The 144,179-nt window shown below is 42.1% G+C and overlaps 3 protein-coding genes, 2 long non-coding RNA genes and 7 gene segments (V, D, J or C); 5 read left to right on the plus strand and 7 right to left on the minus strand.

Moving 5' to 3' along the window:
• Window positions 1-627: 627 nt before the first annotated feature.
• On the plus strand, window positions 628-9,216 carry LOC109201838 (uncharacterized). Of its 4 annotated transcripts, XR_003214837.1 has the most exons (4): window positions 628-669; window positions 2,407-4,472; window positions 4,585-4,653; window positions 4,731-9,216. It is a non-coding gene; the product is annotated as an uncharacterized LOC109201838 (long non-coding RNA). The 4 variants fall into 4 exon arrangements; XR_003214835.1 differs by having other exon boundaries at window positions 2,407-4,653; XR_003214836.1 differs by having other exon boundaries at window positions 2,407-2,551; window positions 4,191-9,216.
• A 5,506-nt stretch (window positions 9,217-14,722) lies between these two features.
• Window positions 14,723-17,804, minus strand: LOC102081828 (T cell receptor alpha variable 8-2-like). The segment is given in 2 exon segments: window positions 14,723-15,641; window positions 15,725-17,804. Coding segments are annotated over 2 exon segments (405 nt in total).
• Window positions 17,805-26,426: 8,622 nt separating this feature from the next.
• LOC109201839 (uncharacterized) lies at window positions 26,427-28,054 on the minus strand. The gene is made up of 3 exons (XM_019357493.2): window positions 27,861-28,054; window positions 27,472-27,754; window positions 26,427-27,292 (listed from the first exon to the last, which is right to left on the minus strand). Exons 1-3 carry the CDS (start codon window positions 28,052-28,054, stop codon window positions 26,630-26,632), a joined length of 1,140 nt encoding a protein of 379 aa, XP_019213038.2. The 3' UTR covers window positions 26,427-26,629.
• Window positions 28,055-32,574: 4,520 nt separating this feature from the next.
• Window positions 32,575-35,335, plus strand: LOC102081913 (T cell receptor alpha variable 8-6-like). The segment is given in 3 exon segments: window positions 32,575-32,936; window positions 33,067-33,305; window positions 34,918-35,335. Coding segments are annotated over 3 exon segments (366 nt in total).
• Window positions 35,336-37,042: 1,707 nt separating this feature from the next.
• LOC109201840 (uncharacterized) lies at window positions 37,043-42,459 on the plus strand. 2 transcript variants are annotated; one of them, XM_025900212.1, is made up of 4 exons: window positions 37,043-37,238; window positions 37,345-37,627; window positions 37,807-38,505; window positions 42,170-42,459. In XM_025900212.1, the coding sequence occupies exons 1-3, from the start codon at window positions 37,045-37,047 to the stop codon at window positions 38,467-38,469; spliced, it is 1,140 nt and encodes a 379-aa protein (XP_025755997.1). In that variant the 5' UTR covers window positions 37,043-37,044; the 3' UTR covers window positions 38,470-38,505; window positions 42,170-42,459. The 2 variants fall into 2 exon arrangements, with proteins under 2 accessions (XP_025755997.1, XP_019213039.2); XM_019357494.2 differs by lacking the exon at window positions 42,170-42,459 and having other exon boundaries at window positions 37,807-38,672.
• Window positions 42,452-44,397, plus strand: LOC109201841 (uncharacterized). Its single transcript, XM_025900228.1, has 3 exons — window positions 42,452-42,864; window positions 43,064-43,346; window positions 43,433-44,397. The coding sequence occupies exons 1-3, from the start codon at window positions 42,497-42,499 to the stop codon at window positions 43,676-43,678; spliced, it is 897 nt and encodes a 298-aa protein (XP_025756013.1). The 5' UTR covers window positions 42,452-42,496; the 3' UTR covers window positions 43,679-44,397.
• Window positions 44,398-51,863: 7,466 nt separating this feature from the next.
• Window positions 51,864-52,560, minus strand: LOC112842819 (T cell receptor alpha variable 3-like; the record flags this gene model as incomplete). The annotated part of the segment is given in 2 exon segments: window positions 51,864-52,180; window positions 52,265-52,560. Coding segments are annotated over 2 exon segments (372 nt in total), but the record flags the coding sequence as incomplete, so codon positions are not given.
• A 45,701-nt stretch (window positions 52,561-98,261) lies between these two features.
• Window positions 98,262-102,441, plus strand: LOC109201842 (uncharacterized). 4 transcript variants are annotated; one of them, XR_003214827.1, is made up of 6 exons: window positions 98,262-98,617; window positions 98,867-98,973; window positions 99,142-99,201; window positions 99,298-99,388; window positions 99,555-99,712; window positions 101,920-102,441. It is a non-coding gene; the product is annotated as an uncharacterized LOC109201842 (long non-coding RNA). The 4 variants fall into 4 exon arrangements; XR_002061757.2 differs by lacking the exon at window positions 98,867-98,973; XR_003214828.1 differs by lacking the exon at window positions 98,867-98,973 and having other exon boundaries at window positions 98,262-98,612.
• Window positions 102,442-114,864: 12,423 nt separating this feature from the next.
• LOC112842813 (T cell receptor alpha variable 38-1-like) lies at window positions 114,865-115,592 on the minus strand. The segment is given in 2 exon segments: window positions 114,865-115,250; window positions 115,404-115,592. Coding segments are annotated over 2 exon segments (423 nt in total).
• A 7,862-nt stretch (window positions 115,593-123,454) lies between these two features.
• LOC109201843 (T cell receptor alpha variable 38-2/delta variable 8-like) lies at window positions 123,455-124,165 on the minus strand (the record flags this gene model as incomplete). The annotated part of the segment is given in 2 exon segments: window positions 123,455-123,801; window positions 124,009-124,165. Coding segments are annotated over 2 exon segments (387 nt in total), but the record flags the coding sequence as incomplete, so codon positions are not given.
• A 2,852-nt stretch (window positions 124,166-127,017) lies between these two features.
• Window positions 127,018-127,697, minus strand: LOC112842812 (T cell receptor alpha variable 18-like). The segment is given in 2 exon segments: window positions 127,018-127,403; window positions 127,557-127,697. Coding segments are annotated over 2 exon segments (423 nt in total).
• Window positions 127,698-143,485: 15,788 nt separating this feature from the next.
• LOC109201757 (T cell receptor alpha variable 27-like) overlaps window positions 143,486-144,179 on the minus strand; it is a gene marked incomplete at its 3' end in the record, with an annotated part of 5,710 nt that continues 5,016 nt past the window's right edge. The window contains 1 exon segment of the V gene segment in view: window positions 143,486-143,557. Coding sequence covers window positions 143,486-143,557 — 72 coding nt within the window.

Consider the following 144,179-nt stretch of genomic DNA (forward strand, 5'->3'; position numbering starts at 1 on the left):
TCATGCAAACTTTTTATGTAATGTGTTTTTTTCTGGAGCTGCACTGCAGCAGTTTACAGCCGAGTGTGAAGCAGTGGGAATGAGGATCAGGGTCAAATCAAAAGGGTGGAGTGCCCACTCTGGGTCAGGTTCTTGCCCCAAGCGGAAGAGTTTAAGTATCTCACGAGTGTTCACGAGTGACGGGAGAAGGGAGCAGGAGCTCAACAGATGGACTGGTGCAGCATCTGCATCACTGCAGCCGCTGCACCAGTCTGAGAGCTGAGTGTAAAAACTAAGCTCTCGATTTCCCAGTTGATCTACATCCCCACCCTCACCCATGGTCACGAGTGTGGGTAGTGACCAAAAGAACGAGATCATGGATACATGCGGCAGAAATGAGCTTCTTCTAAAGGGTGGCTGGCCTCTCCTGTAGATTTAGATTTTACTTTACCTTTACCAAATGTGATGAAATGATCTCAATGATTTTCAAAACAAATAAAACCCTTAAAAATTAATTAATTAATAATAAGAGTTATTTTGGCAAATCTAATAAATAATTTTGAAAATAAATGAAAGATTAACAACTTTTTCAATAAATGACTTGTTCACTGTTTCTGCTGTTGCAGGATGGAGACAAAGAGTTTTCCCACAGAAAAGTATGAGGAGTATCCAGAGTTCTCCTGGGTCCTGGTATCAAGTCTGAAAGTCTAGTATCATGAGAACCCTGATTTATAGTTATCAGTGTCATTAGTTTGATTATTTGTGCTTTGAAGTTTCTAACAGGTTAGATGAACCTTACATATGCATACACATAAAGTTTCATAATGACACAGAGGGTGTGTTTACCGTCACGGTCCAATCACACATTTCTCGTCATTGGGATGTTTTGCTGTGAGATATAAAGTTCATTTGTTTGTGCAGTTTACTGATCTGAGTGCAGATCATCAGATCTGTGAGGATGAATCATGTCGGTCTGATCACTGAGTGCTGACACTTCCAGGTTACACAACCACACTCAGTGGAAACAGTGTGTGTGTGTGTGTGTGTGTGTGTGTGTGTGTGTGTGTGTGAGACAGAGAGAGACATCCACTCCACCTGTTTTCCACAGGCAGAGAGGATCTGTCTGTGTTTGTTCTTTAGATTCTTTTCTGTCTTTAATGTAACAACGTGCAGATTAAACGTTCAGACTGCAGCTGACAAACTTTGTTTTTAAATGAAGTAAACTTATGCTAGGTTAGTTTTTCCAGTTCATCACTCTGAATGCATGACCTCTGACCTCTGTATTGTACACATACTGTACGCAATCTTGTGTGCTGAAAGATATAAATACATATATACACATAAACACACTCATTATTGATATATACTGTGTGTTTTAATATGATATCTACATTTTAGCTGCAAACTTCAACCTTCTGTCTTTGTAAGTTTTATATCTTTGAAAAAATGAGAAATGCTTCAAATTTTAAAAGAAATATGTAACCTGTCAAACTTCCTGTTTGTCTGAGTGCACTGACTCTGTGCTCAAAGTATACGAGCAGTCACGGCCACATATTCTAATAATGCTTAATCTTAATCCTGCAGCACGCAGCGATCGTTAAGAACAGTTTCCACTCACACTGTGTCAATAAGTAAGTGTTTGTTAGATGATGCTAATATTTAAAGAAACAATCAAACACTGACTGTGATCAAGGCTTCATGAGGTAACATCAGTCACAGTAACTGGGAGATGAATCCCATAATACACCATACCACGTATCTGGGTAGAACGACCTGCTGTCCAAATACTTCTGGTTATCAGGATTGAAGAACAGAAACATTTGCTCACAGAATGACTGCACACGTGTCTCAGTTTTGTTAAACTGCAGCCGTCTGCAGGCTCATAACTCTCCGTCCATTTTCTTCTGTGCGGGTTTGAGTCACAGGAGCAGCAGGCGATGCAAAGTTATACGACTTTTATCCTTAAAGTCAAATTTGTGTGACATTTTCATCTAAGATGTGCGTAACAACCCCGTGCATGTCTGATCAGATGCTGCCCTCAGCTCGGTCGCATTCCTGTCCTAAAGCCAACTTTCTACTCTAATGTGTCAAGACAAAACAGTTTGAGGCTCATTTAAAGGACGAATAATAAAGAACAGTTTTAGAATTTTGGACTGTTTTCTGCAGAAAACTGCAGTTTTTCTTTTTCAGAAATGTTGTGACAGAAGTTTTACATTTGCAGACACATTTACATCCAACAACTGAATGAATATGATTATCAGAAGCACCGTATTCTAATCTGCCTGCTTTATCTCAGTGTGAAAGTTGACACATTTTTCTGTAGTGTGAGAGATTCGCTGTCATTCTGCGGAGGTGTTTGTATCTGCGATCTGATTGGCTGCTGCTGCTGCTGCTGCTGGAAAATCTTCTGCCTCACTGTTTCCACAGGATGTGGTCGCCCGATGTGATCGAGCTGCAGCGTGATGGCTGCGTCACAGACGAAGGCGGCTGCGGTTTCTGCCTCAAAGCCTGCTGGGACAGGAAGCGTGTCAGTGGGGGTGGGCGGGGAAATCGAGGTCAGGCGGTGCTGGAGGTAAGGATGTACGATCAGGTGTGGCCTCACAATCGGTGTGAGAAAACAGATCAGACGCCTAAATATGAAACGTGTGCAGCCGGTGGCACCGCCGCAGTTTTCACGTCACAGAGATGAGGCCAAAAATCCGACCTCAGGTGCGTCTGCAGGTGGACACGCCAACAGCTGCACCAGGAGACCCAAATCATCTGTGCACTTTCACTTGTTACAGCAAATATTAACGATCAAAGAAATCTGTTTCACATTTCACGGCTCTGTTTTTCACCAACAGCCAAACTCAGCTTTTCATGAGACGTGAACAGAAAGAATGAAGGACTCCGTGATCGTGGGCTGTTCTTGTTAGTGTGGAGCAGCTCAAACTTGTATTTGTGTGATTTACTAATTTATTATATCTGCTGTTGACTGTTAAACATCTCCATTTATTTTTATTTCTGTCTGATAATATCTTTACTGTCACGGGTGAATTTCAGATTCTGAAGCATGAATGAAAGTCCAGCTCGAAATGAAAACAGACTTTAGTTCTTCTGCTGTTGTGATGTCAGAACCTCCTCAGTCGGTGTCACAGGATCAGAAATATTTATTGTTTCTTTTTTTAAATTCATTTTCAAACATATGACGAAGCTGCTCCGATGGAGTCCGACCTTCTCTCAGTTCAGTATTCAGTGAAATGCACATGAGTACAGATAATTACTGTGAACACACGTGTACATTTATGATGATGTTACAACATGTTAGAAAATGAAAATAAAGAATGCAGTCTTGTGAATTTTCAGTGCTCAGGGTTTACTGTACCAGGTTAGGTCAGCACTCATACTGTGTCAGAAACAGGAAACACTTTTCAGGCCAAAGTAAAAGTTTTGCTCCTAAATCTTCACTAAAATCCAAACGTTTCAGTAAAATTTTGCATAAATGAAGCTCTTTGTCTTATTTGGATATTTTTCTGTGTTTTGGCCACAGATGTTTGAGCAGCTTTAATAATCACAGCTTATCTTTGATGTTAGAAGCTCCACTTTATATTATATTTGACATTTTATTAGAAGGTAAATAAACATAATTCATGTTTAAAAAACACCTAAATTATGGTCATAAATAGAAAATCTATATAGTTTCAGTTTCTAATCCTTTTACTGAGTAATATTGGACTTTTATAACTGGCTGGGCCTTTAAAATGCATCATCTAGCGACGTTACAAAGTTTTATTTTTAATAAAGCGTCTGCTTGTTTTATTTCTTTAATGTACAAATATGTCAGTTAGTCTGATGAGAAGTTTCATTAACTAGGACACATGTTCAGTTTATTTGTATTTGTTTCTGTAATTATCTGAAATTATTTCATCGCTTCCTTGACTTTGTGTTCAGATGGTGAATTTTCCTGATTCTGCACATGTAGCTTTGAAATTAAAATGAATTTAGATAATGCTTCAAAAAAACCTGATAAATTAGAGTCCATATGCATTTGAAGAAGGCTGACAAGTTGTGAGCGACACTTTAGGAGGATGTTTGAGTTCATGTGAGATTTCTGTTTTATGCACAGCAGCAGTCAGATCAGTGAGAAGTGCTGAACTGTTTGATGTCTCGACCAACAGACACAGAAAAATGCTTCAGGGATTATTTTTGTGTTACTTTGTGTATTTTATTAGGACTTCCTGTTTCATCGTGTGTTACACACTGCAGCGGAGCCTCCATGTTCCCTCATTGATATTATGAACCCGATCAGAGCCGTCTGCTGGAATCTGACCTGCTTCATGTTTTCTGTGTTTGAGTTTGAAGAAACACAACTTGATTTAGTAAAAAGCTCCACACAGAAAATGAACCAACAAATGTTTCAGACTGGAAGAACTGGTCCCAGAAGAACTGGTCCCAGACGTCACCCTGGGTGCTGCTGGAGGCCCTGCATGTTTGGAGACCTGGTTCACTCTGGTGTTTCTCTGTTGTCCACTGTCATCACACATCTTTCAGTTTCACTCATCATTTCATCATTGCATTTGTCCAGTGTGACATCACTGTCCTTGTGTGTCCTTTGCTTTGTTCTAGAGTCCCTGCAGATGTTTACAGATGTCACCATCATCGTCCTCATTATGAAGAGTGTGACCTTGTTTTTGTGTGTCAGAGACGTGGCTGTAACCACACGAACATCACCGTGTCTGTTTGTTGGTGGGTTTTATTTGTTGTTTTTGCAGCTTCACCGCTGACAGGAAGCCAGCAGCAGCAGGGCAGAGCGAGGAAGCGGCGCTGCAGCGGTGGGAGGCTCTGAGGTCGCCTCACAACCTGACAAACATCCGGCAGCAGACGCGGAAGAAGAAAAACCCGACCTCAGAATGTTTCCAACACACGTGGTGGAAAAAAGCTGCAGCTGAAGCAGCCTGCACACTTTCAGGAACTTTGTGCCTCTCAAGAAATAAAAATATGTCCATTTAGAGTCATTATAATACAGGCAAATATGCATTATGTATAATACATTAGAATACAGCAACATCGCTTTCTTCAGTGTGGCAGCAGAGCTCAAGTCTTTTACAGTCACATGTGTTCTGATCTGTGCATCACATGTTTATCTGCTGATTGTTGAGTTAAAGCTTCCACATATAAACACTGAAGGAGACAAACAGTAACAACATGTTAATAACTGGATTCAAAAACTCTGAAGAAGCATCTTCAGGTTTGTGCTGAGAGCAGCAGACGAGACTGAAAGGAACAGATAATGTTTGCAGACTGACAGCTGAGCATGCGTGTAAAACGTGATCATTACTGCTCAAACACTGAATCTGCTGCACAGTTTTTCTCAGACAGAAGAGCCTCACTGAGCTCCAACGGTGTTATTTCACCTGATCTGGACCTCAGCTGGTGTTGGGCTGAGTCTGTGTGCAGACCAGAGAGAACGGCATCAACCAAACCAGGAAACACAGGAAAGAGCCAGAGGTCAGTGCTGAGTGCTGTCAACATGCTGTGATCTTTATTATTATATTGTTTTCATATTTGGACTTTACATGCAGAATGTAGCGACCAATCAGGTGCGACTCTCATCGCTGATGGAAGCAGAGCAGGAAGCTCGGACGCAACATGTGATTGCACACGCTCAGAGTTCTTCCACATCAAACTGGAAAAGTGTTTCTTTGTTCACGTCTTTATTAGTGCTGAGTGTGAACAGTGTGACAAACACATAGTGACTCATGCAGTCGTTTGGAGCTTTGGTACAAACTCTGTTTGAGCGCGTTGTGATGTGCGCAGGAACAAACACAGACCGATGTGTGTGTCTGTCAGCGACCGCTGAATGTTGCTGCGCATGTTCACCTAAAACTGTCACTTTGGCTGGAACAGCAAAACTATTACAGATAAAGTTATTGTGAAGCAATCGAGTCTGGAAATGTTCCCATTTATTAAACCGTCCACAGACAGATTTACCAAAACATGCAGTGGGCCGACTCTGGGCCTCTGGCCTTATGTTTGACACCACACATTAAAAACTTTAGAAGCATTTATGAAGCCTGAACCGTGAAATAAATGAAACATTTAATTAATCTTCTGACATAAAGAAAATATATAAATATATGACAGACGAGACGTGATGGTTAAACATGGAAATAAATCGACTTCAGTGTTTATAGCTGATATTTATGCAGCACTTATTATTTTTTTCAGATTCAAAAACAAAAAGATGATACATTAATAATACATTCATGTATCTATTCATTACGAATAACTGGAGGAGTGTGTGTCTGTATGGACTGGTTTGCTGTGACGGAGCTGTGGGGATTTTTGGGTGGAGGCTTTAAGGTCATGTTTTTGTTGCTTAATGTGAGAAACAGTCAAACACCAACGTGTGAGACCAACAGCTCAGTAAAGACTCACAGTTTAAAGATTAGTCATGGTTGGATTATGGCGGCACAGACGAGCAAACATGGTTTCAGTCTGAGCTTCTTTTTCATTCTGACTGAAAGAGTCAGAAGTGAAACTGTCTCTGTGGAACAAACTCTGTGGAACAAACTCCACAACGACAAGTGTGTAAAAATCTAGAGTTAGACGTGATTCAAAGCAACAGCTTGTTCTGCTGGTCTGAATGTTGGACATCAGAGAACTGATGATTAGTTTATGATTATAACAACATTAATGCATCATTAGTCTGTAAACCTTACACAGTATCTATGTTACGGCTGTTTATTGCAGCATAGATCTAATATCATATTTCTTCACATGATTTTGCACTGAGAGCCTGACTGTCTACACTGCAGCTGCAGCAGTGCTGTGAGGGTCCTGTAGGTGGCGCAGTGCTTTGCCTGTTGGGTGGAGCACCAGCACCATCGTGTGGCCCTTATATAAACTGCAACACAAAGTCAGCTCTGAACAAACGTTTCTTTGCGGTGACGTAATAAAGTCATTCAGCAGTAACTAGACGAGGACATGTTGAGAGACACATTTATCAGCTTCGTCTCACAGCTTGGATCAAAACGCCTTTAAAATCATTTCAGTATTAAAGCTGCTCCTTTCAACGTCCCAGTTTCATTTCCAGGTGGTGTTTTTATTTATTTTTAAAAAAATGAAATTATGAGACGCAGTTTCAAAGTGCATCAAAGCGTTCTGAGTTTGGACATGAAGACAGGACACAGACGTGGTTAATGACAACACCTCACACACTTGCTACAGTTCCTGCAGCCACACAGATCTCACTGATGCTCTGCTGGAGTCTTCTCTAACACTGGATGCATTTATAAGGACAACAACATCCTGCCTAAAATAAACTAATGCAGGTGAACAACAATTTTGAGGAGCGTATCAGGTCACATTTCACTGCCTGTTGTACTCGTATAACTATGCACGTGACAAATAAACAATCTTGAAACTTGAATTTTTGTTGTCATGTTTTGGAATTAGTTCTGCTGTTTCCATCATTTCCTTTCTGTTTTTTGTTAGTCTTCTTCACTTGTTCTCAGCCGGTCCCTCGCTCTGGACACTCGCCAGTTTCCTCCTGTCTCTGTTCTTTGTTCTCACACAGGTCCTGATGTCCACTGTGGAGCCTTCTCAGTGATTTTGTGGTGTAAGTTTGTGTTTGCTGTCTTGATGCATGTTCAATCCTCCAGGTATGGAAATCCCAGAAAGTTGATTCTGTTCATGTGGACGTAGAGAAACATTTCATCACTTATCCAAGTGACTCCTTCAGTCTGCAGGTTGGATGTTACATATTTATGATCATGAAACTGACCTGACTGTTAGTCAGAGGTGCTTGTGTCAGTCCTGATGTAAATGTGCTGTTAATAAGGTTGGAGAGCTGCAGGCAGCTGAGGCTGAAGTTGGATGAAGGATGAAACGTTGGTCCATCCAGACCAACAGAATCACATTTCTGGAGTTTGTGTTTGATGGTTTCTGTTTTTCTGTTGTTTCTATTGTTGCTAGTTTATTCTCTTTGTTGCTGAACTTTGCCTGATTTTATTTTATGTCTTTATTTGCAATAAACATTTGTGGACTTTCAGATTTGATCTTGAGTTACTTTGAGTTAATACCTAACAGGAGTAAATGTATTTTCTTGAGCGTCTATTTTAAAACTGTGGTACGTTTTACACTAAATTTGAAGCTTTATTGTCATTCAGCTGTTTGACCTGATGTGACTGTAAGACAGTTTTTAGGTGATGATATTTGCAGCCTGCCATGAATCAACAGGTCAAACAGCTGAATGAAGTAGAATAAATATAAAAATTAATATTAAAAACAAAATACAGAAATATATTGATATAAATAACAGATGTGTGCTGTGTGTCAGTCTGGGTGGTGTTGCATTAATGTAGTGCAGCCTCCTCCTGGAGGCCAGGCGAGTAAACAGTACATGTGCAGGGTGGGGGAGGAGGTAGGATACAGGTGGCTCTTTCTCTGCACCTGACGGTGTAGATGTCCCTGATGGACGTTAAGCTGCACCTGATAGTCCTCTGCAGACTTTACGAACCCCCAACCCCCTCAGTGCAGCTGTAGAAGGACCCGAGGACACCAACATCCAGTCCAGCGCTGTTCAGCCTCCTCAGGAAACAGAGGTGGTGGTCGACTTCTTTATAAGACTCGTGATGTTGATGCAGGTGATGGTGTTAGTCAGGTGAACCCGAGGTACCTGACAGAGGAGCTGCTCCATCTATGTCGAGAGGAGGATTATACATTAAAACATTTTAGCCATCTTTAAATTAAGACTTTTACAAACATGGTGTGTTAGAGTGAATTGTTAATGTTTGTCATTTTTATGCTTACCATCCATTCCTACATTGTTTAACTGTGGGATGAAAGCAGTTCCACAGTCCCCCTCCCCAGATTCTTGAGTTTTTGGGTGAGGGGCTGTAGTCTTTTATTGTAGATACATCCTATCTGAAAGGTCTGTTTGATGTAAGCTTCCTGCCCAGCAGGAGGTCTCTCTCTCTCTCTCTCTCTCTCACACACACACACACACACACACACACACACACACACACACACACACACACATATATACATACAGTGCCTCGTCTTTGTAACCAAGGGGGGTTAAGAGGGGAGGTACGTGTTGTAAACTATTGTGTGAACTGTAACAGTTTGTCAATAAATAGCTGCGAGGGAAGCTGCTCTTTGAAGGACTTTGGGCTGGAGACAGGTTAGGAGCGTGAGCTCCAAGAGCTGGTTCTTGACCAAAGGCCTCCCTTGCGCAAGTAATCGATCGAACACTGTTGCCTTGTTTTTCTTTCATGGGAATAAGTCCTGGATACAGCGGGGTCTGAGTTTAGACCCAACATGGTGCATCTAATAAAAACACTCTGAGCCTCAAAGAATCTGTGACTCTTACAAGCACCTGAGCCCTGAGTGCATGGACTGAACTGTGAGATAACCTCTGACCTTTACTCGTGCAGACTGAGTCTGTCACATCAGAGCAGGAACGCTGTGATCTGTGTGAGCGTGAGTGCAGATGAGATGAGCTCCTTTGAGTCTTAAATCAGACGACACAGTCATAATGGAGAATAACACTTCCAGGGAGCAGTTTGCTCTGTGAATGAGGGGAGAGGTCAGAGGTCAGGCTGATTATGGCTGAAGTGCTGTTAGTACTGTTCACAGCAGCCAGACTTCACTCTGTTAGTGAAGAACAGAAGTCTGAGGCAGCAGTGGTAAATGGACTGGTTCTTATACAGCTCTTTTCTTCTCTGTCTGAGCACTCAAAGCACTTTATACAACTATTTCATTCACCAGTCACACTCATTCACTTCTTCTAAGCTCTTAACTGCTCTATCTAACATTCATACACAGTCAGACTCTGATGGATGCATCAGAGAGCAAATGGGGTTAGTAACTTGCTCAAGGATATTTGGCATGCAACCTGGAGCAGCCTGGGATCGAACCACCGACCTGGTAAGTGGCTGACCTGCCCTGGCAGGTCTGAGCTACACCCCGGCCACACATGTTTCTGCTGAGGCTGGAGATGATCGATCAGAACACAAAGTCCAAAGTCAACATACATTTATAGATGCAACCTGCCTCCAGCCCGCTCTGATCAATTCAAATATGAAGTTAGAAAGAGAAAAGTCAAACTGGACTCATGAATCGAGGATCCCAGTCACCAGAACTGGATCCAGTAGAAACTCTGGCATGTGATGATGGGCTGAATTTCACTGGTTTTATAGGAACGTTTCTATCATTGAATCCAGACATGAAGTGTTTGCTGACTTTAAAATAACACACGATTGAGTCAGTGCACTGTCTTCACATGTTGGATTCATGTCTTTGTCACCTTATTTCATGCAGGTTACACACAGCCATCATCTCATATCTGCTGTCTGTAGTTCTGCTGCCAGTAGGTGGAGAACTGCGAGCGCCTCATGAGATTTTTCATGTGGCACTAGCACCACCTTGTGGTATTTATTTGCAACTGCACATATGTGACGTAAGAGGGCTGCTGGATACAACCATATGAATGTGAGTGTCATTGAGTATTATAGAGACAAAGAAAAGAGTTTTTAATACATGAATTCAGTATAAACAGTGTAAAAATCAGAGGTTTCCTCAGAAACAAGTTTCTGTTTTGGAATATTTCAAAACTGTAAAAGATTCAACCAGCGTGGATAAATGTGACCGAGACGATAAAAGTTTGACTTTAACATGAAAAACAAGTCAAATCAAAAGATCTTTAGTTCATCATTTCACACATTTTTGTCATCGCTGTAGTTTTTATGTCTCTCCTGAAGCTCATGTGTACAAATGTATCCTGAATATGACAAAAAACACATGCACCATCACAACTTTTTATTAATAATTTGTATTAATTGTTCTTTAAATAGCTTCAAGCTTCATTTAATTAAAAGAAACTAAAATTCATTTAGTTTATTTTTGTTGTATGTGTACATTGATAATAATTTATCTATTCTTAATGATATTACAGTAATTCTATTCACTGGACACAAAGAATTAACAGGTTTATTAATAACTGCAGGTAAGAATAATGAAAATGTTTTCATAATGGAGGAAAAGCTGACTGGGATGGACACAGGCTGGTCTGCAGGTTTGTCTTTTGATTTACTTTTTTATCAAGTTAAACTTCTTACAGCTACAGTCACACATATCTATGCTGGGAAAAACCAATCTGTGTGTTTCAGTTTCAACATTTTACAGTTCAACTTATTTCTTGTATTAAACTCTCATCAAAGAAGAGACAAAAAAAAAAACACACTGGACTGGCATTAAGAATGACCACAGAATGTGCTCCAACTATACTCATCAACTCTGCAACGCTGCAACATGGGAGTTCCCTGAGAGTTCGCCCAACCAGTCTGCAGGTTTTGTGGACTTGGAGAAAGCGTTCGACCGTGTGCCTCTGAGTATTCTGTGGGAGGAGCTTTGGGAGTCTGAGGTGTTCTTCGTTTGATCCTTGTACAACCATTCAAGAGCTCGATCCACATAAGAAATGCCAGCGCTGCCCTTTCATAATTTTCATGGACACAGTAGCTGAACACTTCCAGCTGGGTGGTCTCAGAATCTCATCTCTGCTTTTTGTGGATGATGTGGTTCTGTTGGCTTCATCAGGTGATGGCCTCCAGCTCGCGATGTACCTTCAAATCTGAGCCCATGGTCCTCAGCCAGAAAAGGGTGGAGTGGTGGAGTTTAAGTATCTCAGGGCCTTGTTGACGAGTGATGGTAGAAGGGAGATCGACAGACAGATTAGTGCTGCAGTGATGCGGATGCTGCACCGGTCCATCGTGGTGAAGAGAGAGCTGAGCATCACTTTTCATCTCTGTCCACGCCGTGGTTGAAAAAATGAGATCATGGATACAAGCGGTGGAAATGAGCTTTTCCAGCAGGGTGGCTGGCCGCTCCCTCAGAGATAGGGTGAGGAGCTCAGTTGACCTGTCACACTGCTCCCACTGCCAGACTGCAACTGCACCTTATGTACATTTTGTAGTATTCATTCCACCTCATTTCATTTCTGTATTTTATGTACATAAGTTTAGTTATTTATAGTTGGTTTACACAGCTTTGTGTATGTATGTGTATGCATGTGTAATGTATATATAGACGTGTGTGTGTGTGTGTTTTACATTGCTGTGCTTGATAGCCACCATCTACCGGAACCAAATTCCTTGTATTTGTCTGCACATATACTTGGCCAATAAACACGATTCTGATTCTGATTCTGATTCTGATTCAGGAGGGGCTCAGAGCAGAGAGCTGCTGCTCCTTCACATCTAAAGGAGCCATGGAGGTGTTTCAAGCATTTTACAAGGGCGCCTCCTGAATGAGGTGTTTTGGACACGTCCCACCTGGAGAAGGCCCCGGGGCAGACCCACAACATGCTTGAGATATAATATCTCTCGGCTGTCCTGGGAACGCCTCGGTGTTCCTCTGGATAAGCTGGAGGAGGCGGCCAGGGATGGCGAGGTCTGGGCTTCTCTGCTTAGGCTGCTGCCCCCACCAGCTGGCCCCAAAATAAGAAGGGTGGATGTTCTGTTACTGTGTTTATTTAATGTCTGAGTGCACCTCAGTTATACCAAAGGAAGGTTATCCCATAATAAACCTTACTAAACACAAAAACTGTACGTGTTTTACAGGTTTTCTCAGTCACTTTGGTGCTTTTCTCACATCACTATTAACATTTGCACAGCAGTTAGTGTATTTCTCAAAACAATTGGTGCAAACTGCAAAACCTAGTGGATAGCCTGCAAAAGCAGGTCACTCGCTCATAATCGATAACACATTCCTCAAAAACAAGTATTCATGTCAATGAAACTGCCAGTGTGACAAAACGAGAAGTCTTGACACCATCTTGGTGAAGAAGACAGTCAAATGGCTTTGTCATGTTGTCACTATGACGGTGTTCAGTGTTCTCTCAGCTCTCGGTGACACAACTGCTCAACACAGCACTATAGACTTTTTGTCCTGCCATGTAGAGTAAAATCTACAGTAAAGTTAGACAATCCTGTAGTTAGGGAAGTAAGTGAGTACAAGACACTGAATACATGTTTCACATTTTTACTGTGTCGGCTGTTTGTAATTCTACAACATTGTGCAACAGAAAAATACTCTGCAGTCACTTATTTAGAATAAACATAAGAAACACTCTTTTGGTTGAGCTGTGCACAAATGAGATCAATACAACAGTAACTGAACAGACGTAAATTATTCTGCCACATCCAGACGTTCTTGTCTGTCTGGCCACATATTTTCATCTACATCACAGCAGATATCATGTCTTGCAATGCAGCGAGGAACGTGGCGAATCCACCCTCTGCAGGACTCCCACGACTGAAATGAAAACAAAACGTATAAAATTTGCTTGACAGAATTTGATAACTAATTCAACAATTTTGTATTTAATGACTCAATGAATGAAGTGAAGACTATTAGTTTTCTTGGGAACGACTATTCAACATCCAAAAGTATAATTAATTTTGACTGACATAAAGAAATGATGTTATAAAACAGCAGAGATCTGTATGAAAGCAACTGATACATGTCCGAGAGCATTTGTAACTTCTTCAGAGGAAGGAGACGTTGCTACTATGATGCGCACAAATGACTGAATGTTGTGGAGGTCGCACTAATGGCTTTGATCTGAGAAAAGCACCAAAGCGACTGAAAAAAACTGTAATATTGTACTGAGACATAGAGGGAGGTGGAGCGCTCCTACACCCTCGCAGCCTTTCTTGTGGCAGATGGATGGGCTAAATCTGGCAGGGTAACGAAGTCTCTGATTGGCTGAGACTACAACAGAGACAGACCCTGAGAGTCCGGAGCTGCCGTCTGTGATATATTCATTTCATGATACTGCTTTTTGTTTTTTGTGCCTTTTGTTTGTGATTTTGTGTTTACTGAAAATATAACTTCATAAACATTTTGTATGCAATTTGAAGCTGCATCTCCAATGTTTGTTTTACACTTTTAGAGGAGACTGGAAGTCTTTTACTTTTTACTAAGATAAAAATGAGAAAGATTAAAACAAAGACAAAAGCAAAGTGTTTCAATCCAGATGTATTTAAGGGGACTGTGCTAAAATGAATGTGAAAATGTGCTACTGAAGTCTAACCCCAACCCTGCGTATGGATCCATATCAGTGTACATGGCTCTGACAGATGACTCCAGCCTACCAGCTATCCCTGCTGCCATTAACAGGAGTGGCTGGTAGGACCGGACCTGCAAGGCTCCTCAGGAGTCTGTTTTTCTTCTCACAGGAAGCAGGAAGACACCTGTATGACACACAGCCACAGTAGACTAGGACTTTAAACAGAGAGCCAGTTCAGACTTCCTGTTTTGGGGTCTTTGGCTGCAGGTCGACAGCACAAACCATTTTGTTGGAGAAGGTGACTTTGATATTTAAAATAGTTTTTACTAGAAATCATAACACTGATCATTTGTAAATACCAGGTAGAAGAAAGTGGCGACTATGATCCTGCCATCCTGCTGACTCCCACTGAACATCTGAACACCTCCAGCTCCACTGTCTCAAAACATCACAGCACATCTAAACCTTCGATTGCTCTGTTGCTGCTCTCCTTCTCTCAGAAACCAGCCCGACACTCGTCTCCAACCGCTCCACCCTGCCTGCACTCTCTTCTTCACCTCTCTCGTGCTCTGTCCATTTCTTTACATGGTTGATCCCAGGTAGATAAACTCATGCAGATTCAAAAGACAACACAAAACCGATGATCTCATTTCTGACGTGGACTGGTCAAACATAAGTCTACTGCATCACTTATTCATGTTTGCATTTTTCAATAAATCTCTGCATCTATTTCCTATCAAATGACCAACAACAACTCAGACTCTGATTGGTTATTGATTTTCAAACAAAACAAGAATAAATATGATTCAGCACTTTTCTAATTCAATTCAATTTTATTTATTTTGCACCAAATCACAAGAAAACTTTCGTCACGGTGCTTTTCCACATGTATATTCACAGCTTACCTTCTCCTCATGATGGAAACAGGACATAAATAAACAGGCTGTGGTTTCCTTTTCACTGCTTTCCTCTTATGAGCAGATGAGCACAAAACATCTCTGCTGTTCTGTCTGAGCCATCAAGCAACAATCAGATATTTTCCCCTGTTGGCGACGCTGATGATTCCAAAAACGGATGGAAATGTACTAAACTTTGTGATTTTCATTTCATTCTCTGATACCAACGTCTTTACAAACTCTGTGAATCATCAGTTCTCTGTAAATTAATCAAATAAACTTCTAGCATCATGCAAAGCTTGAAAAATCCACTTGATGGCGGTGTTGTCTAAGAGAACAGAGGAGCTAAAGCATGAGCGCTCTTTGGTGAGATGTCGGGTTTTTGTACAGGGACTCGGGGTTTCCTGTCACTGTGGGCTTCACGGCGCAGAAGTAAACAGCAGAATCTGCCACTGTGACAGAGGAGATGTTCATCTGGATCCGTTTTTCCTCCACTTTGACCTTCAGTCCCGGGACTGGATTATTTAGCACAGATCCTGATGCTGAGTGTGAGATGAGAAACTGAGGTGGTTTTCCTGGATGTTGCCGATACCAGAAGAAATAATCTGTAGTTACGAGTTTGGGGTAGTTGTAGGACAGAGACACGGTGTTGTCCACGGTGAGCACAATCAGCTCACTGTGGACTGGACTGAGCTCCTCACAGCTCACATCTACAGGGGAAAAAGGTATTTAAGTTATTGTGGTCCGAGTCTGAAACAGCAGATATAACAGATTCTTTGTAAATGTGAGTTACCAGTGAAGACACGGAGGAGCAGCACTGGAACCAAAATCATCCTGTTGGACAGAAACGAAGCTTCTACAGAGAAGAAGTCTGCATGAGGCTCAGAGCGACACTCAAGCTTTCCTCATCTGCACAGGAAGCCCCTCCCCCTCGTGATGTCACTGTGACGGTCGTATCACAGATATGAACGGGTCGTCATCTTTCTTATGCTTGTGTAATGTTGTGTAATAAGCTCATATTTTAACATCACAGCTTGTGTGTTCAGCAGCTTGCATTGATGGTGTTTTGTACAGTCAGGCTGTGTTTGTGTTCTGGTGTTTCTGTCACGCTGAGCTGTAGTCAGTCAGCTGTTCACTTTGTAGGACCAAATATTTCTAATCATCTTTTGTCAGTAATCCAGTGCATTTATTTCCTCCCTGCTATTAACTTGTTTGTGCATTAAAGTGGGAAATTAACATTTAGTTTCAAATGCACAGCGAGGTGTTCAGCCTCTGTTAGCTGCAGGAGTCACATGAGTTTCTTCTGTGCACTGAGAGGGACGCCCTCCTGCTGCCATGGTAACACTTCCTGTATCGTGAGGTGACTGCTGTGATTTGATGCCATATACATAAATCTGAATTCAACTGAAGTTTAAAACCCAAATTAACTGAGCTCATGCTGAGGAGAGAGAGAGAGAGAGAGGGCTGAGAGGGAATCCAAATCTTCTCGATTCTTTCTCAAAGTCCAAAACTATGAAACTATGTGCAGGTTCACAGGTTGTGCAGCGGTCACCTCATCATCTCTCTTTATTGAGTTAACTTTCTCCACATACAGAGAAGAAAACATTGAAAGAATTGAATTGAAAGCCTTTATTGTCATTATACATAGTATAACGACAGCATAAAATTGGGAACAGCTCTATAAAAGTGCACATGTGCTTACAGCACATTATAAAACTGAACAATAATTAAAGTATACACTACTCTAAATATAAATACACAGTACAGTACTGACAGAGACAGACAGGCAGAGAACTGATGATATTTCAGTGCTGATTACTTTTGTACAGGTCTGAGTTGAGTATGGTGATGGCTTTGGGGAAGAAGCTGTCCCTGAGTCTGTTTGTTCTGGCCCTTATGGATCTGTAGCGCCTGCCAGAGGGCAGTAGGTTGAAAAGATGGTAGCCGGGGTGGGGAGTGTCCTTTAAAATGTTTCTGGCCCTGCTAAGACAGCAGGAGTTGTGGACGGCAGACAAGGTGGGCAGGGGGCGGCCGTTGAGTTTTTGTGCTGCGTTCACCACCCTCTGCAGTCTCTTCCCGTGTGCCTCCGTGCAGCTGGCGTGCTGCACTGTCACTGCACAGGTCAGCAGGCTCTCGATGGTGGATCTGTAGAAGGTCACCAGCAGCGGGGGGTTTAGTTGCTCCTTCCTGAGCACCCTGCTGGGTTTTCAAACAGGATTTAAACTTTCCTTCATTACATGTTCTTCTTCTTTCATTACAGAATGACATTTTCTCAAGAACTCTCATTTTAGTATACAGCTGTTAACCCAATCATACACAAATACTTTTTACTTTTACTCTTTAAACCTATTTGTCAGTCATAGTTTACTCGACCCACTGACACCGAGATCAGTGGCTCCTGTGTGTCTCCATCCTGCACCCCCTCCCTTCATACTCATTATTAAACATTAACCATAATTAAACATCTGTAAAACCCTATTGTTGGGTCTAAACATGCGATCCTGCTGGAATCGGACCACGAGAGACTGCAAACAGAACGCAAGAGCCACTCGTACGTTTTACGTGCAAGGGGAGGCTGCGCTCACAGCACTGCCACAATCACGCCTGCAGCCAACTCCAAAGCTCCAGTCTCCCCTCACAGCTTTTATTCCTGGTCATAAAAGGATCATCTCCCCTCAGCCCTGTATATGTTCAACTCCTTTAATGGGCCACAATATACAAGCACAGGTGAGCCTACAGGGCTTTGGAGCGTGATGTCACTGGAGGGGTGACCGCCGAGATAGCAAACAAAGGGCTAAAAGAGTCTTTGAGAGTGCAGTACCTGAAACACAGACAAAGTTAATTTAAAGACAAGAACAAGGCCGACACAAATGTTTTATCTACTTTCAAATCCATTTATCATAAATGTAACAAATAAAGTGTTTAGAAAGTTAGCACATACATGTAATGTTTTTTTCTGTATCCATCTATAGAACGCTGCATGTTTCTGCCTGTTCTCTTTTTAATCTGCCAGCAAAAAAATGAACCCGCAGTATGTAATGCAAGGATGTAATCACTTCAAGATGGAGAAAGCATGAAGCTCAACTTTTATGAATCACTTAAAATGATATAGAGACTCTGCAGGTCATTAATCAATGTATAAAACTAAAGCAGAATGTATTTTTAGTGACACAGCACACAAACAATGAAGCAATATGTATAATTAGGATTATTTATAATAAATATGAATTAATTAGTGCAATTTCCTTAACGGTAGAGAATAACTAAATCCCTCAGGACAAATCAGTGCACTATGTTATCCATCTAACAGAGCCTCAACATGTTCTCACTGTAATTTCCCCCTCATGAATGAATTTATGCTGCACTAATCTGAATGCTCGGAGGAAATTCAAATGCATTTTACTCGCAGTACTCGAGCTGACTTACCTTTGTTTGAATGACGGCGAATTCACGATGTACAGGCTTAAAAATAGCCAAATCTTGTACGCAGTCCTTGGTAGGGATGGGTACCGGTATCCTGTCCCATGATGGCACCGGTTCTGACATTAACGGTAGTAACCAGACCGAAAAGCAGCGCACATTTCGTTGCTTTATTTCGTTGCTTTTTTTCCTGAGATGTCACACACTTTGGATTCTAGCCAATCATTTTACCTTTCCAAGGATAGTAGGCGGGCCCAGGTACGTACGTTCTTTTAGAGCAGAGCTACTATTAAAAACGCCCAAGGCGAAGCGGTCAAAAGTCTGGCTGTACTTCACAGCAAAAGATGCAAACTCAGCAGCCTGCAACAAGTGCTTTAAGGTGATACTGTGATACTGTGCAAAGGAGGTAACACCTCAAATCCGATGAAACACCTGGCGATGCATAGTGTTTTTTTAAAAGCCGAGAAATGCGCCGTGTTTGATAGCTTGCTGCGAGACCTCACACCGAGCACATCTACTGTGGGTGTGGTTCCTGTTAAAGGACGCGGAGTTAGCAACATCCCCCAAGACCCCGAAGAGTCCTGGCCCCTAGCCCTGTCAGTGTAGCAGAAATGATGAGGATGATGATGGCAGCAGCAGCCGTTCTTCTCTGGGTCAGTAGCTTAATGTTGTTCGTGTGTAATTTACGTTGAGTAGGCTAACCACGTTATTACATTAATACATGTAAGGTGAACTAGTTACACGCAGCTGTCTTCTTGTGTGATGGCAGATACTCCCGTCACTCTGGCCAAAAAGGCTAAAATGACCAAAGAAAAAGTGGGAAACAGTTAAACATGAGAGGTTTTTCGACAAAGTTTGTGTTTTTTCCATTGTTTAAGCACCGGCACAATTTCAAAAGTACTGGTTTGGCACCTGTATTGGATAAAACCTAAACGATACCCCTCCCTAGTCCTTGGTGAATTGGATGTGCGCCTCCAGAGATTTATAATTGTGAAATTGGTTCGCCGTGTATGCGCTGACTCCACAGACAAGGTAGGAAAATATATCGGGCTAAGTCAGTAGCGGTTGGTCTTCAGAGTTTCCACTGCCGTTATTTCATACGGGTCCATGTTTCCAATGAACAGTTATGAAAATAAAGAAAAACCATTAAATGAGAAGGTGTGTCCAAACACCGACTCTGGATCCAGCAAACAGCCCCAGACCATCACACATCCTCCTGTTTGACAGTTGATGCCACACACTGTGGAGCCGTCCTTTCACCTACTTGACGGCACACAAAGATCCTGCGTGATGAACTGAAGATTTCAAATGTTGACTCATCAGTGCATAACACCTTCTTCCAGTCTTCAGTAATCCAATGGTGGTGTTTCATGTCCCAGGCAAGCCTCTTTGTCCTATTCTGATGTCTGGCTTTCTTGCCTGGTCCTGTCGAACCTGCAGCTCAAAGTCTTCTCTTCACAGTTGAAACTGAGACCACTATTGGGGTCTGAGGCGACCGTGGTTCAGGGGATTGGGAAGCTCATCTGTAAGCAGAAGCTTGCTGGTTCTGTCAGTCTGCCCCAGGGCAGCTGTGGCTACAACTGTAACTGCCTCCACCAGTGTGTGAATGTGAGAGTGACTGAATAGTGGAATTGTAAAGTGCTTTGGGTGCAGAGAAAAGCGCTATATAAATGCAATCCATTATTATTATTAGGCTGTGCTTGAAGCTGGCAGCAGGGACCAACAGCCATTACTGCGATCCACAGACACTGAGACAGGAACAAAAACCTCAGCGTGGTATTTAGTGGTAGATCAGGCTCTTTCAACACTGCATGTGTGTTACTGAGTATTTATAATATTAAAATTATGACTAAATGGGACACCTGTGTTAATTTAGCTGCCTAAGAATAGAAAATTAAACTTCATATCTTGCTTTGAACACTTCCTGAAAATATGTTTTTATTGAGATATAAACTGGTGGGTGGGACCTTGAGTGAAGACATTTTGTGCGACTGTGGTTTTGATGAGCTTTTACTACATTTACATTAAACACTGATTATGCTCAAATGAGTATTTTCAGATGCCCTCAAAATTTTGGACATTTATTGTTCAGAGGATTTGAAGAGTGTGAGAGTGCTGTGTCCTGACTGCAGCTGATTCCTGGAGCTGTTACATGATGACTGGAACAAAGAAATCTAACCATCAGTTTAATCAGGCTTTTGTTAATTCTGATTATTTTTGTTGAGGATGGTGTACTCAGAGAGGAGATGTAGGTCAAGAGTAAGACACTCTTTCTCTTACCTGCAAGTTATTTTCAGGTTATTTCCAGGAGTCCATCCTAAAATAGTAGACTAGATCAGATCCTGAGGCCTCTCAAAGAGCATTAATCACTCATGTGGGACGTGCTTAAGGAGGGAATTTAACTCTTAGTTTGAAACATGAATGTCAGGCCTGTAGTCTGCTGCTGTTGTCGGACTCGTTCTGCTCTGAATCCTCCCAAAGTTTCTCCTAAGCAGGTGTAACCACAGTGAATCTGATAAAAACAGGAAATGGCAAATTGATCAGATCAGAAGTCGTGGTTTCAAAACCACTTCCCTCCTCTTTGAAGAGTAGTCAGATATCTGTGTTCAGGTTTTTGTACAGCCTCTTCTACACTTTGTATCACTGTGTTTGTAGAGCACAGTAGTAGAGAGCTGTGTCTGCCAGGGTTAGGGCTGTTATGGTCAGACTAGTTGATGTAGAAGATGTTTGGGATCCATATCGATTATCAGGAATATATTCAGCTGCAGTTCCTTTTCCTCTTTTCCAGAGTATAAACTGAGGAGCCTGAAGTTCAGAATGATGTCTGTACCAATAAAGGTTAGCACTGCTTGCACGTGTCTCATAGCTACATGTGAGTTTGACAGATTCTCCTTCTGTTTTAGTGACTTCAGTTTGTTGAGGAGTGATTGAGTCTCCAGCTGTTAGTCCTGGAAAAAGAAAGAAGAAAAGTAGTGAAATGCAGTCTGTATATCTGCTTAATGCAGCAGCTTCAACTAAACTTTAATCCCTGTTCTTAAACTCACCTATAATGTGAGATAGAAGCAAAAAGAGGTGCAGCAACATGTCTTTGGAGTTATTAAAGCCAGACAGACAGCACATGAACAATGTTCTTCCACTGCAGCACAATGACCAACAAATAATGTCATTGGATGAGCTCAACTTCAGTGGGCGGGGCCAGTTTAATAGCTGAGCCAATCAAATAGTTTTGTGCTTCCACAGCAGCTCTGTCTCTGTCTCTGATCTTTACTGCTTCATTTCTCTGTTGTCTTTGTCATCAGTCCAATGACACAAGAATCAGAGGTTTAACAGTGTGTGGCTCCCTCTAGTGGATGTTGTGGAGTATTCTGTTGTCTTTGCTCCAAAGGTTTTTGTACAGAGTTTTGGTGTTTCCTGTCACTGTGGGCTGCAGAGCACAGTAGTACACAGCAGAGTCAGACAGCTGAAGCTTCTGGATCTTCAGAGGAACTGATCTGATGCTGGAATCCAGTGTGGATGAAAATCTGTCTCCAGCCTCTGTTTTCCCTTCACCAACTTTAAAACGACTCAGGATGAATTTGGGGCTGTTGTTTCCATCCTGTTTGTACCAGAAGAGATAATAATTTGATAAACTGCTGGTGTTATAGAGACAGCCAAGTGTTACTGTGCCTCCTGCAGCAGCAGTCTCTTCTCCTTTTGCTTGCAGCACGTTGTCTTTTTGTGCTCTGCATTCTGTAAAACACCAACAAACAGTATCAGTGTGCTGTTAAAGAATCATGTCAATGTTGGATTGATATCAAAGAAACAGAGTTGTGTTCATACCGAGGCACATAGCAGCCAGCAGCACTGAGATGAACAGAGGCGTCATATCTGCAGTGTAGAGTAACTGTGAGCTACAGCAAGTATAAAGAAGCTGTGATCTCTCTGTTTAGTCTTCATCAACACTAAGTTGGTGGATTAGAAGGAGGAGCCTGATCACAGTGACAGGACTCATTCACAGCCCTGTGTTATTCCCCCTGCTGACAGCTTCACACTCAGCACGTCTTTCTGCTGCTCTGCTTTCATTGGAGATCTTGTCTTTGATGAAATCACCTTCAGAAGATCTGGTAGATCAGTTTTCTTCTTTTAGAAGTTGTGAAGATTTTCCCCTCACGAGACCCCAAATAGTAAAACTTCTCTACTTCTGTCAGCCACTTGTCTGCGACCTGCAGAGGTGACATCAACATTTTATCTGAGAACGTCAGCTCAGACGTGGAGGTAATTCACAGGTTTGTGGAAGGTTGGTGGTTCAGTTCCTCGCTGCTCCAGTTTGAATGCCAAATATTCCTGGGTATGATACTTACCCCAGGTTGCTCCCTGATGCCTCCATTGTAGTACGAATGCTTGATAGAAAACACTAAGTTCAGTATAATTTATATGGCACCATGTGGTAGGACTTGTGCAGGAGACAGATGCTGTCCAGTGTAGCGAGTGATTTATTCACCATTTTGTGACCCAAACAATATTTACAAAAACAAATAAACTCAACTCCATAATTAACTCAGTTCAAATAAACATAACTGAACTTAACTCAACAGAATATTAAGGTCAAACTGCACACAGCTACACTGACTGGTCCTTTCTCCTCAAACACCCGAGTTCTTCTGCTTAAATAACCCACTTAACCAAACAATTTCTTATCTGGACAATTCCACTCAGTAGGTAAGATGAACATCATATTTAAACCTCTACTGCTACTCTTTACTAGCAACATAAACTCTGTGGTGTAACCAATACATATTACAACAATAAATCTATTTCTCCATAAACCCTCTAAAATCAACTTTATTAAATTACAAGAATTCTTCCCCTTCTGCACTTGGTCTCATCCTGTGACCTCAGATGAACCCAGAAGCTATAAAGCAGGAAGTAAAACTGCATTTCCTCCTTTTGTTTCTGGAAGACAGATAGGAAGATAAGTTTAAACAATACAAATTAACAGTTGAAATAAATAACATGTTAACTTAAACTTGTAGGAATTGATTTAAACCAAGATGTTATATTATATAATCTGTAAATCTACAAAACATAACAGGGAAAAGTTAGCTAAACACTCGGGAAACACGCAGAGAATCCCACACGACCATGAGGGAGGACCCAACACGGAACTGAGGGAGACGCTGACATAAATGCACAGAAGGATAACGAGTGATGTGGGAGCAGACGGGGAACACAGCTGACACTGATAATCATAACGAGACAGGCAGGAGCAAACACAACATGACGTATACTGACGGGAGACTATCAAAGTAAAACAGGAAGTACACAGAGATGCAGACTGGAGGGGAAGAGAACACGAGGGAGAGCACAGACATGACGGGGAAACATGGAATAAAATACAAGGAGGGGAAACCGGGCACAAGAACTCCACACAGAGGGAGACACAGGGGGAAATCTAATAAACCGTACTGTACAGAATAGGAACCATAGGATACAAGCAGAGATGGGCAGTAACGCGTTGCTGTAATCCGATTACTTTTTTCAAGTAACGAGTAAAGTAAGGGATTACTATTGCAAAAACGGTAATTAGATTACCGTTACTTTACCGTAAGCACGCTGCGGTACTGCGTTACTAAAACCGTGATTTTTTTTTTTTTTTTTTTTTGCAAGAGTGTCTCATGACAGTGACGTAAGCGAGTGCGACATTCATGTCAACAGCTGTGTGCAGATCAACGATGGATAATATATCGGCCGTTTATCAATTCTCAAGTACGCGAGTACCTGCTCGCGTTCTCGGCGAGTACGTACTGGCCGAGAACGCACGGGAGTACGGACTCGCGATTTGTACAATTGGAACACCAGCGTACGTGATGATGTCACAGGTCCGGAGTTTCTACTGCCGTCCCCTCTTAATTTAACTGTGAGTAACATGTTATGAAGCTTAACTGTAATCACAGCCAAACCGGTTTACTCAGGAACAAATAAAACACTGAAATAAACCAAACATTAACATTTAGAAGTGATCTAAGTGACTTATATATCATTTTTAACCTCAGTAGTGAAACCTCTATTAATAAAAATAGTGTACATGTACATACGTGTACATACCTTAATAAAAAAAAGCAGGTGAGATGTTAGAACGCTTTTATTTTTATTTTAGTGGACACTCAATACTATAGACAGCTGCTGGGGTTTCTTTAACCTGAGTAGTGAGAAGACCGCGAGCGGGGGGGGGTGGAGACGATGTGCCGGGAGTCCGCTGTTGAGTTTTGGACGAAATGCATTCTGGGATATTTAGCTGTACCAAGTCCACACCGATGCATGCTCGATAAAACGGGCGGAGCGAGAACACATCCGGGACTTTTTCGCGTTCTCGGCGTGATGCGTACTTCGAATTGGAACAGTACTTGGTCTCCGACTGATGACGTATCACGAGTACACGAGAATGCAAGTACGCACAAGTACGCATATTGATAAACGGCCATCGAGTGCGGAGAGAGTATGAGCGTGCAGCGTTTAAAGCGTGGAAGTACTGACCTTACTTTGAGTTTGATTCCATAAAAAGTGACAAAAACATTAGTGTCCGTTGTGCGTGGGAAGAAAACTTCTTTTTACAGCAAAAAACCCCTAAACTTCCAAGCAAGGACCGAGTGCGCTACGACTGTAATGTGAAACTCACAGAGAAACTCGCGGATTCTTCCACTGACCGCCGCGGCACACCTGCACCAGGGTAAACCTCCGCCTACCCCACTCCTGCTTTACAGGTGAAAATAGAGCAACAGGACCGCTGAGTCTTTGACTTTATTTATTTTCTGCTGTGTTTTACTTTCATCTATTTGAAAGAGTGAGTGTAAACACAAAAACATATTTTATTTTATGTGCTGGAATGTGCAGAAAATAGGTTTAAATGTTAAACAAATTTCTTCCAGTCAGTGAATGTTGCATATAATTAAATGTTTGCTTGATGCATAAAGTTAAAAGATTAAAACTAATAAAACAAGTTTTAAAAAGAGACTTTTTCATTTGATTACATTTTGTATAATGGATTATGCAGAAAAAGTAGAATTGGGCTGAAAGATCTATCGCTTTATCACCTATTCAGGTTGTAAATTGTGTTTTTAAAAAGTAACTAAGTAACTAAGTAATTAATTACTTTTGAAAATAAGTAATCAGTAAAGTAACAAGATTACTTTTGGGGGGAATTAATCAGTAATTAGTTACTGATTACTTTTTTCAAGTAACTTGACCAACACTGGACACAAGAGAACTCAAAAATAACACAGAATTAACAAAAATGTACAAAACCGCAAAACAAAAACTTAATGTAGTGGCATTACAGTTGCTGTAGTTGTGACAAATGACCTCCTCTGTGCATTCGGCAGAGAACAGTATGGTGCTGATCCAAAAAATCCAAACTGGATCTGTAACGCTGTAAACATGTCTTTGAATTTCAGGTGTTCCTGTCAGAAACATCCAAATCACAGCCAGTTTTTCCGTTTCCAGAGGAGAAATGTTGGAAGTGATGTTCTGTCAGGTCGCACATTTTGAAGCCAATATGATAACCCTATCCCACCAACGCTGTGGAGGTCAAGCTTTTCGGATCCAATTAAAATCAAATCACTCATAACGATTCTCTGGAAAAGAGTAGAATTGTTAGAACAGTTTATTAAACAGTGTCATATGAACAGCAGAACAGTATGTTTACAGTTTTTCTCAGTCGCTTTGGTGCGTTTCTCAGAACACCATCAACATTTGCACAGCAGTTAGTGCATTTCCCAAAACAATTAGTGCAAACTGCAAAACCTAGTGGATAGCCTGCAAAAGCACGTCACATGCACAGAATTGATTATCCATACCGCAAAAGCAAGTATCCATGTCAATGAAACTGCCAGTGCCATCAAAATGAAAAGTCTTGACACCATCTGTATGAACAAGATAGTCAAATGGCATTGTCATGTTTCCACTATGACAGTTTATAATTTCAGTGTTTCCCATTGCAAAAACAATTGGTGACACCTGAAAATGCTGACGACAGCACTATGGCCTACCTGTACAGCCATCTGAAATGTGCAGTGAAGTCACTGTAGATGTTATGGGAGTCTTGGGAGTAACTGAGACACTGAATACGTACGTTTCACATTTCCATTGTGTAGAAGTGTTTGTAATCCTACAGAATTGTGCAAAAGAAAAATATGCTACAGTCACTTGTTCACTGTAGAATACATGTAAACATAAAATCACCCATTTGGTAGAGCTGTGCACTAATGTGAACAATAAACAGCACATGTAACAGTACAGTAAATCATTCTGGCACATCCAGACGTTCCTGTCTGTCTGGCCACATATTTTCATCTACATCACAACAGATGTTATCCCTCGCAATGCAGCGAGGAAAGTATCTCCTGGAGTGGCGAATCCATCCTCTGCAGGACCCTGCTGTGATGTCGTCACATGCTGCATCCATGGCTGCTAGCAGGGCCATTTGCTCATGTGGATGCCGGTCATAAACTTTCCACCTCCAGGCAGAGAAAAACTCCTCTATTGGATTAAGGAATGGGGAATATGGAGGGAGATATTCAACCAGAATTCTGTCATGTGCTGCAAACCACTCTCTGACCTGATGGGAGTGGTGAAAACGGACATTATCCCAGACAACAACATACTTGCTGAGTTGGCCTCCACCTCTCTCATTCTCAGGGACTAGGTCCCTGTAAAGAGTGTCTAAAAATGTCAGGAGATGTTGGGTATTGTATGGACCAAGAAGGGGGATATGGGTGAGGACGCCGTTGTCTGAGATGGCTGCACACATGGTAATATTCCCTCCGCGCTGACCAGGGACTTCAGTGGTTGCCCTCTGTCCAATGCGATTTCTTCCACGCCTTCTGCCTTTGGCCAGATTGAAACCTGCCTCATCAACATATATGAATGTGTGCAGTGTTTCCCTGGCTTCCAGCTCCAGTACACGCTTTAGAGAGAGACAGAAATGCAATGTCACAATATGCCTGTGTACAGTAACAAACAGTAATGCATGCATTTGGTAAAACACATTGTAGAGTATGTGCTGTGGAATTGCAAGTGTACTGCATGAAACTACGAAGTACTGTAAAACAGTTTGCAGTGCAGAACATAGAAGACCAGCTTTACCTGCACATACTGGTGACGGATCTCCTTCACCCTGTCACTGTTTCGTTCAAATGGCACTTTATACAATTGCTTCATGTGGATTTCATTCTTCTTGAGTACTTTGTCAATTGTTGAAATTGAAACAGATTCAATATTGCCAAATACCGTGTAGTTCTCTATGACAGCGCTTTGTATTTCCCTCAGCTTTATTGCATTGTTTGCAATGACCATTGCACAAATGGCTTCTTCTTGCTGTGGGGTAAAAAGGGGCCCTCTTCCGCCTCCGCGAGGTTGTCTGACAATCCTATGTGGTGCAGAGTGGACTTTTTGTGAATTTGCAAATACAGTACAATAACATGTGATGTGTCTGAGATGGCACAGTACAGTACAGTGAATTACTGTTTGCATACCTGTTTTCCCTACGGAATGTTTGAATGATTGAACTGACAGTAGTTCTTCCAATATTGGGTTGCACCCTTCGACCAGCCTCCTCCATGGTGAGGCCGTGATTGACAACATGGTCCACAATTGTAGCCCTTATTTCATTAGGAATCCGCCTATATCTGCCTCTTCTCCCTCTTCCCCTTCCCCTTCCTCCCCGCATCCTCACCCCTCTTCCATGGTGCTGACCTTCCATTTTGTGTCACAGAAGTGTAGAAATGGTACACACTAGCTCCTGCGCAGTTTATATATGCTTGCCAATTGGGGATTCACAGGATTCATCCATAATTGACAGTGAACAAGTTGTTTGTCATTGGTTACAACTGAACTTTCACACGCCTCCTCATGAGTGACAGCTGTAATTCACATGAGATCAATTGTTCAATTTCGGAGCCATTTCCAGGAAAAATGATACAGAAAGGTATAGGATTTGCTTGACAGATGGCCAATATTTGGCATGTGATAACTAGTTCAACAATTTTGTGTGTGATGACTCAAGCAATAGATGTATGACTATTAGTTTTATTGGGAACGACTATTCAGCATCCATAGGTATGATTACTTTTGACTGACATGACATAAGCAAATGGAAATGTCAGGAAGCAGCAGGGAAATGTATGGAAGCAACTGATTCATGTCCAAGATCATTTGCAGTTTGTTCAGAGAGGGGAGAAATTGCTACTATGATGTGCACAAATGACTGAGTGTTGTGGAGGTTGAACTAATAGTTATGAGAATTTCAATTCTGATCTGAGAAACGCACCAAAGCGACTGAGAAAAACTATAAGAGTGCATATGAAGTGTCTTGAGTTTCCTTTACAATTTATGGTTTTCAGACTTGACATGTCATTGGGAAGCACCTACAAAGAAATCCGTCACAATGAGAACATGTTCAAACCATTTGATTTTGTGACCAAAGGTGCTGGTGTACTGACTTGTACTTGTGACAGCCCAGACAATTTGATTGATATAAGTACTTGCTTTTGATGAATATATTATCTGTTTTGATTAAGGGACTTGCTTTTGAAGCATTGACTACTTATTTTGAGCAACTGACTTGCTTTTGAACAACTGACTTTTCTTTTTGATGAAGTGACTCACTTTTGCAAGTTATCCACCATGTTTTGCAGTTTGCACTAATTGTTTTGAGAAGAGCCTTAGTAGTGGTGCAGAGATCAATTCTGTTGTGAGAAATGCATCAAAGCAACTGAGAAAAACTGTAACTTTGCAGATGACACCGCGGTGATTGACCTCATCAATGACAGCGATGGATCTCATCTGGACGACCAACTGTTCCACGCAGCGCCTCTTCTTCCTGAGGACTCTGATGAAGAACCACCTGTCCTCAGTCATCCTGGTGAACTTCTATCGCTGCACCATCAAGAGCATCCTGACCAACTGTATAACAGTCTGGTATGGACACTGCTCTGCCTCGGACTGGAAGGCGTTGCAGAGGGTCGTGAAAACTGCCCAGCGCATCGCCGGAGCACCACTTCCTGCCATACAAAACATCTACCCTTCTTCTTCTGGGAGGCGCTACAGGAGCCTCCGGACTAAGACCACAAGGTAGCGGAACAGCTTCTTCTCTACAGCTGTCAGACTCCTGAACTCCTGACATCTGACCAACATTAAACTCATGGACTGAACATACACATACACACACCCACAACCACAACCACCTACACACACACACAACAGACAAAACAAACAAATGGACGACTGTACCCTCATACACACAACAATTAATCCTTATGAATAATAATAATAATAATGATAATAATCATTATGAAGTGCTTGTAACGGTTAGTCATGCATCAAATTATCTCTTTCCCCCAACCTGGATCCATTTGAGTTCGCATACCGGTCAAAACACTCAACCGATGATGCAACTTCAACTGCCCTTCACTCAGCCCTCACACATCTGGACACTACAGACTCATACGTTAGAATGCTGTTCATAGACTTCAGTTCAGCTTTCAACACCATCATTCACAAACTGGATCTGCAGAATCAGCCTTTTGGGATTTACTTATCTGGATGATTAAGCAGGCATCAAGACATTAATTTATTAATATTTTTAAAATGCAAGCAGCACAAACAAAAATGTTTGCAGCATGAACGCAGCACAAACGTTTGACATCAATTTTGTTTGATTTGGGTTATGTGGGTGGTTGACCTTTTGACCTTTACATTTTCATTGATATCTTTAAGACAGAAGCAGCACAAACGACAATTTTTTGCAGTACAAACGTAGCACAAATGTTTGATACCACTTTTGTTAGATTTGAAGAAGGGGGGGAGGGGGGGCAACTTCACTCACATAGGAAACACACAGTCGCAGAGAAAGTGCGTTGCCCTGTAACTATGGCAACCGTAACGCTGCCGCCTGGAACAACAGCTGTCAAACAAACCCAAACAGTCCCGACCCGCCACAATATGAAACAGGAAATACCGCCGTGTAATCCATTTATTTCAACAAAGTAACTGTATTCTAAATACCACCTTTTTAAACGGTAACTGTAACGGAATACAGTTACTCATATTTTGTATTTTAAATACGTAACGGCGGTACATGTACTCTGTTGCTCCCCAACACTGCCCCCGCCCCTCCCCGAGTTGCGAGTTTGACAGGTGCAAACAAACTCAGATGGGGTGGAGTCATTGAGAGAAACAAAATCATTGGGCTGTTGCCACGTTTCAGTCGTGCAAAGAAAATCCAACTTACAGCCCGAGAGCAGATCCTGGACAAGATGCCACTCACCGGTGAGAGAGCGGATGTTTAAGCTGATGCTGGAGTTACCATGTCTGACAGCAGGCTTAAGATAAGATAAGATAAGATAAGATAAGATAAGATAACCTTTATTAGTCCCACACGTGGGAAATTTGTTTTGTCACAGCAGGAAGTGGACAGTGCAAAAGTTATGAAGGACAATTAGAATAAAATAAAATAAAATAAGAATAAATACAGTACACAACTGTACAGAATAGAATAAAAATAGAATACTATATACAGTAGAATAAAATAGAATAAAATATACAATAGGATAAAAATAGAATACAAATGTTATATACAACAGAGTGAAAAATACAACGGTTGCTAGAAAGATTATTGCACATTTGTGTTATTGCACATTTGTGGGTTTGTGTGTTTGATCAGTTAAATGCTTTGTTGTGGAGTCTGACAGCAGTGGGGAGGAAAGACCTGCGAAATCTCTCCGTCCCACACTGTGGGTGCCGCAGTCTCCCACTGAAGGAGCTGCTCAGTGCTGTCACAGTCTCATGCATGGGGTGGGAGATGTTGTCCAACAGGGATGACAGCTTAGCCACCATTCTCCTGTCACTCACCACCTCCACTGGGTCCAGAGGGCATCCCAGAACAGAGCTGGCCCTTCGGATCAGCCTGTTCAGTCTCTTCCTGTCCCCAGCAGAAATGCTGCCGCCCCAGCAGACCACACCATAAAAGATGGCTGAGGCCACCACAGAGTCATAGAAGTTCTTCAGGAGTGGGCCCTTCACTCCAAACGACCTGAGTCCTTAGCTGATCTAGCAAGGTGGGCCAGCACGTTGTGGTCAACAGCCTGGTCAGTGTTGTGGGGAGGACTGACACAGCCATAAACCATGATGAAATCGTATAATAATAACAACAACAATAATAATAATAGTAATAAATGTTAAATTGTCTGTATTTGTATAGCGCTTTACGCGTTCAGCCATCCACCCATTCACACACACATTCACACACTGGTGATGGAAAGCTACATTTTAGCCACAGCAATAATAATAATAATAATAATTAATAATAATAATAATAATAATAATAATAATAATAATTAATAATAATTATTATTAATAATAATAATAATAATCATAATAATAATAATAATTATTATTATTATTATTATTAATAATAATAATAATCATCATCATCATAATAATCATAATAATAATAATTATTAATAATAATAGTAATCATCATCATCATCATCATCATCATAATAATAATAATAATAACACAGAAAACACTGGGTCAGTGACCAGGACAATGAGAAAGGTCAGAACATGTAAGAAACAAGAACTTTAATTTAGATTTTATTGATCACGACACAGAGCTCGTTTGTAGGATGCAGCATTTTCATTTTTCACAGTTTACAGATTTGTTCAGGTGAGTTTTCATTCCCTTAGAATTAGGAGAGCTTTAATAAACCCGGGGTGATTCAAGTAATGTTTGTCACTGCGAGGCTTCCTGAGGAAACTTTGGTAGTTCGGAGCAAACTGATTATTCAGGAATGTTTAAATCCTGGCAGACTTGCTGCTGACAGCTCTGCAGCAGTGAGAGAGTCAGAAGCGTTAGCAGAAGTGGATGTGAAGGATTTCATATTCAGCTTTGTAAGGGAAATGTCCAAATGTGAGCTTATTGAAGTGAAATGAATGCCTCGTGTTGGGACCTGAGCAGAGCCAGTGAAAGCTCAGCGAACACTCTCAGATGAAAACATTTTAATTGTTTCTCATTATTTTTTTTAGCTGTATTAACCTGACTTTTATTAATATGGGGTAATAGTGATACCCTCAGAGTATCACAGAACACTCACTCTTTACTGGATTTCACATATTGTATGTTTTTCTTTTTTTGTCGCTTTTCTTTATGTTTTTGCAATATTGCCCTTTTTACACTTGAGCCTCAAAATCTTACTGATCTTATTTTAATTTAAAGAATATTTTGAAAGAAACCACCAGGATTTCCAAAGCCCAACTATTCCCAGACATCAGAGACCATAGTCCGAATACCTACTGAACACAGAAAGTTGGTTCGCTGTTCATAAAGACTCTAAACAGGTTTCTCTCTGGCTCCACCCACTGATGCTGAACTCAGCCAATGAGATGGTCTCTTTCTGCAGAACTCCAGCCAGCCTGATGTTGAGGAGAAGGCTGTGCAGCAGAGAGGCTGCTTAGTCTTTTCATTCTGCTGAACTTTGTTCATCTGCTGTGTGACTTCAACACCTGAAACATGTTCCTTTACCTGTTTGTACTTTTCTCTCACTGCATAGGTGAGTGTTAGAACACAGAAAAGTCTCATTGTGACAAGATTTGATCAGAGTTATTATTAGCAGATTTCTTCATCTCATTATGCTCACAAAGAAAGAAAAAGACTGACTGACATGAATCCTTCATTTGCAGCTTTGGGCTCCATGAACAGCATAAAGCAGGAACGTGCTGAAGAAGCTGTTGCAGAGGAAGGAAACATCAACCTGACCTGTACATATGATGGTCTTATCAACAATATCCAGTGGTACCGACAATACCAGAGATCCAGACCAGAGTTCCTGCTCTCCATCACAGAGGGAGGATCAGTTCATGAAGCTGTGTCGGGATTCTCAGCTCACATTGACAAAACAGAGAAACGTGTAGATCTGGAGATCTACACGTTTATATAGTTACTTCTTCAAAAAAGTAACTGAGTTATGCAAACAAAGTTTTTTGCAGCTTTTTTTTTAATGCAGCCAAGGCGTTTTTTTTAAATAAACATTTCAAACTATTTACAGAACAATCAGCTGTTCTGCATCAAATTTGATGCCACACAAATTATCTGTGCCACTCCCAAAAATAATTTCTGTCCACTATGAGATAAAGGAGAACAACAGCCTGATACCTGCAGGCCTGACAACAGGAGATGTATCACTGCTGTAACACCTGTAACACTCAGCAGTTGCCTCATTGTTCTGACACACACAACAAAACTATTGACTACACTACACACTAACTACACACTAACTACACAAGATTTGTGCTAAACGTCTCAAATCTCTCACATCTCAAACACGCCGTCACTCCTAAAACTTCCCCCTTCCTAAACAACTAGATGCGGCGTTGCCATATCATTTTTTGATTGGTCCACATGGTACATTTTTCCACCAATAGGATAGGCTGGGGGTTTTTTGGTGCTGTTTTTGCTCACAGGTGGAGTATTTTTGAGCGTTTTCCTTATAAAACGCCGTTTTTACCGTTTCTTCCCGCAGTAAATATAAACAACGATAGTATTCAGGAAGAAAACCAAACATTGCAGATATTTTTATCATGACTCTGGTTTTACGTGGCCTATCAACACAATTTAAAAACTGGTATAAAGTCCACACTTTTCCCGTCAGTTGTTCCGTCTGTCCTGCTCACATCTCCAATGGTTGTACACGTTGTCATTAACGTGGCTTCACTGCACATCAGCCACGCCGCTTTGCTAGCTAAAACACCGGTGTCGGCACATAAGGACGCTGTCATAGCCTGTCAGCGACGTTGATTAGCTGCGTAGATACGAATGTGAATCGCATCATTGGCTGGACTCTGGGATAAGGTGGCATCGTTCTGATCCCATACGGGAGCAGCCAGTCACTTACTGACTAACACTGCAAAACAGAATTGTTAACATATTTATTTTAATTTCAATTCAGCTTAGATTTTTTTTGGTGCGCAACGCAGATTTTCTGTGCGCAGAGACCGTGCCAGCAGTGCGCAATTGCGCACGTGCGCAGCTTAGAGGGAACAATGGGGAGGAGCCGAGCTGTTACTGAACTACAGAAGAGACAAGACTGAAATATTCATCAGAGATCAGAAACATCTCCTCCAACATGCTGTCACTGGACTCTTCTACAGTTTCTCTGCTCATCATCACTCTCCTCACAGGTGTGTTATAACCTGCACATGAAAACAACAAACACATTTTATTCTGCTGTTTTATGAATATGACTCATGTTTTGTGACATAGTACAAAGTATATTTTTTCTTTTAGCAGTCAGATGTGAAGAACTCAATCCAGTCAAGGATGAAGAGTCCAGTTTAGAAGGCACCACAGTGACTCTGTCCTACAGATTCTCCAGAGAAGCTAAAGGCACTGATTATTTCTTCTGGTATCGACAATATCCTGGAAAACCACCGGAGTTCCTGATCTATCATTTATCATCAGGAAAAGTAATGAAACAAGAAATCTCTGGACTGTCTGTTAATGTGAGTGAAAGTAAAACACTGATGACTCTTCAGATCTCCTCTGCTGCAGTGACAGACTCTGCTGTGTACTACTGTGCTCTGCAGCCCACAGTGACAGGAAACACCAAAACTCTGTACTAAAACCTTTGGAGCAAAGACAACAGAATACTCCACAACATCCACTAGAGGGAGACACACACCTTTGTTAGGATACAGAATCATAACACAGCTGTGATGAGCTTCAGGTGAAGTGAATGTGATGTGAGCCTCCTCCTCCTCCTGACTGCAGAAACCTGTCTGACTCCAGCTGTGAACATCAGTCCACTCACAGCTAACTCCCAGTAAATTGATGTGGATTTCATCCTGACATATATACCTGTATACACTAGATACGTAATCGCAGTTACTTGAATAAATTGTGTGTAATGATACATACTCATATATCAGGGATAGCTCAGTAGGTAGAGTGGTGGCCCCATGATCGGAAGGTCGGGGGATCGATTCCCCTGAACAGCTACCCTGAGGTACCCCTGAGCAAGGTACCGTCCCTACACACTGCTCCCTGGGCACCTAAAGACTGCTTCACTGAGTGAATGGGTTAAATGCAGAGAGGAATTTCCCCACGGGGATCAATAAAGTACACTTTCTTTCTTTCATATACATGCATGCTCACAATGAAGTGTTTATATAGGGGAGTCACTGTGTTAAGCATTTGATGTTCAAATCACATGACCCATATATTAGTGAAGAATTTGTGCCACTTGTTATATGAATACATGTTTATTAATACTGTTTGAAAATGTAACCATGAGGATCAGAAAGAAACCTTTGATAGTGTTCTGGCCAAATATGACTAGTCCAACAAAGTACTAATTCAGCTTGGCATTGCTAAAGTATGTGCATAGGACCCCTCCCCAGCATTTAACTGTGCAGCAGAAGCATGCAGCTGTGTTTGACTGGACTGCTTCACGCCGTGTGCAGCTCTTTAACTGGCTGTACAACAGATGGCTTTGGATGGCATTAAAGCAAAGGCCCGGGGCCCTTTCTGGGGCTCTAAGACAAAAGCATACAGCTATTTAAATGACTGTAAAGCAAGAAACCTGGCCTTTGCAGGGCATGTAACTGGGATTCTGGTTCTCGCCTCAAACACCCGAAGCATGGATCACAGTTTATGTCTGGCATGTGCGCCGCCCAACAAAATTGTTGAATAGATTAACTGATTAATCGCTTTTCTGTAGACATTCAGACTCACTTTGGCCATGAAACTGTCAAAGGGACCCAATGCAGTGATGGATGAGAGACTGGTATGCAAGACGTTATGGTGTAGGGTCGTGCAGATCATAAGTAGGAGATGAAAAGACAAAAACAAAGGATGAAAGTATATCCAACGACAGGAGGGGGGACCACTGTCCCTGTAAGATGACTCCGATATCCATTGGGACTCTTTTGTCTGCTGCTTCTTTCCTGTCTGTCTTTTGTGTGTGTTTCTGCTTTAAAGCTCTACACTTGCTTTGCTTTTCATTCACTTTTCTTGCTTTCTATGTGTTATTTCTGCTTTTACAGTTTTTCTCAGTCGCTTTGGTGCGTTTCTCAGATCAGAATTGAAATTCTCATAACTATTAGTTCAACCTCCACAACACTCAGTCATTTGTGCACATCATAGTAGCAATTTCTCCCCTCTCTGAACAAACTGCAAATGATCTTGGACATGAATCAGTTGCTTCCATACATTTCCCTGCTGCTTCCTGACATTTCCATTTGCTTATGTCATGTCAGTCAAAAGTAATCATACCTATGGATGCTGAATAGTCGTTCCCAATAAAACTAATAGTCATACATCTATTGCTTGAGTCATCACACACAAAATTGTTGAACTAGTTATCACATGCCAAATATTGGCCATCTGTCAAGCAAATCCTATACCTTTCTGTATCATTTTTCCTGGAAATGGCTCCGAAATTGAACAATTGATCTCATGTGAATTACAGCTGTCACTCATGAGGAGGCGTGTGAAAGTTCAGTTGTAACCAATGACAAACAACTTGTTCACTGTCAATTATGGATGAATCCTGTGAATCCCCAATTGGCAAGCATATATAAACTGCGCAGGAGCTAGTGTGTACCATTTCTACACTTCTGTGACACAAAATGGAAGGTCAGCACCATGGAAGAGGGGTGAGGATGCGGGGAGGAAGGGGAAGGGGAAGAGGGAGAAGAGGCAGATATAGGCGGATTCCTAATGAAATAAGGGCTACAATTGTGGACCATGTTGTCAATCACGGCCTCACCATGGAGGAGGCTGGTCGAAGGGTGCAACCCAATATTGGAAGAACTACTGTCAGTTCAATCATTCAAACATTCCGTAGGGAAAACAGGTATGCAAACAGTAATTCACTGTACTGTACTGTGCCATCTCAGACACATCACATGTTATTGTACTGTATTTGCAAATTCACAAAAAGTCCACTCTGCACCACATAGGATTGTCAGACAACCTCGCGGAGGCGGAAGAGGGCCCCTTTTTACCCCACAGCAAGAAGAAGCCATTTGTGCAATGGTCATTGCAAACAATGCAATAAAGCTGAGGGAAATACAAAGCGCTGTCATAGAGAACTACACGGTATTTGGCAATATTGAATCTGTTTCAATTTCAACAATTGACAAAGTACTCAAGAAGAATGAAATCCACATGAAGCAATTGTATAAAGTGCCATTTGAACGAAACAGTGACAGGGTGAAGGAGATCCGTCACCAGTATGTGCAGGTAAAGCTGGTCTTCTATGTTCTGCACTGCAAACTGTTTTACAGTACTTCGTAGTTTCATGCAGTACACTTGCAATTCCACAGCACATACTCTACAATGTGTTTTACCAAATGCATGCATTACTGTTTGTTACTGTACACAGGCATATTGTGACATTGCATTTCTGTCTCTCTCTAAAGCGTGTACTGGAGCTGGAAGCCAGGGAAACACTGCACACATTCATATATGTTGATGAGGCAGGTTTCAATCTGGCCAAAGGCAGAAGGCGTGGAAGAAATCGCATTGGACAGAGGGCAACCACTGAAGTCCCTGGTCAGCGCGGAGGGAATATTACCATGTGTGCAGCCATCTCAGACAACGGCGTCCTCACCCATATCCCCCTTCTTGGTCCATACAATACCCAACATCTCCTGACATTTTTAGACACTCTTTACAGGGACCTAGTCCCTGAGAATGAGAGAGGTGGAGGCCAACTCAGCAAGTATGTTGTTGTCTGGGATAATGTCCGTTTTCACCACTCCCATCAGGTCAGAGAGTGGTTTGCAGCACATGACAGAATTCTGGTTGAATATCTCCCTCCATATTCCCCATTCCTTAATCCAATAGAGGAGTTTTTCTCTGCCTGGAGGTGGAAAGTTTATGACCGGCATCCACATGAGCAAATGGCCCTGCTAGCAGCCATGGATGCAGCATGTGACGACATCACAGCAGGGTCCTGCAGAGGATGGATTCGCCACTCCAGGAGATACTTTCCTCGCTGCATTGCGAGGGATAACATCTGTTGTGATGTTGATGAAAATATGTGGCCAGACAGACGGGAACGTCTGGATGTGCCAGAATGATTTACTGTACTGTTACATGTGCTGTTTATTGTTCACATTAGTGCACAGCTCTACCAAATGGGTGATTTTATGTTTACATGTATTCTACAGTGAACAAGTGACTGTAGCATATTTTTCTTTTGCACAATTCTGTAGGATTACAAACACTTCTACACAATGGAAATGTGAAACGTACGTATTCAGTGTCTCAGTTACTCCCAAGACTCCCATAACATCTACAGTGACTTCACTGCACATTTCAGATGGCTGTACAGGTAGGCCATAGTGCTGTCGTCAGCATTTTCAGGTGTCACCAATTGTTTTTGCAATGGGAAACACTGAAATTATAAACTGTCATAGTGGAAACATGACAATGCCATTTGACTATCTTGTTCATACAGATGGTGTCAAGACTTTTCATTTTGATGGCACTGGCAGTTTCATTGACATGGATACTTGCTTTTGCGGTATGGATAATCAATTCTGTGCATGTGACGTGCTTTTGCAGGCTATCCACTAGGTTTTGCAGTTTGCACTAATTGTTTTGGGAAATGCACTAACTGCTGTGCAAATGTTGATGGTGTTCTGAGAAACGCACCAAAGCGACTGAGAAAAACTGTAATATTCAATTGAAACTGTGCACAGCATTGTGCAACTGAGGAAATACAGTAAATCAAACATTTTACAGCAAACATAAACTCACTTAGACAGTAAACCTTACTGCAGTAGTTTTGAAACAAAAAAAAAAACAACTGAAAAACAGACACTGCTGCATATCAATCATTGATATCTAGACGCTCCCGTCTGTCTGCCCACATATTTGCATCAACATTACAGCGAATGTCAGCTCTATCGATGCATCGGGGAAAGTATCGTCTGGAGTGTCGAATCCACCCTCTGCAGGACTCTGCTGTGATGTCATCACAAGCTTTTGTAGATTCAGTATGCACCTCATGCCAATCCTGTCTGTTGGTTTACATTATATATATACTCGTAGAGTAGGGGATACTGTAACGCGATTCACCTATGACTGGGTAGAGGAGGCTTTTCATTGGTTGCAAGTAAGAGTAACACACACCAATTTTCATTAGTGTGAGATAAGGTTCACCTGAGAAAAGTAATTTATGGAGATTTTCATGTGAACTCCTTAAAAATAGGGTTTTCAAAATGGGTGTACAAATTGTTTGACAAGATGTTCAACAATTTTGAGTGCACTGACACAAGCAATGAAATGAAGACTATTAGTTGTATGGACAGTGACTATTCAGCCGGTACAAGTATAAATAATTGTGACATTCATGATAGAAGCAAGGAGATAGTGATGAATAGCAAGTCAAAAATGACCATTCTTTAGATATTTGTACTTACTCAACTGCTTCATGTCCAAAGGCATTTGCCTTTGGACGGAATGAACATGAAACTGCCACAAGGTTGTGCCAAAACGACTACATGTTGTGGAGGTTGAACTAACTGTTGTGCAAAGTTTAATTCTGTTGTGAGAAATGCACCAAAGCAACTGAGAAAAACTGTAATGATGGTGTTGGAACTAGGGATGCAACGATACCAATTTTTTCAAACCGATCCGATACCGATACTTGGATCTGAGTACTTGCCGATACCGAGTACAAAAACCGATACTTCTGCCACACACAAGTTAAACTTAACCGGTAGTAAAGAAACGACCCCACACAACTCTTTAACACAAACGAAACGTTTACTGAACGTAAGGGCAGAGACAAATACTGTACAACACATCCCTTTTTTAAACTCAAATGATATTCCAATTCCTTAACCAAATGAAATACACTGTATAAATGAAATAATTCCCTTTCAAATTATATTAAACAACCCAACTTATGTTATCACCTTTTGGTAAGTGACTCACTAATATACACTCCAAAACACGTTATATAAATCCACTAAACATACAATATTCACACATGGGCCCCACACACACTCACATTCACACTTGTTGCAGGCCTGTTTGCTGCTCACGCCGGACGATGGAGAAAAATCCTCTTCTCCCCAGTAAGAGCACAAAAGTCTGACTTACAGTTCCGTTGCTCGGTAGGTCGCCGTTCACCAGTCCCACACTAAATCCACTCCCTGCGGACCCGATGCTGTCTCTGCTACAGCGCGTTAGCCAGTCACTGTCCAGCTCTCCGACAGTCCATAGCAGCTGCCTCCGTGGCGCAGCCAAGCAGTCCGGGCTAGCCTTTAGCCTCGGCGGTCATGGCTGGAAACACAGTTTTCCACGGACGGTGGTGCGACCGTTGAAACAAAAAGTCACTTCACCCACACTCTGTTGCGAAGCACCCACACGGTTAGCTTTCTAGTCACACACTCTTTTGTGCAAGTTAACCTCAGTAAAACTAGCCGAGTCTCTCACTTTGGTTCAGCTAACCTCGTGCATCTCTCCATGCCGTTCTCTTCTGTGAACTGTGAACACCTTATGTGGCGTTCAAGTCCATGGGAATTATGAGTATCTACTACCAAATTCCCATCCGGGCTACATTAGTATCGGTTCATGGTATCGGTTGACTTTTACGAGTACGAGTACGCACACATTTTACAGTATCGGCACCGATACCCGATACCAGTATCGGGATCGGTGCATCCCTAGTTGGAACCATCAGCAGGTCTGCAGTCGTGGGTGAAGAGGGAGTAGAGGAAAGGGCTCATCACACAGCCTTGTGCAGCGTGATGGAGACTGCATCCTCTGTGCTCCTTTTCTGACGGTATGCGAATTGGTGGGGTCCAGGGTGGGGAGTGGGAGACAGGATTTGTAGTGTGCTAGGACTAAGCACTTTGTAATGATGGTGGTGAGGGCTACTGGGCGGTAGTTGTTCAGGCTTGATGGGTTGGAGAATTTTGATGGCTTGGTAAATTTTGGTATGTCCTGAGATTTGATTTTCACCCAGGTGTCATCCACATACCAGAACCATGACTTGGTGGTGTTCCTGTGTAGAAGAACTACCCAGGAACCATGACGGTACTGGGTCTGAGACCCAGTTTTTTGTGTATTTTTGTTTTATTTTATTGATTATTGTATTTTTCTCTGTTTCATGTTTTATTCTAAAGGGGTCTGGTGCGTTTTTGTCATTGTGTTTAGCTTCACTTTCCTGTGACATCATTATGTTTCATTTCAGTCAGCTGTATCCCCATATGTTTACCTCCCGATTACCTCCTGTGTACTTAAGTCCTCTGTTTTCTGTGTTTCATTGTCAGGTCATCTGTTGTGCTACGCCATAGTCTCATCATAGCTTTTATAGTTTGGTCACAGTTTCATAGTTGTCATAGCCTGTTCTCAGTTTAGTAGTAGAGCCATAATAAAGGCCTAGTACTGACCCTTATGCAAAATAGGTGGAATGAAGACACAGTTCCAAAAGCAAACACAATTGATCTGTGCTGAGAGCGGTCCTGTTGCTGAGGTTAGGGTGATCCTGTAATCTCTTACAAACTACCTCCAACGCTTCCATGACTGGGATGCAAGTGAAGACAGATGTAACATCTCTCTTCACTCTACATGTACTGGTTAGAATAGAATAGAATAATCCTTTAATTGTCCCACAAGGGGAAATTTGGTTGTAACAGCAGCCAGAAAGACACATATACAAACAAACAGTACACAGGACACAGAACAGAAACATACACAATTTTTTCTTACATATTTACATTAAGGACAATGGTTACTATAAACAGAGTACTGTACAGTTATTAAATTACAGTTTTTTTTAATTGGTTTGGCGCAGTTTCCACAAGCAATTGGTACATTTTCAAAACTCTTCGTACTTATATCGCAACAGATCATCAAAAGTGCACCTTTTTCAAACATTTCAGCATATTTCCAATTGTGTTAGTACAATACACATAATGGCAAAATATCCTTTTCACTACACAAAATAAGTGTTTCATCTAAATAAATGTTTCGTTCACAGTTACTGCCTTTCATAATGTTATCACTATAAAATTTTTGATTTGCATCTCTTATCATTCAGTTTAATACATTTGTCTGTCACTTCATTCAACTGATCTTAATGTTTAATCAATGAATCATTCATTATGTCCATGGATTTCCAACTTGACTGATTGTTGTCTGGTCATTTGTAAGTTACACATTGCTGCAAGAGCTTTCAATCTAGAAATACTAATTGCTAATTGTGTCCCCCTGATGATCACAATTAGTTACCATATAAGTAGAACTGTGTTTGAGACTTTGCACTGTTCAAATATGGAGCAGGATAGACTCGTAGGGAGAGGAAACCTTCATCGGAGAGGTGGTGGTGCTCCTCGACAGAGAGGTGGTCTTCAGAGAAATGTAGGCAGAAGACAACGCACCATCATCTCTAATGAAGTCCGGGCCATCATTGTTGACCATGTGGTTAACAGAGGCTTTACCATGGCTGAGGCTGCCAGGTTGGTACAGCCTAATTTACAAAGGTCAGCTGTCAGCTCTATCATCCAAACTTTTCGCCAAGAAAACCGGTATGTCTGCTATAGCAACTTCACTTCTAAAATATAGTACTCTATTGTATAGATGAACAACATGTAATTGTCAGTTTACAGTAATGTGATTGGTAATACTTCAATATTGACAGTATATGATTGTCCTCAGAATTAACAGGAGACAACCTGGTGGTGGTCGCCCACGTGTTTTGACTGACCAGCAGGAGTTGGCTGTGGTGGACATGGTCAGGGCAAGGAATGACATACGGCTGTCTGAAATCAAACAGGCTATTGAGAACAGCAATGACACCTTTGCCAATGTGCCATCAATTAGCCTTCCAACGATTGCCCGGCTTTTGAAGAAGCACCAGGTTTCCATGAAACAACTTTACTTGGTTCCTTTTGAGAGGAACAATGTCCGGGTGAAACAACTGCGTTCAGAATATATTCAGGTACAACACTAAACTGGCATGCAATTACTGTAACAGTACTGACAACTATTAGTTGTAAAAAAAAACTAACTAAATTATCATTTTAGAGGGTGATGGAGCTGGACGCTGCTGTGAATCATCACAAGTATATTTTCGTTGATGAGGCCGGTTTCAATCTGGCAAAAACTAGACGCAGAGGACGTAACCTTATTGGACAAAGGGCTACCATCCAAGTCCCTGGACAACGTGGGGGAAACATCTCAATGTGTGCAGCTATATCTGAAGATGGTGTGGTAGGCTGTAGACCAGTTCTAGGGTCATACAACACTGAACACCTGATAGTTTTTTTTTAAAATGAACTGGAGCAGGCCTGTCAGGGAGAAGACATCGTCTATGTTGTTGTGTGGGACAATGTCAGCTTCCACCATGCACAGCTGGTTCAGGAATGGTTTCAAACACATCCTCGCTTCATGACCCTCTATCTTCCACCATATTCCCCTTTCCTCAACCCAATTGAGGAATTCTTCTCTACATGGAGGTGGAAGGTGTATGATCGCCATCCCCATGAGCATGTCTCCCTTCTTCAAGCCATGTGTGAAGCTTGTGGTGATATAACTGCTGAGCAATGTCAAGCCTGGATTCGTCATGCCAGGAGATTCTTCCCACGGTGCCTGAACAACGAAGACATCCACTGTGATGTTGATGAAAATTTATGGCCCAATGTTAATGACCGGCTTGATTAATTGTGTAAAAGTGATGAGAATAAAATAAAATGAAAATATATTTTGCTTATGTAAATGACTTGTTTTTTTTCTCCCTTTTTCATGTGTGTGTGTGTGTCTGTGTGTATGTATATGTATATGTATAGTTATATAATTTTTTTTATGTCTGAACATAAGTGTAATATTTGCTGTGTACAGTTTTACAGTTCAGTTACACTCATTCATCACCAAGGACAATTTGAATCGCTTACCTTGTATTATTTTCTCCTGAATGAAATGATTGGTAAAAGTACTAAGTTGAAAAAAGAGCTTACTGTTTTGTTTGGGTGATTAAAGCAAATGTTCTCAAACTATATCACAGTGATCATGTGTTCTGATACAATGATTACGTGGAATGTAAATATGTGCAAATGCAATGAAATCATGACATCTGATTTGAAAGAATGACTAGTGGTGTTACAAATGTGATCAAATGTGAGTTTTGTACTGAGAGATTTGAAAATGCACACTTTAGTTATGAAAATAGTGCCAAACCAATTAAAAAAAACTGTAAACATAAATAACTACAGATAAGAGGCAAACCAGGTTGTAGTGCAAATCTGTTGATTAACTTATTGCAGTTACAGCGCAGATGTAAACATCTATGATTGTTGGGAGCAGTTCTGATTGTACAGTCTGACAGCTGCAGGGAGGAAGGACCTGTGAAACGCTCCTTCATGCATCGAGGATGCAGCAGTCTGTCACTGAAGCAGCTCTGCAGCAACATTTCCATGCATGGGGTGGGAGACTCTGTCCATCAGAGATGTTATTTTGGCCAGAGTCCTTCTGTCTCCCACCACCTGCACTGGGTCCAGGGTGCATCCCAGAACAGAGCTGGCCTTCCTGATGAGTTTATCCAACCTCTTCCTCTCAGCTGCTGATAAACTGCTGCTCCAACATACAACACTATAAAAAATGACAGATGCCACCACAGAGTCATAGAAGGTCTTTAAAAGCGCTCCCTGTACTCCAAATGACCTCAGCCGCCTCAGCAGGTAGAGTCTGCTCTGACCCTTCCTGTAAAGAGCATCAGTGTTGTGGCTCCAGTCCAGTTTATTATTCAGGTGAACACCCAGGTACCTATAAGAATCCACTATCTCAATGTCCACTCCCTGGATGTTCACCGGTGTCAGTGTGGTGGGTCTGCGTCTCCGGAAGTCCACCACCAACTCCTTGGTTTTCCAGGCGTTGATCAGCAGGTGGTTCTGCTGACACCAGTCTACAAAGTCCAGAGTCCACTGTCTGTACTCTGAGTCGTCCTCACCTGTGATGAGGCCGACTATGGCAGAGTTGTCAGAGAACTTCTGTAGGTGGCATCGTGGGGAGTTGATGGAGAAGTCTGCAGTGTAGAGGGTGAAGAGGAACGGTGCCAGCACAGTTCCATGTGGGGCCCCCGTACTGCAGACCAGCGTGTCAGAGACACAGCCCTGTGACCTCACATACTGTGGACGTTCTGTGAGGTAGTCCAGTATCCACTGGGACATGTGGTGGTCCACTCCCGATAGCTCCAGCTTGTCTCTCAGAAGTCGTGGCTGGATGGTGTTGAAAGCACTGGAGAAATCAAAGAACATGATCCTCACAGTGCTTCCAGGCTTCTCCAGGTGAGTCAGAGCTCAGTGCAGGAGGTAGATGATGGCGTCCTCCACCCCAATGCCAGGCTGGTAAGCAAACTGCAGTGGATCCAATGAAGACCTCACCAGGGGGCGCAGATGGTTTAGAACCAACCTCTCCAGGGTCTTCATCAGATGCGATGTGAGGGCTACCGGCCTGTAGCTGCTGAGGTCCTTGGGATGGGAGGTCTTTGGTACCGGTACCACACAGGAGGTCTTCCACAGCTGTGGTACTTTCTCCAGTGACAGGCTCAGGTTGAACAGATGTCCTAGGATGCCACACAGTTCATCTGCACAGCATCTCAGGAGCCTGGAGCTGACGCCATCTGGACCTGCAGCCTTCTGCACCTTGATCTTGCGAAGCTCGTTCCTCACTTGAAGTGCTGAGATAGAAAGAGTGGATTTTGGGAGAGGGTGGTGTATGTTGGAGTCCACAGAAGCCGGGGGTGGGTGTAATGACTGGGAGCTGGGAGGTGTGAAGCTGAGAGGTGTGAAGTCCTGAGATGAAGGACAGGCAGTCCCTGAAGATGAGGGAGATTGCAGCAGGGGGGACGATGCCGGGGGAGGGGTGGGTGGTTGATCAAACCTATTAAAATATTTATTTAGGTCATTCACCCACCCCAAGTCTCCTGCAGCCTGGGGGGTTGGTTTTTGTCCTGAGATGGTCTTCAGGCTGTTCCAAACCCCTCTGATGTTGTCCTGTTGCAGCTGCTCTTCCATCTTCCTCCTGTAGTTTTCCTTTCCTTGCCTTATCTTCCATTTCAGCTTCTTCTGAACAACTCTCAGCTCCTGTTTGTCTCCAGATCTAAAGACTCTCTTCTTCTCCTTGAGGAGAGCCTTAATTTCAGGATTTATCCATGGCTTGTTGTTAGAAAAACACCGTACCTTTTTGATGGGTACGGTGTTGTCCACACAGAAGTTCATGTAATCCGTAATGCAGTCTGTGATGCTGTTGAGGTCACCCTCCAGGGGGCTGCAGAGGTTGTCCCACACAGTAGAACGGAAACAGTCCCTCAGGGCCTCTTCAGTCTCTGCCAACCATTTCCTTACTGTGCGTTTCACTACTGGTTCTCTGTGTACTAGAAGTTTATACACAGGCTGGAGATGAACCAGATTGTGATCTGAGCCCCCCAGGGGAGGGAGAGGTGATGAGCTGTATGCCTCCTTGGTGTTGGCATACAATAAGTCCAATGTTTTATTGTCTCTGGTGTAGCAGGTGACATAGTGGGTGAAGGTGGGGTTAGGTTGGGGAAACCTGCTGTCAGCTGAGACTGAAGAAGTCACCAAATTTTCTCCCACTGACAATGTCCAGATGAACAGAATCAACCTTTTGGCTTTCGCTTGCCTGGATGATTAAGCACGCATCAGGACATTATTTTATTAATATGTTTATAATGACAGCAGCACAAGCACAAACTTTTGCAGCATGAACGTGGCACAAACATTTCACATCAATTTTGTTCGATTCCATTAATGTGTGTGTGTGTGTGTGTGTGTATGTGTGTGTGTGTGTGTGTGTGTGGGGGGGGGGGGGACGGGACCTTTTGACCTTTATTTTTTCATGAATATCTTTAAAACAGAAGCAGCACAAACGACAATTTTAGTAGCACAAACCAGCACAAAAGTAGCACAAATGTTTGACATCAGTTTTGTTTTTTGATTCCATTAATGTGGGGGGGCTGGTTGACCTCTGATGACCTCTAGAAATGTTTATTAATATCTTTAAAATGAAAGCAGCACAAACCAGCACAAATGTTTGATACCACTTTTGTTAGATTTGAAGAAGGTGGGGGGCAACTTCACTCACATGTGTTTCCTGTGTGAGAGAGCGCCTTTTTGTTGTTGTTGTTGTTGTTGTTGTTGTTGTTGTGCAGAATGCTACAGGCATAGCTCTAAAGAATGTAGCATCATGGGCAGTGTAGTCCGTGCTGCAGGGAGAATCAACATCCCCGACATACCCTCACACAGACACTGCTATCAGGAAAGCTCGCCAGCGACTTTACTTCCTGAGGAGGCTGAGGAAGTGTGGCATGAACACGAACATCACCTCACATTTCTATCTATCTATCATTTTTATTTATTTATCTAGTTGATTTTTTTTCTTTTTACTATATTTTATAAACATTTTGCTCTTACTATTTTTTTCTTACTATACTGCTGAGTTACTGTCTGCTGCTTGTCAAAAACATTTCATTGCAATGTTGACCCTGTGCTAACTTGCATATCACAATAAAACTGAAAACTAAAGGTCATATCTTGGATTTAGCCCTATCCTTTGTAAAGCCACATTGTTTCCCCAGTCTGATCATATGTTTATTTCTTTTATTGCAAACATAAACGCTTCCAAAACCTGTACTTCTCATAATATCCCTTTCAGGAAAATAATAACCTTCTTAACATGTTTGCTCCCCTTAACCATTGAACTGTCTCATTTTCCCGTTCAGCACCATGGTTTACCCCCGACCTGCGTCATCTTAAAGCTCATTGTTTCAGCCAAATCCAATTACTACTCTGGTTTAATCAGTTCTAATGAAGGTAACTCTCTTTTCATTCTTCAGTAAAATTACAAAACCCCCTCCCACGTGTATTCTGCTGACTTTTCTAATTCTCTTATCTCTTTTTTCACCCGTAAAATCTCAGATATCCACCGTCAACTTAACTCTGCAGGAGCTTCCGACTCTGAAGTAGACTTCCTGTTTCCCCACCATCTTCCTGTCAGTTATATTAAGTTTTACTCTTCCCTCCATAACTGACGTATCTAATCTTATTAAAAAATCCAAATCATCCACCTGTCAGCTTGACCCTCTTCCCACTGTGTTAGTTAAAGCCTGTCTTCCCTCGTTAGCTCCTCTCATAACCAGTATTATTCACTCCTCCCTGGAATCGTTCCTTCATCTCTGAAAAAGGCTTCTGTTATTCCACCTCTCAAAACGTCTGGTGCAGATCCCAATAACTTTGGGAGTTAGAGAGGTAGCTGTGTATGTTTTTGTGTGAATCCTGGAATTAAGGTGTTTTTATTTCTTTACTTTTTTATTTAATATTTGACAAAACTCATGATTATGAATGAAAAGTTGATTCTATAAGTTGTGACAATAAATCTTAATTCCTGGATGTAAAAAAAAAGTTTTGTAATTAATTTTCATTTCTTTAAATCAGAGATTTTCATTCCTACTGTCACCAAAGCACCTTGAAGGAACTGCTGTTGTGATTTGGTGCTGTGTGAATAAAACTGAATTTAACTGAATTGTTATTGTGGTTTTTATTATTTCTTTGTGTCTGAACGTTCCTGCAGTTGGTTTGTGGTTGATGTGGATTTGCTGCTCATGTGAATCCTCCCACAGTGTTTCATTAGCAGCTGTAACCACAGTGACTCTGATAAAACAGGAATTAGCAGAATCCATCTGATATGAAGCTGTGCTTTGAATACCACTTCCCTCCTCTTTGAAGAGTAGTCAGATATCTGTGTTCAGGTTTTTGTACAGCCTCTTCTACACTTTGTATCACTGTGTTTCTAGAGCACAGTAGTAGAGAGCTGTGTCTGCCAGGGTTAGGGCTGTTATGGTCAGAGTAGTTGATGTAGAAGATGTTTCTGATTTATATCGATTATCAGGAATATATTCATCACCACTGCTGTCTTTTGCTCCTTTGAAGAGTATAAACTGAGGAGCCTGAAGGTCAGAAAGTCTGTACCAATAAAGCCAAGGATCACTATCACTTGTCTGATAGTTACATGTGAGTTTGACAGATTCTCCTTCTGTTTTAGTGACTTCAGTTTGTTGAGGAGTGATTGAGTCTCCAGCTGTTAGTCCTGGAAAAAGAAAGAAGAAAAGTAAATGGCCTGTATTTATCTAGTCCCTAAGGACCCCCAAAGCGCTTTACATATCCAGTTATTCACCCATTCACACACACATTCACACCCTTGGTGATGGCAGCTACATTGTAGCCACCCTGGGGCGCACTGACAGAGGCGAGGCTGCCGGACACTGGCGCCACCAGGCCCTCTGACTAGCACCAGTAGGCAACGGGTGAAGTGTCTTGCCCAAGGACACAACGACCGTCCAAGCCGGGGCTCGAACCGGTAACCTTCCGATTACAAGGCAAACTCCCAACTCTTGAGCCACGATCGCCCACATAAGTAGTGAAATGCAGTCTGTATATCTGCTTAATGCAGCAGCTTCAACTAAACTTTAATCCCTGTTCTTAAACTCACCTATAATGTGAGATAGAAGCAAAAAGAGGTGCAGCAACATGTCTTTGGAGTTATTAAAGCCAGACAGACAGCACATGAACAATGTTCTTCCACTGCAGTAGATTCATGAGGTTGAGATTTTATTTCCTCAAACTTTTTGCTCTGCAGACAGAAATCATCTCATTGGTTGAGCTGGACTTTGGTGGGCGGGGCCTATGGTTGAATAGTGAAACAGTAAAATTTACAGTGATGATAAATAATCAAAATGTTGCAGTGAGTCTTTCTGAGCCTGTCATTCAGATTTTCTTTGTTATTTGAAGATTCATATCTCAGCTGAGATGAAGAGTGTGGACACACCGGACTCCAACATGGCAGCGTGTGTGTGTGTGTGTGTGTTTGATTTTAGTCACTGAAGCCTCTTCAACCACTGTCTCACAATCTGGATCTTCCTTCTGAAGGATCCCTCCTGTTTTTAAACCATCTACTGAATCTTCTACATGAGAGTTGGACTCACAGCAGGCTTGATGGGCCCAAACCTCCCATGACAAAGGAAAGAGCTTTTTTCCTGCTTCTTACTCCACCTCTGACATGTTTTACCTTAGTGTGTAAAATAGAAAACCAGTGAATTACATTTTTATTGTACAGCTGTTTTCTCCTGGTGATTTCCTGTTTACTTGTGATGTCATCATACAAAAGAGGAGGGTGAAAACCCAGGATGGATTTTCAACATCACTGAATTTAATTCAACTCATTTACCTGCATGATTTCCAAGGAAAGAACACACAAATAATGTTGCTCCTTCCTGTGCTCAGTCCAAAAAGCTCTATGGTTTGTTGCACGTCTGTCTTTGTGACTAAAACCCTGACTAAAATCCAAAAAGTTGATTCTGTTCATCTGGACGTAGCGTTTTGTGGGAGAAACGTGTCATCATCATCCAAGTGACTTCTTCAGTCTCAGCTGACTGCAGGTTTCAATCTTATAAACAGTACATTTGCATAATGACTGAAACCAGCCCACTGAAGGAACAATGGGCTGGGAGGTCAGTTCCTTAATCATAATTATGCAAATTCCCATGACCATTGATCAACAACCACTGACCAAAACCCACTGATCAAAGAACACTGATCAATGGCCATGAGTCCCATTCACAGAGAGTTGGGGAATGGCTGCAATCACAGCATTGTAAGATGGTGACAGATGTACCCTTAGGCCCCCTCCTCGATTCAGAGATGGTCTTTCCCTTTTCACGTAAATGGCCTCCTCGACTCCGCCCTCAAACCAGCGTTCCTCCCTGTCCAGGATGTGTACATCCTCATCCTTGAAAGAGTGTCCACTGGCCTGTAGGTGTAAATAGCCTGCAGAGTCCTGGCCTGATGAGGTAGCTCTTCTGTGTTGTGCCATCCGCTTCGCCAGAGGTTGTTTGGTTTCCCCGATGTATAAATCCTGGCACTTAACAGCGTACACTATGTTACTCTGTTTGTGTCGGGGGACCCGATCCTTGGGGTGGACCAATTTTTGGTGCAGTGTGTTTTGGGGTTTAAAAGCCACAGAGACCCGGTGTTTAGAAAAAATGTGTCTCAACTGCTCCGATACTCCTGACACATACGGGATCACTACAGGTTTTCGCTTTGTCACTGATTGTCCTTCTCTCCTGGATCGGCTGGAGCTTTCTTTAGGTGCCTTTCCAGCTTTGACAAAAGTCCAGCTGGGATAACCACATTTACTCAGGGCCTTCTTGATGTACTTCTGCTTCCCTGGCCGCTGTGTCAGTGGGGATGGTGTTCGCTCTGTGTTGTAGCGTCCTGATGACACCCAGCTAGTCTCTGTCTCTGATCTTTACTGCTTCATTTCTCTGTTGTCTTTGTCATCAGTCCAATGACACAAGAATCAGAGGTTTAACAGTGTGTGGATCCCTCTAGTGGATGTTGTGGAGTATTCTGTTGTCTTTGCTCCAAAGGTTTTTGTACAGAGTTTTGGTGTTTCCTGTCACTGTGGGCTGCAGAGCACAGTAGTACACAGCAGAGTCTGTCACTGCAGCAGAGGAGATGTTGAGATCGATTTGTTTTTGATCATCCACAACTTGAACAGACAGTCCAGAGATTTCTTCTTTCATTACACTTCCTGATCCCAAATGATAGATCAGGAACTCTGGTGGTTTTCCAGGATATTGTCGATACCAGTAAAACTCGTCACTTCCAGTTGCCTTTTTGGAGTATCTATAGGACAGAGTAGCAGTGCTGCCTTCTACACTGAACACTTCTTTGTTGGTTGGAGTGAGATCTTCACAGCTGACACCTAAAGGAACAGAAACATATTTGATACTTTTATAAATCCTCACAATTCAAATGTATTTCTTTAAACACACAGATTGTAACGTACCTGTTAGAATGGTGAGAATCAGTAAAGAAAGTGCATAATAGTCCAAAGACAACATGTTGAATGAAGGTAAAGTTTATGGTTTGTGTGCTGAACTCTGTTGAATGTGGAGGTTTCTCTCTCTTCTAGTTCAGTAACAGCTCAGCTCCTCCCTGAATCTCTCCTCCTCCTCTCTGATCTGGGTTTGAACTTCTCTCACTTCCTCCTCTTTACACACTAGTAGCAGCATTTTCACTTTCAGGTGGGAGCTCATATTTCAGCTCTGTGCTGCTTCAGTCCACAGATGATTCATGCTGTAAATATAAATCAGTGAGGGGAGGCTCAAGACTTTCACACAGTACTGTACAAAGTACTGACAGCCTCACATTAACCTGATCTCACATCTACACAGACACTAACCCCATGCCTGTAAGTCAGGCTGAAATGTCTGTATTAGGCAGTTAGTCTACTAACTGGAAGGTTGATGGTGCAATTCCCTGCTCCTTCAGTCTGAATATTTAGTTTAACTCAGTTTTATTTATAAAGCACTAAATCAAAAAGCACCCCGAGGTGTTTTATGTCATAAAGACTCGACAGCATTACAGGGAAAATTCCAACAGCTGATTCCCTGAGAGCAAACACTTGGCAACATTGGGAAGGAAGAACTCCCTCAACTCCTAGAAAATACTACTAATACAGTTACAAATACTGGTACTACAATAATACTACAATTACTTCTGCAAAGAATAATGATTATTATTGACATGATGTGGAGTTGGAAACATTGAAGATTATGTCTATATGTTCATCGTCTATGACTGAATTTGAAAGTGGAATAATGTAATTGGTTGGTTGAATTTCAATGGGCGGGGCCAGTTACATCTTAGTACCATTAGTTTTTGTAATTTCATCTCAGCCAATCAAATAGTTTTGTGCTTCCACAGCAGCTTAGTATGATTAACAGAGAATGGTACTCATGACCATTGATCAGTGGTTGTTGATCAGTGGTTGTGACAATTTGCATATTAATGATCATAAACTGACCTCACAGCCCATTGTTCATTCAGTGGTGCTGGTTTCAGTCATTGTGCAAAGGTCAGCTGAGACTGAAGACGTCACCTGATGATGATGATGAAACGTTTCTCCCACTGAAAACATCCAGATGAACAGAATCAGCTTTTTAGGATTTGCTTACCTGGATGACTGAGCGTGCATGTTGGTGTTCCAGGATATTGTTAATATCAGAAGATCATTTATACTCATTGAAGCTTTTTTTCTGAGGTATTCATGAAATTGTTCACTTTGCCCCTTCATGTGGCAGCCCTGATATCACACCATCATCTTCACACAGGAAATATTCATATTAATTTCTCTCCACTACGATTAATACATGATTTAAATCACTGGAACAACCTCTCAGTGTCATGATTACAGGAATGCATCGACTCTAAAGCAGCCCACATGAGGCTAAAGCTTTACATGCTTTTATTTTGACAAGGTTCAAAGACAGAGGGGGGGGGGGGGGGGGGGGGGGGGTAAGTAGGTTTCCTGCAGAGGGACAGAGCAGGGAGACACCAGAGAACTGCCCGAGAGAACGACTGCTGAGTGTCAGTGCAGTCAGAACTGCTTATATAGTATTTATTAGAGTCCTTTCTTGTGTTTCACTTTTAGAGTTTCTGTGTCAGGGAGGTAAGTGAAGGTTTCAGAAGGCTGAGTGGGTGGAGAGTGGATGGGCAGGTGAGTTTTCCAGGTGAGTTTTTCAGCTCTGTTACAAGTAAGTCCTTTCCAAACAGCAGACAATGAGAGAATCCTTCAGGTTTCAGGTAACTCAAGTCCACAGAGCTATGAGCAGACACAAGAGAACATGGTGAGGTAACAGAAGCTACAAGCACAAACTCATAAGTCATAAATTAAGAGTTGAATTTCCACCAGAATGAAGACAACAATCTGACAAAGAGTGGATGTTTCAGCTGGACCTTTCATTCCCCAAAACATGAGGAGTTAATGAGATCTGGTTAGGAGGTCACCAACACTACAAGCACCAACCAGCTTGCAGCCAAAGCTCTGCACAGCCCCATCAGCAATGAGTCCCCAGCCTCACTCAGACTGCTGCCAAAGCTCTGCTGGAGGTGGGAGTTGAAGATCACCTGAACCACTTTGATACGCCAGGCCTGTCCAGCATTCTCCCCCACCACCTGACTCAACTCACCCCCAGATGGTGATCAGATGACAGCTCAGCTCCTCTCTTCACCAGAGTGTCCAGAACATACTGCTGCAGACCTGATGATGCAATTACAGAGTCAAACATCCACCTATACTGTGGTTAGCACACAAGTCCAGTAAAACAGAAACCACCATTCTGTCACTCTGACACATAAAGTCCTCAGAAGCACAATAGAGTTACCAGATGATGCAGCGTCCAGGATCCTGCTCAGAGACCTCAAGAAGGCCAGGCACAAAGTACCAGAGCAGGACAATGATGAAGGAGAGCATCATCATCTGATGTGATGAGTTCAAAGAGAATAAATGGAATAAGCATGAGATGGTCTTCCTGGTTGGACTTTTAGCTTCATGTGAGAGATTTTACCTTAAAGAGATAAACCTCTGTTACTCTGTTTATTTTGCTTCTGCTGCATTTTTGCATGTCCTCATCCACTAAATATAAAATAGTGTAAATGAGCAGCTTTGGATGTTTGACAGTTTTTATTGTGTCTGAACGTTCCTACAGTTGGTTTGTGGTTGATGTGGATTTGCTGCTCATGTGAATCCTCCCACAGTGTTTCATTAGCAGCTGTAACCACAGTGACTCTGATAAAACAGGAATTAGCAGAATCCATCTGATATGAAGCTGTGCTTTGAATACCACTTCCCTCCTCTTTGAAGAGTAGTCAGATATCTGTGTTCAGGTTTTTGTACAGCCTCTTCTACACTTTGTATCACTGTGTTTGTAGAGCACAGTAGTAGAGAGCTGTGTCTGCCAGGGTTAGGGCTGTTATGGTCAGAGTAGTTGATGTATCTGTTGTTTCTGATCCATATTTTCTATTAGGAATATATTGAACTGCAGATCCTTTTGCTATTTTCCAGAGTATAAACTGAGGAGCTTGAAGGTCAGAATGATGTCTGTACCAGTAAACGTCAGTGGTGCCACTTATCTCATAGTTACATGTGAGTTTGACAGATTTTCCTTCTGTTTCAGTGACTTCAGTTCGTTCAGGAGTGATTGAGTCTCCAGCTGTTAGTCCTGGAAAAAGAAAGAAGAAAAGTAGTGAAATGCAGTCTGTATATCTGCTTAATGCAGCAGCTTCAACTAAACTTTAATCCCTGTTCTTAAACTCACCTATAATGTGAGATAGAAGCAAAAAGAGGTGCAGCAACATGTCTTTGGAGTTATTAAAGCCAGACAGACAGCACATGAACAATGTTCTTCCACTGCAGCACAATGACCAACAAATAATGTCATTGGATGAGCTCAACTTCAGTGGGCGGGGCCAGTTTAATAGCTGAGCCAATCAAATAGTTTTGTGCTTCCACAGCAGCTCTGTCTCTGTCTCTGATCTTTACTGCTTCATTTCTCTGTTGTCTTTGTCATCAGTCCAATGACACAAGAATCAGAGGTTTAACAGTGTGTGGCTCCCTCTAGTGGATGTTGTGGAGTATTCTGTTGTCTTTGCTCCAAAGGTTTTTGTACAGAGTTTTGGTGTTTCCTGTCACTGTGGGCCTCACAGCACAGTAGTACACAGCAGAGTCAGACAGCTGAAGCTTCTGGATCTTCAGAGGAACTGATGTCTCGTTGATTTTAGAATCAAATCTGTCCACATTGAACTCGTCTGCTTTAACTGTTGATGTTGAGAAACAATGCAGCATATACTTTGGGTAACTATTTGCTTCCTGTTTGTACCAGAACAAAGTAGGGCCTGTTGTTGTTGTTTCAAATCTACATCCAAGTGTAACTGTGTCTCCTTCAGCAGCAATGACATCTCCTTGTTCCTGGATCACTTTGTCTTCTCCTTTACACTCTGAGGAAGAACAGAACATGCAGAGGAAGAGATGGATCAATAAACATGATTGAAGTTATTGAAAAGTTCCACAGTGTAAAATGATGAAATCTCCTCTTTCTGTCCTTGTTGTGAATCGTGTGCAGAGGAAACATGTTGATGTTTGTATCTTACCAAAGAAAAGAGCAGCAAGAATAATCCACAGCCAATGTTCCATCTGTACAACAAGGTTTCAATCAACAGGAGAAACTAGCTGATGTTCAACATTCAGTCTGAGAATTGTTCTCTTCACAGCAGCACTTATTATTGACACAATGGTTGAACACAGTGCAGAAGGAGAGCACCGCCTACTGCAGAGCTTCCCAAAGTGTGGGACCCGGCCCCTAGGGGGACGCAGAGCCATTGCAGGGGGGGCGCAGTATGAAAAGGAAAAAAACAAAACGCTTGGACACTGCTAGCACGGGGCTCCCACACAAACGCAAAGCAGGAGATGAAGCATCGCTGAATATGTTTCCAAACCAACTTCATTCTAAGCCAAAGACTAGAAAATATGGTGAAGCATATCTTCCCTTTGGTTTCACCTGCACAGGTGCTGAGGTAGGTCTCCCTGCATAATTAGTTTTCCCTGCACGGGAGCAGCGCTGGGCTGTTCAAATCACGGAGAAACAGTATCCTACAGTTGTTTATGTTTTTTAACCCATTTTGCAGAGGGATTTTTTGAAAAATGTATTTATAGCAATGTTGAACATTATTACACAGGAAAAAAAACAACTACATGTAAAATAATTACACCGTGATGCCTCTGCCTTTCTAAATGCAGGGACAGTAACTGCCTGTATATATAAGCGTGTAAAACCTGCAGAGTCAGATTAACAGTATTTCGTCTCTATCTGCCATTCTGCAATTTATCCCATGTAAACAATAACGTGGCGCACAGCGTGACATGAAAAAAGGCACATACCTTTGACATTGCGTGACAAACTCTGTATTCCTTGCAAACGCAAAAAAAAAGGAGTTTTAAAAAATCTCAGTTCTCGTTGGTTCGATACGCCGTTTACATGTGGCCGAAACAGCTGCGCGTTCAAAAATACCCGTGTAGGTGCGGACGGAGCGTAAAAGAGTTAGTAGTTTATTTTCTTACTACCTGTAATTTATTGCAGATTATTTGTATTTGCTTAATTGTTTAATAAATGTTTGAGGTGTGAAATAAACCGCAATGGAGCAAAATATGGGTGTGTGTGGTTGAAGGATGTGTTTGTGTGTGCGCGCGCGCGTGCACGCGCGGGGGTGGGGGGGCGCGGGAACCACTGGCCTACTGGATGATGTCGCCCTCTAGTGTAGCCTCTTTGTTTTGTGCTGTTGCTGTGAGCAGAGTTGGGAAGTAACCAATTAAAAATACTTCGTTACTGTCTTTGAGTAGAATTTTCAGCTGTCTGAACTTTATTTGAGTAGTTTTTTTCTGACTATTTTTTCCATTTACTCCCTACATTTTAAACAAATACCTGTACTTTCTATTCCTTACATCAGAACATGTTTGTTACTTTTGTTTTTATTTATTTATTTCTCTGCAGGTCAGCGCAGGATAAACAGGTTAGTTTGCTGCACTGTGATTGGTTTAAAGTAAAGAACAGTGTGTGACTGCTGCACAGTGGCTGTGGGTTCATGGTCACAGTTAGCTTACATCAAGTTTAGCACAGATTCATATGAAGTTTAGCTGATGATGCTCAGATTCATTCACTGAATTCCACCTTCATACCAACTTCATAGTGTCTAATATAAAGACAGCATAAACAGTTTACTCTGAACTGAAACATCTGCTCACATCTGGTTGAATTCAGTTGTGTACGTCCACAGAGAACAGCAGGTCAGCTGATCACAGCCTGTAAACTAAAAAAATCTACTGGAGCTCTCAATTGAAATGATTGTGAGTGTGATTCTTTTCCCCACACTGAGCCATTAAAACCACTTTTAGGTTCCCCCACCTGCTGAATCCACTTTAACCTCTGACTGTATTCATTTCCCTGTTTAGAGCCAAAGTCGCCCTCTACAGTGGAGGCAACAGGAAATAGAGCTATGTTTTTTTTATTTTCCTTTTGCTTCAGATTCAAGCTGAATATAACTAGAATCAAAAACTTAGATTAAAGTTTGTATCCCCATCTGTCGTGTTTACAAGCCTATGTAGACTTAATCTGAATGTTATGTGCTTCTATGGTTGCTATTACTCCTTCAGGCCAGAGGTGCTGCTGTGAAACAGGAAAAAGAGAAGGAGAGAGAAGAAGTGGAAGAGTGTGATGTGAGCAGTTTTCGCTAACATTAAAGTGTGCCTAAAAACGAGCCACTGTCTCCAGTGTTATACACAAATACAACACATTGGCGATGAGGATGTGTGCATCAGGACAGAGCTCTCCGCCTTTCCTGCACCATGCTGGTGAACCACCTATACCTTTGTAACGTGGCGGAAATTCTTCGACAACTATATGCTTGTGAGAAATGCTACCGGAGACGCATGCTTTGAACCAGGGGGATAATGGCTGTTCTACACGCTGCCAAATCAAGGTACCACATTCACTGAAGCCATGGCTGCACTTGAAAAACACTTTGTTCCTTAAGTGGCATGCAGACACACATTCAGACAGTGAATTCAGCGCGCTGAGGAAACCCTGACCCGATATGTCGCCGCTCTCAGAGCTTTAGCTGCTCCGTGTAGTTTTGGAGCAATGGAGACTGAAATGATTCTGGATCAGCTTGTTGCTAATGCTAATCTCATTGCTGTTTAAGATAAATTACTGCTGGATGAGGACCTTGCACTGGACAAAGCTGTTACCAATGCATGTCAAGTGGAGGCTGCTGTTCACAATGCTACGCTGCTCTCTACTGCACACACAGTCTAGACCGCTCAGTACAAGCCATCGAGGTAATGAGTTCATGTTTTTGGGGAAAGAGAGGAGCGCGATTAGCTCAGCCTCGTGGACCTACACCTCAAGGTTGGCATAAAAAAGCAAGCGATAAAGAGCAACAGCATCATGGTTTCAGATGTGGATCTGATAAGCACCAGTCTAATGATAAAAACTGTCCTGCAGCAAAAGTGAAATGTGATAAATGCAATAAAAAAGGACATTTTGCCAGAGTATGTAAATCAGCTGTTGCTGTAGTGAGAGAAGTTGTCGTCCCTGAGTTAGCAGTATTATGTGTTAATGATCATAAACTGGTGGCTGCAGTCTGTGATAAAATCACCTGCCAAATGGACACTGAAACACCACAGGGAGACGCTCAGGTCCTGGAGTTCATTGTAGACACTGGGGCTTCAGTATCTAAACTTCCAGAAACCACCTACAAAGAACATTTTGCACCTTGTGCTCTGACTGGACTCAAAGTTAAACTAGTCACCTATGCAAAAGGTGCCCTGCATGTCATTGGCTGCCTACTGGCTACAGTGAGAGTTGCACACGATGACAAAAAGGTGCCAGGATTATTTGACATAGCTAAAGATGGATCACCTTTGTTGGGGCTTGACCTGAAAGCACTCAAGATTAACATAATAGATGGAAAAGCGTTAAATGTGTTAAAGGGTTCATGGACAAAGTTCAGGTTAGCAATGCAGTAAAACCTGTACGCCAAAAACTGAGGCATCTACCACTCAGCCTACGTGAAGAGGTGTCAGCCGAACTGAAACGTCTACTCCAAGCAGGCATCATTGAACCACTGGACGCATCCGAATGGGTGAGTCCTTTAGTGGTGGCAAGCAAACATAAAGGCGACTTGAGACTTTGCGTGGATCTACGTCACATGTGTCAAAGTCAAGGCCCGCGGGCCACATCCGGCCCGGCGTACATTTATATCCGGCCCGCGAGATCATTTTATATAGATGTATTATTATTGTTATGCATGGCCCGGCGATATGAGGCGCTAACACTATACAAACTACAGATCCCATAATGCAGCGCTGCAGCCTCCTTGCTGAACGCTAGGTTACCTGGGAACATTCCCTCGTCAATCAAGTCAAACTTCTGTTATTGCGAAGCTAGCCGCTCACAATGGTGGAGAGAAAAGATGATTCTGAAAGCAGAGCCTTTCAGCGCCAGTGGGAGACTGAATATATGTTTGCAGACATTGCTGGTAAACCCGTGTGTCTTATTAGTGGAGCTAATGTGGCTGTAATTAAGGAATTTAATTTAAGACGGCACTACGAGACAAAACGTCAGGATAAGCTGAAAAACCTAAATGCAGAGACTACAGAAAATAGAAAGAGCTAAAGAAGAATCTGACATTTCAGCAGATGTTTTTCACCAGAGCAAAATCACAAAGTGAAGCTGTTGTGAAAGCAAGTTTTATTGTAGCAGAGGAGTCAAATCAGCCCGGTACCACTCTGAAGAGCTGCAGGATGAAGCTGTGCGACGTCTTGTGTCCAGACAAAACGCAGATTTTGGCAAATGTGAGCCTGAGCAGAAATACGATAATCGGGTTTGTGAGATGGCCACTGATTTAAGAACACAGTTGTGTGAAAGAAGCAAAAACTTTATTGCATACTCTCTTGCTGTGGATGAAAGTACAGACATGATGGACATTGCACAGCTGGCCATCTTCATCCGTGGAGAGGAAATATTGAACATTAAATCGATGCACGGGACAACGACAGGAAAAGACATTTTTTAAAACGTATGTCAAAGTGTAACCGACATGAAACTGCCCTGGGACAAACTTGGACTTACAACAGATGGAGCGCCGGTGTTGTGCGGTGAAAAAAGCGGACTAGTCAGCAGGATGCGAGTAAAGATGCAGGAGGAGAACTGTACCGGTGAGTTAACAGCATATCACTGCATCATACACCAGGAAACGCTGTGTGGTCAAGTCCTAAAAATGGAGCATGTAATGATCACCGTAACGCAAACCGTAAATTTTATCTGAGCTAAAAGTTTAAATCACCGTCAATTTCAGTCTTTTATGTGGGAAATAGATTCAGAGTTTCCCGACATTCCTCATCATACAGAGGTCCGCTGGCTGAGTTGGGGAAAAATTCTCAATAGAGTTTTTGAGCTCAGCAAGGAAATCTGTCAGTTCATGGACATGGCATGTGTGATGCGGTGAAGGCATTTCAAGTGAAGCTGTCACAAATGCACCAGTGCAACTTGCCTCACTTTCCCTGTTGCCAAGTAATGTTGAACCAAGTCAGCGGACTTTGCTGAACTGCACCTGTGCAGATTCAGATGGAGCTGCAGTGTAATGATACACTCAAGGGAAAGTACGACACTGAATGGCCCGAAGAGTTTATTAGTTCCATTCCTGAAGCAATGCCCCAGCTCCGTCTATATGCGGCTCCAACCTTGTGTTTGCTTTCATTTATTTTTTCTGGGGTTTTTGGCAGCATGTTCATATTTCTAACTTGCATAATTTTGACAGGATATATTTTTATGAAGAGCAAAATATTGAAAGTTAAAATTTATTTTTTTAAATTTATTTAATCTGGAATAATATTCCTGTCTGTTTTTATTCATATTTAAGTTTAAAAAACTTTGTTTTAGTGTGTTCAATGAATGTTTAACTTGTTTGGCCCGCGACCTGAAGTGTGCCTTGAGTTCTGGCCCCCTGTGCAATTGAGTTTGACACCCCTGATGTACGTGAACCTAATAAAAGTGTAATAATTGACCGTCGTCCACTTCCTCATAAAACTGGCTGGTGCTACACACAACAGCCAGATTGATTTAGGCTCAGCTTATCATCAACTGTCTCTTCACCCTGACAGTCCCAGTCTTACAGCTTTTATAACACTTGAGGGACTCGTTCAGTTCACCAGAGTTAGGTTCGGACTTGCTTCAGCACCTTCTGCCTCGCAGAAGATGATGCACACAGTTCTGAAAGATCTACCAGGAGTACAGGACTACTTGGACATTATTTTGTATGGACATTCCAAAAAAGAACACGATGAATGCCTACAGGCTGTTCTCCAGCATCTGAAGCATGTTGGTCTGCAGATCAATTCTGGTAAAAGTTCATTCAGGCAGATGAATATTCCGTTCCTGGCACGTGTCATTTCCAAGGAGGGCTTGCGCCCTAACCCAGACCACCTGACTGCCATCTCTGAAGCTCCTGCACCAAAGGACATGGCTGCGCTTCGTTCCTTCTGAGGCTTAACTTCATGGTTCTGCTTTTGGTTCCGGCACCCTGTCTCCAGCTGAGAGGAAATATTTGACCATAGCGAAAGAGGTCCTTGCCTGCGTATGGGTGGCTGATAAATGGAGGACGTATGTATGGGGATACCGATTTACCCTCAGAACGGATCATCAAGCTCTCACCACTCTGCTAAGTACTAAAGGGATGAACACAGCTGGCAGGGGGATTGCACATTGGTCAGCTAGACTGATGTGTTTCGTTTCAATTCAATTCAATTTTATTTCTGCAGCGCCAAATCACAACAACAGTCGCCTCAAGGTGCTTTATATTGTAAGGTAGATCCTACAATAATACATACAGAGAAAAACCCAAAAGTCATATGACCCCCTATGAGCAAGCACTTTGGCGACAGTGGGAAGGAAAAACTCCCTTTTAACAGGAAGAAACCTCCGCAGTGGTTGGAAAAAGGAACCAAACACAGGACTCTGAGACGAAGTATTAAACTTAAAGGCGGCAGCTTTTACTGACTGGCAAACAAACTCAGAAACACAATACACATAAGTTCTTCTACAATATCATCAACATTGCTGCTACTTCACTGATGAACAGTTTAGTCACACCATCAACACAGAAAACTAATTATCAATAATCCATTTTAATAGCAGAAGTCTGTAGGCCACCAAGCAGCTGTTTAACTGCCTCAGTGACCTCACCCCTAGTGATAGGTGAGTCGTCCCCCTCATCCAAAGACTCCGCTTCTTCTACAGAAGACGTGTCAGTGGGATTAAGAAAGTCCTCAACGTAATATTTCTCAGGTGTCCTGGTGCCACGTGCATTTGTGGCCTTCCTTATGTTTGAACACGGTGTTCGCTGTGGACAAAGTGCAATAACAAAACCCCAAATCAGATCAGACAGGCTGTTTCTCCCAATCACAGCCCTCCAAGTCTGCTGTTGTTGGACACATGAGCATTAAAGTCTCCCAGTACAACAACAGGGTCACCAGATAGAGCAGCCTCAAGCACCCCACCCAGTAACTCCAAGAAGGCTGCGTACTCTGAACTGTTGTTCTGCTTTGACTATTCACACAAGAACTCACACTGGAGAGAAGCCATATCACTGTAAAACCTGTGGGAAAATTTTCTGACATCATAGACTTTTATTTATTTTACACGTGAAAATCCACACGAGAAGTCAAAATCAGCAAAGTAATGCTGGAAAAACATCAAAAACATTTGTTTGTTTGTTTTTTACAATGATTAGATGTTGGATTATAAATGTTGAGTTTAGTTATGTTGGTTTTTTTGTTTGGATACGTTATAGATCAAAGTTTTATTCCTGTTAGTTGTTGCTTCATTTTGCTCAGTTTATTTTTTTTTTTTCATTTATTTTGGCTTTAACGAGAGTCTACCTCTGCTGTGGTAGGACCAGCATGCACTGGGGACAGCTCAATGTTTTGGGTTTTGTTTTTTGTTACCAGCGAATGAGAGGCAGAAGGAGCTGTGATGTCCTTTTTTTGCTTAACATGGATGAACTCCACATATTTTGATTTTTGATAAATAGCCAGTACACAAAGTAAAAATCTCGGCCCTTAGATTGAGGGAAAGAACCACTCATGGATGGATTTGCTTGTTGGAATCTTTCGGTCTGATCTGTGCAGACTGGTTTATCCATCCTTCACCTGCAAAGACTACACCAGTGGGTCCTCAGTGTCGGCCTGCATCGACAGCACGTTCAGTGTTCTTCTGAATCTGCTTTGTGGTCATACTTTAAGAACTCTGTTGGAAAACCACCAACGACTGAAGCTTGAAATGTCAAAAAGTTTGAAGTCTGGACTGCTGTGATTACACAACAGTTTTCAGAGTTGCACGCATCATTCATGAACAATCTAGAATGTTCAAAATTTGTGCAGTTTTGTGTTGTTCACTTTGCTTTCTTTATTTTAGCCGCCTGACTGTGAGGACATGAAGCTGCTCACTGGAAACTCTCCCTGCTGCTGCAGAAATATGTGAGGAGTCCTCAGTGTTTAGATCAGAGGGAGTCTGGACTGTTGTGTTGGTGGAGCAGGGCTGAAGAACCATGCTGAACATCTGGATGGATGTGATGTGCAGCTGGACTGCTGATGACCTCAGTGGAAGGACCCACAGACTCTGGTCCTGATGAAAGGTGGAGGAGGGCTGCATCCAAATGATTGAGCAGCTTTGGATGTTTGACAGTTTTTATTGTGTCTGAACGTTCCTACAGTTGGTTTGTGGTTGATGTGGATTTGCTGCTCATGTGAATCCTCCCACAGTGTTTCATTAGCAGCTGTAACCACAGTGACTCTGATAAAACAGGAATTAGCAGAATCCATCTGATATGAAGCTGTGCTTTGAATACCACTTCCCTCCTCTTTGAAGAGTAGTCAGATATCTGTGTTCAGGTTTTTGTACAGCCTCTTCTACACTTTGTATCACTGTGTTTGTAGAGCACAGTAGTAGAGAGCTGTGTCTGCCAGGGTTAGGGCTGTTATGGTCAGATTAGTTGATGTAGGTGATATTTCTGATCCATATGGATTATCAGGAATATATTCAGCTGTCCCTCCTTTTCCTTGTTTCCAGAGTATAAACTGAGGACCCTGAAGGCCAGAATGATGTCTGTACCAGTGAAGCACAGCAACACTGGAACTTGTCTGATAGCTACATGTGACTGTGACAGATTCTCCTTCTGTTTCAGTGACTTCAGTTTGTTGAGGAGTGATTGAGTCTCCAGCTGTTAGTCCTGGAAAAAGAAAGAAGCAAAGTAGTGAAATGCAGTCTGTATATCTGCTTAATGCAGCAGCTTCAACTAAACTTTAATCCCTGTTCTTAAACTCACCTATAATGTGAGATAGAAGCAAAAAGAGGTGCAGCAACATGTCTTTGGAGTTATTAAAGCCAGACAGACAGCACATGAACAATGTTCTTCCACTGCAGCACAATGACCAACAAATAATGTCATTGGATGAGCTCATCTTCAGTGGGCGGGGCCAGTGTAATAGCTCAGCCAATCAAATAGTTTTGTGCTTCCACAGCAGCTCTGTCTCTGTCTCTGATCTTTACTGCTTCATTTCTCTGTTGTCTTTGTCATCAGTCCAATGACACAAGAATCAGAGGTTTAACAGTGTGTGGCTCCCTCTAGTGGATGTTGTGGAGTATTCTGTTGTCTTTGCTCCAAAGGTTTTTGTACAGAGTTTTGGTGTTTCCTGTCACTGTGGGCCTCACAGCACAGTAGTACACAGCAGAGTCTGTCACTGCAGCAGAGGAGATCTTCAGATCGACTCGATTTCTCTCCTTGTTCAGTGCAGCAGTCAGTCGAGGGTTTGGGGGGGTTGCTCTCACCACAGTCGGCTCACTCGTATCAGTGATGAGGAGAAGGAACTGAGGAGCTGATCCAGGATCCTGTCGATACCACTGGAGATTCTGGGCTTTAACTGAATAGTTACAGGACACAGTAACTGTACGGCCCTCTGATGAAAACACTTCAGCACTGCTGGCAGTAATATCATCTTCCAAGCTGTTACCTGCTGATGAAACAACATGTTATATTTACAGCTCTGTTCCACAGTCACATGTCCATCATTGGAAAAACACAGTGAGCTCAAAGAAAATCCAAACTGGATCTGTAACGCTGTAAACATGTCTTTGAATTTCAGGTGTTCCTGTCAGAAACATACGTACCTACGAGAGCTGCAAAGATCCAAATCACAGCCAGTTTTTCCATGTTTCCAGAGGAGAAATGTTGGAAGTGATGTTCACTGGGAGTTAGCAGTGAGTGGTCTGATGTTCACAGCTGGAGTCAGACAGGTTTCTGCAGTCAGGAGGAGGAGGAGCTGCTTTCCTGCTCAGCGCAGTTTTAAAGAGTTTCTGTCTGAGTGATCCTGGTCTTTCTGTCTGCTACAACCAGTCTGATTGTTCTCTCAGAGTTCTTTCATCATTAAAGAGAGCTCACTGGTTTTGTTTTCACATTACTGAATGATAGTCATGGTGAAAGTTCAGGAGATCAGCAGCTTCAGAAGCACTCAAATGCATTTCACTCTGTGTGTGTGAAGCAGTCCTGCAGCTGAGACACACTCAGGATGAGTTTTACTAGTCCTTCTAGCTGGCTTGGTTTAGGCTGGGATGAAGAACAGTGAGAGATGCTCTGACTGTGTATGCCTGCTTTAAACTCAAACAGATGTGGCCCAGTGTGAGGAGGAGCAGAGGATGCTGCTGAGCCTCAGCTGGAACCAGAGCACATGAGAATTCACACGGGGGAAACTCTACATATGTAACACGCCCCAAACGATTGTATTATGGCTCTTCAGGACAGTTTTACTTTGCTATTAAGCAGACCTAACAACTGGCTTCCACCACTTGGAGCACCACTGAAGCATCATTTCTGATGGGGAACACTAGAAAAAGATGTGTGGGAACATATCCTTTTCTAGTGTTCCCCACCAGAAATTGTTCTTCAATAGTAAGACTGTCCTACCTAAACCAGGATGGCAAGAAAACTTGGCACCATTGACCCATCTTATCACTGTGGACCAAAACAACTGAAAACATCAACCCTACTCATACAATAGCACAGTTAAAATAATTGTTTTATTCCGAAATATAGAGAGTATCAGTTTCACAGGTGTGTTACAGTATCACACCTGTGAGAAGAGTGATGATGTGCAGTGTTGGGAAGGTTACTTTTAAAATATGTTCCACTACAGATTACAGATTACATGCCCCAAAATGTATTTTGTAACGTATTCTGTTACGTTACTCAATGAGAGTAACGTATTCTGATTACTTTGGATTATTTAATATATTATCATGCTTTTTTACAACTACATGAATGTCCTATTGCTGTGTGATTTATTACTATTACTGAATGTTACTCGCCATACCAATACCTACTAGATGCTTAAATCTTAATATAATATGAGTAACAGTAGGGTGGACATCAGGTAAGGCAGAGGTGACATGGACCACGAGATTGAGACACAGACATTAGAGCCTCTTAATGCGTGTTTTGTTTGGATTTCCACCGGCGTGGAATTACCAAAAATAGAGAGGCGACAGCCTGACATATGAAACAGGAAAAGACCGCTGTGTAATCCCTTTATTTCAACAAAGTAACTGTATTCTGAATACCACATATTTAAACGGTAAATGTAACAGAATACAGTTACTCATATTTTGTATTTTAAATACGTAACGCTGGTACATGTATTCTGTTCCTCCCCAACACTGATGATGAGCAGAGAAAGTGTAGAACAGTCCAGTGACAGCATGTTGGAGGAGATGTTTCTGATCTTGTTGAATATTTCAGTTTTTCTCTCGTCTGTAGTTCAGTAACAGCTCGGCTCCTCTCTGAATCTCTGAGTCTCTTTTATGAGCTTCATGTTCACGTCTCTGTTTCACTTCCTGTTGGTAGATTTAAGATGACATTCTTTTTTTCTGTAGACAGATACAGAGATGTAATTTTTACCTTTTCAATTCTACTTCTGTGAGTTGATCATAAAACACAAACTTGTGGCCTGAACATCATCAGAAACTTTTGATTGGACTTGAAATAAAGCAGCTGTCTCATGTTTTACATTATAAAGTAATATGTTGTCAACTAAAACGTAAAAATATTTTATATATAATTTCATCAAAACAGAAGAGAAGTCCCAGGATTGAAGCCTCTGATACGCCACACGAAATGAAAACCCATCTGCTTAGAGACTGTGTCTGCTCCCAAACCAACAGAGAACAAAACAAAAATCAGCAAAAAATTATTTACTCATTAAAAAATCACAAAGAAAGAACAATACAGTATCCACATCTGAACCAAAGAGTAAAACAGTGAAATGTGGATTATTAAATATTAGGTCTCTCTCCTCCAAGTCTCTGTTAGTACATGACTTAATAATTGATCAACAAATCGATTTACTCTGCCTTACAGAAACCTGGTTGCAGCCGGATGATTATGTTAGTTTAAAGGAATCAACACCCCCGAGTCATTCTAACTACCAGAAACCTCGAAGCACAGGCCGAGGGGGCGGTGTGGCAGCAATTTTTCACACCAGCCTATTAATCAACCAAAGACCAAGACAGACGTTTAATTCATTTGAAAGCCTGATGCTTAGCCTCGTCCACCCCAGCTGTAAAACTCAGAAACCAGTCTTACTTGTTATCATCTATCATCCACCTGGGCCTTACACAGAGTTTCTCTCTGATTTCTCAGACTTTTTATCTGATTTAGTGCTCAGCTCAGATAAAATAATTATTGTGGGTGATTTTAACATCCATGTAGATGCTAAAAATGACAGCCTCAACATCACATTTAATCTGTTATTAGACTCAATTGGCTTCTGTCAAAATGTAAAAGAACCCACCCACCACTTTAATCACACTCTAGATCTTGTTTTAACATATGGCATAGAAACTGAACATTTAACAGTGTTTCCTGAAAACCCTCTGCTGTCTGATCATTTCCTGATAACATTTACATTTACAATAATTGATTACACAGCAGTGGAGAGTAGACTTTATCACAGTAGATGTCTTTCTGAAGGTGCTGTAACTAAGTTTAAGAATATAATCCACCCACTGTTATCATCTTCAATGCCCTGTACCAACATAGAGCAGAGCAGCTACCTGAACGCTACTCCAACAGAGGTCGATTATCTTGTTAATAATTTTACCTCCTCACTACGTACGACTCTGGATACTGTAGCTCCTGTGAAAACTAAGGCCTCAAATCAGAAGTACCTGACTCTGTGGTATAATTCTCAAACACGTAGCCTAAAGCAGATAACTCATAAGCTGGAGAGGAAATGGCCTCTGGGCCTGCGGCTCGGTTCACTCTGGCACAGCTGGCTGCCGGCAGAGCCGGCGGGCACGCCAGTGCAGCCCCCTCTGGCTTCTGCTCTGTGGCTACTGGGTGACCCCTCGTCTGGGGATCTTCTCAGCTCTTCACAGGAAGGTGGCACGGATGCCCCTCCGGTGGTTCTCCTTGGGCTCTCGCACTCTGGGGCCTCTGGATGTCTGGAGCCTTGATCTCCTCCATGCCTGCTTAATGCCCTGGGGGATGGGGCTATGGCCCTCTACACCCTCTAACCTTTTGAATACAAGCGCGCTGATCCACACAGGTGTGCACACAGGTGTACACTGTTCATAGACATAAACTACACCTTTCTTGGCCGCTACTTCAAAGCACATTGTGCGCTGTCGGTCCTGCGTGCTGCACAACAACATTCAATATTTAGTATTTACTGCTGTTTACACTTAGCTAGATTAATGCGATGGTGTTGTGTTTAGTATGTTGCTTTTTTTTTTTTGCTTGTTTTCTCTTCTTTTTCTCTCAACAGGTGATCCAGGAGATTTTTTTATTTCTCTTTTTAAGTGCCCTTTCTCACTGTCCCTCTTCCCTTCTGTTTTTCTTTTCCTTCATCTTTCTTTCTCCCTTTCCTATCCCCCAGTCATGTCTGTCCCGTCTGTAACAACTGAAATTAAATTAAAATAAATAATAACAACAAAGGTCGATCAAATAGACCAATACGGCAAGGCCATGATGATCCATTTGGCAAAGTAAATCCATTGGGTATCCTTGTTGGTCTTCAGACAACAATTCTGAAGGCTAAAGAACCAAATGGGACAGGCAAAAAAATAAATAAATAAAAAAATAATTGATCAACAATCGATGTACTCTGCCTTACAGAAACCTGGTTGCAGCAGGATGAGTATGTTAGTTTAAATGAATCAACACCCCCGAGTCATTCTAACTACCAGAAACCTCGAAGCACAGGCCGAGGGGGCGGTGTGGCAGCAATTTTTCACACCAGCCTATTAATCAACCAAAGACCCAGACAGACTTTTAATTCATTTGAAAGCCTGATGCTTAGCCTCGTCCACCCCAGCTGTAAAACTCAGAAAACAGTCTTACTTGTTATCATCTATCGTCCACCTGGGCCTTACATCCATCTTACCATCTCTCAGACGTAACATTATGTACAGCTAATTTCAACGTAATTAATAATAATAATGATGGATTGCATTCATATAGCTCTTTTCGAGACCCTCAAAGCGCTTTACAATTCTACTATTCTATGGCCTCAAAATTAGGTCATAAATATTTTGTACTTGTAAATCAGGATTTGTATGTGTAAAAAGAATTTGTATGTGCGTAAAAAAGATTTGTATGTGGACTTAGCCAAAAAAAAAGTGTCAAACTCTGCACTCAAGTTTCAAGTTACATGTACCAGTTTTGACACTATTTTTCTTCCTTTCATCTGATTGGTCAATGTCATGTCAATCACAAATTTAACTATCCAATCAGAGAACAGATGGATTTGGCTGTCGGAGGGGCGCTTTTTTCATTGCACATGTGTGGATGTGTGTTTGATCAGTTAAAGTCTTTGTTGTGGAGTCTGACAGCAGTAGGAAGGAAAGACCTGCGAAATCTCTCCGTCCCACACCGTGGGTGCCGCAGCCACTGAAGGAGCTGCTCAGTGCTGTCAGAGTCTCCTGCATGGGGTGGGAGATGTTGTCTAACAGGGATGAAAGCTTAGCCACCATTCTCCTGTCACTCACCACCTCCACTGGGTCCAGAGGGCATCCTAGAACAGAGCTGGCCCTTCTGATCAGCCTGTTCAGTCTCTTCCTGTCCCCAGCAGAGATGCTGCCGCCCCAGCAGACCACACCGTAAAATATGGCTGAGGCCACCACAGAGTCATAGAACGTCTTCAGTAGTGGGCCCTTCACTCCAAAAGACCTGAGTCTCTGCAGCAGGTACAGCCTGCTCTGCCCTGTCCTGTAGAGGGCGTCTGAATTATGAGTCCAGTCCAGTTTATTGTTCAGATGAACACCAAGGTACCTGTAGCTGTCCACAGCCTCAAAGTCCGTACATGCATGAAATGCACAGTGTAACATCGACAAACTGGCATACATGACAGTTTCCCACACGTTGAATGTCTATTTGGACAAATGTTGCATAACGAAAATAAAATTAGGACAATTGCAGGATAAAATTCTCCTTTTCTTTTCTTTTTTGTTTACAAAAACTGTAACAGTCAGCATGAACAAATTACCAAAACATGAAAACATTACCAACATGAACAGAACAGAACAGAAAACTTGAAAAATAGTCATGTTACAACAGTAAACTACATGAAACACATAAAATGCACATTCAGAAACTATGGCGAAGCTGCATTGATCCCACACTCAGGAAACGCAGGTCCACGCTTATCCAATGGTGCCACAGCAAAGAGGTCAAGCAGAGGACGACACCACATTCCCAAAACACACTGGATTGGTTCCACTCGTTGCCATGGAAACGCACTGCTGCGACCCTTTGATCCTCTCACAGTGCACATCCCGATCACCCTGGTCCGTTACCGCGAAACATGGCGGACATCCACTTTGCCACAACGTACGGCTGCTGCTTATCATACATGAAGCACAGTGTTCCTACAACCTGTACCACTGCCATTAGTTAAAGAGGTAAAGACATAAGGTCCGTCCAAGTCCATACACTCACATGCAAGCACGGTGCTCTCATACTCCACAGAGAGCAGTGGCGCATACTTATGACATCATTAACCCTAAGTTGTCTTACAGAGAAACCACATAACTGTGACAGTGAGTGAAGTGGCTCACACATTTGGTCTCTAGTAATATTAGACACTGAACATTAAACTGAAAAATAAATGATGATGTTGTTCTTTGTTGCTGTGGTGAAATGGTAAATGGCCTGCATTTGTATAGCGCTTTACTCAGTCCCTAAGGACCCCAAAGCGCTTCACACTACATTCAGTCATTCACCCATTCACACACACTGGTGATGGCAAGCTACATTGTAGCCACAGCTGCCCTGGGGCACACTGACAGAGGCGAGGCTGCCGGACACTGGCGCCACCGGGCCCTCTGACCACCACCAGTAGGCGGCAAACATGGGGTTAGTATCTTGCCCAAAGACATTTGGCATGCAACCTGGAGCAGCCTGGGATCGAACCACCGACCTTCTGGTTAGTGGCTGACCTGCTCTGCCACCTGAGCTACAGTATCCATGAGGTGGGTCACTCCAAACATAACATGTGCTCTCTGATCTGGAAGTTTAGACCCATGACCTCTGCACCGTAAGGTCTGCTGTTCAGCCTTCTGGCACTCTAAGTAACTATTATGAAAAATACTTTTTGGGACTAGATTCTCGTCACCAGTACACATCTGAAAGAAATAAAATGATATGTTTGTTTTTTCACTCATCCAAGAGACGATCTGAAAGAGAAAAAAGCAGAACATCAGTCTCAGGTTGGATGGAGAAAAATGAGAAGCTTGTTATGTTTGGAGGCCCCACAGAGAGACTTTGATGCTCTGAGCAGAGATGCTGACAGTCCCTCCATGATGCCATAAAACAATATAAAAAACAATACCAATGCTGATTTTTATAAGTGTACGGCTGGAATAGCTTGTTATGTTAATAATAACGTGACTCAGCTGTATATAATCTGTTAATAACTGATGTGTGTATATTCCATCTGTCCATGTTCTTTAGATTATCATTTCAGGCTGGAGACTGTGGCAGCTGTCAGAGGCCGAGAGGCCCAGAGTTCCCCCTCACCCTGCACTGGTTACCAGTCTGTCACCGAGCTAACGCTGTGCATTAGTGACTCTGTTACATCTGTGAACTGCATCAGGTTTGAGTTACATTCAGATAATCACTGTGAATAAATGAGAATACAATGACAGGAACATTTAGCAGGTTGATTGTCAGCTGGTCATGATTCAGTTCAGTTTTACTGATATAGCACCAAAGCTGCCCCACGATACTGGTGGCATGCTGAGAGCCACCGCCTGGGCCTCACCCAACAGCAGCGGCAGCAGCCACGATGCACACTTGCCATCAGCGGACCGGGGGGCCATGATACAGTGGCCCGACCAGCTGCTCCAGGACCTGTGTCTGCCGGTCCGCGTGGATCATGATGTTCATCTTTAAATACTGAAGAAGAGAAAACAGTAGAAGAATCTTCTTGTATCGACCAAAATGTTTCATGACTGAATTTTAACACTGGGAATTTGGAGAGTGTGGAGTCCTGATATCCGGTGTAGTGGTGCAGTGTGAGGAGAAGAATCACTAAGAAGTGAAACATTGTTGGTCTTTGCAGGTTAAAGTGAAGCTTTGAGACTTAAAGTGACTTCAGACTGAACTTCAACAACGTGTGAAATGGATCTGATGCCATCAATGATGGAACTGGTTTAAATGTCCAATCAGAACACAGAGGAGAAACTGTACCTATGACATCATCGAGAAATCACACAAACAGGTGATTCAAATACAATGAAGGAAAAGTTTAAACCATGCAGGAGAAAATGTGAGAATACCAAAATAAAAGTTTCAGCTGTAAAACATCATTAATGCACCAACAATGTTGGGAGTTTATTACTAGTTACTTTATTTGACTTCTGATGCTTTTTACACACATCATCACTAAATAAGGAAGAAAATGTCTTTATTGTGTCTGAACGTTCCTACAGTTGGTTTGTGGTTGATGTGGATTTGCTGCTCATGTGAATCCTCCCACAGTGTTTCATTAGCAGCTGTAACCACAGTGACTCTGATAAAACAGGAATTAGCAGAATCCATCTGATATGAAGCTGTGCTTTGAATACCACTTCCCTCCTCTTTGAAGAGTAGTCAGATATCTGTGTTCAGGTTTTTGTACAGCCTCTTCTACACTTTGTATCACTGTGTTTGTAGAGCACAGTAGTAGAGAGCTGTGTCTGCCAGGGTTAGGGCTGTTATGGTCAGATTAGTTGATCGATCTGATGTTTCTGATCCATATCGTTTATCAGGAATATATTCATAACGACTGTTGTCCTTTGCTCCTTTCCACAGTATAAACTGAGGAGCCTGAAGGTCAGAATGATGTCTGTACCAGTGAAGCTCGATATTTCTGTAACCCGTCTGATAGCTACATGTGAGTGTGACAGATTCTCCTTCTGTTTCAGTGACTTCAGTTTGTTCAGGAGTGATTGAGTCTCCAGCTGTTAGTCCTGGAAAAAGAAAGAAGAAAAGTAGTGAAATGCAGTCTGTATATCTGCTTAATGCAGCAGCTTCAACTAAACTTTAATCCCTGTTCTTAAACTCACCTATAATGTGAGATAGAAGCAAAAAGAGGTGCAGCAACATGTCTTTGGAGTTATTAAAGCCAGACAGACAGCACATGAACAATGTTCTTCCACTGCAGCACAATGACCAACAAATAATGTCATTGGATGAGCTCAACTTCAGTGGGTGGAGCCAGTTTAATAGCTGAGCCAATCAAATACATTTGTGTAACAGCGACCCCTGTGGTTCACTATAAGAAATCTCTACCTAATAGAAAATCACAGAAGCTTCTTCCATAAAAATTACAATCAAATCCAACAAAATCCTTATTTACATTTATTATTTAATAACAGTAATGTAACTGCTGGCACGGTCTCTGCGCACAGAAAATCTGTGTTGCACACAGAAAAAATCTAACCTGAATTGAAATTAAAATTAAAACTTTAACAATTCTGTTTTGCAGTGTTAGTCAGTAAGTGACTGGCTGCTCCAGTATGGGATTAGAACGATGCCACCTTAACCCAGAGTCCAGCCAATAATGCGATTCACATTCGTATATACGCAGCTAATCAACGTGGTTGACAGGCTATGACAGCGTCCTTATGTGCCGACACCGGTGTTTTAGCGAGCAAAGCGGCGTGGCTGACGTGGAGTGAAGCCACGCTAATGACAACGTGTACAACCATTGGAGATGTGAGCAGGACAGACGGAACAACTGACGGGAAAAGTGTGGACTTTATACCAGTTTATAAATTGTGTTGATAGGCCACGTAAAACCAGAGTTATGATAAAATATCTGCAATGTTTGGTTTTCTTCCTGAATACTATCGTTGTTTATATTTACTGCGGGAAGAAACGGTAAAAACGGCGTTTTATAAGGAAAACGCTCGAAAGCCTGTGAGCAAAAACAAACCCCACCCCCTTCTTCCTTTCCTATTTGTCCAAAAAAGTACCATGTCGACCAATCAAAACATGATATGGCAACGTGGCATTTAGATGTTAAGAAACGGGGGAGATTTAGGAGTGACGGCGGTGTTTTGAGATGTGAGAGATTTGTGACGTTTAGCACAAATCTTGTGTAGTTAGTGTGTAGTTAGTGTGTAGTTAGTGTGTAGTGTAGTCAATAGTGTTGTTGTGTGTGTCAGAACAATGAGGCGACTGCTGAATGTTACAGGTGTTACAGGAGTGATACATCTGCTGTTGTCAGGCCTGCAGGTATCAGGCTGTTGTATATAATACTTCCGGCGCCCCCCGTGTGCAGCAGCCTGTTACAGCAGCTCTGCTCATTTTGAGTTTATTTCTTTCTTATCTTTTCTTCTCGTAATTTTTTATAACTAACGTATTAGTAATTAGACTCTGCAACCATGTTCTACCGTTTTGTGCTAGTTCTGGTCGTTTTTCTTAGTATTAACAAATTTCCCACGTGTGGGACTAATAAAGGTTATCTTATCTTATCTTATCTTTATCTCATAGTGGACAGAAATTATTTTTTGGAGTGGCACAAATAATTTGTGTGGCATCAGATTTGATGCAGAACAGCTGATTGTTCTGTAAATAGTTTGAAATGTTTATTTAAAAACGCCTTGGCTGCATTTTTAGGTAAACAGCTGCAAAAAACTTTGTTTGCATAACTCAGTTACTTTTTTTGAAGAAGTAACTATATAATTGATTGCCCAACATTGATCATTATATACTGTATGTTGCAGATAGAGAGTTACAGGACTCTCTCCCAGACCACAGACTCATAATACAAGTCAGAGCTTTATTATAAACAAACAAACAAACAAATAAATAAATGAATAAATAAATAAAAAGTTGTGTTTTCAAAATTGGAGTTCAAGTTATTTTTCCTTCCAATAGTGTTAACATACTACACAGGTCAATGACTAGATTTGTTTAAATTTCCATTGTAAGTGGGCTAAAGCAGTTAATTAAAAGTAGTCTAACATAAATGTAAATGCTGTAATTTGATTATTTTAATAAACCATGTAACTTGGATGGATTGGATGTTGGCGTGACCACAGTGCACACGTCTGCTGTTGCTCACAGTGGTCCAAGGGACGCTCAGGGAGTTTGTGTGTTCACTCAGACACATGAAAAATTAGAGGAAACATTGCTCGTTGGTGTAGCTGAGAATGATCTGATGCTCAAAGAAACAATACATTTAACAAACTGTGTGCAGAACATCAGCTTCTGTCACATCCAGGCTAGTTTCAAATGACCCAAAAACAAAAGAAATTTCTTGTGAAACTCAGCAGAGTTCTTGTTCTGAACAAAGGCTGATGAAGGTTTAATACACTGATGAGAACTACCTTCTCCACAAACTTACTGGCTCTGTGGGAATCTCCACTGATACACACTTAGCAAGAGGACACGTACACGAGAGTCTGTAGTTTGAGAAACAGACGCCTCACAGGTCCTCTGCTGGAAGCTTCACTAAAGGTGCCAGTAAGAGAAAGATTGTACTGGTTTAATGGGAGATTCACACACTTTTCATTTCTTTCAATATCCTATAAAAATGCCTCCAGTTTCTTCAAACAGGAAAACTCTGATGCCTCTTTACTGTTTCCTCTAAAACTCTTTCTTCATGACTGTCTGATGACTGAAAGCTCTCTTAACTCCATCCTAACAAACTACAGAAGTTTACAACCACTGATTCACACAAGAATCAGAGGTTTAACAGTGTGTGGCTCCCTCTAGTGGATGTTGTGGAGTATTCTGTTGTCTTTGCTCCAAAGGTTTTTGTACAGAGTTTTGGTGTTTCCTGTCACTGTGGGCTGCAGAGCACAGTAGTACACAGCAGAGTCTGTCACTGCAGCAGAGGAGATGCTCATCTTCATTTCTTTTCCCACCACTTGAATCTTCAGTCCAGGAACTTTTTCTTCTCCTACTGCTCCTGAAGGTGAGTGTGAGATCAGGAGCTCTGGTGCTTTTCCTGGATGTTGTCGATACCAGAAGAAATAATTAGCACCTGTGGTGTATTTGTAGGTCAGAGTAACTGTGCTGCCTTCTACACTGGACTCTTCATCTTTGACTGGAGTGAGTTGATCACAGCTGACACCTGAAGGACGAAATGTTGAATAGTTTCAGTGGATAATCGACATTCATATAAAGATTTCATTGAACATAGTTTCCTGTGTAGGTGAGCATACCTGTGAGAGTGAGAAGAATCAGAGGAAACACACAGTGATGTAATGACAGCATGTTGAGGAACATAAAGTTTGTTTTGTGTTGAACTCTGTTGAATGTGGAGGTTTTTCTCTCTTCTATAGTTCAGTAACAGCTCAGCTCCTCTCTGAATCTCTGCTCCTCCTCTCTGCTCTCAGTCACTCCTCCTCCTGTGGTTAACACACTTTATGACCAAAATGATTTAAGGGAGCCGTGTGACACGTCACACAAGCAGAAGTCACATTAACGATGTAGACAGAGTCAGAGAGTCGGTGATACTCACACAGTTAAAAAGTCTGAAACTTGAGACATTTGGAGAAAAATGCGTAAGAAGTCCTGAATTCAAGAAACATCTCAGAATAGTTTGTGTATGTTGGGAAGGATTTTTGTTCACAACTGTTTGTTCAAATGAAGCATCATCTTATTTGATTGGATCTTAAAACACAAACCTGAGAGACGTCATGTCTGTGGACACGTCATGTAGGATTGTTGTGGTGCAGCAGCAGTCCCAGTTACAACTGACACTTTTGGACACAACATCTGTTTTACTTTGTGGCTCTTTGGTCAGTTTGCTGGTGTGTGATCCAACAGGAAATAATTCATTTACTTTAAGTTACTTTGCAGTTTATTTAAATGCTTCACTTATCCATCCATTCATTCACTGCCGCTTATCCTTTTCAGGGTCACGTGGGGCGCTGGAGCCTATCCCAGCTGTCATAGGGCGAGAGGCGGGGTACACCCTGGACAGGTCGCCAGTCTGTCGCAGGGCTAACACACAGGGACAGACAACCATTCACACTCACTCGCACATTCACACCTAGTGGCAATTTGGATTTTCCAATTAACCTATCCCCACAAGCTGCATGTCTTTGGATGGTGGGAGGAAGCCAGAGTACCTGGAGGGAACCCACGCAAACACGGGGACACCATCCAAACTCCACACAGAAAGACCCTGGCCTGATGGTGGAATTGAACTCAGGACCTTCTTGCTGTGCGGCAATAGCGCTAACCACCGTGCTGCTTCACTTATATTAAGGTATATTTTTGATAAAGCATATAGTTAGGACTGGATCAACTGATTAACTGAATCCTCCTTTAGTTAATCTGGGCGTAGCATTCTTATTAGATCGATTCATTTCTGTTTAGTTTCTGGCTCTTATAGTTCTCCCTCCCTCTAAGTCTAATCTTCTCTCTGTGTTTCCCTCCTGTTTCCCTCATTACTCTCTTGTATATTTAAGCCCTGTGATTTCTTTTGCCCTTTGTGGCATCGTACTGCCTCATGTGTGTAAGTCTCCTTGTGGTTGGTAAATGGACTGATTCTTATATAGAGCTTTTCTTCTCTCCCGGAGTGCTCAAAGTGTTGTATACAACATGTCTCATTCACCCATTTGCACCCACTCATACAAGCACTTCTCAACACAAGTGCAGACTAAACTACATTCACACACAGTCACACTCCGATTAACTCATCGGAGGGCAACTTGGGGTGTATCTTGCCCAAGGATAATAGGCATGCAGACTGGGGAAGCCAAGAATCGAACCACCAACCTTCCGATCAGTAGCTGCTCTACCACCTGAGCCACAGCCACACTGTTTCAGTTTTAGTTCCACGTTTTCTCGTTTCCTAGTGTTTTAGTTCTTGTTTCTCAGTTCCGTCCTAGTTTTCATGTTCAGGGTTTCAGTTTGGTTTTGTGAGTTTATGTTCTTGGACAATCCTCCCATCAATAAAGCTGCAGCCTTAAATTTGCCTTTGGTGTTTGAATCCTGCGTTTGGGTCCACATCCTGCCTGTCACAGTCTCACATGACAATTACTTTGAGTTTATGTCGGCTTTTGATTTCCAGTTTTTAAAAATGACCTTTTTAGGAAAAACAAAAACATTTTCAGATTTCTGAATGATGATCAGGAAGTGATTCATTTCACAAATGTTTTTTTCTAAATGACGTAGACAAAAAGTACAAAGACCCAGGACAGAAACAGGTGACAACTTCATTATGTACAGATGAGAGAAACCATACTACTGCATTTTAATAATAATAATAATAATAAATATAATAATAATAATAATAATACATTTTATTTTGAAAGCATATTTCAGAACACTCAAGGACACTGTACACAGCAGAATAATAAAAGCAACATAAAAGCCAGCAGTAGTAGGTAGATAATGAAAAGAAGGGGCCCCAGGACAGATCTCTGGGGCACACCACTGCTCAGAGGACAGCGCTGAGAAGTGAAGGAGTTGAGTTGAATAAACTGAGTGAGATCAGACAGGTATCATTAAAACCAGGCTAATGGAGTATGGGAGAGACCGATGGAGGCTAGCCTACTGAGGAGAATGGAGTGAGAAATAGTGTCGAAAGCAGCGCTCAGATCGAGGAGAATACGAATGGAGAGTAAACCGGAGTCAGCTGCCATAACAAGATCATTGGTTATTTTTATAAGTGCTGTTTTGGTGCTGTGGGAGGGACGAAAACCAGACTGGAACTGTTCATACAGATTGTTATTAGTTAACTGTGAGTGGAGTTGTGGGGCGACTATATTGCCACATGACAACAGAGAGTGGTGTCCACTAACTGCAGGAGGACTAAAATTAATTGACAAGATTTACGCTGTATCCCAGTTTGCAGAAGTTTAGAAGCACTAAATCAAGACTTGAAATATGACTTGAAACTCTAAATTGGAGTATTTTTGCACAAAAAACAAAACGCATGTTAGCTTCAAAAGTTAACAAATCGACAACAGCTTAATGAAAACAAGTATCAACTCTAATAAGAAAGTAAAACGTGTAATACTTTTTTTTTCACACGCACGAGATCGGGGTAGGATCAAATGATAGGCTTGTACAATTAACATCGAAATCATGGCCGTTTTGAGTTGTGTGCATGCGCAGTAACAACTAGTAGGACAGCTTGATAGCTAGTGTGTTTTGTCAGAACACCGGAGTCACGAGGTTGGCAGGTGTAAACAAACCCTGGGGGAGTGGAGTCGTTGAGCTGCGAGAAGTCACTGGGCTGTTGCCACGTCTCAGTCAAACAGAAAAAGTCAAACTTACGATCTGTGAGCGTAATGTTCTTATTCCTCTATGAATAAAACATCAGATGTATCAAAGAATATATAAAAAAAGATACAAAGATGCCAGTGAGCAGCAGCAGCAAGTCGTGTGAGTGTTCACTTTTTTATTTTTGCCCAATAAAGCTATTTTGCTTTCTCATTGTATTTTCTTAAGCTGTGCTAAATATAATATAAATATAATTTAACACCTGCCTTAGAAGCAATATTCATGAAATATGTGTAAGAAAAAAATATCTGGGAAACCAGAACTGATTCATGAAGATTAAAAGTCTTGTTTTGATATATAAAGTGCCACTAACAGGTCTGCTACCATCAGGCTGCGATCTGCACATCTGATCATGAAGAGACAGTTTTACAGAAACTGCAGTGAAGAGAAAGGAAAACAATTATTTATTAGAAGAATTAAAGCTTCTGTTTTTATGCAACAAGCATTTTATTAACTGAATTAAACAAACCAAAGGAGTTTAACAGTGTGTGGCTCCCTCTAGTGGATGTTGTGGAGTATTCTGTTGTCTTTGCTCCAAAGGTTTTTGTACAGAGTTTTGGTGTTTCCTGTCACTGTGGGCCTCACAGCACAGTAGTACACAGCAGAGTCTGTCACTGCAGCAGAGGAGATCTGAAGAGTCATCAGTGTTTCGTTCACTTTCACAGACAGTCTAATGACTGGATCTGATATCAGCTGTCCTTTGTCTGAGTGAGAGATCAGGAACTTTGGTGGTTTTCCTGGATATTGTTGATACCAGAAGAAATAATAGGTGCCAACAACAGGTTTAGAGTAACTGCAAGACAGAGTCACAGTGCTGTCTTCTAAACTGGATTTCTGAGTGTTGATCGCTGTGAGCTCCTCACAGATCACACCTGCAGAGAGAAGAAACTCAGTCAGAACATGTAAAAGTCTTACTGTCTCACAAACAAGAGAGATGGTGATTAAAAATGAACTCACCTGTTAACAGGAGGAGAAGCCATGAAGGAAACACACAGTGATGTAATGACAGCATGTTGAGGAACATAAAGTTTGTTTTGTGTTGAACTCTGTTGAATGTGGAGGTTTTTCTCTCTTCTATAGTTCAGTAACAGCTCAGCTCCTCCCTGAATCTCTGCTCCTCCTCTCTGCTCTCAGTCACTCCTCCTCCTGTGGTTAACACACTTTTCTTTTTTAACCAAAGTTATTTAATGTGGTCTTTAATTGTTTTACAGGGAAAAATATTACAAACTAAAGAAAATATCATGAAGTCAGTGGTCCATGTAGAGGAGGCTGGTTGTTGATTTTGAAGCTGGTTTCTTTTGATATTCTTAGAGTAGGTCTTTCTTCATAGGTTCAGGTCTGCAGAGGTCACAGACACTCGAGCTTCTCTCTGATAATGTGATAGTCTGAGTCTGTGACCTCAGGACCTGATGTCTTCTGTTTGGTTGAACTTCTGCATAAATATCTTGTAGAGGCTAAAGTGAGGCTTTAAACTACTGATTAACCTGATGGATGTTAATTACTCACATCTGATGAATCCTCCTTTAATTTTCTTCATAAATGATGATAAGTCATAAAAACATTCTGACTTGATACTTTCCATTTTCAGTGGATGAAGTCATCCATTAGATAAGAACCATGTAAGCTCCCTCAGAGTCACAATATTCACATCACAAAGTTTCACACTGAGGAATCAAACTCTGTCCTTTATTATTACAGGCCATTTACCATAAAGTCTCCTGACTTGACTTCAGATCAGCTGAAGTCGTTGAGGGTTTCATTTGAGTTAGTATTTCTGATCTTTTAAAGAAACTGGGTGAAAAGATTCCTAATTATGGGGTGTGGGAGATCATGGTTGAAGGGGCGATCTAAGAGAGACAGATTTCCTCTTAGGAACTGATCTTATCTTGTAAAAATGGTAAATGGCCTGTATTTGTGCAGCACTTTACTAGTCCCTAAGAACCCCATCCAGTCCTTCACCCATTCACACACTGGTGATGGCAGCTACATTAATAATAATAATAATGGATTGCATTTATATAGTGCTTTTCTAGGCACCCAAAGCGCTTTACAATTCCACTATTCATTCACTCACTGGTGGAGGCAGCTACAGTTTTAGCCACAGCTGCCCTGGGGCAGGCTGACAGAAGCGAGGCTGCCATATCGCGCCATCGGTCCCTCTGGCCAACACCAGTATGCGGTAGGGTAAAGTGTATTGCCCAAGGACACAACGACCAGGACAGAGAGTGCAGCGGGATCGAACCGGCAACCTTCTGGTTACAGATGAGCTTCCCAACCCCCTGAACCACGGTAGCCACAGCCACCCTGGCCACGACAGTCTCAGTCGTTGTGTCCTTGTGCAAGACACTTCACCCGTTAACTACTGGTGGTGGTCAGAGGGCCCGGTGGCGCCAGTGTCCGGCAGCCTCGCCTCTGTCAGTGCGCCCCAGGGTGGCTGTGGCTACAATGTACCTGCCATCACCAGTGTGTGAATGTGTGGATGACTGAACGTGTAAAGCGCTTTGGGGTCCTTAGGGACGAGTACATTTTTCTACTATTTAACAATAGAATAAAAATAAAAAACAAGATAAAATAGACAAACATTAAGTTCACAGTGAATATGCAGACTTGAAGAGATTAAACTGGGGCAGAGATTTCCACAGCCTGGAGGCAGAGCAGCTGAAAGCTCTGCTTCCCATGGTGCTGAAAGAAGGCACTGCAAGCTGGACAGAAGAAGAAGATTGAAGTGAGCAGGCAGAAGAGGTAGGGCCTAACAGGTGAGAAAGGTGAGGAGGAGCAAGGCTATGAAGGGTCTTGAGAAGAAGTGTGAACACTGTTCAGAGTTTCACAGGGAGCCAGTGATGTTCCTGAAGGACAGGGGTGATGTGCTGTAGGACGGGTTCTGGTAATAAAACAGGCAGCTGAGTTTTGAACCAGTTGATGGTGATCGAGGGATTTTTGGGGGAGACATGCAATAGTCAATGCGGGAGGTAACGAGACTGTGGACAAGAATGGGAAGAAAAGGGGAGTGGCCACATCGAACAAGCTAATTACAGAAATTAAAGCCATTCACTTAGATATGAAACAAACAGCAGACTGAAAATAAGGATTTACTGTAGGAGCAGGACATTGACAGCATCCCAGAAAAAAACTGAGTTATATAATAAACTTCAAACTAACAGAGAAAGAAATTAATAATGTTATATCTAAATGAAAAAAAAAAACAGGAATATGGCAGGAGCAAATGGTTATCCATCTGAAATGAACAACCTTTCCAGGAAATTGACAACAGCAGCACTAAAAGAATGCTTTAACCATGTCCTTCAGGGTGGGGAGGCCCTGTGCCCTGGAGACAGGCAGCAGTATCAGTGATCTCTAAGCTGGGGAAAGATAAAAGTCAATGCAGCTGTTATCGACCAATATCAGTTCTAAACATAGATTATAGACTGTTTGCATCAATACCAGCAAGATGACTGGAAGATCTAATCCCAGACCTCAAAGATACGGATCAAACAGGCTTTGTATAAAGCAGACAAACACTGGGTAATGTTAGGAAGGCTCTCCATCTCACTGATCACTAAACTCCTCTGAACAATGGACAGCTTTCAGCCTCGATGCTGAAACGGCCTGTGACTCTCTTTGTTGGGAATACTTAGTATTCTTAAAAGCAACAGTGAGGAGTTCAAAAGCAGGTGAACTTTTACATTGTTCACAAGTTTGAGACAAAAGCTGAGTTAGTTATGTTTTCATAAAAGAGAATTTGAGCTCATTTTATGCTCAGAGATCCGAGAATGTAAGTGAAATTTATCTTACAGTTTTCTCTGTAATAACTTTTGAACACATCAAAAAGCAAATAAGGTCACTTTAGGTCAAATCTGTCGGTATGAAAAGGGTTGGTCCACCTATTGACTGACCAGTCAGCGGTGACTCTAGGAACTCGTCTTGGTCTGAGGTTATAAAAACCTCTAACAGCACACCCATTGTCAGCAGGAGGTGAACTGTTAATCTCTGTCTCCAGAGCAATGTCAGCAGTCTCCTGGAAAGAGTTCTGGTCCATGAAAGGCGGGACAGTGTCAGTACAGTCAAAGTCAGTCTCAGCATGGGTGTCGCTGGAGACAATGGAGGTTGTGTCAACGGCGTCACAGCCATTGTGGCCTGGGACTGAAAGAGCAGGAGGCAAGCTGCTGTCCGGGGGACTGAGATCCAAAGCTGCTGCAGCCTTTAGCTTTGCGTGCCTGCCAGATAAAGCTGTGGCCCAGGTGTAGAATGGTTGCAGGTTTGCAACATGAAAAACTTCAACTTTCTCCCCAGTGTCCACTGTGGTGAGACAGTAATTCACATCAGACATCCTCTTGGAGATGCGGTAGGGACCAGTGTAAAGGGGGGACAACTTTGCAGCAAAGTTGGACGATGCATCTGATTTTGGGTGCGACTTTACTCTGACGAGGTCTCCAACTTTATAAGAGACTGTGCGACGTCTCAGATCATAGTAGTGCTTTTGCCTTTTATGACTCTTCGAGCACCAAGCGAGCATTTTCATGAGCATCCAGAAGTGAAGCTCTCAGGTTATCTGAGTAAGACGTTTCAGGGTCACTCAATCCTTCCCAAGAGGGTTGAGTGACAAGGTCCAAGGGCTTGTCCAACTCTCGCTCATACAGCATCAAGGACGGGCTCAGGCCTGTGCTCTCAAGAGGCGCAGTGCGCAGTGCAAAACAGATCTGGGGAAGATATTTGTCCCAATAGGTTGATTTATCCCCAACATATGCTCGAATAGCTGTTTTCAAGGTGCGATTTACACGCTCAGTCGCATTAGTTTGAGGATGGTATGCAGTCGTTAGTCTGTGTTCAGTAGCTTTTAAAAAACAATTATCTGAATCTTATAACAAACGATTGATTGATAGATTGATGCATATATACCATCAAAACAGTGTACATCATTGTCACAACAGCATTTGTTTTCATTCAAAGGCTTTATGATTTTTGGGTTGTAGAGCTTCCTCTGATTGTGTGTCTTCTAAACTTGTCCTGGATGAGTAGAGCCAGATACAACAGTGCAGAGCAAAGCACAGCAGGTCTGAGGATAAACACAGACTAATGGAACCGTCCCTTCAGGAACAAGTGATAAATGTATTCATCTAAAACTACAACGATAGTAAAAAGAGGCTGGAAAAGAAGTGAATACTACGAACATAACTCGGGGTGTTTTGCACATATACTTCCTCGTAAATAATGATGTCCTTCTTTGTTGCCATGGTGACATAACTGATGATTATTCTTCTGAAACCATCAATAGCCAAACATAACATGCACTCTGACTTTGATTTAAAGCTTGTGACCCATGAACTCTACACTGAGGTTCATATTTCAGGCATCCTACATAACTATTAAGGAAATTACATGTGTGAGATTCTCAACACCAAACTCAGCTGACATTAAAAAAATAGTGTTTTGCCCAATCAGCAATCATCTCTCTGAGGTCATATAAGCTGGGGATGAACTGGATGTGAGAGGGTGGTTTTTCTCTGGTGTTCCCACATTGTGTGTCGAAGGTGTTGGGAGAGGCTTCTGGTGGGTTTTCCTCTGTGCTGGTCAGTGTGTGTTTCCAGCCTAGGTGTGGAAAAGGCCTGCTGTGTGCAGTGTTGGGACTAACGCGTTATTAAGTAACGCGTTACAGTAACTACGTTATTATTGTGGTAACGAGCACGGTAACTAGTTATTATGCCAAAACCAGGAACGCGTTACTCGTTACTGGGATTTAGATAGGCTCGTTACTCGTTACTTCGTGTGGTGGATATTGCGGAGCTTCCACAGATTCAATAACATTAGCAAGTGGTGGAGGCCAGCAGGTGGATGCAGGAAAAGGGAGGCGAGAGCAGAGACCCGAGGCGGCCGCCGGTCCGTGTGTCAGGTGAACTGAACTTCAGGTAAGAAGTTATGACCTGCAGTCTATCTGGGTCAGATATAAACCAAGTTTAGGTGGAGTTTATTTTCGGTATGCTGACATTTTCGTACTGCGTGCTAGCTAGCATGACGGAGTTTTTATATAGCTGGGTGGGTGCTATGTTATAACATAGCACCCACCCAGTATACTGATGTTGAACTTTATTTTGTTCATATGGTTAATTATTAGAGTTGCCAACCATCCCCTAAATAACAGAATCGTCTGGTATTCAGAGAAAATATTACGCGTTGCGTACTGAGGTGAAAAGGAACACAGTTTGTCCCGGACTTCAGCTACAATGAAAAAGACACAAAGCTGAAGCTGCACAGCTGCCTCCTCTTCTCTCATTCTCTCCTGTTTCTACTTCAATCATGAAACTAATCAATGATCAGCTGATCGGCTTTTCTCTCTTGTTTGTTTATCGCCCACTTTGCGCCAGAAAGAGGAAACCAGCGGATGTCGCGCTAAACAACAGCAGCACGTTTAAGCTTGATCAGCTGTTGTTAGAATTTATTTAATATTAATTTGTAGTATCAGCTGATGTTTGCTGGAGCCACAGCTGTAAAGCTGCTGGTCATGATATCGGTTTGTATATCTGGTGAGAGGGAAACATGAAGATGAAAGGAGATGTCCTTACTGAATCATCAGAGCTGAACAGGTGATGGAGAAACAGGTTTACCTTTTAGGTGACATGAATGAGTTGAAGGGAAGTTATGAACTGTTTCTGAGAGACAAATAACACCAGCATCCTTTTCTATGTAGCTGACAGCTGGTAACTGTGCAGGGGCGGGTCTAGCAAAGTGTTGCCAGGGGGCCAGGTAGGGCATTAACAGGGAAAGTTTGCAGTCTGCATGCCAAATATTCTTGGGCAAGGTACTAACCCCAAATTGCTCTCCGATGCATCCATCGGAGTATGAATGTGTGTTAATGTTACTTAGAAAGCACTTAGAAAAATGTGCTTGTGCGAATGGGTGTGAATGGGTGAATGCACAAGTTGTGTAAAGCGCTTTGAGTGCTCAGAAGAGTAGAAAAGCGCTATATAAGAACCAGTCCATTTACCATTTACCAAAGGGGGGCACAAGGAAATACTTTTCTTTATTATTCTCATTTAAAATGTCTAGCTTTAAAAAAATAGTTATCTGAGTCTTACAACAAACAATTGATAGATTGATACATATATACCATCAGAACAGTGTACATCACTGTCACAACAGTGTTTATTTTCATTCAAAGGCTTTATGATTTTTCCTATAATGGCGGGCCGGTCTCTAGTCAAAATGCCTGGGACGATTTTTTTGTCCCAGTCCAGCTCTGTATGCAGCTCATCTGCAGTCTGGTGTTACCTACATCTTCCTATTCAGAAGGCAGAATTTCCAAGTTCTGAGTACAATCAAAAGCACCACGACTGCAGTTTTTGTGTTGGATGTAAAAAGCAGGCTAGAATCATGCAGCGGTCAACAACGGTCCAGGCGTGGGATTTCTCTCGTGGAAATGTGCACATTATTTTTTCCTTTCTATTGGTAGGTGGCACAGTGCACTTGTGGCAAGTAAGCAAGCTAGAAGACTGGCAATCTGGCTGGTATCCAGTTACAGAAGCAACACATTAACAAGAGAATTCTGAGTAAAACCAAAGTTACTTTCCCTAGTAACTAGTTACTCTGAAAGTAACGAGTAACTTGAAGTAACTCAGTTACTTTTTTAGAGAAGTAACTAGTAATGTAACTAAGTTACTAATTTAAAGTAACTTACCCAACACTGGCTGTGTGTGAGTGTGACCAGCCCCACCGTGCGTGGCTTGTTGTGAGTAGCTCAACTGGGCAGTGTTTTTGCTTAGGTGACGGCGGCCTCCTTTACTTTGTTTGGCCTGCCTGGTTATCGTTAATAGCAGCGTTGCTGTCTTTTGCTGTTGAAGCCTTATAGTTGTTCTGTTTGTTGAAGTGGTCACCGTTCTCTTTGTATTGATCTGTTTGAGTTATCATTAAAGCAGCGGTGCTGTCTCTTTCTGTTGTTACTATTTAAACAATTATTGAGGTGTTTGTCTATAATAAAGATTTATTTTGTGCTAAATACCTCTGCCTGGCGTTCTTTTCATTTCACCCGGATCCAACTGTTACTGCCCCCCACCCTCATCTCCTAGCTTTCACGGGGGGACGTAACAGCATTGTGTATTTTTTACCTTTGTTTACTGTTGAAACATGAGAATTTCACCACATTTGGGTTCTAACAAGCCAATCTTCTTATATTCATGAAACATCTGTGGGAATAAAATATCTGGGAATCAAAAAATGATGAAGATTAAACGTCCTGCTTTGATATTTAAAGTGCCACTAACATGTCTGCTAACATCAGGCTGTGATCTGCAGATCTGATCATTTTGAGGAAGTTTTTTAGAAACTGCAGTGAAGAGCGAGAACAACGATGGTGGATGATTCATTTATATGAACAATCTCTCATTTAAGAAGTGAATTATAGCTACAGAGGTTTAACAGTGTGTGGCTCCCTCTAAATAGTAAATGGTAAATGGCCTGTATTTATATAGCGCCTTACTAGTCCCTAAGGACCCCAAAGCGCTTTACATATCCAGACATCCACCCATCCACACACTGGTGATGGCAAGCTACATTGTAGCCACAGCCACCCTGGGGCGCACTGACAGAGGCGAGGCTGCCGGACACTGGCGCCACCGGGCCCTCTGACCACCACCAGCAGGCAACGGGTGAAGTGTCTTGCCCAAGGACACAACGACCGAGACTGTCCAAGCTGGGGCTCGAACCGGCAACCTTCTGATTACAAGGCGAACTCCCAACTCTTGAGCCACGATCGCCACAACATCTAGTGGATGTTGTGGAGTATTCTGTTGTCTTTGCTCCAAAGGTTTTTGTACAGAGTTTTGGTGTTTCCTGTCACTGTGGGCCTCACAGCACAGTAGTACACAGCAAAGTCTGTCATTGCAGCAGAGGAGATCTGAAGAGTCATCAGTGTTTTATCTTCACTCACACTAACAGACAGTCCAGAGATTTCTTCTTTCATTATTTCTCCGGATGGTAAATGAGAGATCAGGAACTCTGGTGGTTTTCCAGGATATTGTCGATACCAGTAAAACTCGTCACTTCCAGTTGCCTTTTTGAAGTATTTATAGGACAGAGTAACAGTGCTGCCTTCTACACTGAACACTTCTTTGTTGGTTGGAGTGAGATCTTCACAGCTGACACCTAAAGGAACAGAAACATATTTGATACTTTTATAAATCATCACAGTTCAAATGTATTTCTTTAAACACACAGATTGTAACGTACCTGTTAGAATGGTGAGAATCAGTAAAGAAAGTGCATAATAGTCCAAAGACAACATGTTGAATGAAGGTAAAGTTTATGGTTTGTGTGCTGAACTCTGTTGAATGTGGAGGTTTCTCTCTCTTCTAGTTCAGTAACAGCTCAGCTCCTCCCTGAATCTCTCCTCCTCCTCTCTGATCTGGATTTGAACTTCTCTCACTTCCTCCTGCTTTACACACTAGTAGCAGCATTTTCACTTTCAGGTGGAGCTCATATTTCAGCTTTGTGCTGCTTCAGTCCACAGATGATTATTATTGACATGATGTGGAGTTGGAAACATTGAAGATTATGTTCATATGTTCATTGTCTGTGACTGAATCTGAAAGTGGAATAATGTTGATTGGTTGGTTGAATTTCAATGGGCGGGGCCAATTACATCTTAGTACCATTAGTTTTTGTAATTTCATCTCAGCCAATCAAATAGTTTTGTGCTTCCACAGCAGCTTAGTATGATTAACAGAGAATGGTACTCATGACCATTGATCAGTGGTTGTTGATCAATGGTTGTGACAATTTGCATAATAATGATCATAAACTGACCTCACAGCCCATTGTTCATTCAGTGGTGCTGGTTTCAGTCATTGTGCAAAGGTCAGCTGAGACTGAAGAAGTCACCTGATGATGATGAAACGTTTCTCCCACTGAAAACATCCAGATGAACAGAATCAACTTTTTGGGATTTGCTTACCTGGATGACTGAGCGTGCATGTTGGTGTTCCAGGATATTGTTAATATCAGAAGATCATTTATACTCATTGAAGCTTTTTTTCTGAGGTATTCATGAAATTGTTCACTTTGCCCCTTCATGTGGCAGCCCTGATATCACACCATCATCTTCACACAGGAATTATTTATATTAATTTCTCTCCACTACGATTAATACATGACTTAAATCACTGGAGCAAACTCTCAGTGTCATGATTACAGGAATGCATCGACTCTAAAGCAGCCCACATGAGGCTAAAGCTTTACATGCTTTTATTTTGAGAAGGTTCAAAGACAGGGGGGAGGTAAGTAGGTTTTCTGCAGAGGGACAGAGCAGGGAGACACCAGAGAACTGCCCGAGAGAACGACTGCTGAGTATCAGTGCAGTCAGAATTGCTTATATAGTATTTATTAGAGTCCTTTCTTGTGTTTCACTTTTAGTGTTTCTATATCAGGGAGGTAAGTGAAGGTTTCAGAAGGCTGAGTGGGTGGAGAGTGGATGGTGTGGAATTACAGGGATTATTTTATATAACCATCATCTTATCATTGCATTAATTATCATTTCATCCAAGCATTTATTGAAGTTGCTGGCGTTATGTTATAATTTATATTATAGGGGTTATCATAATCAAATATTAACATGTTTATTACAGGTGCAGTATAACTACTTTAAAATGATTGAGTTAAATATATATATATCATAACTCATATGCTGAGTATATGGGTACAGTAAAATAGTAGCTGAGCAAAGGCCTGAATGTATTCAGCTTCTTGTTGCATTTGAGTTTGCCTAGTTACAGGTGACGGAAGGATGTCCAGCCCATGGTGACCTCAAAGGCCTTAGATCATCACCATATTCTTAAGAGTATGCCACAAGGAGGAACCTCTATGTTGCAGTTAATTCTTAAAATACATGAATGTTCTGTACATGCAAATTATGTGCTTGTAAACGCAAGAAGGGGCGTTACAATACCCTGATGTTATAAAAGCAATCTAGAGTGTATTTTGGGTAGAGATGTACAACTGTTTTGCAGTTTGCACCTCTCCACGCTGCGTGCATTCATTAAAATCAATTGTTTGATTGACCTCTTCTGGACCATCATTGTTTTACTCTCATCCTCAATTTCGGACCCGTAACAATGGGCAGGTGAGTTTTCCAGGTAAGTTTTCCAGCTCTTTTACAAGTAAGTCCTTTCCAGCAGACAATGAGAGAATCCTTCAGGTTTCAGGTAACTCAAGTCCACAGAGCTATGAGCAGACACAAGAGAACATGGTGAGGTAACAGAAGCTACAAGCACAAACTCATAAGTCATAAATTAAGAGTTGAATTTCCACCAGAATGAAGACAACAATCTGACAAAGAGTGGATGTTTCAGCTGGACCTTTCATTCCCCAAAACATGAGGAGTTAATGAGATCTGGTTAGGAGGTCACCAACACTACAAGCACCAACCAGCTTGCAGCCAAAGCTCTGCACAGCCCCATCAGCACTGAGTCCCCAGCCTCACTCAGACTGCTGCCAAAGCTCTGCTGGAGGTGGGAGTTGAAGATCACCTGAACCACTTTGATACGCCAGGCCTGTCCAGCATTCTCCCCCACCACCTGACTCAGCTCACCCCCAGATGGTGATCAGATGACAGCTCAGCTCCTCTCTTCACCAGAGTGTCCAGAACATACTGCTGCAGACCTGATGATGCAATTACAGAGTCAAACATCCGCCTATACTGTGGTTAGCACACAAGTCCAGTAAAACAGAAACCACCATTCTGTCACTCTGACACATAAAGTCCTCAGAAGCACAATAGAGTTACCAGATGATGCAGCGTCCAGGATCCTGCTCAGAGACCTCAAGAAGGCCAGGCACTCTGAGATGTTGTTCGGAGCACAGACGAGAGTCTGGACCTGCCAGAGGGGGAACATCACAAAGTACCAGAGCAGGACAATGATGAAGGAGAACATCATCATCTCTGGTCGCAAATTTTGAAGCCATCCTGATAACCTTCTCCCACCAACGATGTGGAGATCCAACCCTTTTAGATCCAATTAAAATCAAGACACTCAAAAAGATGCTCTGTAAAAGAGTAAAATTCTTGGAACAGAGTTTAATACACTGAATCATATGAACAGCAGGAAAAATACATACAGACATTTAGCAATAGAGTTACATAGCAGAAAGCTAGCAAAGCAAAACCCCGGGGTGTACAGCCTTAAGCACAGACAGCAGAGCAACACAGAGACGGACAGGTAGCAGCAGCAGGAGGAAAAGAGCACTGGGGGTGTCCTCTGGTCCCCTAATATAGGGACCAGTATCCCCGCCCCCTGCTGCTGGGTAACTTTCCCAACACAGCTGCAGGGGTCAGGTAGCGGCCAAGGTCTTGGCCAAAGGCCAGTCAGGACTCTGAGTACCCCTTGCTCTGGCTTATCACAATAGGTCATGACACAGTCAAAGGTCACACATTAATCCTAATTATTAAATCTTATACAGCAAGTGGCTTATAACTACATAGGTTACATGCTTTCTCATATATAAAAAAAATTCAGTGTGGGTTCAAAGTATGTGTGTGCGTGTGTGTGTGTGTGTGTGTGTGTGTGTGTGTGTGTGATTATATCGTATGATATTTTATCGTGATGTGTTCAGGCAATGTTACTGTTTTGGTTGTGCTGCATGAAAGAACTCTCCCCTTACATTAACTGCCCTGTTACTGTACCACCTTAATAAACCTCGGTGAAGCAAAATGTCTTGTGCTTAAGACTCTACATGAAAGTTACAGTGAAAATTAGAGTATATATGTTCAGTGCACATAGATATATAGTGTATATACACTGTAAAATATAACTTGTTGTTTCAACTTAAAAATATCAGGTACAGGGCTGCCTTAAAATTTTAAGTTAAGTCAAGAAACAGAGTTTGTTCTTATAACACAACCAATTGTTATCTTAATGAAAAATCACATGTTGTCTAAACTTTCGTCTTAGTTTAGTTGACTGAGATTTGTTAGTCAGTTCAACTCCTTTAATTGTCATCTTTACTTGGGAAAACCCTTTCAGCTAAATTAAAATAATCTATTGTTTAAACTCTTGTCCTAGTTCAGTTGACTTGGGTTTTTTAGTTAATTCAAATACTTTAGTAGTTCTTTTAACTTAGGAATCTATTTTAGCTTAACTAACATAATCTGTTAGCTAAGTTGATTTAAGTTTATTAATTAACTGAGCTCCTTAAGGTAGCTGAGTGAACTTGTAAATCAGTTTCATTTTAATTATCAGAGTTGATTGACTGGATGTAAAGAAAAATGTGTATTAAACATCTTAAGTTTTTTTTTTTTAGCTTTCTAACATCCATTTCAGCAAAACTACCTGTTAGGTTTATCTTAGATCTCAGGTTTAAATATCTACATTCCTTTAAATTAATTTTCTGTTGTTTACAGAAAAAAAATAAAACCCCACAGATTCCATTAAAGTCTATCTGATCATTTCATACAGAAAGTTTGTTTTAAGAACATGACAAGACAATTACTCATGAGCACCCAACATTCACCATTTATTGTGCCATCTTAGTCATCTGAGAAACAGAAAAATCAGTGACGTAGCTCATCAGGCTCACAATCCATCAAAACTCAAAGGCTGCTCCCTGTGAAACAATAAATTTGAACTTGGTCTTGAGCCCAGTTTGGGTGAAGATTAAATTCTGACCAATACTCTAGGAGCAGTAGTGATTCTTGTGAAGTAACAACATAAAGTCTGCATTAATGTAATGTATCAACGGGACACTTGCTATTTTAGAAAAGTTATTCTTTACATTTGCAAAAGTTTTAAACTTCATTGTGCTCAGTCACACCTGTTAGCATAAAACTTGAAATATTAAAATAGTACAAAACCTTTGATAAGTGACAGTAAAGATCAGTTTATAACAACTAAGACATCAAACTCTTGTATTTGTCTTCGTTTACAATTGCAACAAATTCCACAGAACCAATATCTCTGAAAATGAGTGCATGCTTCTGAAACATTTGATAATATGAATATTTCAGAAACATCAGTTTGAGTCTGCTCAATTGCAAAACAAAGGAAAAACTACTGACTTGCATGAGATAAGCATCTGCAGAGTCCACCATTATATTGTTGTTCACATAAGTTTCTTAAACCATGAACAAATGAGTAATTGTCTAATCTGGAATGTAAAGTGTAGTCATTTAGTGACATACAATAGTGAGAATGAGAACTTGCAAGAATAAAAAAACAAACAGTAAAATAAAAACTGTCCTTAACACCAAGGCAATTGTATGCTGTGAGCATACAATTACAGTTCTGCATGGCTTTCTGCAAGAGTCTGTTTCTTAGACCATGCACTAGTGAGATGCACTGCCTTCCACCAATGTTCATTAGGATGTTCTGAATGACTTCAAAGATGTCCTTAAGTTCCTTTGGATAGTCTATGTTGAGGGCAAAAAGAAGGCCCATCAGCATGGAAATGGCACTTGAGACATCCCTCAGATTAGACAGGATTACTGCCGCCTCAAGGACAACCAACACATCGATGATGTCTTCTTCTTTCACCATCGCAATGCCGACTTTCATCCTCTTAGAAAACGTGTCTTCAATACCTGTCGGCTATAAAAGGGTTCAAAGACAAAAAAAAAAAAAAAAATTACACAATTACAATTACACAATATCCCTTGTGCTTAAGAATTCATGTCTTTCCAAAGAAGAGCCATACTGATGCTTTGGATGATGGTGATTGGCTTTGGGTAACACTTATTAGTTGTTAAAGTTTTTTCAGAATGAGATATGCACCCCCATGTTACAAATCCATTTCTTGCTTTAAACAAAGACCATGTTCATAAATAACTGAGCATGTCTTCAATTGCAGAATTCAAACAAAATTTTCAATTTAAATGGTAAATGGCCTATATTTGTATAGCGCTTTACACATTCAGTCATTCACACACATGGGTGGATGACTGAATCGTGACTCAAGAGTTGACAGTTCGTCTTATAATTGGAAGGTTGTCGGTTCGAGCCCCGGCTCCGACAGTTTCAGTCGTTGTGTCCTTGGGCAAGACACTTCACCTGTTGCCTACTGGTGGTGGTCAGAGGGCCCGGTGGTGCCAGTGTCCGGCAGCCTCGCCTCTGTCAGTGCGCCCCAGGGCGGCTGTGGCTACAATGTAGCTTGCCATCACCAGTGTGTGAATTTAAATCTACTTATGCTAAATATTGGCTGTGCTCTAAACCAAATCTGGCTGAGAATACATGAAATGTGCAAACTGCAGCTACACTACAGGATCAGATTATGGCTCCATAGACAATGCTTCTTTAATCAGTTTATTGATTAAAGTTTATTTTTTCCCCCTATATTAACAGCATGAAAAAAGAGCATATAGACATGGCTGAACAGGTTGCATAATTGGCACTGAATATCAACATCCACCTTTACCCAGCTGCCCAATGACTCTCAGCCAGTAACCTTTAATTGCTTACCCAGTCTACACAGTCTCTTTTCCAGGGTCCAGGACATTTCACCAAAGTATTGCCCCCCACAGCTGTAGCAGCCACTGCAGCCCCTTAAATATCCTAATATCTCTGCCATTACAATATACAATGTGAGAAATCAAACGTAAAGCTGAAGTGAACAGTACAGCAGCGAAATGTCAAAGACCCTGGTGAAGACATGAATAAACACAAGACACTAATAATATCAATGCTAGCTTGCCAGTTAGTTTCTCTGAAACCCAGACCAAATCCAGTGTCAAAGATCTTGTAATAATACACTTGGTGAGGAAAAAGTACACATGTTATCATGTGGCATCTATTGTTTCATAGATGCCACATGTTTCATTTAAAATCCACTGTGGTGCTGTCATTAATAAATTTACTAAAAGAAACAATGCTAACCTTCACAGTCTTGAAAGTGTGTGAGGGATCTTCCTTTAGAAAATGAGGTCCTCTGTCCTCTTCCTTTGTGTAGGGCTCTGGTCAAAGAAGTCAAAACCAAAACCAAAACATTTTTTAAACAGTGTTTATAAAGCATGTAGACAGCTCCAAATTCACAGCTTTTTGATGCATAATTCCATCAATATATGATTATCATTGGAGATTTTGAATCAGACTTATCAGGACATTCAAGTAGAATATGATATCCAACCTACCACCAATATACATAGATTCTGTAAAAGTTACCACACTAAATGTCCAGTTGTGAAATATGATGACAGACTTTACTTATCAGCTTTCTTTCAATGAGTTCATCAGTTGAACTGGATAACCTAAAACTTAAACAAAGGATTAGATTTCGCAGTTGAACACTTACATCATCACCGAAGCATCTTATGAGCCTAGTTAGCCCTCCTATGCCACTCTTGATTTTGTACAGCTCCACGAACCTCTCCATAATGGTCAAGCACAGCAAAAAGGAACCCTTTCAGCTCAACAGATGTAAGATGGGCAAATTCTGCTTCAACCTGAGCAACAGAAGAAGAAAGGCGGAGAGTACAGGCAGAATAAAAAAAAGATTCTTTGAGACCCAAATTTAAGCAAACAGTCATCTGAGGCCCATTAGAGAAAACACAAACACACAAAAGCAAACAAACAAAAAGATGCACTTTACCTGCCGTTCAGCAAACAAGGAAGTTCAGAGAACAATAAGCTCTGTCTCGAAATCTTTTAAAGTAGAATGATTGTGAAAATGACTTATGTGATGTAAAACTTTAGTAAACGTGTGATTAAAAGAACACTGAGTAAAAGGACAAGTAACAGTTTCCTTATTCCTCAGATGTTTACCTTGATGAGCAATACTGTTTTAGTCCAACTGCCTCATTAAAGTTACACAACAGGCTTTTTACATTAAAGCCACACTGTAAAAAAAGTCAGTAAAATATACAGCAAAACACCGTCAAATTCCAACGGTAATGGAGTGTAAAACCAAAAACTTCCTTTTACTGTATTAAATAGATTGAATAACCGTTAATTGTGAGACTGGATAAAACTTTGTTTTTTACTGTGATAAAATGTTGAAATTATAAATACTGTCTGTGAAAACAAATAAATATGCATACATTTTACAATTAAATATTGTAATGTTGAAAATGTCTGAAAAACTTAGATTTTACGGTATTATTTGAGTAAAACTACATCTTTTCGGGTTGTGCACATTGGAATTCACAGTATAAAGCTGTAGATTTTTAAGCAAACAAAAACATTCATTTTTACAGAAGCAAGATGTTAAACAATAGGGTCCACCGTAATAATACAACCAGTAAATACCATTTTAAAAAAAAGCAAAAAAAGCAAATATCAGCAGTGAAAGACAATAAAATTGATAGTATTTTTTTTTATTTTAAAATTCAGATACTGATATACAGATTAAAAGTTAGGCCTGCAGTATATCATTGTTAACCTTCTGATAAAAAAAATCAACAGCAAAAGAAGATGTTAAAAATAAAGTTTATGGTTGTGAATAAAATTGATTTCAATAATCTTTTTTAATTATTATTTTAAAACAACTTTATGTTGTTGTGTTTCACGCCATATTATCAGACCACCTTAAGTGGGTCCGCCTTAAATTTTGAGTTTGTGTGATCGCTGTTGATTGGTAGCTAAACTGCTGGTAAACTGTGTACAGACGTTTTACGTTCGAATTGCAGAGGGTGGAAAAAAAAATTCTGGTAGCAACATTGTGCAGTATGAGCGAACCATTTCACCAAAAAAAGGGGAAGCAAGGCAAGACGTGGCTGCAGCGGTCTGCAGACGTGACTTCTGATCAAATTCGAACCTCCTAAAGAAACAAAGAGCGACATTACATTGCGGGATGACGTCACCTGAAAATGACCAATAGCGCGGGGCGCTGCTGAGCTGTGTGCCAACCGCTCTTTTTTTCATGCAGGAGACTCAAGTTGGCTTCGCTAACGGACACAGTTTTGAACTCGTATATTAGCGCCATTTATTGCTGCTTGGACCACAGCATCTTCGGAATTTGTAGACATCCTGGCAGCTTACAATTAGTTCGAGGTGAGGTGAGTACATGCAACTTCAAGTTATCTCTGTTATAAAAATCCACCAGCCCAGCGTTTATAGATAATTTTAGCAGTTCGTTTTTTATGAGTGAGGTTGTGAATTTAGTTAGCATTTGTGAGTTGAGTTAGCATTACTGTTGCGAGGGAAGCATTGCTCTGGATTAGTTTCTGTGTTTGGCGTGCTTAATTTGCTAGGGAGGAATTACCAAAGTACATGGAGTTATGTTAACGTGTAATTTCTGTGGTAAGGTAGTTCAGTCATCAAGGGGCTACGTGCTTCATTGTAAACTGCATTGGAATGAGCCACGTTGTTTCTTTCGGTGTATTGAAGCAGGCTGCAAGCAGACATACACCAGGTATGGCGCGTTTAAGGCTCATTTTTACCGAAGACACTCTGCCCCCACCCATGTCACTGGTGTGGCGGTGGTTTCTTCGTTTACATGTGCAATGGCGATGTGTGAACGTCAGTGTCAGAACTCTCTCTTTATGATTAAAAAGGTTTGTTTTGTTCCTGCCCTTTTCAGACACTGAATTTGAGCAGAAACCATAAGGATACTCAAAGGACCTGTGACTCTCAGGAAATGGTGAGATTTCAGGTCATAATCTTTTTTTCTTTTTTTTCCATTAAATTCATTTTCCTTTTTCCCTTTACAATATTGCTGTTTTGTTTTTGTAAACAGCATCAAATGAGAGGGACAGATGAAACAGTTTCAAGACAATGGCAGGAAAAACATGCTGAAGATTGAAACAAACCTTGGCTGGAAATATTTGGTATGTGTTTTACTGTAAATCAAATTGTTGAAAAACATTCAGCTACACTGCGACACAGGGAAACTTCATTTGCACTTATTTTGTTACTTTAATTTCTTGTCTCATTATTTTTGTCAGTTATTATTGTTTATGGTGTATGCCCTTCTTGTTTTCTTTCTGAATGCAGAAGGTATCTAGCCAGTCCACAATGAAAGCTTCGTTGCACCCCATGAGTCTTCTGGCAGAAATGATGGCGCCTGTATTCTTTGGTTTCCCTAAACATCACACCCTGCCTGTTTATACGAGGCTCTTCAATTAAGTCTGCACCCAAAGATTCAATAAGAGGTAAGCAGTGGTATTATTCAAGTTTTGCTAAAGAAAGATGGACAGGAGACACTAATCTTAATCAGCCGAGCTCAGGTTCATGTCCAGGTGAGCAGTTTCATACGCTATAAAATGTAGATTGAATGATAGGTCTCATCACCATGCATTCAGCCATTAACTTCAAGTTCTATGATAAATCAATAGGAAACTTAAATACGTTTTCCAACAAATTATGATTGTGATTAGGGCTGCGTTGTCTACAGGGAGTGCAGAATTATTAGGCAAGTTGTATTTTTGAGGAATAATTTTATTATTGAACAACAACCATGTTCTCAATGAACCCAAAAAACTCATTAATATCAAAGCTGAATGTTTTTGGAAGTAGTTTTTAGTTTGTTTTTAGTTTTAGCTATTTTAGGGGGATATCTGTGTGTGCAGGTGACTATTACTGTGCGTAATTATTAGGCAACTTAACAAAAAACAAATATATACCCATTTCAATTATTTATTTTTACCAGTGAAACCAATATAACATCTCCACATTCACAAATATACATTTCTGACATTCAAAAACAAAACAAAAACAAATCAGCGACCAATATAGCCACCTTTCTTTGCAAGGACACTCAAAAGCCTGCCATCCATGGATTCTGTCAGTGTTTTGATCTGTTCACCATCAACATTGCGTGCAGCAGCAACCACAGCCTCCCAGACACTGTTCAGAGAGGTGTACTGTTTTCCCTCCTTGTAAATCTCACATTTGATGATGGACCACAGGTTCTCAATGGGGTTCAGATCAGGTGAACAAGGAGGCCATGTCATTAGTTTTTCTTCGTTTATACCCTTTCTTGCCAGCCACGCTGTGGAGTACTTGGACGCGTGTGATGGAGCATTGTCCTGCATGAAAATCATGTTTTTCTTGAAGGATGCAGACTTCTTCCTGTACCACTGCTTGAAGAAGGTGTCTTCCAGAAACTGGCAGTAGGACTGGGAGTTGAGCTTGACTCCATCCTCAACCCGAAAAGGCCCCACAAGCTCATCTTTGATGATACCAGCCCAAACCAGTACTCCACCTCCACCTTGCTGGCGTCTGAGTCGGACTGGAGCTCTCTGCCCTTTACCAATCCAGCCACGGGCCCATCCATCTGGCCCATCAAGACTCACTCTCATTTCATCAGTCCATAAAACCTTAGAAAAATCAGTCTTGAGATATTTCTTGGCCCAGTCTTGACGTTTCAGCTTGTGTGTCTTGTTCAGTGGTGGTCGTCTTTCAGCCTTTCTTACCTTGGCCATGTCTCTGAGTATTGCACACCTTGTGCTTTTGGGCACTCCAGTGATGTTGCAGCTCTGAAATATGGCCAAACTGGTGGCAAGTGGCATCTTGGCAGCTGCACGCTTGACTTTTCTCAGTTCATGGGCAGTTATTTTGCGCCTTGGTTTTTCCACACGCTTCTTGCGACCCTGTTGACTATTTTGAATGAAACGCTTGATTTTTCGATGATCACGCTTCAGAAGCTTTGCAATTTTAAGACTGCTGCATCCCTCTGCAAGATATCTCACTATTTTTGACTTTTCTGAGCCTGTCAAGTCCTTCTTTTGATCCATTTTGCCAAAGGAAAAGAAGTTGCCTAATAATTATGCACACCTGATATAGGGTGTTGATGTCATTAGACCACACCCCTTCTCATTACAGAGATGCACATCACCTAATATGCTTAATTGGTAGTAGGCTTTCGAGCCTATACAGCTTGGAGTAAGACAACATGCATGAAGAGGATGATGTGGACAAAATACTCATTTGCCTAATAATTCTGCACTCCCTGTATGTATCACTTTTACATAAGTAGATTTAAGGATAACTATTGCCAAAACGCAACCTGGGCTGTTTTTTTTTTTTTACTGTATCGATTTTGATGCGCTCAAATTTATGCCCCGGCCCCCTAGTATTCCCATTCACTGGCTATTGACCACAAAACAAAATCACGGTCAATCTCAAAAACGGCTCGTTTGTCGTAATTATGCTTTTAGATATATGTTTGTCTCGTTTACAGTTAAAAAAAAAAAAAACCCAGCCCAGGTTGCATTTTGACAATAGCTATCCTTTAAGAACTGTATATTTTACACTTAAGAAATCATTTATCATTAGATCTGTTTTTGGCAGCACGTTTTGTTCATTTCTGTGCATTTTGCTCAAGCACTGATCAAACTTTGTCCATTTTTTGCTGCAGAGGGGATCCTGCCAGTCCAAAGTGAACTCCTGATGGACATTGAAGTACTCCTGCAGAGCTTGTATCTTCGACACCGTGTGCATTAGAAACTCCACTGAGTCCTTTCCTTCACCAAGGCAGGACCCAGTGACTCATTACTGTTGATAGGTCAGGGGCAGGTAATATTTTGTTTCATGTTTATTCATTCCTCCATGGATTACCAGCCATATATATGGACACATGCTGTATTCTCAAGATCTATGCTGTTTTGTAGGAATAGAGAAAATGATATGTTTAGTCTGTTTTCAAATGGTATGTCAAATTTTCTCATTCTTTATCAGTAATATTCACTACCTTGGTTATATATGAGCATCTTTAGATTTTTCTATATTTAGCGGTTGCAAATGTAAAATGTACGGTAAACCATTTATGTTCCTCATAGTGTACTGTATTTTTAGCGGTAAAATACCGGCAGCTGTGGTTGCCAGGAATTTACCGTAAAATGTATCTGGTCAAAATAAAATGCTGTAATTTGTTATACAATTTCACTGTGTTTTTTACTGTCAAAGGTTTTAATAAGGTTTAACATATTTCTGTTATTTTTACAGTTATTTACAATAATAGGGTCTATCCTATTACTGTTAAATTAACAACAAATTACTGTAAATATTATTATATTATAACTTTTTTTTTACTGCAAATATCCGTAAAAAGCTATGGAAAGTTGCATTTTTTACATTAAATTGCTGTATAATTGACAAATATATTTGTTTTTTTCTATCATGATTTTGGTAAAATAATACGTTGTCTACCTTAAAATTTAGGGTTACAAAACCAGTATACCGTATTGTCTTTTACAGATCCCACATTTTTTTCACGGTATATTCCTGGCTACCACAGCTGCCGGTATTTTACCGTAAATTTGACAGTTTTTTTTTTACAGTGCAGCAAGTCCATTGCATGCTCCCTTTTTAGATCTGAAATACTGTGCACATTCTGTGTATATGTAGTGGACAGCAATTTACCCAAAAGAGCGCAAAGTTTGCAAGTCCACCTCATTTAAATGACAAAGTCAGATGTGATCATCTAGACCTGTGAAAATAAATTAATGACAAACTTGCAGTTATGGATGTTATTACAACCACAAGAACCTAAACAGTCTGCTCCATTGCTTTTGTTAATGAATCATTTGTTGGTAGCACGTCTGAATATTTAGTTTATGCCACCTGCATGTGATCATCAATAGTGCCATATTACTTCTTAAGAAGTACCCTGACACTACAATCTTTATATCATTTGTTCTACAGAGCTATTAAGTTACAATATAATCTGTGGTGTTTCCAGTATGACAAAATGCACAAATTGTAACTTACCATTTGACTCCACTGACAAAAATAAATCCCCAGCATCAAGTTTGGCTTCACAGACCTAAAATAAGTAAAATAAAAATATATGTTATAATTATATTGTTTTCGCCATTTATTCATGTTTGCTAATTTTCTGACATATAAACAATGTTAGTTTTGTTACAATACAGAGAATGCAGTTTAATTAAAAGGTAAATTATGCAAAAAAAAAAAACTTCTGCAGTATACCATGCCAAAAATCAGTGTCTCTGATGCCAATTATTTTATCACTACAGCTCTTTTAGTATGGAAACTCACACAATCTAGTCATACTAGTCACAAGAGTTCAAAAATAAGTTAAAATGGTGAGCTGTTGTTAAGCATAAAGCATTTCAGGGTAACAAATAACTGCACAATAGAATTAAAGCAAAAAATAAACACACTGGAGGACTATCTGATAAAAACTAATATAATGCTGGTTTGTAGACCATATTTTGTCTCAGTCCTCAGTGCACTCTTGCAGCTTAGCATGCAGCAGTTAATAACACCTTAAGTGATTACATAGGGGTAAACAGATGACAACAAGCATCCGAGTCCTGCCAAAAAGTTCTTTTTGAACCCAGCCAGTTATTGGAAATATTGCCAAAACGAACTTCCACCAAAATACAACAGCCTGTGAACTTGAAAGAAATTTACAAGTACAGAGACAATATGAAATAAGCTTTATTAATTAGCTGAGTTAGCTTGCTAATATCGCAACAGTGGTTGAGTGCACAACCTTAAAGCTAGCGGCACAATACTTGTGATTTGGTCAGTGCCACATTAAACCCATAAAAAAGGCCATGTGTCAGTTTATTAGGTCAAGTTTGGTCATGACATACAAGCTGGACCTTGTCGGCTAAAGTTACATTAGCTAAAGCAAACATTTCGGTAAAAGAGAAAAACACAAATCATGCCATAAATTCAAAACATGTTCCAACTTTTGTAGCTCTCTTTCCTTATAGTTATAACCAATGTTACTCACCTTGAAAGCATATTCCAAAGAAGACGATTAGAAAACGTCCAAGTAAAGTGAGCATGTCGTTAACCGCCAATTCCCCATGATGCACCTCGGTAGCAGTCACGTGAGGCAGTTTTGAATCCTGCTGTGCTCAACTTACCCACATTGTCAAGTTCACATAAGTTGCTGATTTAGCTGGACATGAGTTTTCAAGTTAGCTTTTTTTGGTGTAATTGGGACGTTTTTAACTTGTAATTCTATGTTATAACAACAACTTCAGTCATCTATCGTCAAACTGATATAGAATAATATGTTGAAATAACAAACATCTAGAATTACATTTTACAGTGTAGTTACATAGTTATACATATCAAACAAAAATCCACCACACATCTGTTCAAAGAGAATAAATGGAGTAAGCATGAGATGGTCTTCCTGGTTGGACTTTTAGCTTCATGTGAGAGATTTTAACTTAAAGAGATAAACCTCTGTTACTCTGTTTATTTTGCTTCTGCTGCATTTTTGCATGTCCTCATCCACTAAATATAAAATAGTGTAAATGAGCAGCTTTGGATGTTTGACAGTTTTTATTGTGTCTGAACGTTCCTACAGTTGGTTTGTGGTTGATGTGGATTTGCTGCTCATGTGAATCCTCCCACAGTGTTTCATTAGCAGCTGTAACCACAGTGACTCTGATAAAACAGGAATTAGCAGAATCCATCTGATATGAAGCTGTGCTTTGAATACCACTTCCCTCCTCTTTGAAGAGTAGTCAGATATCTGTGTTCAGGTTTTTGTACAGCCTCTTCTACACTTTGTATCACTGTGTTTGTAGAGCACAGTAGTAGAGAGCTGTGTCTGCCAGGGTTAGGGCTGTTATGGTCAGATTAGTTGTTGTATCTGTTGTTGTGGACTGATATCGATTATCAGGAATATATTCATCACTGCCTCCTTGTTCCTCTTTCCAGAGTATAAACTGAGGAGCTTGAAGGTCAGAATGATGTTTGTACCAGTGAAGGTTAGCATAACCTGTTGTTGTCTCATAGCTACATGTGAGTATGACAGATTCTCCTTCTGTTTCAGTGACTTCAGTTCGTTCAGGAGTGATTGAGTCTCCAGCTGTGAGTCCTGGAAAAAGAAAGAAGAAAAGTAGTGAAATGCAGTCTGTATATCTGCTTAATGCAGCAGCTTCAACTAAACTTTAATCCCTGTTCTTAAACTCACCTATAATGTGAGATAGAAGCAAAAAGAGGTGCAGCAACATGTCTTTGGAGTTATTAAAGCCAGACAGACAGCACATGAACAATGTTCTTCCACTGCAGCACAATGACCAACAAATAATGTCATTGGATGAGCTCAACTTCAGCGGGCGGGGCCAGTGTAATAGCTCAGCCAATCAAATAGTTTTGTGCTTCCACAGCAGCTCTGTCTCTGTCTCTGATCTTTACTGCTTCATTTCTCTGTTGTCTTTGTCATCAGTCCAATGACACAAGAATCAGAGGTTTAACAGTGTGTGGCTCCCTCTAGTGGATGTTGTGGAGTATTCTGTTGTCTTTGCTCCAAAGGTTTTTGTACAGAGTTTTGGTGTTTCCTGTCACTGTGGGCTGCAGAGCACAGTAGTACACAGCAGAGTCTGTCACTGCAGCAGAGGAGATGCTCATCTTCATTTCTTTTCCCTCCACTTGAATCTTCAGTCCAGGAACTTTTTCTTCTCCTACTGCTCCTGAAGCAGAGTGTGAGATCAGGAGCTCTGGTGCTTTTCCTGGATGTTGTTGATACCAGAAGAAATAATCAGAAGGTGACACTTTGTAAGTGTAGGTCAGAGTAACTGTGCTGCCTTCTAAACTGGACTCTTCATCTTTGACTGGAGTGAGTTGATCACATGTGACACCTGAAGAAAGAGAGAAACGTTTTTCACTCAATAATTGACATTAATGTATCATTTGAATTGAACATAGTTCCCTGTGTAGGTGAGCATACCTGTGAGAGTGAGAAGAATCAGAGGAAACACACAGTGATGTAATGACAGCATGTTGAGGAACATAAAGTTTGTTTTGTGTTGAACTCTGTTGAATGTGGAGGTTTTTCTCTCTTCTATAGTTCAGTAACAGCTCAGCTCCTCCCTGAATCTCTGCTCCTCCTCTCTGCTCTCAGTCACTCCTCCTCCTGTGGTTAACACACTTTATAACCAAAAGGATTTAAGGGAGCCGTGTGACACGTCACACAAGCAGAAGTCACATTAACGATGTAGACAGAGTCAGAGAGTCGGTGATACTCACACAGTTAAAAAGTCTGAAACTTGAGACATTTGGAGAAAAATGTGTAAGAAGTCCTGAATTCAAGAAACATCTCAGAATAGTTTGTGTATGTTGGGAAGGATTTTTGTTCACAACTGTTTGTTCAAATGAAGCATCATCTTATTTGATTGGATCTTAAAACACAAACCTGAGAGACGTCATGTCTGTGGACACGACACGCAGGATTGTTGTGGTGCAGCAGCAGTCCCAGTTACAGCTGACACTTTTGGACACAACATCTGTTTGACTTTGTGGCTCTTTGGTCAGTTTGATGTGAAGTAAAATGTATTTATATAACACTTTTTAAGACAAAGTGCTTTACAGGGAATGTAAAAACTGGTCAAAAGAAGACGTCATCACCACCACCCTACATCTCGCCCTCACCCACCTGGACAATAAGGACACATATGTATGAATGCTGTTCATAGACTTCAGTTCAGCATTCAACACAACCATCCTCAGCACCTGATTGAAAACTGGGCCTGCTGGGCCTGAACACCTCCCTCTGCAACTGGATCCTGGACTTTCTGACGGAGAGGCCTCAGACAGTCGGTAACAGCACCTCCAACACCACCACACAGAGCGCTGGAGCTCTTCAGGGCTGTGTGCTCAGTGTGGTGCTGTTTAAGCAGAGCTTATGAACCTCAAGTTTTGTGGCTTTCCACAGGAGCTCAGTTTTATGGCAAATTAGCGTAAAGCTGCGGAGAGTTTCTGTGATCCAGGCTGGAGATTTAACCGTGCTGCCTTTCCTGATTTTAAGAGGAGTCACTATGTATTTATTTTACACTCTGTGAAATGAAGGAGGCCACATGCCGTTCCACATCATCAGTTTCAGCTAGATTATTATCAAACACTTCAACAAATTCTTCCACCACACAGTCAGTAATTAGTCGTGAATGCTTCACATGAACAAAGGGCAGAATGTCACGAGTAAAGGAGAGATCAAATAAAAATATGTTCATGATTGCTAATAAAAATGTCCTCACGACAGACTGGTCCCATATCCAGACCCAGTGACAGAATCAGACCCAGACTGGTCCCATATCCAGACCCAGTGACAGAATCAGACCCAGGGTGTGGCCACCGCTGTGTGTTGGCCCAGTCACATGTTAGGTAAGATTAAAAGAGTCTACGAGATTAAGACAGTCCGAAGCAGCGTGGCATGAACTGTCAGCCACATGGAAATGAAAATCCTCCAGCAGAAGGATTCTTTCCAGTTTGAAGGTGGAGGATACAAAGTCCTCAAACTCTACTAAGAAGCTCCGAGCTAATCCTGGTTGGTCCTATTTTTCCTGTTGGTGTTTGATCCAACAGGAAATAACTCATGTCAATGTTACTTAAACTTTCTTTGCAGTATATTTAAATGCTTCACTTATATTAAACTATATTGTTGTTAAAGCATATAGTTACTCTACAATAGGTGTAGGCTGCTGGAGGATTCCCATGATGCACTCAGTGTTTCTTCTTCACACACTATGTGTTACAGTTTTTTTCTGAATGCTTAAACCCAAACTGTGATTCTTATAGCACAATTTCTAAAACTATTAATACTTATAGCAAAACCACTCACTGAGTTTGCAAAACTAAAAGCACAAACACTGCTTTGCACTCAGTTTGCCATTTTGTAACACACACTTTGCAAACCTGTAGCTACAATCCACTGCACAGCACTCTTTTTGCAGAACTGTAAACACAACTCACTGCTTTACACTCAATTTCCAAAGGATCAACACACTCCTAGCAAAACTATACACATTTATGGCCATTATTTACACTATTTTGCCAACTGTCTGGCACACTGTCACATGTGAAAACTGTTTTAGAGAATTAGTTCACTTTGCAATCAGCCTAAGCACCATAATACAGGTAAGCTGTGTGTGTGGAGTACAATGGAGGGAGCAGGAAGAGTGAGAAGTAGAGGAGGCCGAGGAAGAGGACGTGGAGGTGAAGAAGTAGGATGAAGAGGACGACAAGGACAAGGAGGAGCAAGAGGAGGACGAGGAGGAGCAAGAGGAGGACGAGGAGGGGGGAGAGGAAGGGTAAGAAGAGTAAGAAATAGAATTGCTGATGACATCAGAGCTACAATAGTGGACCATGTAATCAACCATGGAGTGACCCTGAGGGAAGCTGACCAACGGGTTCAGCCTAACTCGAGCCGCTACACTGTAGCAAGCATCATAAGGACATTTTGAAATGAGAATCGGTTAGTACAGTCACTTTGCACTAAGATTTGTAGCACTGCCATGCCAATGAGAAACACAACAGTACCATAAATGTAAAAATACTGAAATTGTTACTTTACAGAATTGCTAGACGACCAGATGCTGGGGGCAGAGGAAGAATGTTCACTGCAGACCAAGAAACCCATACAGTCAATATGGCGATTGCAAATAATCCTATACTTGGAAATAAACACTTGTGTTTGTTTTGATGATAAACACCAGTACTTGAAGTTTGGATCCCTCTATGCTTATGGATCTATGACAAAAGTATGAGCTCAAACTGACATGGCCTACCTTGTGCACAGAGAAAGCAAAAGCCAGATGTGTTGTTTATTCATACCATCAGTGTGTAGTTGGTGCATTGTGTGCTTATTACAGTTTTTTCCGAATGCTTAAACCCTAACTGTGATTCTTATAGCACAATTTCTAAAACTATTAATACTTATAGCAAAACCACTCACTGAGTTTGCAAAACTAAAAGCACAAACACTGCTTTGCACTCAGTTTGCCATTTTGTAACACACACTTTGCAAAACTGTAGGCACAATTCACTGCACAACACTCTTTTTGCAGAACTTTAAACACAACTCACTGCTTTACACTCAATTACCAAATTTCCAACACACTCCTAGCAAAATTATACACATGTATGGCTATCATTAACACTATTTTGTCAACTGTCTGGCACACTGTCACATGTGAAAACTGTCTTAGATAATCAGTCCACTTTGCAATCAGCCTAAGCACTATAAACAGGCCACAGGTAAGCTGTCTATGGAGTACAATGGAAGGAGCAGCAAGAGTGAGAAGAGTGAGAGGGAGAGGACGTGGAGGTGAAGAAGTTGGAGGAAGAGGACGTGGAGGTGAAGAAGTTGGAGGAAGAGGACGTGGAGGAGCAAGAAGAGGACGAGGAGGGGAAAGAGGAAGGGTAAGAAACAGAATAACTGATGACATCAGAGCTACAATAGTGGACCATGTCATCAACCATGGGATGACCCTGAGGGAAGCTGGCCAACGGGTTCAGCCTAAACTGAGCCGCTACACTGTGTCAGGCATCAAATTCAAATTCAAATTCAAATTCAAATTTTATTTGTCACATACACAGTCATACACAGTACGATATGCAGTGAAATGCCTTATACAACTGCTCGTGACTTAAGAAAAAAAAAGAAAAGGCTATGAATAAAATAGGAAATAAATATGAAAATTAAAAGGGGTGAATTTAACTAGGAAGGAATAAAATAGAATATATATGAATTTGAGTTGAAAATAAAATAACTGTACACCACAAATTAGAATGAAGGGTAAAATTAACTGGGAAAGAGTAAGATAACATATATCTGAATTTAAGTTGAAAACAGAATATCTGTACAACAAAATACACAATACAATACAAATTAGAATGAAGGGTAAATTTAGCTGGGAAAGAATAAGATAAAATATATATGAATTAAAGTTGAAAATAAAGTAACTGTACAACAAAATGAACAGTATGGAAATAATAAGGATGTATGAGGAAATATAATATAAATATATATACAATATACAATAGCAGCAGCTGTACAAATATTAAATTGAAATGAAGAAATATAAGAAATATAATGTCCAGTGTTGTGCAAACCACATTGTGAGTGTCTTGTGCAGTGCAAATATGCTTAAAGTGATTGAGTGTAAGCAAAGTCCAGACTGTCCAGTGTGTGTGTGTAAGAATCATATGTGTGGGTCCGTTTCTATGTGGTGTAGTGGTTGAGAGACCGTATCGCCTGCGGGAAGAAGCTCCTCCTCAGTCTCTCTGTGTTGGTCTTCAGGGAGCGGAATCGCTTCCCTGACCTCAACAGAGAGAACAGTCCGTTGTTGGGATGGCTGAGGTCCTTCACGATCTTCCTGGCCTTGGTCCAGCACCGCCTGCTGTAGATTGAGTGCAGGTCAGGGAGCTCGGAGCGGATGGTGCGCTCAGCTGATCGCACAACCCTCTGTAGAGCTCGTCTGTCCTGCATGGTGCTGTTCCCGAACCAGGTTAAGATATTTCCCGTCAGGATGCTCTCTATGGTGCACGAGTAAAAGTTCCTGAGCACCTTGGAGGGCAGTCGGAAGTCTCTCAAGCGTCTGAGGTGGTAGAGACGCTGTCGGGCCTTTTTCACCACGGTGCTGATGTGACAGGACCATGACAGGTCCTGTGTGATGTGAACTCCGAGGTATTTGAAGCTGTCCACTCTCTCCACTGGGCACTCGTTGATGACAGGGGTCTGGTAGTTCCTCTCCTGCTTAGTGCTGAAGTCCACTATCAACTCCTTTGTTTTGCTGACGTTTAGAAGGAGGTTGTTTCTCTGGCACCAGGTCTCCAGATTCCTAATCTCCTTCAGGTAGGCCGTCTCACTGTTGTCAGAGATCAGGCCCACCACGACGGTGTCGTCAGCAAACTTGATGATGGTGGTGGAGCTGGTAGTGGCCACACAGTCATATGTGTACAAAGAGTACAGCAGAGGGCTCAGAACACACCCCTGGGGGGCTCCAGTGCTGAGAGTGGTGGAGGCTGAGACATGTCCGCCCATCCTTACTGCCTGTGGTCTGCCAGTTAGGAAGTTGGAGATCCACTGACGCATAGATGAGCTGAGTCCCAGGTGCTCCAGCTTGGTGGTGAGTGTGGAGGGAATTATGGTATTAAATGCAGAGCTGTAGTCGACGAAGAGCATTATAACATAATTCCCCCTTCTAGTGTCCAGGTGAGTGAGTGATGTGTGGAGGAGATGAGAGATGGCATCGTCTGTGGAACGATTTGGACGGTAAGCGAACTGTAGTGGGTCCAGTGTGTCTGGTAGTGAAGAAATGATGAAGTCTCTGACCAGGCGTTCAAAGCACTTCATAACTACTGAGGTGAGGGCTACAGGGCGATAGTCATTGAGAGAAGCAGGGTGGGGTTTCTTCGGGACAGGAACAATGATGGACTCCTTGAAGCATGTGGGGATCACCGACTGAGATAAAGAGATGTTGAATATATCAGTGAACACAGGAGCTAGCTGGTCTGCGCAGTCTCTGAGGATACGACCTGGGATGCCGTCTGGTCCTGCTGCTTTCCTGGTGTTCACTCTCTTGAAGGCTCTCCTCACGTCATGCTCGGAGATGACGAGCACGTTCCCGGTGTTGGCAGTGTCTTCCAGTCTGCAGCCGTTAGCGCCGCTAGCGCTAGAATCGTTGGAGTCCTTAGCTGCAGCCTCGAAGCGAGCGTAGAAAGTGTTCAGCTCGTCTGCCAGAGTCGCGTCCGCGTTCGTCAAACCGGCTGTTGGTGCTTTATAATCCGTTATTGCCCTTAGTCCCCGCCACAGGCTCCTAGAGTCACTCTGTTGGAGTTGTGACTCCAGTTTCCTCCCGTAGCGCTGCTTCGCCTCTTTTACCGCCTTCCGCACGTCATATGACGCGGCTTTGTACGGGTCCATGTCCCCCGTCGTGAGTCCCATGTTGTAGGCAGCGGTGCGGGATCTCAGTGCGTCACGGATGGTTTTATCCACCCACGGCTTCTGGTTGGGAAACGTTGTGATGGTCTTTGTCTCCACGGTATCATCCGCTAGTTTCCCGATGAATCCCACCACTGCTTCCGTAAACACGTTGACGTCATCATCGGAACTGTGTTTGAACATGTCCCAGTCTGCGTCGTCGAGTGCGTCCTGTAACACGGCCACCGATTGGTCCGTCCAGCACGCGACCTTCCTCTGAACCGGAACTTCCTGTTTCAGCCTTTGTTTGTATTTTGGTATGAGGAAGATTGGCATGATCGGATTTGCCAAATGGAGGGCGAGATTGTGCCTTGTAGCCGTCCTTGACCGTAGTGTAGCAGTGGTCCAGTGTCCTTTCACCTCTGGTGGGGCAGGTGATATGATGAAGTTCGGCGCTGCGCGTTTGAGGTTGGCACTATTGAAGTCCCCCGTCACAATAAGCGCGGCGTCCCGGTGTTGTGTCTGGTGCTGGGTGAGAGCCTCCTGCAGCTCGCATAAGGCAGTGTCCGTGTCCGCTTGTGGTGGAATATAAACGGCACTTATAATGACCGATGTAAACTCTCGAGGTAGATAAAAAGGACGACACATGATGGACAGTAGTTCCAGATTTGGTGTGCAGGAGCGTGTGAGAGGAACAACCTTAGCACTGTTGCTAACGGAGCTCATTAGGACATTTTGAAATGAGAATCGGTAAGTACTTTGTAGCACTGTCATACTCTAATGAGACACACAACAGTACCATACATGCAAAAATACTGAAATTGTTACTTTACAGAATTGCTAGACGTCCAGCTGTTGGGGGCAGAGGCAGAATGTTCACTCCAGAGCAAGAGACCCATATAGTGAACATGGTGATTGCCAATAATGCAATAAGACTGCACGAAATACAGCAGCGCATAATCGATAATGACACCATCTTTCAAAATATACACAGTGCAAGCATTTCTGCACTAAGTCGTGTACTTGCGCGCCACAGAATAAGAATGAAGCAAATTTACAGAGTTCCTTTCGAGAGAAACACAGAACGTGTAAAGCAACTGCGATATGACTATGTGCAGGTAAGCTAGTGTCATTGGTTCTGAATTTGGAAGTGCATACTGTAGTGCTGTGCATGGGCCTGATGTGTTGCATTTGTTTTGTCTTGTCCAGAGAGTGATGGAACTAGAAGCAGATGCAATGGGACATGAGCTACTTTTTGTGGATGAGGCCGGTTTTAACCTCAGTAAAACCAGGAGACGTGGCAGGAACATTATTGGACACCGTGCCATCATCAATGTCCCAGGACAACGTGGTGGTAACATAACCATGTGTGCAGCTATAAGCCAAAATGGTGTTGTTCACCATCATGCAACCATAGGCCCATACAACACTGCACACATTATTGCATTCCTGGACACCTTGCATGACATGCTCACTGTTCAGAGACCAGAGCAGACCTGATATGTCATCATATGGGACAATGTTAGTTTCCATAGGGCTGCTTTGGTACGCAACTGGTTTACAGACCACCCATCCTTCATGGCACTCAACCTCCCTCCATACTCTCCATTCTTAAATCCCATCGAGGAGTTCTTCTCTGCCTGGCGCTGGAAAGTGTACGACCGTCATCCTCATCAACAGGTAGCCCTTTTACAGGCAATGGAGGAGGCATGTGGAGATATTGACCAGGCATCATGTCAGGCCTGGATACGGCATTCAAGGAGATATTTTCCCCGGTGCCTTGGACTGGAGGATATCGCATGCGATGTGGACGAAATTTTGTGGCCGGACCCAGAAAGACGACATGATGTCGGCTGATTGTCTTTTTTTCCTTTTTTTTGTGAAATTCCTATTTTGTGTTCTGACTTTGTCTTGGTTTTGATGAGTGTGAATAAACACCAATACTTGAAGTTTGGATCCTTGTATGTTTAAATGACACTATGAAAAAAGTGACCTCAAACTGACATCTGTACACAGAGAAAGCCAGATGTGTTTTGTATTCATGCATCAGTGTGCAGTTGGTGCATTGTGTGCTTAGTAGATGAGGGCTTGTGTGTACTGTTTGATACGAAAACACCATTTTTATGAAGGTGTGAAGAGTTAATCTAGCTGTATTCGCTTTTGCAAGAGAACTATGTTTTGATAATTGGGTGACAGGTTTTCTTATTTGTGTGTAGAGTTTTGCAAAAATAGCCAATAGTTACAAAAAATGTGCTTAAGCAATCAGAAAAAACTGTAATATGATGGCTTGTGTTAACTGTTGGATACAAAAATACCATTTTTACAAAGGTGTGGAGAGTTAAGCAAGGGTTAGTCGCTTTTACAAGAAAACTACAATGTTTTGCTGATTGGGTGAAGAGTTTTCTTATTTGTGTGTAGAGTTTTGACAAAAATAGCCAATGGTTACAAAAAATGTGCTCAAGCCATCAAAAAAAACTGTAATAGACCCCTCTGCATCTGGCTCTCTTCCACAGTGTGTCTCTGTCCTGTCTTCCTCTCATCACCCCAACTGGTCACCAGATGAGTCTGGTTCTGCTGGGGGTTTCTTCATGATAAAAAGGGAGTTTTTCCTTCACTCTGTCGCCAAATTAAACTGAGTGAAACAAACCACAGAAGTTTAACAGTGTGTGGCTCCCTCTAGTGGATGTTGTGGAGTATTCTGTTGTCTTTGCTCCAAAGGTTTTTGTACAGAGTTTTGGTGTTTCCTGTCACTGTGGGCTGCAGAGCACAGTAGTACACAGCAGAGTCAGACAGCTGAAGCTTCTGGATCTTCAGAGGAACTGACTTTTCTTTCTTGTCGACTTCGGCATCAAATCTGTCCTTTGCTTCAGAATTATCTGCTGATAAGTAAAATCGTTGAACTAAAAGTTTTGGCGAGCTGTTCTTTTTCTGTTTGTACCAGAACAAAGTCGGGCCTGGGTCACTGGTTTCAAATCTACATCCAAGTGTAACTGTGTCTCCTTCAGCAGCAATGACATCTCCTTGTTCCTGGATCACTTTGTCTTCTCCTTTACACTCTGAGGAAGAACAGAACATGCAGAGGAAGAGATGGATCAATAAAGATGATTGAAGTTATTGAAAAGTTCCACAGTGTAAAATGATGAAATCTCCTCTTTCTGTCCTTGTTGTGAATCGTGTGCAGAGGAAACATGTTGATGTTTGTATCTTACCAAAGAAAAGAGCAGCAAGAATAATCCACAGCCAATGTTCCATCTGTACAACAAGGTTTCAATCAACAGGAGAAACTAGCTGATGTTCAACATTCAGTCTGAGAATTGTTCTCTTCACAGCAGCACTTATTATTGACACAATGGTTGAACACAGTGCAGAAGGAGAGCACCGCCTACTGGATGATGTCGCCCTCTAGTGGAGTGTCTCTGTGTTTTGTACAGACACTTTAGTCTATCGGATTTGCACCTGATGGATATGAACCTTTTTCCAGAGGGCAGGATGTTGAATAGATGGTGGTTAGGATGGAGGCGGTCTTTTATGATTGCCCTGGCTCTGGAGAGACATCTAGAGCTGGAAATGGAGTCCAGGGTTGAGAGAGCACAGCCAATCACCTTCTCTGCATTTCTGATGACCCTCTGGTGTCTCATCTTATCGGCTCTTGTGCAACTGGCGTACCACACAGGGATGGCGTGCAGCAGCAAACTCTCAATTGTGGCATGGTAGAAGGAGACTAGGGTGTCATCTCAGAACCCTCAGGAAATGGAGGCGCTGCTGGGCTTTCTTCACCAGGGCTGATGTGTTAGTTGTCCAGGTTAGGTCTTCGGAAATGTGGGTACCGAGGAACCTTGGTTTTCCTGGTGTTGAGGTTTAAGTTATTGTTGTCACGCCATTCTGTCAGACGTTGGACCTCATCTCTGTCGTCATCAATGTTCCCTCTAATTTTTCACGTGTCTGAGCGAACACACAAACTCCCTGAGCGTCCCTTGGACCACTGTGAGCAACAGCAGACGTGTGCACTGTGGTCACGCCAGCATCTAATCCATCCAAGTCACATGGTTTATTAAAATAATCAAATTACAGCATTTACATTTATGTTAGACCACTTTTAATTAACTGCTTTAGCCCACTTACAATGAAAATGTAAAAAGAAATCTAGTCATTGACCTGTGTAGTATGTTAACATGATTGGAAGTAAAAATAACTTAAACTCCAATTTTGAAAACACAACTTTTTTTTTATAAAGCTCTGACTTGTATTATGAGTCTGTGGTCTGGGAGAGAGTCTGTAACTCTCTGTCTGCAAAATATAGTATATAATGACCAATGTTGGGCAATTAATTATATAGTTACTTCTTCAAAAAAGTAACTCAGTTTTGCAAACAACAAAGTTTTTTGCAGCTATTTTTTAAATGCAGTCAAGGTGTTTTTTAAATAAACATTTCAAACTATTTACAGAACAATCAGCTGTTCTGCATCAAATCTGATGCCACACAAATTATTTGTGCCACTCCAAAAAATAATTTCTGTCCACTATGAGATAAAGGAGAACAACAGCCTGATACCTGCAGGCCTGACAACAGGAGATGTATCACTGCTGTAACACCTGTAACACTCAGCAGCCGCCTCATTGTTCTGACACACCAACAAAACTATTGACTACACTACACACTAACTACACACTAACTACACAAGATTTGCGCTAAACGTCTCAAATCTCTCACATCTCAAAACACCGCCGTCACTCCTAAAACTTCCTCCCGTTTCTTAACAACTAGATGCCACGTTGCCATATCATTTTTGATTGGTCGACATGGTACTTTTTTGGACAACTAGGAAAGGGAGAGGGGGGTGGAGTTTGTTTTTGCTCACAGGCTTTCGAGCGTTTTCCTTATAAAACGCCGTTTTTACCGTTTCTTCCAGCAGTAAATATAAACAACGATAGTATTCAGGAAGAAAACCAAACATTGCAGATATTTTATCATAACTCTGGTTTTACGTGGCCTATCAACACAATTTATAAACTGGTATAAAGTCCACACTTTTCCCGTCAGTTGTTCCGTCTGTCCTGCTCACATCTCCAATGGTTGTACACGTTGTCATTAACGTGGCTTCACTCCACATCAGCCACGCCGCTTTGCTAGCTAAAACACCGGTGTCGGCACATAAGGACGCTGTCATAGCCTGTCAACCACGTTGATTAGCTGCGTATATATGAATGTGAATCGCATCAGTGGCTCGACTATGGGATAAGGTGGCATCGTTCTAATACAATATGGGAGCAGCCAGTCACTCACTGACTAACACTGCAAAACAGAATTGTTAAAGTATTCATTTTAATTTCAATTCAGGTTTTTTTTTTTTGTGCGCAACGCAGATTTTCTCTGCGCAGAGACCGTGCCAGCAGTGCGCAATTGCGCACGTGCGCAGCTTAGAGGGAACATTGGTCGTCATTGTCAGTGATGAGCCCCATCAGAGTGCTGTTGTTTGCAAATTTGATGATGATGTTGCAGGGTGCGTGGGGGTGCGGTCACTGGTATAGATGGTGTACAGGCGTGAACTCACACACATCCCTGTTGTGAGCCAGTGCTGAGTGACAGGGTGGATGATCTCTGGTTGCCAACCTTGACAGATCGGAATGTAAGAAAGTTTTTGATCCATGCACATGTGGGGTGGGGAGGAGTCCAAGTTTACCAGCTTGTCAATAACGATGTCTGGGATGATGGTATTTGATAGGTTTCTAGCGTAAACCTATTTGCTGGAACGTTCAGGACAATTTGCTACACAGCAAGGACAAGACACAAGTAGGCAACGTTCTTTGTGTTACTCATGCATGAGGGAGGCCTGCCTGGAGCCAAGTGTCGTTCCACCTACTTGACCTCCATCAGACTCTCAGCCAGGTTCCCCATAGCACTCCTTTTATTGTGGTTACTTGAATATGCATAGGGTCATTAACATATGATGTATACATACACACAAAGAGTACCTTGCCTGTGGTTTTGTAAGTGCGCGTGTGTGTGTGTGTGTGTGTGTGTGTGTGTGTGTGTGTGTGTGTGTGTGTGCTGCTGACCAAAAGGGTCATGAAGCAGGAACAACATCCTAGGTCATAAAGAGGGTAACCTCCCCACACCCAATCTATGGTTCACCCTAGATAACACAGTGAAGCCATACAAAGGGCAGGAAGTTTTACCACATCAAACAGACCTTCAAAAGGATGTTGCCTGTGATAAAACACTACAGCCCCCCACTCAGAACCTCGAGAATCTGGGGAGGGGAGAACAAAAGAATTCCTTTCAACACACAGTTAAAGTACAAATGGTAAGAATAAAAGTGACAAACATTTAACAATTCACTCCAACAGTATTAAAGGCCGAGCTGAAATCAATGAAGAGCATCCTTACTGAAGTCCCAGGAGGGCAGTGAAAATTGCATCTTCAGTTGGACCTGTTTGCCTTATAGGCAAACCTGGTGGGGGTCGAAGCTGGGTGGGAGGGAGTCTTTTAATTTCGTTAAGACGAGCTTCTCAAAGCACTTAGCAACTACTGGAGTCAGATCGATGGTTCTGTAGTCGTTGAGGCCACTGATGGTGGTGGACTTGGGGATTGTGGGATTATTATTGCTGATTTGAGGCAATGCAGGACAAAGGTATGTGACAGGGAGAGGTTGAATAGTCTGGTGAACACAGGAGCAAGCAAGTCAGCGCAGGTTTTGAGGACACTCCCAGGTATTCCACTTGGCCAGTGGCCTTGTTGTCAAAGATGTGAAAAAAGGTTCAAAACCAGAACACAGTTGTGGCGCCATATGAGAACTCACACTGAGAGGTGTACTTTTGACACAAGGTTAATTGCTCAGTGAGCTGTGTTGAGCTAAAAGTCAGAGGTTTGTGCCACAAAAGTAGCTCTTTTTATCTAATTCACTGTGGTAACTTACACTGAATATATAACCTGGTCAGGAGCAGGTAATGTGTTCACAGTTTCACTTTAAAAGTGTCTGTGTTGTTATACCTCATTCTAATCTGCTGCTAAATCTCTTTAACACTGATTAAATTGTAGCAATTAGAACACACAACAAAAGAAAGTAATACAATTAATTTAGATTTGCAACAAGCTAAAGCAAATCTTTTCTTACTTTTTACTGCTGTAAGTTTCAGGTCTCTAATGTGCAGTTGTTCCCTTAATACCATTTTCATAATAAACCCCTCAGGTTAAAGTCTTTTTAGAGAAAACAGTGTCTAGGTAGAGAGTTTATAAAGGTCCAGAGTTAAACCACCTTAACGCAGTAGTATACCTGCTGTAACGGTTATTTTGCTCACCACCACAACCATTTTTTTACAGAAACTTGTTGTACACCCGCTGTTACGGCGCAGATCAGATCAGCCTGATGTCTTCAGCTGTCAGACTGCGATGTGATCAATTTTTAACTTCTGTTGTTGTTTTTGTTGTTTTGTCTTTTCCATGTGTATCAAAAAACTGAAATCTACTGTTGTTGAATTAAAGTTCGAATTTTACAATTATGATATAAACCAAAAATGCACAACAGCGTGTTTTCTTTCTTTGTTTTTTATCCATCCAAAACTCAAACATGACGGCCAACCTGCCCACTGTGGTGATCACCGAGTAAGGGAGCAGGTTGGCCATCTATCACAGGTCTAACAGAGACAGAATATTCACACTCACACGTTTGCGTGTGTGATTTTAAATTTGACTTTTTTGATCTCACAGGTAAAACTGTGTTACAGCAGCAGGATGATAAAGAGTAAAAAATGTGCAGTATACAATAAACAACAAATAACAGAGTTAAAATAGAAGTGCCAGGTAAGGGACTAATACTCTGAGATACAACAGGAATGTAAGACTGGCATTGTGTAAGCAACTCATGAGATAAATAACAACTAAAAAAGTACAACTACATTTGTACAGTCAAAGGGAAACTAGTCCAATGTTCTTCTCACAGTTTCAGTCTGGTAGAGTGGTAAAGTAAAGTGTGGCCAGAGGGGACAGACGCAGTGCTTTATTCTATTTTATTCTATAGTATTTTATTTTATTGCATTCCAGTGTTTTCTAATGTCTGCTACATAACTTTGCACTTTTGCTGTAACGAAACAAATTTCCCTCCTGTGGGACTAATAAAAGTCATCTTATATTTTATACTTCATACCGTGTACATTATAACATACCATAATAGACCCATTTCTGTAATATACTCTCATATCTATATTATTGCTAATATATATTGTAATATATCTATATCATGGCTAAAGCACTTCTGGATGGATGCAAACTCCATTTCGTTGCCTTGTACCTGTGACATGTGCAATGACAATAAAGTTGAATTCTATTCTATTCTATTCTATTCTAGTGATGTGTCGGTTGCGAACGAAACGGCTCTTAGAGCCGGATCTTTGACGTGAACAACGCGAGCCATGTTTTTTTTTTTTTTTTTTTTAGAGACAAAGCACATACAAACTCCAAAACACGTACAAACACAACAGAAGTGCTGCAGGATGCTCCGCGCAGTGTTGAGCTTTTGTTACCTAGTGGCTACACAAGCCAGCAAGTACCAACGACCGGATTTGGTGTGTGGTAGTAACAGGTAAATGAACATTTTTTAAAAATTTGAATATATATGAGTGCTTGTGTATAAATACACAAACAATACACATATGCTTTCAATTGTGTAATTTAAGTGATCTAGGTAGCTCTGTTTTGGAAGTTCACTGAACGCTAGAAATGTGTTTGGAGTTTGTACGTGCTTTGTCTCTAGTGGCCACCGTATATATTTATATATAAACATATATAAATAAAACCACTTTTATTTTTTACATTAGTAATTCCTTTTGTGCATAATTTTATATTGTTGTTAATAATAAATTATTTAAAGCAACAAAACAACCTGAAGAGCCGGTTGGGAGCCGAAAGAGCCGGCTCTTTTTAGTGAGCCGAGCCGAAAGAACCGGTTCTCTAAAAAGAGCCGGAAATCCCATCACTATGGTAGAGAAGTAATAATAATAATAAAAATAATAATATACATTTTATTTGTGGGCGCCTTTCAAAAACCCAAGGTCACCTTACAAAAGAACAAAATTAATAAAAGGAGCAATACTCATAAAATAAAATAAAATTGCAAAACAGAACTTGACAACAGATAAAATCAGCACTAAAGTGAATAAACCAGTTTGAGCAGATGTGTTTTGAGCTGTGACTTAAATACAGGAAGAGAGTTCCAGAGCCGAGGAGCAGAGCGACTGAAGGCTCTGTTCCCCACAGAGATGAGACGTGCGGACGAAACAGTGGTGATATGAAGCAGGTCACACAAATAGGAAGGAGCAGATTTATGGATACACTTGTATGTGAGAAGATTTTAAAGTTTATCCTTCTATGGGCAACTAGTGAAGCTGCCGAAGAACTGGGGTAATACGAGCTCTTGATGGAGTACGAGTTATGACCCGAGCTGCAGAGTTTTGAAGAAGTTGGAGTTTATGAAGGGACCTTTAAGGGAGACCATAAGAGGGAGTTGCAGTAATCAATAGGGGACGTAATAAAAGCATGGACAAGGATGGCAGCAGCATGGGGAGGAAGGAAGGGGCGGAGTCGGTTAATATTACGTAAGTGCAAGTATGCAGACCAGGTTATGTAATTAATGTGAGACTGGAATGAAACAGTACTGTCGAGTATGACACCCAAACTCTTAACCTGAGGCGAGGGAAGGGTGGGAGAATTTTCAATGTTAATGGAAAAACTGTGGGATTTAGTTAAGATAGAGGCTGTGCCAACGAGTAAAACTAATGTTTTTATTATTGTTAAGTCTGAAAAAATTGGAGGAGAACCAGGATCTTATCTCCATAAGACAGTTTGAGAGGGAGGTAGGTGTGAGGGATGAATTGGGTTTAGAAGAAATGTAGAGCTGGGTTTCATCAGCATAACAGTGAAAATTTATATTATATTTTCAGAATATGTGACCAAAAGGGAGCATGTAAATAATGAATAAAAGAGGCCCTAAGAAGTGTTTCTTTCTCTGAGCCTGTCTGCTGCACAGAGCCGCCTGGAGGACCCCGACACAAAGCCCTGCCCCAGCTTTCAGCTCTGCACTCAATAGTTTCCTCATTTCATATTCTGATGTAATCCCAGCGATTTTAGTAAAGCTTATTCACTTTCCACCCCAACTTCCAGCACAAAAGTAAAGTGAATGTTTTGTCCTAACTCTCTGTCGTTGCACCATGTTACATAAAAGAAAGAGGAATCCACTTATTTACCTGCTTCATACAAGCTTAAAACAAGACAAAAAAAGAAGAAAAAAAGGTCAAATGTTCTGTTCTAAACCTGTTGTGTTCTACAAATTCATTTGAGAATTGTAGGAAAAGACATGCCAACCATTTTTAGTTTTGTTAATATTGGCAATAGTGAGAAGTGTTACTGTTAGGTTTGAATATATTTGATATAGGCCATCCAATTAGGGTAAATATCATGTTTTTAGTTGTTATAATCTGATGAGGAATATTACATTTTATTTCAGTTTTCAGTTTTCCCCCTTAACATGGTCAGGCGGTTTGCTAGGCTCAGTGTCCCTAAGAGCTAGACCAGCAGAAGCTTAACCTTCAGTTGGTCAGGTCTTAGGTACGAGCCCTGACAAAGTGCAGTCCAATCACGTGACATATGCAGTTATCCAGAGGACCCCACCACCACCACCCCTTTCCTGCCTCTGTCGCTACCATGTGCCCCCTTTACATCTCTGTCTGACCCTCATATATGCCTGTCTAGAACTAGCCGAGCCTCTAACATCAACCCAAATTAACAAGTGCCACTATCGAGAGCTGCCAATACAGGTGAGACTGATCAGATTTGACCTGCAAGACTACTCAGGTTTCTTCGCAACAAGGCAAGCAGGGAAGAGACCTGAACACTGAAGCAGTAAGGCTGGGCGAGTCCCCTCATCCACATCAGGTCCAGTTGACCTCTACATTATCTACTGAGTAAGACTCACAGGGTCTTCATCTGTAGGGGTTGTGCGCCCTGCAGATCGACAGCATACAGAAGGTCCAGAGTGTCATTGTGCCGTGTTTTGCCACTTACTGCTGGAAGGCTGGCAGAATAGAGTCCAGACTGATTTGGTTAAAAGCATCAGTGATGGTGTTGAAAGCCTCTGGGTGTTTACATCGTAGGTTAGCAACAGTCACGTGTTTGATGTCACATGTCACTGACCTCATACAGAGAGGTTTAACAGTGTGTGGCTCCCTCTAGTGGATGTTGTGGAGTATTCTGTTGTCTTCTCCAAAGGTTTTTGTACAGAGTTTTGGTGTTTCCTGTCACTGTGGGCTGCAGAGCACAGTAGTACACAGCAGAGTCAGACAGCTGAAGCTTCTGGATCTTCAGAGGAACTGACTTCTCTTTCTTGTCGACTTCGGCATCAAATCTGTCCTTTGGGAACTCCTGAGCGTTATCTGCTGTTCCAGTAGTTCCACGCTGTAAAACATACTTTGGAAAGTCATTTAGTTCTTGTTTGTACCAGAACAAATATGAATATGAATCAGATGTTTCATATGTACATCCAAGTGTAACTGTGTCTCCTGCAGCAGCAATGACATCTCCTTGTTCCTGGATCACTTTGTCTTCTCCTTTACACTCTGAGGAAGAACAGAACATGCAGAGGAAGAGATGGATCAATAAACATGATTGATTAAAGGAGAACAATCAGCAGCTTTAAAGATTTCTATTACATGCAGAACATTTGTCACTTTGAACCATATCAGGTGTTTTTACAAGCTAACAAATGGCAGCAGAGATGATCTGCTGAACATTCAAACAGATTTCTTCTCTTGTCTAACACTCACCTCTGATATGAGAGAAAAGTAAAATGAGGTAAAGCAGCATGTCTTTAGTTGTTGGGTTAATCAGACAGCAGAATGAAGAAACTAAGCAGCCTCTCTGATGCAGTCCTTCTCCCCAACATCAGGCTGGCTGTGCTTTGACTTCTGCAGACAGAAATCATCTCATTGGTTGAGTTCAGCATTAGTGGGTGGAGTCAGAAACATTTTCAGTAGGGCTGGGTATCGTGACTGATTTCTAGAATCGATTCCGATTCACAAGGTCCCGAATCAATTCGATCCACGATTCGATTCAAATTGGGGAAATTGTGCCTCAGACAGTCAGAAATATTATAATTCAGATCAGTACATTTCCATATTTTTATATCTATAAAAAGAAAGCTGACACTTGCGAGACTTTATCAAAGGTGTGAGCATCACAGCAGATGCTTTTGTGTCAAAGTAGCTGAGGATAAAACACAGAAAAACATGAAGGTGATTTTCCTGGCCTGGGATTTTATAAAAATAGTCTGCAGTAGATCAAAAACGAAAGAAAAACATTAATCAACATATGAACATTACCTGATGCTGCTGAAGTGAAGCAGAGCAAAGTTACAGAGGTTTGATTAGAGACACAGCTGAGCATTTTACAATTTTGCAATTTCAAAAAGTTTGTTCAGTATTAAACAGCAGAAATGAGGCTTTTTTTTCGTACGTAAGTAAAAGGGAAAAAAAACAGCAGCCGACAGCGCTGTAAACAACGATAGACTGGTGCGTAATAAGCAAGCAAATACTGAAGAAAACAGATTTTTAGACGGGAAACTGTTCTTGAAGTACACTGAGAGAGAGAGTCGGGACATCTCACTGATTCTGATCCGTCGGCGGGTCCGCGCTTTGCCTTTACGTCTTTGTGCAGAATTCGTGTTCCTGCTCTCATTTACTGCTTTAGCTGTTTGGTCGTTGTTGAAATTTTGTGAGGTTTAACCTGAAATTCTGGCTTTTTGTGCAAAATAAATTTGTATTAAGAAAGTCAATTCAGGATTTTAATGAACTGATACCAAGCTAGAATCGATTTCAATCGATAAATCGATCATCAAAACCCACCCCTAATTTTCATGTCAGTCAGTGCAATTATTTCTGCCTCAGAGAAATGTTTGCTGAAGGTTCAGTTTCAGTTCTTCACAGCACAGTTGGACCAAAGCAGGTCAAACCAGGAAGGAGCTCGACTGAAGGTGGAAATTAAATCTGTGTGAAGATGTGCAGCACTCTTTGGAAGAACTTTATTTTGAAAGAACAATGAGGTAATATGAAAAGCCATCATCCTAAGCATCAACATCAGCGAGGATCTGAGTTGGTCACACCACGTTGATTTGATCACAAAAGCAGCAAGATAGCAGCTCTTCTCTCTGCGGCACCTGAGAAGATTCAGCATGAACCCCAGAATACTTACAAACGGCTACAGAAACACCATTGAAAGTATTCTGACTGTTTGTACCACCACCTGGTACTGCAGCTGTAACACTTCTGACCGCAAAGCTCTGCAGAGGGTGGTGAGATCAGCACAGTGCATCACCGGCCATGCAGGATCTCTACAGACAGCGCTGCATGAGGAAGATGCAGCGGATCCTCTCTGATCCCAGACACAGACTTTTCACACTCCTGCCATCCGACAGGCGGTTCAGGAGCATCCAGACCCGCACTAGCAGACACAGTTTCTACCCACAAGCCATCAGGCTTTTGAACTGCTCACATTCTGGACACAACATTACACTTACTACAACTACAGGACTTTACACACTGTCACTTCGACAAATGCCACTTAAATGTTCATTGCAAAGATTTTGGTGCAAACTCTAAATACCAACAATTGTCTTAAATTCTCTAAATATTTAAAATTTTAGTATTTTGTTGTTCATCTTCTTCCCCTTCTTCTTCTGCTTCTTCTTCTAATCATTATTACTGTTATTGTTACTTTCTCCTTCAATATAACTGCACACTTCTATATGTTCATGTAAAGCTGAGAAGCATGAGCCAAAGAATTTCCTTATAGGTAAATGTGGCTACACTTTATCTGTATATGACAATAAAACGTCAAACTTGAAAACATCACATTTGAACGTTCCTACAGTTGGTTTGTGGTTGATGTGGATTTGCTGCTCATGTGAATCCTCCCACAGTGTTTCATTAGCAGCTGTAACCACAGTGACTCTGATAAAACAGGAATTAGCAGAATCCATCTGATATGAAGCTGTGCTTTGAATACCACTTCCCTCCTCTTTGAAGAGTAGTCAGATATCTGTGTTCAGGTTTTTGTACAGCCTCTTCTACACTTTGTATCACTGTGTTTCTAGAGCACAGTAGTAGAGAGCTGTGTCTGCCAGGGTTAGGGCTGTTATGGTCAGATTAGTTGATGTAGGTGATGTTTCTGATTTATATCGATTATCCGGAATATACTGACGATCACTCAGTGATCTTGCTCCTTTCCAGAGTATAAACTGAGGAGCCTGAAGGTCAGAATGATGTCTGTACCAGTGAAGTTCTGGATGTGTATAACTTGTCTCATAGCTACATGTGAGTTTGACAGATTTTCCTTCTGTTTCAGTGACTTCAGTTCGTTCAGGAGTGATTGAGTCTCCAGCTGTGAGTCCTGGAAAAAGAAAGAAGAAAAGTAGTGAAATGCAGTCTGTATATCTGCTTAATGCAGCAGCTTCAACTAAACTTTAATCCCTGTTCTTAAACTCACCTATAATGTGAGATAGAAGCAAAAAGAGGTGCAGCAACATGTCTTTGGAGTTATTAAAGCCAGACAGACAGCACATGAACAATGTTCTTCCACTGCAGCACAATGACCAACAAATAATGTTATTGGATGAGCTCAACTTCAGTGGGCGGGGCCAGTTCAATAGCTTAGCCAATCAAATAGTTTTGTGCTTCCACAGCAGCTCTGTCTCTGTCTCTGATCTTTACTGCTTCATTTCTCTGTTGTCTTTGTCATCAGTCCAATGACACAAGAATCAGAGGTTTAACAGTGTGTGGCTCCCTCTAGTGGATGTTGTGGAGTATTCTGTTGTCTTTGCTCCAAAGGTTTTTGTACAGAGTTTTGGTGTTTCCTGTCACTGTGGGCCTCACAGCACAGTAGTACACAGCAGAGTCAGACAGCTGAAGCTTCTGGATCTTCAGAGGAACTGAATTTTCTTTCTTGTTGATTTTAGCATCAAATCTGTCCTTTGCTTCAGAATTATCTGCTGATGAGAAAAATCGTTGAACTAAAAGTTTTGGCGAGCCGTTCTTTTTCTGTTTGTACCAGAACAAAGTCGGGCCTGGGTCACTGGTTTCAAATCTACATCCAAGTGTAACTGTGTCTCCTTCAGCAGCAATGACATCTCCTTGTTCCTGGATCACTTTGTCTTCTCCTTTACACTCTGAGGAAGAACAGAACATGCAGAGGAAGAGATGGATCAATAAACATGATTGAAGTTATTGAAAAGTTTCACAGTGTAAAATGATGAAATCTCCTCTTTCTGTCCTTGTTGTGAATCGTGTGCAGAGGAAACATGTTGATGTTTGTATCTTACCAAAGAAAAGAGCAGCAAGAATAATCCACAGCCAATGTTCCATCTGTACAACAAGGTTTCAATCAACAGGAGAAACTAGCTGATGTTCAACATTCAGTCTGAGAATTGTTCTCTTCACAGCAGCACTTATTATTGACACAATGGTTGAGCACAGTGCAGAAGGAGAGCACCGCCTACTGGATGATGTCGCCCTCTAGTGGAGCGTCTCTGTGTTTTGTGCTGTTGCTGTGAGCAGAGTTGGGAAGTAACCAATTACAAATACTTCGTTACTGTATTTGAGTAGAATTTTCAGCTGTCTGAACTTTATTTGAGTAGTTTTTTTCTGACTATTTTTTCCATTTACTTCCTACATTTTAAACAAATACCTGTACTTTCTATTCCTTACATCAGAACATGTTTGTTACTTTTGTTTTTATTTATTTATTTCTCTGCAGGTTAGTGCAGGATAAACAGGTTAGTTTGCTGCACTGTGATTGGTTTAAAGTAAAGAACAGTGTGTGACTGCTGCACAGTGGCTGTGGGTTCATGGTCACAGTTAGCTTACATCAAGTTTATCAGAGATTCATATGAAGTTTAGCTGATGATGCTGAGATTCATTCACTGAATTCCACCTTCATACCAACTTCATAGTGTCTAATATAAAGACAGCATAAACAGTTTACTCTCAGTGTAGAGGATGGAAATCAGCCAGGACACCTCATGAAACATCTGCTCACATCTGGTTGAATTCAGTTGTGTAGGTCCACAGAGAACAGCAGGTCAGCTGATCACAGCCTGTAAACTAAGAAAATCTACTGGAGCTCTCAATTGAAATGATTGTGAGTGTGATTCTTTTCCCCACACTGAGCCATTACAACCACTTTTAGGTTCCCCCACCTGCTGAATCCACTTTAACCTCTGACTGTATTTATTTCCCTGTTTAGAGCCAAAGTCGCCCTCTACAGTGGAGGCAACAGAAAATAGAGCTATGTTTTTTTATTTTCCTTTTGCTTCAGATTCAAGCTGAATATAACTAGAATCAAAGACTTAGATTAAAGTTTGTATCCCCATCTGTCGTGTTTACAAGCTTATGTAGACTTAATCTGAATCTTATGTGCTTCTATAGTTGCTATTACTCCTTCAGGCCAGAGGTGCCGCTGTGAAACAGGAAAAAGAGAAGGAGAGAGAAGAAGTGGAAGAGTGTGATGTGAGCAGTTTTCGCTAACATTAAAGTGTGCCTAAAAACGAGCCACTGTCTCCAGTGTTATACACAAATACAACACATTGGCGATGAGGATGTGCGCATCAGGACAGAGCTCTCCGCCTTTCCTGCACCATGCTGGTGAGCCACCTATACCTTTGTAACGTGGTGGAAATTCTTCGACAACTATATGCTTGTGATAAATGCTACCGGAGACGCATGCTTTGAACCAGGGGGATAATGGCTGTTCTACACGCTGCCAAATCAAGGTACCACATTCACTGAAGCCATGGCTGCACTTGAAAAACACTTTGTTCCTAAAGTGGCATGCAGACACACATTCAGACAGTGAATTCAGCGCGCTGAGGAAACCCTGACCCAGTATGTCGCCGCTCTCAGAGCTTTAGCTGCTCCGTGTAGTTTTGGAGCAATGGAGACTGAAATGATTCAGGATCAGCTTGTTGCTAATGCTAATCTCATTGCTGTTTAAGATAAATTACTGCTGGATGAGGACCTTACACTGGACAAAGCTGCTACCAATCCATGTCAAGTGAAGGCTGCTGTTCACAATGGTACGCTGCTCTCTACTGCACACACAGTCTAGACCGCTCAGTACAAGCCATCGAGGTAATGAGTTCACCTTTTTGGGGAAAGAGAGGAGCGCGATTAGCTCAGCCTCTGTTGTGAAATCTGTTTATGTTGTCCTAGTAAGGCTACCATGGGGGCAGCCACTAGAGGTCGCTAGAATCCTGGTGTGTATATGTTTTTCAGAAATTGATGTAGCCACGTACACTGCTGCTACAATTCAATAAAAGCGGTTCGTGCTTGAGAACCCTGCGTCTTATTGCCTCCGATCATGACATGGTGTCAGAATTGAGGACTTCACGCCGAGTTACACGGAGAAATGGCAAAATTTGGACCTCCAGAGCCGTTCGACTTTACACAACCGGCAGAGTGGCCGATATGGCGGCAGAGATTCTCCCGTTTTCGAGTGGCGTCCAAGCTAGGGATGGAGAGCGGCGAAGTGCAGGTGAACTCGCTTCTTTACTCCATGGGGAGAGATGCTGAACCAATATATGGCTCATCTGTGTTTCCTGCTGCTACAGAGGCCAGGCCAAGTCCGCAGTTTGAGTATGATCTGGTTATACAAAAGTTCGATGAGCACTTTGTCCCAAAGAGAAACGTTATCCACGACCGCGCCTGTTTTCACAAACGGAGCCAGAGGGCCGGGGAGACGGTCGAGGCTTTCGTGTGGAGCCTGTACGAGCTCACGCAGTACTGCGAGTTCGGCGGCAGTAAAGACGAGCAGATCCGGGACCGTATCGTCATTGGATTAATTGACAAAGATGTTTCACAAAAACTCCAGCTCAAAGCGGACTTAACTCTGGATAGAGCCATTCAATTGGCACGCCAGAGTGAACAAGTCAAACAGCAAAGAGCGGAGTGAGTGGAAAGCACTGTGAATGAGGTGAAACAGAGGCATTATAACAGCATGAGAAGGAGGCGTTAAATGTGTTAAAGGGTTCATGCACAAAGTTCAGGTTAGCAATGCAGTAAAACCTGTACGGCAAAAACTGAGGCATCTACCACTCAGCATACGTGAAGAGGTGTCAGCCGAACTGAAACGTCTACTCCAAGCAGGCATCATTGAACCAGTGGACACATCCGAACGGGCGAGTCCTTTAGTGGTGGCAAGCAAACATAAAGGCGACTTGAGACTTTGCGTGGATCTACGTGAACCTAATAAAAGTGTAATAATTGACCGTCGTCCACTTCCTCACAAAACTGGCTGGTGCTACACATGACAGCCAGATTGATTTAGGCTCAGCTTATCATCAACTGTCTCTTCACCCTGACAGTCCCAGTCTTACAGCTTTTATAACACTTGAGGGACTCGTTCAGTTCACCAGAGTTACGTTTGGACTTGCTTCAGCACCTTCTGCCTTGCAGAAGATGATGCACACAGTTCTGAAAGATCTACCAGGAGTGCAGAACTACTTGGACATTATTTTGTATGGACATTCCAAAGAAGAACACGATGAATGCCTACAGGCTGTTCTCCAGCATCTGAAGCATGTTGGTCTGCAGATCAATTCCGGTAAAAGTTCATTCAGGCAGATGAATATTCCGTTCCTGGCACGTGTCATTTCCAAGGAGGGCTTGCGCCCTAGCCCAGACCACCTGACTGCCATCTCTGAAGCTCCTGCACCAAAGGACATGGCTGTGCTTGTGCTGAGGCTTAACTTTATGGTTCTGCTTTTGTTTCCGGGACCCTGTCTCCAGCTGAGAGGAAATATTTGACCATAGAGAATAGGGATGGGTACCGGTGTCCGGTGCCATGATGGCACCGGTTCTGACATAAACGGTAGTAACCAGACCGAAAAGCAGCGCACATTTCGGTGCTTTATTTTTTTTCCTGAGCCAATTCTAGCCAATCATTTTACGTTTCCGAGGATAGTAGGCGGGCCCAGGTACGTACGTTCTTTTAGAGCAGAGCTACAGATTAAAAATGCCCAAGGTGAAGCGGTCAAAAGTCTGGCTGTACTTCACAGCAAAAGATGCAAACTCAGCTGCCTGCAACAAGTGCTGTAAGCTGATACTGTGATACTGTCAAAGGAGGTAACACCTCGAATCCGATGAAACACCTGGTGATGCATAGCGTTTTTTTAAAAGCCAAGAAATGCGCCGTGTTTGATAGCTTGATGAGAGACCTCTCACCGTGCACATCTACTGCGGGTGTGGTTCCTGTTATCGGACCCGGAGTTAGCAACATCCCCCAAGAACCCGAAGAGTAGAGTCCTGGGCCCTAGCCCTGCCAGTGTAGCAGAAATGATGAGGATGATGATGGCAGCAGCAGCCGTTCTTCTCTGCGTGAGTAGCTTCATGTTGTTCGTGTGTAATTAACGTTGAGTAGGCTAACCACGTTATTACATTAATGCATGTAAGGTGAACTAGCAAACACCGTCGTAGTTACATGCGGCTGTCTTCTTGTTTGACGGCAGATACTCCCTTCACCCTGGCCAAAAAGGCTAAAATGACCAAAGAAAAAGTGGAAAACAGTTAAACATGAGAGGTTTTTGGACCAATTTTATGTTTTTTCCATTGTTTAAGCACTGCTTCCAGCCAAGAGTGATACCATATATGCCCTATAGCTGAAGAAAAGGCTTACATTATTATCTTTTTACAAAAAAAACCCAGCTAAACATGAAAGGGTTTTGGACCAATTTTGTGTTCTCCATTCTTTAAGCACCGGTTCGAGCACCGTTTAAGCACCGGCACCGTTTCAAAAGTACCAGTTTGGCACCGGTATCGGATAAAACCTAAACGATACCCATCCCTAATAGAGAAAGAGGTCCTTGCCTGCGTATGGGCGGTTGAAAGATGAAGGACGTATGTATGGGGATACCGATTTACCCTCAGACAGGATCATCAAGCTCTCACCACTCTAAGTACTAAAGGGATGAACAGAGCTGGCATGAGGATTGCACACTGATCAGTCTAGCTGACCAATCATTTCACTTCAGTTCAATTCAATTTTATTTATATAGCGCCAAATCACAACAAAAGTCGCCTCAAGGTGCTTTATATTGTACAGTAGATCGCACAATAATAGATACAGAGAAAAACCCAACAATCATATGACCCCCTATGAGCAAGCACTTTGGTGACAGTGGGAAGGAAAAACTCCCTTTTAACAGGAAGAAACCTCCGACAGAACCAGGCTCAGGGAGGGGCGGGGCCATCTGCTGTGATTGGTTGGAGTGAGAGAAGGAAGACAGGATAAAGACATGCTGTGGAAGAGAGACAGAGATTAATAACAGATATGACTTGATGCAGAGAGGTCTATTAACACATAGTGAGTGAGAAAGGTGACTGGAAAGGAAAAACTCAACGCATCATGGGAATCCCCGGCAGCCTACGTCTATTGCAGCATAACTAAGGGAGGATTCAGGGTCACCTGGTCCAGCCCTAACTATATGCTTTAGCAAAAAGGAAAGTTTGAAGCCTAATCTTGAAAGTAGAGATAGTGTCTGTCTCCTGAATCCAAACTGGAAGCTGGTTCCACAGAAGAGGGGCCTGAAAACTGAAGGCTCTGCCTCCCATTCTACTTTTAAATACTCTAGGAACAACAAGTAAGCCTGCAGTGTGAGAGCGAAGTGCTCTAATAGGGTGATATGGTACTACAAGGTCATTAAGATAAGATGGGGCCTGATTATTTAAGACCTTGTATGTGAGGAGCAGGATTTTGAATTCTGGATTTAACAGGAAGCCAATGAAGGGAAGCCAAAACAGGAGAAATCTGCTCTCTCTTTCTAGACCCTGTCAGGACTCTTGCTGCAGCATTTTGGATTAGCTGAAGACTTTTCAGTGAGTTTTTAGGACATCCTGATAATAATGAATTACAATAGTCCAGCCTGGAAGTAATAAATGCATGAACTTGTGATGGTAAACTGTGTGGCTGGCTGTGGTTGGAAAAAGGAACCAAACACAGGACTCTGAGACGAAGTATTAAACTTAAAGGCGGCAGCTTTTATTCACTGGCAAACAAACTCAGAAACACAATACACATAAGTTCTTCTACAATATCATCAACATTGCTGCTACTTCACTGATGAACAGTTTAGTCACACCATCAACACAGAAAACTATAATCAATAATCCATTTTAAAACCAGAAGTCTGTAGGCCACCAAGCAGCTGTTTAACTGCCTCAGTGACCTCACCTCTAGTGATAGGCGAGTCGTCCCCCTCATTCAAAGACTCCGCTTCTTCTACAGAAGACGTGTCAGTGAGATTAAGAAAGTCCTCAAAGTAATATTTCTCAGGTGTCCTGGTGCCACGTGCATTTGTGGACATCCTGATGTTTGAACACAGTGTTCGCTGTGGACAAAGTGCAATAACAAAACCCCAAATCAGATCAGACAGGCTGTTTCTCCCAATCACAGCCCTCCAACTCTGCTGTTGTTGGACACATGAGCATTAAAGTCTCCCAGTACAACAACAGGGTCACCAGATGGGGTACCTTCAAGCACCCCACCCAGTAACTCCAAGAAGGCTGCGTACTCTGAACCGTTGTTCTGCTTTGGCTATTCACACAAGAACTCACACTGGAGAGAAGCCATATCACTGTAAAACCTGTGGGAAAATTTTCTGACATCATAGACTTTTATTTATTTTACACGTGAAAATCCACACGAGAAGTCAAAATCAGCAACACAATGCCAGAAAAACATCAAAAACATTTGTTTGTTTGTTTTTATAATAATTAGATGTTGGATTATAAATGTTGAGTTTAGTTATGTTTGTTTTTTGTTTGTATACGTTATAGATCAAAGTTTTATTCCTGTTAGCTGTTGCTTCATTTTGCTCAGTGTAACAGGGTCATAAATCACATTGTTATAATTATACAAAATGTGTTCTAAACCCCCAAACTGTTCCTTTTATACCTGACCTTTAGGACCTCCAAGCCTGTAGTTATGTTCAATATCAGTTAGAGCCCCTCCTCATTCTTTTCTTCTTCTTCTTTGATGCAACCTTATAAATACAGTGTACCCCTTTTGCCTCTCCCCTTTTCTACAATTCCCCTGTGGGAGAGGTTGGTGTAATTTCTTTCCCAACACTGTAAAACGCTAATATAATTCATATTTAGCCACCTGGATGTTTCTGATTGTGATTTTAGTTCAATTATTGTCATTGTTAAGCCTGTTTTTTGTTAGATGTTACAAGTGTGTAGTATGTATGTATGATAAACGTGTTTAAGGACCATAAATGCTAGCATGGATATATATACTCCTTGCTAGCTTGGAAGTTGTGGTGGGTTGAGCTAACCCTCTTCCCCACTGTTTGTATTTGGTTGTAGGAGCTGGAGTGGGCAAATTATTTATTTGGAGGAACCCTTTCTTTCTTTTACCTTTTTAATCAGGTATGTCGGATTTCATGTTGTTGTTTTTGTTTTATCTTATGTCAAATATGTTAAGTGTAAATGCATATTTTATGTTTAATGTAATAATAAATGCCAGCCCTTTTCTACAATTCCCCTGTGGGAGAGGAGCTGGAGTGGGCAAATTATTTATTTGGAGGAACCCTTTCTTTCTTTTACCTTTTTAATCAGACACAAGGCAACTTGGTGCCGCTGACCCGTCACATCGCCAGTCCGCGATCTCCTCCTCCCCCTGCTGCCGCTGTTTTCCCGCCTCCTCTCTGCAGCTGTGTGCCAGGTTTCTGTGCCCTACGCTTTGACTCACAGGTTTTTATATCGTGCGTTTGTGATCGATGCCCTGCAATTTGGCTTGCAGGCGTCTCTGTCACTGTGAACTTAAAGGGCAAATACATAGGTGATCATTTCTGTCACTGTTTCATATTGTTGCCTCAAATTATACAGGTACAGATTGTAATTTATTTTTTTTTCTATTGATATTGGCTTCTACAGCCTGTTTTAATTGATTTTATTTTATTTTCTATGGTGTTTTGATTCTTTGATGTTTTTTTCCCCACACTTTTCATTGTTTTGTGAAGTTTTGCATAATTGTGTGTGGGGGTTAGGCTCTTTTTTTTTTGCTGTTAAACAGTGATATCTCGCTTTGGTCAACATGTTAGGTGAGGAAACTGCAGATAGCGCTATGCCTGATTTGTTCTCTGCAGGGAGTAATGTGACCTTCGGTTTGGGGAGGGGTCATCAGATTGCTCCAAAGTGTTTTGGGAGGGGTAGGCCAGTAGCCCCCGGTATTGGTGCCCACACTGTAGACCAGTCAGTGATGCACTCACCATTAATGCCAGCAGCTAGCTCCACACCAGCTGCTCTCGAACACCAAACACACACCCAGGCTGTCACTAGTGACATGTTGAGCAGCTTGATTACTGACTTAGCAAAGCAAATTGGGGAAAATATCACGTCCTCTCTAAACTCTATGCACCAGCCGGCCCCCAACCAGCCACAGTCTCCCCAGAATGTGCCCTCGAGCTGCAATGACCAGTCCCAGCTGAAGGTTGTTGTTCAGTCAGACACCAAAGCTCCACCATACTTCAAGGGTGACAACACGGATCTATTCCCCATCAGTGAATGGGAGGACATGATGAGATGTTATCTGCACAGAATCAGCTGTGACACAGATGAAGAAATGTTTGCCATATTAATGTCTAGACTGACTGGCAAAGCCAGAGATGTGGTCAAGGTGTCACTTCGTTGCCGCCCTGAGTTGAATGGGAATGATCTTATCACTGCTGTGTTTGACATACTGAGGTCTAACTTCAGCAACTTGACATATTCCAGCCTACCCATGAAAGATTTCTACAGTACTGTGCCACGTCCAGGTGAGAATGCCATGGATTACTGGATCCGGTTGAACAAGTCTATTGACGCTGCTGATGAATGTCTCCGCAGGCGCGGCAAACTGGTAGAGGACCCCAGTAGTGAGGTTGTTTCGATGTTCATTAATCACTGTCCTGATCACAGTCTTGCCTTGTCTTTTCAACTGAAGGCTCCTGAGGAGTGGACTGCGGCTGAGGTTCAGAGCCGTCTGGACAACTATGTGAGGAAAATAAGACAGTCTAGTGTTTTGTCTCATAATACAGCATGCCTGTCCATCCCACATCAAAGCCCTGTTACTGTTAACAGCCAGCCCCACTCCAGCAGTGCTCAAGCAGTCCCAGTAACACATGAGCCAGCCTTGAATTCTATGCCCTCTGTTCCCTCTGCAGTCACATGTCAGCCTCTCTCTTCTGATGGCATGGTGAGTGTGCAGCAGCCGTCTGCTTGTCCTCCCTTGACTTCTCATGTCACGCCCCCATCTTTGCCAGTTTCCGGCCCTCTTCCAACTGAGCCAGGTGTTCAACAGATGGTAGCGCTGTTTGACAAGGTTCTGTCCATGTGCACTGCATCACTAGCTACTGGTCCTAGGTGCCCACAACCCACGGGTCATTCCCATGGGCACCGCAGTGCTCATCGTGCTTCGTGCAGAGTGTGTGGCTCACATGAACACACAACCCATGTGCATTGTAGGCTGTACAAGCTATGCCACAGCTGCTTTGACCCTGGACACATGAGGCGTGAATGCCCACAGTTGCGCCAGAAACCAAACATGTCAGTCCCTCCTCCCACCAATGCTGCTTTAAACTAGCCAGCCCATGTGACAAGAGGGGGTGTTGATGGGCGGTGTTGATGAAAACCCTCACGAATGCAACCGATCCAAAAACCATTTATGTTAACTGCTGTAGTAGCCTCTCTGATGAGAAGACTGTAATTATTGGTTCACAAAGAGTTGACAGGGCTAGTGAGCTGTTTTACACCCCAGTGTCAGTCGGTGGCTGGTGCTCCCTAACAGGCATGCTTGATTCAGGGAGTATGTCATGCACACTGAGTGAAGAGGCTGATTGCAAGCTAAGAGCTGCTGGTGTTGCACTGAATCCACAGCATGTCCCTGAAAATATGGTGCTGGTTGGTTGTGGTGGCCTTATCACACAACCCAAATGCATCTATGATTTGGACATTGAAGTATATGGGTCTAGGTTTCTTGTGCCAACGTTTGTGGTTCCTGGGCAAAAAAGATGAACTCATTGTGGGGGAGCAATGTGATTCGGCCCATCATTCAGAAGATGAAGGCTGATACAAAGTACTGGGAGCTTATTAACTCCAATTACACTGGCAATGATTGTGAAGACTTCCTGTAGTTGCTGAGCTGTATCTCACGGTGGTCTGCTCCTGTGATGCCAGATAAAGTTGGTACAGTCAGGTTGCGGAAGAGTGTCACTCTCTTGCCACAAAAGGAATATGTAGTTTGGGGAAAGCTGCCACCTTCTGCCCTTGTGTCTCCAGGGAGTACTGTCGTTGTGGAACCCACGTCAGCCCGTTCCACTCCAAAGAACATAATGGTGGGGCGCATTATAACACCCATGTGGGGAGATCGTTGGGTCCCTATGAAAGTCCTTAACCCAACACAGAGCCCTGTGACACTTCGTCGCAATGCTAAGATTGCTGATGTCTTTCCTTGTATTGCTGTAGAAGACCTGCCCATCACTCAAGGTCTCTGCGAGACTCTGACTGAGCAGTGTACCAGTTTTCCCCCCTCATCAGACCCTGTGCCTGACTCTGTGCAGCTACTCAAAGACGCTGGGTTGGCTGATATTGACATTGAGGGCTGTGAAGTGTCAGATGGGTGGAAGAGGAAATTGGTGGAGCTTGTGTTGACTTACCAAGATGTATTCTCTAGAGACAAACTGGACTGTGGTGAGGTGAAAGACTTTGTCCATCGTATCCACCTCACTGATGACCACCCTTTCAGGCTTCCCTATCGCAGAGTGCCCCCGGCTCACTATCATAAGTTGCGTGAGGTGCTGTCAGACATGGAGATGAAAGGCATCATCAGTAAGTCCACCAGCGAATACGCCTCACCACTGGTGATGGTTTGGAAAAAGTCAGGTAACTTGAGGATATGCACTGACTTCCGCTGGCTCAATGCCAAAACCGTTAAGGATGCTCACCCACTGCCCCATCAGGCTGACTGCCTTGCTGCCCTTGGTGGAAATGCTTTCTTCAGCACCATGGACCTCACATCCGGGTTCTACAACGTTCCCCTCCATGAGTCTGACAGACGGTACACGGCTTTTACTACACCTCTTGGCCTGTATGAGTACAACAGACTTCCCCAGGGTCTATGCAACAGCCCAGCATCTTTTATGCGGATGATGCTCAGCATCTTTGGTGACTTGAACTTTTCCAGCCTCCTGTGTTATCTTGATGACCTGCTGGTGTTTGCACCTTCAGAAGAGGAGGCCCTAAAACGTCTTGAGATTGTTTTCTCTCGCCTGAGGACTAGCAATCTGAAGCTGGCGCAGAAAAAATGTCACTTTCTCAGACGCTCTGTAAATTTTTTGGGTCATGTGGTGGATGCTGGTGGTGTCTCAGTTGATCAGGATAAAGTGAGGGTTATCGCCAGTTTTCAGAAGACTGACCTCATGGATGGTGATGGTTGCACTCCTTCTCAGAGGAAAGTGAGATCCTTCCTTGGCATGGTGATGTTTTACCAACATTTCATTCCAGGGTGCTCTCGTATTGCAAAGCCACTCTTTGCTCTAACTGCCGGTCAGAAGAGGACTAAAGGCTGCCATGGGAGTCGGAAACCTGGAACCTTTCGTAAGCTCACCCCACAAGACTGGACTCCTGCTTGTGAGAAGGCATTTGAGGAACTCAAAGGGGCACTCCTCAGCTGTGCGGTGCTGGCACATCCTGATTTTGAGAGGCCATTCATCCTTTCAACTGATGCCTCCATGGATGGGCTGGGTGCTGTCTTATCCCAGGTGCCAGCTGGTGAGGAGAGAGCAAGACCTATAGCCTTTGCTAGTAAGTCTCTCAGCCGCAGTCAGGCCAAATACCCAGCACACCGGCTTGAATTTTTGGCTCTGAAGTGGGCTGTGTCTGATAAGTTCAGCCACTGGCTCAAGGGTCACCAGTTCACTGTCTGGACTGATAACAATCCTCTCACATACATTCTGACTAAGCCAAAGCTGGATGCCTGTGAACAGCGTTGGGTCTCTAAGCTTGCGCCATACTGCTTCGAGATCAAATATGTTCCTGGAAAGCTGAACATCGTGGCAGATACCCTGAGCAGGGAACCGTTTGTGAGGCCTTTGGCCCAGCGCCTCCTGTCGGAGCCCTACTTTGAGCTGCTAGAGCAAGTCAGTGATGTGAAAGATGCCAGTGTCCAAGATGCCTTCCGTTTGACCTGTCAACCTCAGTCAATACACAGTGCTCCACGCTCTGCTGTGCTTGATGTGTCTCTGTCAACTGATGACGTGTCTTCTCTCATGTCTTCCCTCTGTGAGTGGGAGTCTGCTTCTCGCCAGCGTGCAACATCCCTCGCTGGTCACCTGACCTCCATTAGTCCACCTGACTGTGATGTCTCTCATGTGCTGTCCCACGCTGATCTCCTGTCTCACCAAACAGGGGATCCTGTGATCTCCAGAGTAGCCCGCTATGTTGAGCGTAAGCGCAGACCCTCCAGACGTGAGCGCTATCACGAGAACCAACATACATTGCAGCTCCTGAAACAATGGGACAAGCTCACATTCCTCAATGGTGTCCTCTACAGAGTTGTGAGGGATCCACTGACAAAACACAAGAGATTCCAGTTTGTGGTACCTGACTCCCTAAAACAAATGGTGCTGTCTGGCATACACGACAATGCTGGTCATCAAGGTCAACCTCACACACTCTCTTTGGCTCGTCAGCGTTTCTTCTCGTATGATATGGAGAAGGATGTGCGCAATCATGTGAGAAGTTGCCGCAGGTGTGTTCTCAGTAAGACCCCAGAGCCAGCAGCTAGGGCCCCATTGGAAAGCATTAAGACCTGTGCTCCACTGGAACTTGTGTGCATTGACTTCTGGTCAGCTGAGGACAGCAACAACAAGTCTGTGGATGTTCTTGTGATTACTGACCACTTCACAAAATTAGCACATGCATTCCAATGCCAGGATCAGACAGCTAAGAGAGTTGCTAAAAAGCTCTGGGATGGATTCTTCTGCGTGTATGGCTTCCCTCAGCGCATTCACTCTGACCAGGGAGCTAGTTTTGAGAGCGAACTGCTTGCAGAGCTTCTGGCTTTGGGTGGCGTTGCCAAATCCCACACTTCACCGTACCACCCCATGGGTAATGGTACCACGGAGAGATTTAATCGCACCCTTGGAAACATGTTACGGTCCCTCCCCCCCAGATCTAAGCAGAAATGGCCGCAGATGATACAGTCCATGACGTTTGTGTATAACTGTACGGCGCACGAGACCACCGGCTTTGCGCCATTCTACCTGATGTTTGGGAGGGTCCCAAGGTTACCAGTTGACCTCATGTTTCGGGATGTCCTTCATGATGACACCATTTGTGACTATGATACCTATGTCAAGTCACTGATGGATGACCTGCGCTCTGCCATGCTCCAAGCCCAGGAACACAACACGATGGAGCAGAGACACCAGTCTGACCAGTACAACAGAAAGGTGAAGGGTCTGCCTCTTTCACTGGGAGACCAGGTGTTGTTGGCAAACAAGGGAGTCAGAGGGAAAAGGAAGCTCTCTGACAAATGGGAACCTGTTGTGTACACGGTAGTCGACTTGGATCCTGCTCTTCACATCTGTCGTATCAGAGACAAAGAAGGACACGAGCGTGTGGTGCATCGCAACCTGCTCCTTCAAGTTAACTTTTTGCCCTTGGACACAACATTGAATGACGATGCTGCACATCCTGCTGTGGGCGTTGTCAGTGGCCCCCCCGAGTCTGACCTGGATGGGTCTGTGACATCTTTTGGGGACACAGGAGCTGTACCTCCTGCTACACGTACTGTGGCTTCTGTCTCCAGCATTGGCGAGCGTGATGACCGCACACTATCATGGATCCATTAGCAATCCGCCGCTGACCCAGTCGAAGATGGCGTTCATGAGACCCCTCCCATAATGGATGTTCCTGATGTTGGTGGGCTGGCTGGTGATGGAGCCTCCCCAGACTCCCCTGCTGCTTTCCCGTCCCACAGTTTTCATTCTCTTGTACCCGAAAATGTGGACGTGGATCAGGGACTTACCACACGTTTTGGTAGAATCATTAAACCAGTTCGTCGCTTGATTGAATCAATGGCTCAACTTGAAACACTCCTTGGTGTTGGACCTATTCAAGCAGCGGTTATCGATGTGTGAATTTGTTTATTGCTATATGTTGTCCATTGATATTGTTTTTGGAAAAGTATGATACAAGCAAAGAGTTGACTGTATTTTTTTTTTTCAGTTTGTACAGTCTGATGGTGATGCCCATAGATGTTATGGCCTGTTTTGTGTGGTGTAAATGGCACCTCATTTTGTCTATAGTGTGTCCTGGGATCTTGCTAGGCGCCGAGCAGGTCTCAGGTCTCTTATCCTCCTTGGAGGAAGCTATGTTGCTGATCTAATTCATTGTATATGTGATGTGAATTTGTTTGAGGCCACTGTATCTGTTATTGTGGGTTTATACATTTTATTATTTTATTTTTTTTGGTGTACTCTTTAGGATTTTGTGTAATTCTTGGGGGGTGAATGTAACAGGGTCATAAATCACATTGTTATAATTACACAAAATGTGTTCTAAACCCCCAAACTGTTCCTTTTATACCTGACCTTTAGGACCTCCAAGCCTGTAGTTATGTTCAATATCAGTTAGAGCCCCTCCTCATTCTTTTCTTCTTCTTCTTTGGTGCAACCTTATAAATACAGTGTACCCCTTTTGCCTCTCCCCATTTGCTTGTTGGAACCTTTCAGTCTGATCTGTGCAGACTGGTTTATCCGTCCTTCACCTGCAAAGACTACACCAGTGGGTCCTCGGTGTCGGCCTGCGTCGACAGCACATTCAATGTTCCCTTGAATCTGCTGTGTGGTCATACTTTAAGAACTCTGTTGGAAAAACATCAAACGACTGGAGTTTGAAATGTCCAAAAGTTTGAAGTCTGGACTGCTGTGAGGACATGAAGCTGCTCACTGGAAACTCTCCCTGCTGCTGCAGAAATATGTGAGGAGTCCTCAGTGTTTAGATCAGAGGGAGTCTGGACTGTTGTGTTGGTGGAGCAGAGCTGAAGAACAATGCTGAACATCTGGATGGATGTGATGTTGAGCTGGACTGCTACTGACCTCAGTGGAAGGACCCACAGACTCTGGTCCTGATGAAAGGTGGAGGAGGGCTGCATCCAAATGATTGAGCAGCTTTGGATGTTTGACAGTTTTTATTGTGTCTGAACGTTCCTACAGTTGGTTTGTGGTTGATGTGGATTTGCTGCTCATGTGAATCCTCCCACAGTGTTTCATTAGCAGCTGTAACCACAGTGACTCTGATAAAACAGGAATTAGCAGAATCCATCTGATATGAAGCTGTGCTTTGAATACCACTTCCCTCCTCTTTGAAGAGTAGTCAGATATCTGTGTTCAGGTTTTTGTACAGCCTCTTCTACACTTTGTATCACTGTGTTTGTAGAGCACAGTAGTAGAGAGCTGTGTCTGCCAGGGTTAGGGCTGTTATGGTCAGATTAGTTGATGTAGGTGATGTTTGGGATCCATATCGTTTATCAGGGATATATTCATAACGACTGTAGTCTTTTGCTCCTTTCTTTAGTATAAACTGAGGAGCATGAAGGTCAGAATGATGTCTGTACCAATGAAGGTAGATATCACTGTAACTTGTCTGATAGTTACATGTGAGTGTGACAGATTTTCCTTCTGTTTCAGTGACTTCAGTTCGTTCAGGAGTGATTGAGTCTCCAGCTGTTAGTCCTGGAAAAAGAAAGAAGAAAAGTAGTGAAATGCAGTCTGTATATCTGCTTAATGCAGCAGCTTCAACTAAACTTTAATCCCTGTTCTTAAACTCACCTATAATGTGAGATAGAAGCAAAAACAGGTGCAGCAACATGTCTTTGGAGTTATTAAAGCCAGACAGACAGCACATGAACAATGTTCTTCCACTGCAGCACAATGACCAACAAATAATGTCATTGGATGAGCTCAACTTCAGTGGGCGGGGCCAGTTTAATAGCTCAGCCAATCAAATAGTTTTGTGCTTCCACAGCAGCTCTGTCTCTGTCTCTGATCTTTACTGCTTCATTTCTCTGTTGTCTTTGTCATCAGTCCAATGACACAAGAATCAGAGGTTTAACAGTGTGTGGCTCCCTCTAGTGGATGTTGTGGAGTATTCTGTTGTCTTTGCTCCAAAGGTTTTTGTACAGAGTTTTGGTGTTTCCTGTCACTGTGGGCTGCAGAGCACAGTAGTACACAGCAGAGTCTGTCACTGCAGCAGAGGAGATCTCCAGATCGACTCGATTTCTCTTCTTGATCAGTGCAGCAGTCAATTCAATTCAATTCAATTCAATTCAATTTTATTTATATAGCGCCAAATCACAACAAAAGTCGCCTCAAGGCGCTTTATATTGTACAATAGATCGCACAATAATAAATACAGAGAAAACCCCAACAATCATATCATATGACCCCCTATGAGCAAGCACTTTGGCGACAGTGGGAAGGAAAAACTCCCTTTTAACAGGAAGAAACCTCCGGCAGAACCAGGCTCAGGGAGGGGCGGCCATCTGCTGCGACCGGTTGGGGTGAAGAAGGAAAACAGGATGAAAGACATGCTGTGGAAGAGAGACAGAAATTAATAACAGATATGATTCGATGCAGAGAGGTCTATTAACACATAGTGAGTGGCTGGAAAGGAAAAACTCAATGCATCATGGGAATCCCCGGCAGCCTACGTCTATTGCAGCATAACTAAGGGAGGATTCAGGGTCACCTGGTCCAGCCCTAACTATATGCTTTAGCCAAAAGGAAAGTTTTAAGCCTAATCTTGAAAGTAGAGATAGTGTCTGTCTCCTGAATCCAAACTGGAAGCTGGTTCCACAGAAGAGGGGCCTGAAAACTGAAGGCTCTGCCTCCCATTCTACTTTTAAA

This window comes from Oreochromis niloticus, linkage group LG18 (genome assembly GCF_001858045.2).
Source record: "Oreochromis niloticus isolate F11D_XX linkage group LG18, O_niloticus_UMD_NMBU, whole genome shotgun sequence".
NCBI classification, from domain to species: Eukaryota; Metazoa; Chordata; class Actinopteri; order Cichliformes; family Cichlidae; genus Oreochromis; species Oreochromis niloticus.

Excerpts from the sequence above, each read along its gene's own strand:
- LOC109201839 (XM_019357493.2), bottom strand. The coding sequence starts at position 28,054 with ATGCGGGGAGGAAGGGGAAGGGGAAGAGGGAGAAGAGGCAGATATAGG. Across the intron at positions 27,755-27,860 it reads ACATTCCGTAGGGAAAACAG|GATTGTCAGACAACCTCGCG; the intron begins GTATGCAAACAG and ends TGCACCACATAG. Across the intron at positions 27,293-27,471 it reads TCCGTCACCAGTATGTGCAG|CGTGTACTGGAGCTGGAAGC; the intron begins GTAAAGCTGGTC and ends CTCTCTCTAAAG.
- LOC109201840 (XM_025900212.1), top strand. The coding sequence starts at position 37,045 with ATGCGGGGAGGAAGGGGAAGGGGAAGAGGGAGAAGAGGCAGATATAGG. Across the intron at positions 37,239-37,344 it reads ACATTCCGTAGGGAAAACAG|GATTGTCAGACAACCTCGCG; the intron begins GTATGCAAACAG and ends TGCACCACATAG. Across the intron at positions 37,628-37,806 it reads TCCGTCACCAGTATGTGCAG|CGTGTACTGGAGCTGGAAGC; the intron begins GTAAAGCTGGTC and ends CTCTCTCTAAAG.
- LOC109201841 (XM_025900228.1), top strand. The coding sequence starts at position 42,497 with ATGAATCATTCATTATGTCCATGGATTTCCAACTTGACTGATTGTTGT. Across the intron at positions 42,865-43,063 it reads ACCATGGCTGAGGCTGCCAG|AATTAACAGGAGACAACCTG; the intron begins GTTGGTACAGCC and ends GATTGTCCTCAG. Across the intron at positions 43,347-43,432 it reads TGCGTTCAGAATATATTCAG|AGGGTGATGGAGCTGGACGC; the intron begins GTACAACACTAA and ends TTATCATTTTAG.